Genomic DNA, 129666 nt, shown 5'->3' with positions numbered 1-129666 from the left:
TCTTGGGTCCATTCATACATGACAACATATAGAAAAAAAATTGAAACTACAGTAATTCAATTTTTATTTTTATTTTTTACTTCCTTGATACATGTATCATATGTACTTAGCGGCTGCGGCACCATTATTGCCTCGCAGTAGTGGATCTGCTGCCAGCTGGTTACCTGAGGCTGCTGCTGTGTGCACATTGACATCATGGCGTGAAAAAGAAAGTCACTTTCTCTCAATGAAAAACGTTGTCTCCTTGCAGCTTATGACAAGATGCCAAAAACGAGCCAATGAGATGCAGCAGCGAAACAACCAGCGTTTAAACAGCTGTACTGTATTTTGAAACAGTCAGTAAGATTCAGTAAATAGTGAAGCTGCCCGTTTCATTACTTTATATTCATGTAGTAAATATACAAATGTCAATTAGATGGTAATCTGCATGAGGAGTAAATAAAAAAAAAAAAAAAAATCATCATCCACTAATAGTGATCAGTTTGACCCGGACAGATGTGATCACTGTAAGCGGTTTCCATTGTATTATCATTTGTCTCTGGCCAGAGGATGTCAGAGGAACCCCTGCCCTCCTGCCTCACACATCCACGCCCCCCCCCCTCCCCCGTCAGCCCCTTGCTCACTTTTATAAAATAATGCAGAGGGTGGAGTTAGGCTCAGACCTGGGGGTGGAGTTACACTTTAAATACATTCCCAGAAGCTGAAGTGGATGGTTGAGATTCTGTTAAATTGCTGCTAAATCACAACCTTTTTAAAAACAGTCTTCGGTCAAAGCAATAAGCTGACAATTCCTCCAAGATGTTTCTGGAGGTTGTTGGATTGGCAGGTGGTTGATTTTGTGTAGTTTAACGTCTGACATAAACTTGTTGATAATGTTTTGAACAGATCTCCTTCAGCCTGCATGAATCCCCACATTACAGCAGGCTCCATAAATGTTGATCACCAGCTAACTGAACTGAAATCAGCAGAACAATCAACGAGATGTAACAGAATAAACATGTAAATATATTCAAGCAAAAAAAAAAAAAAAACACATTTAATACATCTGCCTACATTTGTAAATTACAGAGAAATAATTATTTGAATGAAAGATGTTAACGCAGGGTAAAGCTGAGTCAATCAATCAACTAATCTCATGCCACCAGCATTTTTTTACCGTTTTTGCGGCTCAAACCTTGGAAACCAAAATGCTGTCAGATTGTCACACACATCGTTCCCACCTGCACTGTAGCGACACACATTCCAAGTTCTACATCGTCTTTGTGCAAACATCATAAAAAAAATTATGTTATTTCTGTGTTCATATATTTCTTTTTTCAGCTTATTGGTGTTCATTTTGTGAATGTTTTCAGTAAAGTCCAACATTTCTTTGTGCATTCAAACCTCTACCTCTCTGCCCTCCTTCCCCCCCTTTCACTCTCTCACTCTTTTTTCCAACTTCCAAGAACACATTTTCGAGGTTATTACTGTTGGCTGAAGGTGTGTTTCGGTGCATGTTGCACTCCTTAACATTCAGATCATTTCATTCTTATTTGTTCAATCTGTAGGAGAAGGACAGCTGTGTCTGATTCTCCTAACGGGGAATGTACAATACAACTATGCCCTTGTCTCCTGTCATTTGTTAAAGAACAACTTTAGTAATAAAAGTTTCAATTAAAACATCACAATGTGTCCATTCTGAGTGTGTGTACGATGTTTTGTGTTCATGTGAGGGCTGTGTGTGTGTGTGTGTGTGTGTGTGTAGCATGCATAAATGTGCATATATAATGTGTGAGGGAGGGCACGTATGGAATCCACTGTTTGTTTTGAGCAGCTGTGTCACGACAGCAGCGCCTGTCAGTCACAACAGCGAGCAATCCGACGAGGAAAGACCATGCCGCGTTTTAGGAAAGAAAGGACTTGTCCAGGAGACGAGACAGATTATAAGTCTGTTCTTTTGGAAAATAGGTTCTGTACATCATTTATTTTGGCTGATAAATATTTCACAGTAAATCAGGAAGTGTTTTTCATGATCAGATAGGTTCTTGTGCTTGCATTTGCTGGTTAGAAGCAGGGGGAGGAGGAAATATCACACTATATCTGTCCTGGGACTCTCTCCAAGGTAAGTGCTCAGGATCTGTGTGTGAGTGTGTGTTTGTGTGTGTGTGAGAAAGTGTGTGTGTGCACACAATGGTGTTACAAATAAGACTTGGAAGCAGATGGGCATATTTGTACCTCCACTGTTAAACAGACAGGCTGCAGCACCCACAAACATGGTGGTTCAATGCAACAGAGGAAAGAGGGGAAACTGAGACTCTCAGCTGGGAACTTCTGGGCTGCAAGAAGACCAAAACCACACCGGGGCAGATCAGATCAGTCAGAACCTGAAACCTTTGGCACCGATCAGGGCAGAAAGCAGACCGGACAAGATCAGCCCTCTGAATATAACACAGTAAACAACTGCAGACGACAGAGAGGGGCAGAGTGTGAAAATTATCAGGAAAAAATCTTCCGAGACAAAGGAGACAAACAGTCATGCCAGGCTCAGGAGGAGTAGAGTGAGTGAAACAGCTGCATCTGTACAGTATGTGTGTGTGTGTGTGTGTTTGACAATTTTGTGTCAAGAAATTGTTAAAATTTTTAAAAAATGATCAAATGTTTTGTTACATTTAACTCATACTAATTGAACAGGTTAGGATATCTCCACATGTTTACAGACATGCTGTGATATAGTTGCTACGTGCAGATCCAGAGAGAGTCTAAATACAGCTCAGCGTCACATGAGGAAATTAGAGCTAGCAGTGCAGAGCCTGTGTGTGAGTGTGTCATAATGTGCCTCTTGTTTGGAAGCCCAAAGGGAGAAGATTTCTCAACTGCCATCCTAAAGCAGAAACACAGACCTAACAGACTCATTGTGGATGAAGCTCTCAATGAAGACAGCAGCATTGTCAGCCTATCACAGGTGTGTGTGTGTGTGTGTGTGTCAGGTGTGAATACGCCACAGTCCTTTATGTATTTGTTCTCAGACTCATGTTTCCCACCAGAACAAGACGGAGGAGCTGCAGCTCTTCCGGGGGGACACAGTGGTGTTGAGGGGGCGGAAGCGCCGCCAGACAGTGTGTATCGTCCTGACGGATGACACCTGTGGAGATGAACGGATCCGTATGAACCGCGTGACCCGCAACAACCTGCGTGTCCGGCTTGGTGATGTCATCAGGTAGATCTCACAAATGTGTCTTTGTGTAAAGGTTTACAAGTGAAGTTTGAGGATATCTTAAGAAATATCAGGAATAATCTATTGATGTTTTGTTTTTTTTACAGTATCCATGCCTGCCCTGATATCAAGTATGGAAAGAAGATCCATATCCTCCCTATAGATGACACCATTGAGGGCCTGACAGGGAACCTCTTTGAGGTTTTCCTCAAACCATACTTTCTGGAGGCATACCGCCCCGTACATAAAGGTACCACAACACCTCTGACACAGATCGTACCGCAGGAACACATTTGCGGTCAGCTTGTTTGTTATTTAACAGCATGTACCACTGAATCATATCATCACCATAACAGCACCCTAAACACATCGGGATGCTCCTGTGTATGTAAGTATAAGTATAGTATAAGTATCTGTATTGACAGGTGACATCTTCCTGGTGAGGGGGAGCATGCGGGCAGTGGAATTCAAGGTGGTGGAGACAGACCCCAGCCCTCACTGCATCGTTGCCCCCGACACTGTCATCTACTGTGAGGGAGAGCCAATCAAAAGAGAGGTCTGTGAGAGATTTATGAGCCTCTGGGTTGTGTGTATGCACATTCAGTGGCAACTTCTGAAAAACTTTTTTCAAACTGAGGTTTGAAAAATTGCTTCACCATCTACTACGATTTTTTTTCTCTCACCTTTTCCAGCTGTCTGTCACTCATTCCTTTCCAAAACACATTGTATTGTGGGACATTTGTGTACAAAATCTAGTTATTTCAGTATGGTATACTAACTCTTTGTCAAGTACTTTTCACATAGAACATTAGATTATAATATATAGTATTGAAATACACAGAATCAGCAATTGTGACACAGACTTGATGGCATCATGCAATTTATGCTGTTTTTTTTTTCAGCAGCACATTCATGCTGCAAACATCCTCATCCCATTGAGATTGAACTCAGTTGGGTTGAGATAGGGATTATGCAGGCCACTCGAGTAAATTAAAGTCATCAGGAACTGGGCCACTGAGTATGTACCATGTTCATGACTGAGAATTAACTCAACCAGATCTGACTGTTGCGTATTGCCCTGTGACAGGACGAGGAGGAGAGTCTTAATGACATCGGCTACGACGACATCGGAGGCTGTCGAAAGCAGCTCGCCCAGATTAAAGAGATGGTGGAGCTTCCTCTCAGACACCCCGGTCTTTTCAAGACTATAGGAGTGAAGGTGTCATACACGCAGACACACACAAACTGTGAACATATCCATCCACCAATCTGCATCCTTCCATCCTAACATTAAGACATTTCTCTTTTCGTGACTCAGTGTATTCATCCCTCCTCTCCCTCAGCCTCCCAGAGGTATCCTCCTGTATGGCCCTGCAGGTACAGGGAAGACCCTGGTTGCGCGGGCTGTAGCCAACGAAACCGGTGCCTTCTTCTTCCTCATCAATGGTGAGGCTTTCTTCTGCTCACACGGTGTCACAGTGAGACCACCATCAGCTGCTCATGCAAAGTGGAAAAGCTGACAAGAAAGTGTGACCAATAGATAGTTTTTTCTGCGTGAGAGAAAATGTGTTTAAAATGTGTTCTTTTGTGACAAGGTCCTGAGATCATGAGTAAGCTGGCGGGAGAGTCAGAGAGCAACCTGAGAAAGGCCTTTGAGGAAGCAGAGAAAAACGCTCCAGCCATCATCTTCATTGACGAGCTGGACGCCATCGCCCCCAAGAGAGAGAAGGTTAACAATATGAAAGTTAAAAAGTTTGTTTCTGCTGTCGTCACATCATAACATGGGACTGTGTGTGTGTGTGTTTGTATAGACGCATGGAGAAGTGGAGAGACGTATAGTGTCCCAGCTCCTGACCCTGATGGATGGCCTGAAGCAAAGAGCTCATGTGGTTGTCATGGCAGCAACAAACCGACCTAACAGTATTGACGCTGCACTGAGACGCTTTGGTTAGGACACACACATACACACACACACACACACACACACACACACATACATACATACATACAATGGCAAATCTGGTGATGTCTCTATCCAGGCAGGTTTGACCGTGAGATCGATATTGGAATCCCAGATTCGACTGGCAGACTGGAGATCCTGCAGATCCACACCAAAAACATGAAACTGGCTGACGACGTCGACTTGGAGAGGGTGAGAAAGTGTAGCAGCCCAGTCCAAACAAACATAAAAATGTACACGTTTAGCTTTTAGGGAAATTCCTTAAAACTGAAAGGATTAATTGATCGACAGACAGTCAATCTGCAGCTATTTTGAGAATTGACAAATTCAAAATTTTTCAAGCAAACCAGATACGACGTACTTCCAGCCGTGCATGTCTGATGATGTGCTTTCAGACCATTGGTTGGACAAAGAAGAAATTGAATAGACCAGGAAGTAATTTGCAGATGAATCGATGATTAAAATAGTTGTTCTGATCTTTTAAAGTTGCAACAATTATTATTGTTATTTTTTAAGAAGACATGCTAAACTTCCTTGTTTCCAGTTTCTTAAATGTGAATATTTTGTGGGTTTTTTTGTTCAATTCTCTATGATAATGAACTGAATATCTTTGGGTTGTGAACTGTTGGTCAGAACAAAACAAGACATTTTAAGTTGCATCTTGGACTTTGGGAAACAGTGACTGACATTTTTCACCATTTTCTGACATTTTATAGACCAAACAAGAAAATATATTGGCAAATTAATTGATAATGAAAATAATTCTTAGTCGCAGCCCTACAATCTTTTTATGCATGTGTGCCGCATAATAATTCAGTCTAATGTCACTGAGTCATCTAATATGTTCAATATATGTTTAACAGATCGCCACAGAGACCCACGGCCATGTGGGTGCTGACCTGGCTGCTCTGTGCTCAGAATCTGCTCTGCAAGCCATCCGCAAGAAGATGACCCTCATAGACCTGGAGGACGATACCATCGATGCTGACCTGCTCAACTCGCTGGCTGTCACCATGGACGACTTCCAGGTACACAAACACACACACACACACACATACAGACTGCAGCTTCTCCCAAATAGTCATTTGTAAGCACACAACTAAAAGCTTGACATGAATATTTCTTCTCTCTCAGTGGGCGCTGAGTCAGAGCAACCCGTCAGCTTTGAGAGAAACTGTTGCAGAGGTACCTCAGGTCAACTGGGAGGACATCGGAGGACTGGACGAGGTCAAGAGAGAACTGCAAGAACTGGTTCAGGTGGGAGAAACACGCACACCAGACACCGCACATATCTACAAACACAAGCCTCATCAACAATCCTTTCTTTCTCCTCTCAGTACCCCGTCGAGTATCCGGACAAGTTCCTGAAGTTTGGGATGACCCCATCTCGGGGAGTGTTGTTCTATGGTCCCCCAGGCTGTGGGAAAACCCTTCTGGCTAAGGCCATTGCCAACGAGTGCCAGGCGAACTTTGTCTCCATCAAAGGACCCGAGATGCTCACTATGTGGTTTGGAGAATCAGAGGCCAATGTCAGAGATGTCTTTGATAAGGTGGGAAGAAAAACATGAGTTTCTGCATACTTAACTGGGATTTGTAGTCTCTGTTCTAAGCAGATCAGATATATTCAGTCAAACCTGTGTTGACCTAATGACCTTTTCCCACTGCCAAGGCCAGGCAAGCAGCTCCCTGCATCTTGTTTTTCGACGAGTTGGACTCCATTGCCAAATCCAGAGGGGGCGGTGCTGGGGATGCAGGTGGTGCAGCCGACAGAGTCATCAACCAGATACTCACAGAGATGGACGGCATGTCCGACAAAAAGAATGTTTTCATCATTGGCGCCACAAACAGGTGCAGATGTGGGATTGATGATTTCTGAGTCATGTACTATGTGTCATGATTATAGCTTGACAAGTTGGCAAATTTTAAATTTATTTCTCATTCTTTTCATCCCACTTTCACACCAGACCAGACATCATAGATGCAGCCATCCTGCGGCCGGGCCGTTTAGATCAGCTCATTTACATCCCGCTCCCAGACAAACGCTCTCGGACCGCCATCCTACGCGCCAACCTCCGCAAGTCCCCTGTCGCACGTGTTAGTGATACACACACATACACAAAGACACATTTTCCTGTTAATCTCTCTTCTTCATTTACATATTTAAAAGTATGAACAGAAAATCATAAGTATTAATTTTGAAGAATGTTCTTAATTCAAATATTAAATTTATTGTTGAATTAATCTGCTAAAATAATTCTTACATTGTAGGTGATTGAACTACGTGTATTGTTAAAGTCATACTATGCAGGGTTTTCCTAAAAAACAATGTGCAGACTCATACAAGAGTAATCCCTCTCAATCATCATTTATGACCCACTAGAAGTGTGTGGCGGTGTATTTATCTTCAGCGACTCTGCCCTCTGCTTGTATTTTTGTTATTTTCTTATTATTTTGCATGTGGCACCTTCTCGCAGGGTTGTCATTTGTGCTTTAGAGCATAACTGCCATGTAACAATCAGAAAATAATGTTTTACTGATCTAATTCACGGCTTTATTCTTGCCAGCACTGATCCCTCTCTTCATTCATTCTCTAGCTTGCTCAACCGCTGCTCTCTCTCTCTTTCTCTCTCTCTCAGACACCAACCAACAAATCCTGCATAGTATGCCTTTAAACTCTGACAGTCATTTTTATGAGCTTCCTATATGTTTTGATAAAACCTTAGGCTGCAAACTGTCATAACTACATTCAGCAGATAAATGTAGTTGAGTAAAAACATGAAATCTCACTTTAAAAAGTGCCATTACCTTGAAACTGTAGAACGTGTGGTTATCAGGATAACTTAGGTTAGCTTCTCACTTCTGGTAGCACTATTTTTTTTAACTATGAACTCACACATACACAAAGAACATCACCAAATCATGTAAATCGAAGGATTCAATATTTTCACAACACCATTGTTTTTCCAGCTCTTTCTCTTTCCTTTCTCTCCTTCCCGTAGGATGTGGATCTTGAATACCTGTCTGGCATCACAGAGGGTTTCTCCGGAGCTGACCTGACAGAGATCTGCCAGCGGGCTTGTAAGCTGGCCATCCGTGAGGCCATCGAGGCCGAGATCAAGGCTGAGCGTCAGAGGCAGAGCAGACCAGGCATCCCCATGGTCAGACTTTCTGTTGCTGCACTGCATCCTTGATTATATATGACATACTGTAATATTTTAAAGAGGGGAAAGCACTCTCACACACACAGACACACACACTCCACACCTCAAAGCAGTACCAGGCTGTTTGTGCTCGGTACAGAATGAGAATGTGGAAGATAAAAAGTTCCCTAAAGGGCGGCTGTGTGTTCATGTAACTTTCAGCCTTTGGACTGGGATCACACACACATACATGTATACAGTGTACAATGCATATTGTTTCCACATGTGGTCATAATGTATTTTCATGGTCTGCAGGATGAGGACTTTGATCCAGTCCCAGAGATCAGGAAGGACCATTTTGAAGAGGCGATGCGATTTGCTCGGCGCTCTGTTAGTGACAATGACATCCGCAAATATGAGATGTTTGCTCAAACTCTGCAGCAGAGTCGAGGTTTCGGGAACTTCAGGTACACACACAGATACAAGTACAATACATACATACAAATGATTCACTACAGAAAACCTCGTCATGAGTTGTTTTGGTTTTTTTGCTATTAATTTGACCCTGTTTTTTCCTCCACTTAGGTTCCCCTCAGCTACTGGTTCCCAGTCTGGAGGTCAAGGGTCTGGCTCTGGGTCAGGGAGGCCAGGCCTGTTCAGAGAAGAAGGTGACGATGATCTTTATCAGTGACAGAAACATCATCGTATAACGGAACAGCTGCACAATATTTTCCTCTTCCACGACTGTGCTTTTGCTTCCTTGGAAGAATGGAAACAGGAGAATAATGGGAGTGGAAACGGGAAACAGAGGGACATGATCGTAAAAATAATTGTAAGGAATCTTTTTTAAAAGAAAAGAAGAAGATTTCAAACAAGAAATCAGATGAAAAATGTTGTTATATTATGTTATTATATAGAGTTTCATGGTAAAAACCAATAGACATGTTAGACATTTGCACTGAAATAAAAAATAAAAAGCACTGGGTTTGTACACACTGTATTCTGCCTGCACTTTGAAAACAATGTAAGTTGTGTGTCTGTGTGAGTTGAAAATGTAAGAAATAAATATATTTGTATGGCTTTATGATCAGTCTTCAGTCTTCTATCTTGGAATACTGAATATGTTGGTTTTTTCTTACATGTATCATTTAAGAATACAGTTTAGAGTATAATTAGTTTCAGTTCAGTAACTAAAAGGCTCAGTTCATACAAACTGTATAAAAAGGTATCTAATAATGCACATAGTCTCAGTTTTATTAGTCAAAGCTGTGAGGTACCAATACACCACAGTTAAAATTAAATGTAAATGGAACTTTCAGGCCCTCAAAGCATCAAAAAAGATTTTATTTGAGAATTTTAAAAGCATGCGTCTTTCCAGCAATGTCCATGGTTCTTTTGGTTATCTAACTGTGGACACTTTTTTAAATTCTTTTTTAACCTTAAATATGTGACACACAGTGAATCTGAGGTCTTCAGGGCCCCGGGGGGTCTGGAGCTCTTTACAACATTTATGAGATGTATGATGTGTAGTAATGTTGAATTATTTGGTACTATACAGCAGCAGCATTGTGTGTCTGAAGCAAAATTCCCTCTGGGACAATAAAGTCTTATCTTATCTTATATACAGTGTGGTTTGGGGCCACGGTGCAGTAGACCACTAACTCATGCCACACTAGAAAATAATGAATATTGAGCTGAACTGTAATGTTTGTGTCGTTTACACCATTAACCTTAATCCTGCCGACTGGGGTCCCTGCAGACCCCAGAGGTTTACTTTTTGCCATATCTCTTTTTTTGCCATATAACTTTATTCTATCATTCCAATTTTTCATGATTTTGTCAATCAATTTGTTCCTAATAACTTCATATCATTGTTTTCTGTTTGATTTAATTAGTGCTTTTTAAAAATACCAGCACCCAATTCTGCCTCTGCAGTTTTAATAGATGGAACTATTTATTGAGTTCATGTTTGCCATGGGTCCCAATTTAAAGTATCACACACTATGGTGGCTCTGTGGAAAGATTGTACTCGAGATAAAAAGTGCAGTTGGTATTAAAGAAAAGTATATATTTTCATCTTACACAATATGTAACTTTCCTTAAATAATAATAATCTGTTTTTTTCTGATGATATTAATCACATAACTACTAATGATTTGAGTAGAAATAAGTTAATATTTTGCTATGATGGTTGTTTCTCACAGTAGTTTATTCTTGGGAACCAGTCGGTAGTCCTTGTATGTTAAATATGTTGGTAAGATGAGGGTTAAATATATAACTGAATCAGTAATTTCGTCATTATATTGATAATGACATTTTTAAGTTGTCAGCGGAACCTTTGTTACTTGGCTACGGGGACGGTGTTTCTGATACACCGCTCGGCTGTTATTTCCCGGGGAGAGGCGGAAGTGGAGACAGCGGGCTTGTGGAGGTGACCGAATGGCAGATAGCTGAATAATTTTGGAAACACTAGCTTATAGCGGAGTTTAAAGCGAACAGAAAACATTATTATTGTTTAGCTAACAGTGCTTAAACCATGGGAGCTCACCTGGTCAGACGGTACGTCACCGAGACGGACACTGAGCCGGACCCGGCGAGGAAATACGAGTTCGACCCTCAGTTCGGCTTCCCAGAGAGAAAAGAAAGAGGTTAGTGTGTATGCTCACAAACTGCAGCATGCTGCAGACTGGAAGTAGTCAGCATGGTATAACATTAACCTTTAGCTGCATATGTTAACTAGAAGCTCCCATTTATTTCTACGAAGACTACAGATGTGCCGTAAAGCTGCGTTAACTGACGCTGAATGTCATCTGTGTTGTTACTAGGGCTGTAGTCTCCTGGTCGATTAGTTGGTCGATATGCTCTCGTCCGATCAAATTCTCAGTGGTCGAATAATCGCCGTGTTACTTCCATAAGGAGAAAAGTGCTACATCAATAGCTTTCCAGGATTAATCCATTTCCTGCGGCGGCAGGGACAGACTAACAAATTACCTGTGAAAACAGGGGTGTATTCAAAACACCTCCGTTGTTTCACAACTGTGAACTCGCTCAACCTGATGGAGACTGCTGGGTCAACCTGTACTCAACGTTTACTGAACGTTTACCTGAACGTTTAGTGAATCAGTGTTTCTCCTATGATTATAACAACGAGAACCCCCACCAGGCTTATATATATACATATATAAACAAACAAATGTATATATATTTTTGTTTGTTTTTAACCTTTATTTTACCAGGCAAGACATTAAGAACAGTTTATTTATAATGACGGCCTGGCAAGTGTCAGAAGACACGTGAAAGGGGGAAGGAGGGCAGGGGACAACAACAAAAAGAAGAGCAACTAATCAAACAGAAGTAAACAGTAAGTAAAGTAAAACATACACAAGTATTAACCAAATAGAAGCAAAACATTTACAAGTGTCGTTGAAAATATCCATAAGTAGGCCCTTAAAAGCAGAGACTGAGATAAACTTATCCAGTTTTAGTGATTTTGTAACAAGTTCCAGTCATTAGCGGCAGCAGACTGGAATGACAACAGGCCAAAGATGTGTTGGATTTAGAGGCATTTACTCGACGTAAGAGGAAGACCGTGTGTTGTTCTTGGACACAAATATTGGCTTCAATAAATGACTTAAATTGGGGGGTGAGTATCCAAGAAGAGTTTTATAAATAAGCGTAAACCAGTGTATTTCAGGATGAGTATGCAGAGAGGGCCATTTAACCAGAGATTACAGAAGACAGTGGTGTGTTTTAAATGGAGCGTTCAAAAAATATTTTTTTAATGCCAAAAATAAAGCCAAATATCCATTCATTCAGAAAACAATAGCATTTGGGAACCTCTGTGCAACGCTGTTCTGAAACATGAGTCAACCTCTGTGTCATTACCTGGGAAAAGTGAAGGGGGTTAGCTCCAAAGTTAGCAACCATGGGTTAGCCTAACCTGAAGACACTAAACAGAGAAATAGAGAACGGAGAAATATGTGGCTGCTGAGTTCACTCTGTCCCGTAACATCCAACAATCACTCCCCCGTGACTAATCGATTAGTTGAAGACTATGTATGATTTCAGTTGACCAAGATTTTCTTTGGTTTATTAGAGCCCTAGATGTTACTGAAAACTGAAAGAACTGAAAAGTCGGATTGGTGCATCCCTATTTCAGATGTTTTAATACAGAAAGTGTTTGAAACCCATGACCAAAGTAGTCATACTTCTTGTCATTGTGTTACTTATGAATGGAATTATAGTGGAAATAAATTATTCCCCTTTTTGCTGGGGACCCCTAGAACTCCTCCGAGGACCCCTGGGGGTTCCCGGACCCCACTTTGAGAACCACTGACGACATGTGTGACGTTAAGACAGTAACAGAAAACAAGTAGGCATCATAATAAAATGAAGATAACATAAAGGACATGACTTCACTTTCAATTTGTTGATACAGTTAACAGGACAAAGAGTAAAAATAAGAATAGTAAATAAATACATAAATATAACAGAAAAGTTAGGCAATAAAATTAGATTTCTAGAGTTCTTGGAGCACACTAACTGTATGTGCACATTTTTTATTGTTTATAAGTTGGATAGACTCAAAATATGTTGATACTGTAACCTCCTAAGTCAACAGATAAAGACAAAGACAAGATATTTATATATTTGACAAGTCACAAGCTAATCATTATATGTTTAATGTAAACTACTTTTTTAGCTGACATTCTCAATTATTTCAGAAGACATTTGAACCACCAGACACAGGAACAGTTTCTTCCCCCTCGCTGTCACACTTATGAACAGTTAACTCACTGTAGCACTGTGCAATAACCCTAAACACTATAATACCCTCTGCACCTACAAATTATATATATATTCATTTAGTTTAAATTACAAAATGTGCATTCCATTTCACTCATTACTGTATATTTAAACAGGATGTATATATATTGTACATAACTACCTTCTTCTAATTAAATCCATTTTTCACCATTTAATATTTATCTCAGCACTCTTCACTTCTTTGCACTATTTGTATCCCGTTTACAGCTAACAGAAATGGTTTCACCTGTATACATATTATCATTCCTTGTGTATTTTTTTCTGAAGATTGTTTTGTTGTTATTCTGTACATTGAGAGCCACTAAACCGGAGTCAGACTCCTTGTATGTGTAAACATAATCGGCCAATAAAGATGATTCTGATTCTGAAATCTAGATTTCAGTTTGAAATCAAATGTCAGCTGACTTGTTGTGTTGATTTTCACAACATTTGTAGCATATTTGACACACTAAACAAAACTCCTACGATATATTTGTTTAATAAATAACAAACGCTATATGTATATATGAAGTGTGTTGCTACCAAAGGTGCCTGGTTGGTCCTGATCATCATATTGAATCTGATGCCTTCAGGGCCTGTGGGGATCTGGAGCTCTTTATGTACAGTGTGATTTGGGGCCACATTGCAGTTGCCCACTAACTCACGCCTTGCTAGAAAATAGTGAATATTGAACTAAACTTATATTTAGCAGGTATTTTGGTAGTTTTTTAATGTATAGATACAGATTCATGCAAAGGTAAAATACACATAAAAACGTATGCAATGTTATTTCTTGTGATGTGATGTTTTATTGAGACAAATCCTGGAGCTGCACCAAACACAGAAGGGTCATTCTGTGTCAAATCAGACAAAGTTGTTGTAGCACCGTCTCAGATTTCAAACCTTGTCTGTATCATGAATGGGTCCCAAAACCAAGGCCTGTAAAATATTTCTGTTCAAATTTTTATAGCTTCAAAAACACCTTTTATGTGGGATGCCATGTTTGGGCATTAATATCTTGACAAGTATTGTTCCTAGCCTCACCAAACTTTGTAGGATGAAAGACAAACATGTGTTCTGTTTGCCAAAACCATTAAAAATACTGCATGCCATTTTATTTCTATAAGGCCCTAGATTTGGAAAAAAGTGCAAAATTCCTACATGAGAGTGATAGCGAAGGTATTATAAACCAACATTTTTGCACCAATATGATATCAATCATTATTTTTTCTGCAAATATAATCTTTTATTAATTTTGTGCCAATATTTGAGGTCTCTACCACTATTGGACATGAAGATATTATGAATAAAAGAAAGCGTGGTAGCATATTTTGGTCATTTTCATAGGACCAAAATGGTACGTGGAGTAGTCAGTAGGAACATATTTAGATGGAAATAGCTTGATGTGTGGTTATTAAGGTTACAAAGTGCCAGCGTCCTTCTGTTTTTCCTTCATACAAAAATAGATTTGAGAGATATTTTACTTTTAGCAGAAAAACATCCATTTTAGGATTGTTTTGCCTCAGTATCTCCATGATTATTGAATTCCTGTGCCATAGGAATAGTAAGAAATAAAGGATAAACATGTTTTCAGTATGTTCATTGGAATAAAGGGCATCTGCGATGGGAACTGTGTCTCCAGTAAGGTCCTGGATATTGAAAACAAGTGAAATATTTTGATAAAACCTCTGGTATAAGGAGGAATAAGTGGTATCCTAAATGACCCTTTCAGGCTCCAGTGGGAGTATCTCAATATGTTTCCACATAAAAGGCTGGATGTGTTTATGCATGTAAATTTACAGAGTGAACATTAGAAAGCTATAAGCTATGTCTGTTAGTAAAGAATATAGCTTGTTTAATGACCTGTAGTAAAATGAGCCTACAGAAACCACAACAGTATTTCTTTACTCCAATCAGTATCTCAGAGGCTGGGACACAGAAGTATAGATAGTAAAGGCAGACCCTGTTTATTCATTATGAATGGAGTTAAAACAAAACCTTTAACTATGTGTATTTATCTATGAAGGGAACATGGAAGAATATTGGCACTTTTTACACTAAATATACATACATTAAGCTATTTCGACATTTCCATGTTTCTACTTTCTACCCCACATACCATTTTGGTCCTATGAAAATGCTCAAATACTGGCACAAAATTAACAAAAGATTGTATTTGAAGAAAAAAAAAAGATTGATACCATATGGGTGCAAAAAATGGGTTTATAAATACCTTCAATGTGACTCTTGTTTAGGCATTTTGTAATCGATAGGTATGCAGTACAAACTTAATGGTTCAGTCATACTGAGAACATGTTTGTCTTCCATCCTACAAAGTTTGATGAGGCTATGAATAATACTTTTCAAGATAATAATTCCCAAACATGGCTTCCAAGATAAGATGTTTTTGGGAGTAAAAATTTAACAATATCAAGGGTCCAAGAAATATAAAAATGTTGGAACTGAACTAAAATATTTTACAAGCCTTAGTTTTTGGACCCAAACATTATAAAGACAAACGTTGAACACAATCTGAGATGGTGCTGCAACCAGTAAATGAAAATAAACCAGATTTAGACATATTATCTTAAGCATAAATAACCACAGTCATAAAGTCATTGTCAATGGACCCCACTTTAAAAATGTCACCTTGTCAAATTAATGAATGGTGCACTTTTAGCTTGATGCATGGAAGGGGCTTTGGGTTGGTTAGGAAACCCCATGTTTGTATAAAAGAGTTACAACATCGAGAATATTAAATGCTACGAAAACTATGTAGAGTCTATCCTGGACCGGACTTGTATAACACAGTTTCGACCACTCCTTGAAACTCTCTCAAGTATCATTTAACACCAAATCCAAGTCACAGTGTAGCCGCTGACTCATGTATATTATCAGAATATGTATTCACATCAGATCCTTGTACATTGAAAGATGACTGAACATGTTTTATCCCTTCGGCAGAGATGGTAGCCAGCCAGGACCAGATGAATTTGGCCCAGCTGCCTTTGGAGCAGAGGGACTACTGTGCTCATCACCTCCTGAAACTCATGAAGTGCAAGCGAGACAACTGGCCCAACTTCCTGGCCTGCAAGCATGAGAGACATGACTGGGACTACTGCGAGCACCAGGAGTAAGTGTGTTACAGTAGAGAAAGAGTTGAGACATGCGGAAGGTTGGGGGTTTTTTTATATAAGACTGACTTTTCTAGACGGTAAAACTTTCAGCAGACCCTTTTTAATGGGTTAACTATATGTAAGGCCATTTGTTATGTATAGAGAGAAAACTGAGGTTAATACAGTCAAAATGAAATCAAATGGACACAACAAAAGCCCAAGAAATCAGTCTACTTTAACTGGCTAGTATCTTCTAAGTAGTATGACTCAAGTACATGTTTTCAGGATTGTCTAAACTAAGAAATTTCCATTTTCTAAAATCAAAATCCACAATTAAATCCCACAAAAACTCAGAAATCTGGATATATTCTTCTCCTTGTTTGAATGCCTAGTCTGTAGCTGGGCTTTAAACATTGTACTATTTCTAAATGCAATAAAGAAAAATATTTTTTGAAGTCAGAGCATTCTTCAGTGTGAGTTAAACTTTTAACGGCACTTGTGAGTGAATTCAAGAACCTCAATTTCCCGTCCTTGTTAAAATGTGATATATATATACATCCAGCTTGTTAACTGTGTACTCCGTGTGTTTCTGTCTCCAGCTATGTGATGCGTATGAAGGAGTATGAGAGGGAGAGGAGGCTCCAGCTGAGGAAGAAGAGGATTGAGGCCCAGGCTGAAGCTGCATGAGCAGTACTGATTTCTTCTCTGTATATACCCGCTGCTGTTCACATTAAACAATCTTGTTTAAGCTCTACACACTCGGAGTCTTGATTAATGTCTAAACACCCCGTTCTTTTCTGGCAGCTGTTTTTTAATTTGATTTCTAGAGAGGAGTCCATGGTCCAGGGACAAAATGATTGGTCTTTGTCAGTCAGCACCACCATGTGGCCATTGGTGGAAAAACTCCTCAACTGTGAGACACTTGTACCCTTGTTCAGGACACTTCTGCCTAGTTAGACTACAACTAAAATAGATTACCCACCGTAATGAATATTTTCCCATATCTGTCTTTACCAATTATTACACACACACAATACTTGAGTCTGAATAAGTTATTCATATTTTGTTTTCAATCTACATTTTCCTGTATTCGGTTACCAAACTATTGCAGGTATGGCCTGTTTGACATAAACTGTCATATATCTTGAACACATTATGTCACTGCAGCCAAACTTAGATGTTAGATAATACATTTCAACCCTGACCGACTCTGCAAATTGACCATTTTGCCTGTTGATGACACTACATTAATATGTTAAATGTTACGTAACTCTGCGGTCCTGAGTTCTAACTTCCCTGAAAGAATTTAGCTATTATTCACAAATCATGGCTTGGACAAAAGCTTTGTCATTTAACTTAACACTTGGTTTTCCCATTACAGTATGTAGAATAAATATCACATGTTTACACACAGTAGATTAAAGTCATTAATGATACACCTGTAATACTGCACATGACTGAGCAAAGCAACATTTTGTTTACCTTTTTTTTAATAAATTACTTCATCAGACATCAACAAAATTAAATGCTGTCATGGTTTTAAATTTAGATTAATGGATATCAAAATGGAACAATTCAAGATTTGCTGTATATCACCAGATGCAGATTCAGCCCCAAAACAACAGTATCAGATGTCATGAGAGTGGTGGGACATCTCTCCGACTTACACTATTTATGTACAGTAAAGAACGCTCTGGAAGCTCAAATGCACACACATCAATTAACCAATCAGAAAGGGTTTGTTTGTGGGTAATAAAAAAACTTAGCAAGTGTAGTGTTTTACATTTTCACTCAACATGACAGGGATCAAGAACGGGAAGGGAAAGAAAATTTGGGCTGGGGGGTGGGGTTAGATTCTTTCAGTCGGTCTGGTAAGTGTGGATCCAGTGTAGATTTAGGAGGAAATTAAAAAAAGGAGGGCACCCTTTCACTTTTGGGGTGGAGAGTTGGAGCTGAATGGGTGAGGGAGTGACTATGTGGTCCTCTACAGGATGAAGGGCACGATGGGTGAGCGGAGAGGAGGGTAGTCGCGGAACTCCTTCAGGTAGCTGCGGTGCTTTCCCTTGGCCCACACGGTCATCTGGATGAACCCCACCAAGGTGAAGAAGGCCACCGGAAGACACTGAGTCATCAGAGTGAAGCCAAGCCAGGAGCCCAGCTGCAGGAGGAAGAGGAGGAGGAGGAGGGAGGGGTGTTACATACAGACTGACACCACCAGAGGGCAGGAGCTGCAGGTCTAACACTAACAAAACCTTCAGTGTTCTGTCAACCAAAGGGAAAAACAAATGGTGCAATATAAACTACGTGGTTTAAACCTCCAGCTGTGTAACTAATGTTAAGTACTCTCTTAAGCTTAGTTTGATAATTCATCACTCTGTGTTCCAGTAAGACTCTTCAGCTATCACATGCTAAATAAAGCATGTTACCTCATAGGTGTAGTTGGGGCAGGAGACCAGCAGGAAAATCCAGGTGAAGGGGTTCTTGGTTGGATAGGGAATCTTCCTGGTCTTGGAACCTGGATGAAGAGAGCAAAAGAAAGGAAAGAAAGAAAGAGAATGTCAAAGAAAGTTATCATTTTTAAAAAAATCTACCTACTCGTTCTTATGTTTACATTTTGGGTCTGTCGTCATAAGCAACCAGTTGACCACAAATATATTTCAATAAGAAGTGATTTACAGAACTGTTACCAAAACCTATTTTTTAATTTTATTTCCTCAATATTATTAGGAGCTGAAATACAGAAAATATAACTGTGGCCAAAACAAGGCTGCTATTAATGATTATTTTCATTATTGATTTCAAATAATTGATTGATTGATTGAAATATAAAATGTGAAAATCACAGTTTCCTAAAGCCCGGTATTACGAAAATGGTATACAAAATGGTATCAGATTTCTCTGTTTGTCCAACCAACACATCAAAATCGAAGGACATATCAAGGAAAATCTTTACAATTAGAAGATGGAACTAAGGAAATGTTTGGCTTTGTTGCTTGAAAAATGATCTACATAGTTGCCGATTATTTTTCCCGTTGATCCATTAATCGACTACTTGTTTCAGCTGTAGTTGTAACTATACAGTTGTGTGTTTGAGCGACAGATGTATAAGTGTGACTGGTGTGTGTACCTGGCGGACGGAGGTTCCTGAGAGCAATGTGGATGGAAAAGTTCCCGACCTGACAGAACTAAGAAAAAAAGAGCATATATCATTGATAAAAATGAAGTCAGGGCCTGTATCTAAATAAACTCATCTTAAAAAAATACAGTTGAAGTAAATGTCACCCTTGTTTATACTCATCAGTCAAATCAAATGATGCTTTATAAATTAAAGAACAAAGTGATGAATATTTACCAAGAAAATGATGAGGGCCAGTCTAATCTGTTGCTCCCCGTAGACTATAACAAAACACAATTAACGTAAGTACAGATGAAAAGGAGTTACAGTGACAAACAGGTTCGTGTAGGTGTATACTCACTGGGTGGTGTATACAGCGGGTGGTTGATGTAATAGGCCATCCATGCTGCAAAGCCCCAGTAGTAGGTACAGTTCTGAAACAGAGAATGTGATGGGAACGTTGTCATCGAGACTTCCTTGTGGTGGTAGATACACTTCCGTTAATTATTCAGCTTTTACTCCGTGTAACCCACATGACATCTTTGCAGATATTAATGTAAGGAAAGATGTGACGGTGTGTGAGTGGCAGAATGTATCTCACCTTAAAGATGTTGCGTAACGGCATGGTTCCATGAGAGAAGCGATGGACAAACAGCGTCTCCAGCAGCCTCTTCACGTAGTGAAAAGAGTGACACATACAGGCAAGACTGGAAAAAGCAGAGACACAATGTATAAAAAATAAGGCTGCTGGTACATGGCATCCTCTCAGTGAGAACAAATCATTCATTGACTGTTTTATCATGCTCTGTCTAGATAGGATTTTAAGGCTCATTTCCACATTGATATGAAAAAGCATGGTTTAAAGGAATTGTTTGGTATTTTGGGGATACTTATTGGCTTTCCTGCCTAGAGAAAGATGAGGGTCAGCTTAGCTTAGCATAACAGAGCATGACTAGCCGTTTCCAGAGGCAAACAGCTTCACCAGGCTCGGTCCAATATTAACAAAACTGCCTACCAGCACCTCTAAAGCTCTCTAATTACCACCTTATATATCTGTCTTTGTATCTCTGTCTCTCCTGGAGTCTTGTTGTCACTGTGAGGTTGACAAGCAACCAGCAAAGACTACAGGAAATCACTGTGCCTGGCCAAGAAACTGACCCACACATAACCCACCGTAACTGATTTTAAACTAATTAAACAAACAAGATACAACCTGTAAATTAGTGAGCTTGACACCTTTGCGCTAAGCTAAGCTAACCTGCTGCTGGCTGATGCTAAATATTTAAGGGACAGACATCAGATTGGTATTGATCTTCTCATCTGATTATCTGCAAGAAAGTTAATACGTGAAGGAAGTAAACTGTGCATTTCCCAAAATATTTGTGAAGGCCTGTGTTGGAGACACTCACTGTACGACCCAGTGTTTACTGGTAGTAAAGTCATATTTGGGTGCATAGATGAAGGGAACTCTGAAGTAGAACATCAGATAGATGACCAGAGGACCGGTATACTCGGTCAGGAAGACCTGAGGAAAAGACAGAAAGCAGGACAGCATGAGTCACAGCTGTTACACATTATCTAGTGCTAATGAAGTTTGTTATATTTTCTTCTCCCTCAGCCTGGAGACTCAGTTTAACTCAGATAAACAAACACTGAGCACATACTTGTATTCATTTTTAGCCTTTGTTGTTGTCATGCTGGTGATTTATTGACTTGCTGATGTCTTAGAAAGATAAATATCCACCTTCTGCTTCCCTTCCCTCCTATCTCAGTCACTTCGTGCCTCTCCTCCAATTCCCAGCGACTGTAACTTCAGCAAATTAACCTCAGAGTCAAGAGGAAAACTTCTGCCCCACACATACACACAGTCCTTTTTTACCCAGCGGGAAATCTCGATATAGCCCTGCTTGATCCCACTCGAGCTCTGATAAAATGTGGGCTTGTCAGGACTCTGGACTGGGTCTGACTGTCCCTGTGTTTGGACTGTACTCACTGTGACCCAGCTGATCTGAGCTCCCAGGTCTCTGAAGTAGAACGTTGCCGTGGTTCCCACAGGAAGATTCTGCAGAACATCCTCGTCCTTCAGAGACTTCCCCTCTGAAACACACACACACGTCAACTTAAAAACACACACTGAGATTTACATTAAATTATAGTTATCGATCATCACGTTCTTTAATTATACTGATTACCCATCACACTTTTGCTGACTTACTGGGGTCGAGGCGAATGGACTGTCTTGCTGGGTACCACTGAGGATCTGAAACAGTCATATAAATACTTAACAGACATCTTAAGATGGGACATAAAGTAAGTATTTCTATGTGCAGCTTGAAGATTTACTTGATCTTGAATCTGATTTATGAGGCTTTAGTCGCCTGCAGAGAGATGACACTCACGGGTCTTGTGGAACATAGACTTGATCTCCCCGATAGTGGCATTTGGCTCAACCTACAAATAACACCGCAATAAATAAGCAGAGGGACATGTACAGACATAAACACACAAAGGAACAGATAATAACCCTGTTTTCCATTCATGATGGTGATTAGTGATAAATTTAGCTCTGGCTGTGCTCACACACCCCATGGACGCGGGCTATTTAACAGCTGGTATTAGGGTTTTAAAGAGCCTAGACACACACACACACACGCATATAACCACAGCCAAAGTACACGACCTTGTGCCAGGCTGCCAGCAAATGGCCAAACTACCACAAATATCAACACAATGGCAACAACACAGAAACAAGAGGACACAAATGCAAATCTGCTAGCAGCTGTGTGAGGCTGAGCAACATGCTAACACCGGCATGACAACATGCTCACATTTGACAACGCTAACGTGCTGATGATGCAGGTGATGATGCTAACCATGTTCACCATCTTAGTTTAGTGTGTTAGCATGCTAACCCTTGCTAATTAGCACCGACCACAAAATACAGCTGAAGTTGATGTGAATATCCTTAATTCAGCAGGTATTGGGTCATAAATCAAAAGTATTGGACAAATTCAAATTTGTGACTTGATGACGGAGCGAGATGAAAAGTCAGGGATCATCAAAGTCTTTACATTCTGCAGGGGGACGTGAATGTCTAATTTTATGGCAATCCAATCACAGTAGTTGTTGAGATACTTCTGTCTGGACCAAAGCGGTGGAACCATCATGAAATCAAAGAATATGAAATATAAATTTCTCCCCTCTGATTTCTCAAAGGACACACAGGACCAGTGATTTACAGAGCAGATATATGTGCTGTAGCTTTAAAGTGTGGTGAAAACTGTAGCCTCAAGGGTTTTATGTTGACTGTCACATATTTTGTTTGGAATATTTTTGACCGTCTGACACTTATAATCTCTCCAATCAAAATGAGTCCAGAATTTAATTATTAGGTGTTTTTCTAAAAAAAAACTTTGAGGATCTTTGAGGATCCAGCTGAGACTTTAGTTCCTGTTACTCTGTGGCCCTGTTCACACCTGGCATTAACATGCATCTTGAGTGATCCGATCTAAGTACAGGTGTGAACACACCCGAGATGCGTTGAGGACGCTTTGAGATCTGATCACTCAGACCACATTTGGAGGTGGTCTGGGCCACATGTGGCCACATTCATTTAGCAGTGTGAATGTGAATGTGTCCTGGGCCACACTGAAGGACCACCTACTCAACTGATGTCCTCTATTTTTTTGACAGACTTGGCATGGGAAGGGCACTGCGGCCTCCGTCCAAAGCTGTGTTCCACTTGTTTGGTAACAGAATAAAGAAATGTATTATTTTGTTTTTCATGTGAATTAAAAAAAAATGAAATCCACTTCCCATGTTTTCCTGTTTTTCTCGTTCCCCTAACCTGTTATCCTTTCCTTATCTTAAAAATCAACAATCAGAATAGAAATTAAACCAAAACCAGAAAATCAATTGTTTTTCTCTTGTCTGTCTAAAAAATATTTCAGAAGCTAAAACGTTTAATTCTGTTTCCCCAGGATAGTTTCTTCTGTCCTGTCAAGTTGATACAGTTTTTAGTTTTGCTGCTTCACTGTATGAACCTGGACTGTGTGTGTGTGTGTGTGTGTGTGTGTGTGTGTGTGTGTGTGTGTGTGTGTGTGTTTAACAGCTGAGCTTTTGGATGTGTAGAAGAACACAGAACATTTCCACTTGTGATCTGATCACAACAGATGCATGTTAATGCCTGGTGTAAACAGAGTATAATTTACCTGGGTTGTCAAACCTTTCATCATGACCTTATGACTGACCTCACAAAGGGGAATTTTTATGTTTAAGCCAATTTACTATAAATGGTAGGTGTACACTTAATATTCCTGCTGCCCAGTGCTGCCAGTCTTTATGGTTTTTCTTTTAAAAATGATTTTAGTATTCTGCTGTTATACATATCATGTTTAGATTTACCTGTGAAGCACTTTTGACTTTTCCTGACCTGTTTCAAATGTTTAGATTTTAACTGCCTTTAACCAACTGTTTCTATTCATTTTAGTAGGTTATGAAAAGAAACTTAAGAGACCTGAAACGTGCTTGAGATGAATGAACATAATCTCTACCTCCATCCTTTGTGCATGATACATTTTCTACCTTATGCAAGTTTTAAGTCTCTGAAACTTCAAATTATAAAGTCCAAACGTGAAAATCATTTTATTCTTTAGCTGTACAGCAGGAGCGCAGTGACTGAGTTTAATACCAAGACCTAATCTATTAGTCTTTCCTTATATGAGCGTGAAAACACACAATCTGCATGACATCATTGTAACAGCTCAGACATCTGCAATAAAAAGTCTCTCAAGCCTCTGACATTTATGACCTCAGTGACAAGTTTCTCAAAGCATTTTAGTGTTGATCCTGTGTTTGCCTGCTGGCCTGGACAAGGAGAACTAAGATGTTTTTTTGTGAAATGTATACTTGTATAATGCAATCACAGTGTCCAAGCAAGGTTGTGACACGAGAGGAGACAAAAGCAGCAAAACTGAAAAAAATATATAAATACGTTTCTCTGTGGCTTTCTAGAGAAGCTCATGAATCTACATATAGGTGTGTGAGAGGCCAAACTACACCAAACAAAGTACAGACAGATAGAGAGCATAAATGTTTGCACCTTGTACTTCGTCGTTCCTCAGACATTAAATGATAAGTTACTTTTGAACCAGCGTATCATTACAAAGCAATTTGAGCATTGAGTTTGGCTGATAAAACAGAGTAGATGTGTCATCAGATGCTTAGTAACTGGCAGTCCTGTGTTAAACAACTTTATGGCCTTGTTCAGTATAAACAGTACAGTAATACTATAAATAATCTCAGCACTATGGTTAGAACAAAATGGCCAAAAGAGTTATTTTTCAGGGGATTTTAACGAAATGTAAATAAACTAGAGATAATTTCCTCAATTTCAATGCTTTCAGCATGAAATTAGAAATATGATTTATATTTTGTAATTGTTTTTCTATTGAACTCACCAAGTGACTTCCCTCACAGACTGTGTGACCCCGCTGTAGTAGCCTGCAGCTGTAATTGACTTAGCTTCTGTTCGTGTCGTCCTGAGGACCACGTGCCATTTTCAGCAGGATGACATCATTAAGAAACTACCTCTCTGTGACCCCTGTAGGCCCCCCCTTCTTTCTACAGGCTTCATTCAGTACTGCGATTATGAGTTTGTCCTATAAAACCTGACCCAGACATGATACGAAGACTTCAATTTTATTTCTAACTCTGTTAACCCACTTTAGGAAACCAGTCACCCCAAAGGGCCCTCTGTCCAGATCCAGATCTATATCAGTCATAACTGTGAAACTGCCTCTCCAAAAAGGTGTTAAGATTGTGGATGCCATCACCATGGAAACTCTGCTAATCCGACAACACGGTATAATCCAACAAGGATAGCACCTTACACTTGTCAGTCGTGAGGAGCAGCCTTTGATAAGCCGAGTCTGTCCTGGCTGACAGGGTAACACCACTGTAAACTTGGCTAATGCACCGCCACACACCAACAGGCCTCACACCAACGATATACTGAACCCTCCTAAAGCTACAGCACTGGCCTACAGGCCTAACAAATTAATGCTGTCTAACACAATAATAACAAAGTACAGGCCAAGTTATAATTACTGTAAATATACCTGATAAAACACGCTTAGACGTTCTATCAAAATAAATTTGACTGATGCCTTTTAGTCTGGACTTTAATCCACAAACCAGACTGTAGTGCAAAGATTGTTGTTCTGTGCAATCTGGCACAGTACTGCTGCCAGTGATGTTAAACGTCCTGCAAACCATCAAGAAAAGGTGTTGACATGAACTGCAGAGATGTCTGGTTTTGACTCTGCTACCACTGTGACGATCAGAGAACTAGATACCTCATTTAATTAAAAAAAAAAAACAATTACACACCAACACCTGTACATATTTGTACTTTGCTTCCTCTTACACCCATGATTACTGGATTTATAATTTTTTATTCAGCATCTTTTTACTCTGTGTGTTTTACTTGTACTATACGGTGTGATGAAAGAGCACAACTTTTGTTCATGTACGTTTTTAAAACCTTTCCCTGTGAATGAAAGTGCCCTGAGATCACTTCTCTTATGATTTGGTGCTATATAAATAAAATAAATTGAAATTGAAATTGTTGATTCGTTGTGCTGCTACAAGCGAGTCCAAAACAAATTCCTAATCCATCAAAACCAATAATGCCATCCAACAACAAATGTTCTAATTTAAACGGTTTTCAAATGTATAAACAAAGACATAAATTATATTCTGACATTCATGTATGTATGTTATTTAGTTCATAGACGGTATCATAAGATCGACAAAAAACATTAAATTCTTTAATCTCTTTGCCAGATTTCAAAAGTAGAGACCTTTTCAGAGTTTTAGGATTGTAACAATGTGGGATACACCTCGTTCAAACACCTGAGACAGAGCAGCTAGCGGGACTAGAGTGAAACAACTGCTGACGACCTGGAACATGAAGTGATGAACATTTCACACAGAGAGGTGAAGTGTCTGGACACATTTTATTTATTGTTAGGAGAAAAGTGCAACCCTATATGTACTACCTCCAGTTGTACAAATATTAGGCTTGCAGACATGAATATTATGAATATCATTACTGATATTATGAATTCTATAATATTATACAGGAATACATTGACACAGAATTCCCACAGGAGCCTCACAGGATGTGGACACTGCTTGTTAATGAATGCAGAGTCCATAGACTGCGGTGGTGGTTTATTATTGTAAAGTAAACTGTACCTCGTATCACATGTCCCATACGATAACTGGTGCCTCAAAATTGACTACAGACTTGAATGAGCAGCTCTCTGACACACTCCGAAAGCTAAACTAAACTATTAAAGCTTAACGGGGGTAGAATTTATTCCAGGGTTGTCACACTCGTTTGCGGTAGTTATTCATGACATTTTGTCGACCCCCTTCGTGTGCGTGTGCCAAAGACACGTACCATACCCAGGTAACTGAACCCAGCAGTGTTGTGTCTCATGTTGTGTCGATGGTCACACTCACAAAGCTGACTGACAGTAACGAATACAACTATAGCAGCTCCAATGTGTTCTAGAGACACACACACACTTTTTACAGTAATGTAGGACTGCCAAATCGCACGTCGCCTTTAATGAACGTACAGACACACTCTCACACGCTCAGACACAAGGCCAATCAAATGTGCACCTACAGTCATTAAGACACTCATGGCAGAGCTGGGGTTAGTGAGGTATAATTACACTTAAATAAATTGAGATGGAAACTATTTAAATACAAAAAGAAGAAAAAGAAGAAGTTCTCACCTTGTCCAGGAAGCAGAGCTTGTCCTTGGTCTTGGCATCCAGTATCTCCACCTCAAAAAAAACAACAGCCTTTTTAGGTTTTTTAGCAGGTTTGCGTTTAACCGGGGGTGGGACCAGCATAGGGGCAGCCGCCGCTGCCCCGTTGAGCGCCTTTTTACCGCTGGTGGCCTCTAATGCTAGGGCATCCATGTCCACAGTCCTCCTCCTGGACTCAGTTTATTCCCTTCTCCCCCTCACTCTTCCCCTCAGTTCTCTCGTCAATCTCCACCTCTTGACTTGTCTATCCCAGATCCTCGCCAAGCTGGAAAGGAGAGGAGAGGGGCAGCACTCAGCTGTGGAAATAAATCTGTCTCCCCCCCTGCTGCCCCTCCCTCTTTCTCCTCTCTGTCATTCTCTCACCCTCCCTCCCTCTTTGCCCTCTCTCATTCCTTCACTTCTGGCGCACTGCTTTATTTAACTGCCAGCCGACCCCCGGAGCGCAGACATATGCCACATGTGTGTGCACAGTTGCATACATAGGAATGCCCAGCGCTCCCCTGGCAGACTGTCCACAGTAGATCATCTGCATATACAGTAACTCATGATGGAAACTTCTAGAGCAGAGGCTTCATTTCAGAGCTGCTGTTTTGGTTTGGAAATATAACCCCTCCTTAAAAAAGGACACCTAATGACCCCTGACACCTCTCAACCTCTGGCTAAGTGGGAAGAAGGAGGAGAGGCATTATGACCAACAGCAGCCCCCCCCCCCCCCCCCCCCCTCATAGTTTGACCACCTCTCTTCCTCTCACCAGCTAAATATAAACATCTATTGCTAACTCTGCATAACCAGACCCCCCACCCATCTATGTCTACGTATGATGTCACAGGCTCACTATTGATTACGCTTTGCAGGACTGTCATTCGGTCCTCAATGACTTCTATCTACAGCTTCAGCTAGTCATCCATGTCCATACTACAGCGTGTTGTACCTTGAAACCAAGCTTGACTGCCAGATCGCTCAGTCACACGCAGAGGGAGTCGCCCTTTCCTGCCACCAAGGGGTGATAATACTCCAGACTCTCATGGCTTAGTTGGGGCATTCCCCTTGGTGAAGCCCACCACCCCCCCCCCCCCTCCCCTCCGCACCCTCCAATTCTCTAATGACCAACAGTTGGAGATACAGTTTCCATAATGAATGAAAGACATATAGTCACAAGTGGCAACATGTAGGTTTTACACCAGACATGTTTTCTTTCTATATTTATATAGACAGTTCTGTTATGTAAAAAAAAAAAAAACCCCACTTTAAATCAATTTCACCCAAACATCCTTATGTTGCCCCAAATTTGGATTTTTGTTTTTGGTATGCACACTTATCACAGCGTCACATGTAGAGAAGCAAGCATCATTACAAAAAAAAAAACCCTTAAAAAAGCAAAACAAAAAAATTTTAGTCCTAGAGGCCTAAACTTGCTAATCATTAGGTTTTTGTGGCCTGAGGCAAACACTCATGTATACTTAAAAAAGGCAAGACACATGATACTGCAGTCGAGACTTATGGGAATTAACCACATCTGAGTCTTCTCTGTGCCAGGCATACCCACTGCCACCACATCTCCCCCATCTCGTCTATATAAAGCCTCTGTCTGGCAGTGACAGTCTGTCCTGGTAATGCGCTCTGGGCTGAGGGTGAAGCAGAGAGAAATGAGCTTTAATTGCGACACTGACCGGTGAGTGGAAGCATAGTTTTGCTGGCTTTTCCTGTACTTTCTGTCCATGATGTCACAAGGTAAGAGACTACTTGTGAAATCTATCAAAGATTGCATGTTTAGACAGACAAACAGACAATCTGGGAATGTTTGCACTGCCAGACAGAGATCACTGAAGGTGATGCAGCTCTCTGGTGCTATCTGGTGTAAATATAATGAAACTATGATTAAACTGGTCTAATGACCCAAATGGCAAACAAATTAAGATCAATTTACATGTAAGATACTGGGAACAGTGTCCCTGGAAAGAAATTGAACAAATAATTTTTAGTTTGATACTGTATTGCTCTTCATTTAGCCCTAGCTTCATATCAAAGTGCAAGATGTAAACTTCACGTGTTCTTCAAATTTCACACTGATGTGAACATTTCTCATTGAAGGTTTGCACTAGTTAATGTGTTGATTATGTGTATCATTTTCTGAAATCAATTAGCATACCCAGTCTAACAATGCATATACAGTATATTGGCTAATTCAGTTTCAGTGACCACATGTGCAAAAACCTTTGCACTCACTAAAAGTTGCTTATTGGTGTTGCACCATATACTGTGACCTGTGATATTCTGTGACCTGATAAAAAGGTCACAAGCTGTATTTTTATTAACTGTGACTTCAGAGTATTTCATAACAATCACAGATTTTGATAGCTGTAATCAGAAAAGATAGTGTCTGTCTGATCTGTCGATCCACCTGTCAGTTTTTCTTCCATAATTGACCTTCACAGAATATGAGGAGTCACATATTTCAGTCAGTGCAGCGCTGCATCCACTAGTTACTACGTGGGCACTATCAGTGGCTTCATAATACTTCAAAAATGTGCAGGCTAGTGGTATTCAACTGCAGGCAAGGGCATGGCCAAGGGTGATCTAGCTCTAGAGGTCATAACTGAAGATAGCCATTAAAAGGTGAGTCAAGCAGATTGATCAGGGGTCGCCTATGATTGACATATTGACCTGTGCACACCGGTGCAAACACTGAAAGGTAAAGGACTCACACAGTTATGAAATAAAAACTTCTTCACTAAAAGAAAATGTATCAATCCATGTATTTTTCATGAACTCAGCTTTTATCATTCTACTTTTGTTCTTCCTCACCCAGGTTGTAAAACCCACACCTATCTACAGAGAGGAGGGGAGGTGGAGGTGCCACTGGTTGGGTCAGTTTCAGTCAAGCTGCTTCAAATCCTGTCTGATGGGTTTTGGTGCTCATGAAACTATTTCTTAACATGTAGAGGAGCTTTCAGTGCTTGTGGTTGTGCAATAGTACCACAGGAAACATTAATTAATTACATTAGTGATGTAAAAAGAGTAAAACAAGGCTTTCTGCACAGTCAAGACTGGCTGCCACAGTATTTTATTTCTGAGTAGTGACTGACTTTGAGATGTTTAAAACATAAATAAATAAATAAATCGCACCCAAGCCATGAGGTTTAATGAAACAGGGCTGAGATTGCGCGCTTGACTGTTCACCTGCATTGTGTTGTAATAACAAGATAAGAAGCGCCTGAGTCACTCCAGCCAGAGACGGCGCATTATCCTACACAGAAACGTACAGTTCATATCGAAAACTTCACAAATTCAAAACACACTTCCTCATACTGTGGGTGGAAGTTGACTTTCAAACACGATAATTGCCGATACAGCCGTTAATTTCCGTACATGAAAGGCCACAAAGCTTCGGTCATAGCAACCAGCCCATGACAGGCGGTGTTGCTGCAGCATGCTGTAGTCCCTGCTCATTTTTAAAACTCTATAGTTGACTGTTCTGGTGGCTTTCACACTAGAAGAATACACCGGAAAATTCCACATTGGTAAAATTAATAATATTTTGGCCCCATAAGGCGTCCCATTGATGGTTTAGAGTTTCACGGACACTACTTACCTCGTAGTGCTTCATCTTGGCAGTTTGCACCCCCTTCCTTAATATCCCAGATGAGCGACAGAGCAGCTACCAATCAGCGGACTAATATGCGATTGGGCGGCCACGACATCCGCCACACAGCCAATCAGAACCGCCGGCAGTCAGGCGAGTACGCCCACAGTATCAGCGACGTAGCCAATGAGATTTGAGCAAATTGAGAGGTCGCGGGTATGCCAACATAATTGGATTTATTCATAGTTAGGCTTTATTGCTCTTTGAATAGCAGCTCTGTCCGTTTCTGCACAACCTTACTTAGACAACAGACTCTGATGCTGTATAGAAAACGGTTTGTATGTCTGCTGGTGACTTTCCCCTTCTTAATTCCTTGGAAAGTCCATTATTTTTCCATTTTCTTTTTCTTTCTTCCTTTTTTGCAGTCTTTTGGCCTTAAATCTTGATGAATTTTATGGTACTACATTTTAAACTTTCCATTGTTTTTCACATTTGTGCTTTACGAAGTCATATCTTTAAATATTTGCTTTCTCTTGTTATGTTTTCCTTGTATATGAATAGTGCTGTATAAATTAAGTTAGCCTTTTCTTGTCTGTTATATTGTTATATCTTATTATCTCAAATTAAAGCCATTATTGATTCTACAGGAAGGTTGTTATGCTTTGTATCAGTTTGGCACAGTTACTCAATAATAATTCCTTCAACAGCAAAACAAGACAACCCGGAGTCATAATGAGCACAAATTAATGGAGACTATACATTTTAAGGGATAAACATTTTGGTACCTCCCAATTCAAATATACAGAACACTGATGTTTCATACCTACTGTACATATGCCTGGTATGTGGACCTTATTCAAAGGAGCCATTATTTTCAATCTTGATGTCCCAATAAACCTAAATACACAGACCTGCATAACCCTAATGATACAAAAGTGAGGGGCATAACTTGCAATTGTTTCCTCTTTAAAAGAATATCTGAGCTCCAGCTTTTTAGAAAATAATCCTCCTCTGATTTGGGTGGGTCTGTAGGACTGTTACCACCTGCAGTGATAGTAAAAATGTCCCATGCCGCTCCCTGAAAAACAAGTTTTGCTTCACTTGAGACAAGTATCAGACAAATGGCATAATCACTATTTTACAAGCTAATATCAACTTTGTACTCCAATTTACTCATTCATTTTAAAACACCTTAAAATCTTTAAAAACACCATGATTGAATGAAACAGAGGACAGCTGCAGTGAACTGAGGAGGATTCTTTTATTATAACAATGCTTAACAACGCTTGTCTGTGTGTAATACTTTTTGAGACAGTATATAATGCTACATCCAGTGGCTTGTCTAATCTATTTTCCGTGAATACATTTTCTGACATGCTTACCCAAAAGATCTGTGCACAGAGTGTATTTGGGCACTATTTCCACTGCAAACATAGTACTGCATGTCCCAACATATCTCTAGTTGACATTTGTTTGAAAGACAGATGACATGGATCCAGTACAGTGCAGCTTTCAAGTTTTACACATATATGTTTTCCTGTTGTTGTACTTTAAAACACAAGCAGCACCACAAATCAACAAATGAATCAAATAAAATGGGCATAATGACCGATGTGTAATTATTTTAGACATTTTCTGACAAACCATCTAACCTGACCATCTCCCCTAAAGACTTTGGAGCCATTTTGATGCAACTGAAAACACATTTGGATAAGCCAGACAGAAAAACTTTATTAAATGTACTTAAATGTACTTTTTATTGGTTTATTTTTAAGTGGTCTATGACAGGTGATTTTTTTGGAAATATTTGTTTTGGAGGGCCTTGCCCTCCTGAAGGTGAAGTTATGGATGTTATGCCGGACACCTCCCTGTTGTGCACCACACTAGCAGCCAGTATACGACGGTGATAGTCTGAAAGGACAGGTTCAGTCTTTCAAGTATGTCTTAAAACAACAGTCATGTTGCAAAATGAACACTGAAAAAGGTTTAACTTGCTGTGATCATTCATATTGACCATTAACAGATCCCTTTATAATGCACTTACAGTGTAAGTGATGGAGGCCAAAATCCTCAGGCCCTGTTTTGAGTAAAAATGTATTTAAAAGTTTATTTGAGGATAATATGAGGCTTCAGCTGTTTAGTTGAATGAAACCTTGCACAGTAACTGTCTTTTTAGTACAAAAAAAATCCCTCTTTGTCTCGACAAACAGTGTTTTCCTGTTCAGTTGAACAAAAAAACAAAAAGAGGGAATCTGGCACTAAATCGTTTTTAACTTTGAAAGATATTGACTTGATTGAACCAATTTTGATGAAAGAAGCCCCATGTTAGCTTCAAATAAACTTTTAAATATATTTTTGCACAGGAAGAGGACTGTACATTTAGTCTACAAAGTGAACTTTTCACAACAGTGAAAGCACATTATGGAGAGATCTCTTGATAGCCGTTATGAACAAGAGGAATGTGCAAGAAAAACATGTGTTCATGTTCATTTGGGAACCTTTCTATTGTTTTAGGACAGAATTGATAAATTGTGAACCTTTCCTTTAAATCTGGGCCACACCCAAGCATAACAAAAGTTCCTGCCAGCAGTTCTTCCACAGTTAAGCAGTCTTTTTTTCCCCAATTTTGCTCAACGCTTGCAGAAGTCTTTAAAGATTATTATTAATATTGTTTGTAGTGGTTAATTTGTTGTTTATGGTCTTATTGTGATTACTTGTGATCTGGTGTAATTGGATCTGCCATGCCCTAAAGTATAATCAGCAATAAAGTCAAACGTGTTGCATGATTTTGCCTATACCTACATGTTCTTGTTGTGGTGAAGGCGCATTATGACGGGATCTCTGAACCGTTTCCTACAGCCATACTGGGTTTTATGAGACTGATATGGTATGGTATGTTACTGGATAAGTCGCCTATATCTCTGACAGCACTTGAAGGCAGCATGCGGTGACGTCTCGCTGGGCGTGTGTTTGGCCAACTGTCACAGTTGAGATTGTTCGGGCTCGTTATGGAAAACTCTGGAAGTTTCCACGCCGCTTATAAAGAAACTATCTGGGGCGCAGGGGCCTGAGTCCAGACGAAGGACGGACCGAGGACGCGCTTCTGAAGTTCATTACCAGTCGTTTTAACTTTAACTGCAGCTGTGACTGTAACTAAACAGGCCGCTGGATGGTCAAGATGGGTAAAGACTACTACGACATTTTGGGAATTAAGAAAGGAGCATCAGAGGACGATATAAAAAAAGCTTATCGCAAGCAGGCTCTTCGCTTTCACCCCGACAAAAACAAGTCACCTGGAGCCGAGGAGAAATTCAAAGAAATCGCCGAAGCTTACGATGTTTTGAGCGACCCAAAGAAAAAAGACATATACGACCGTTTCGGAGAAGAAGGTAAGGTTTAACGTGACTGTAAATAATTAAACAACAGATAGATGAATTTGAAGCTGAAGCTAGAATAATAGGGGATACTTAAAACAGTGTTAATCTCTGGATGCCACTAAGAGGCTTGGGTTGAAGGTGACAGCATCAAACATGCAGGCAGGGGACCACATAGACGTTATCCTCCTCTGTTTATAATGGCGCTCCCGTCTGCTCTGCAATTTCTGAGCCAGGAAAGGAGAGGCTCTGCAATCATGTTTCTACAAGAATTCAGGAAAGGAGAGGTTCCCTATTCATGTCTTTACACGAACTCGTAGACAAGCTGAAACGGAGAAGGTCTAAACTTGAGTTTAACATGGAGAGCTCTGCTTGACTCCAGGAGGGGGCGGGGACTAACGTACAGCGTGTACTGGAATGTTATCTTTATTATTATCTGTTTGGTATCCATGGTAACTTAAATGCCTCATGAAATTAGCGTCTTTAGCTTCTGTACGGTGACGTATCTCCCAGTCAAACCATAGACTGTATAAAATAGAGTGAAACAGAATATTTGAGTGGTGTACAGTTATAAGAGGGATTTAAATCAAATCCTTCGCATCCGATTGGACCGCTGAAAATGGTCGGAGCTTAGAGTTTAGCGCAATACGGAGCTATAGAGGACTGTTGGCTCCAAAAACACTTAAACCTGTTGTTAGATCAGGAGGACGAAGGAGAGTTGAATGAATTAGACCTCAGTCACATTGCTTTGGAAGTGAAACAGTTTTTGCCCACTGATATCCAAATCATAGACTGTCTAAAAATATTGGACATAGCCACCGTCACCCATTTGTTTGTGGACACACGTTTTGAACATGGATGTATTATAATAGGTGGATACTGGACTGAAAATGGCGCGTTGTGCGACCCACTGAATATGTGCAGTAGTGTTTCCCCCGCTGGCCCCGCCCGCGAGTTCCCGCTCGGCCTATAGACTTTACATTGTGGTGACGTCACGGATTTTAAAATCGCTTTTCTCGGCTCGAGGAAAGTTTTATAAATCTAAAACCTCCATGGATCAAAACTTCATAATAGAAAGAGTCATAATTGACCTTGTTTGAAGTTCGAGGTGTCCTGTCATTAGTTTTACAGATGTCTCTTTTGCAATGGTGGTCTATGGGGAAAATGCTTTTTGGGCCGCAGGGGGATTTTTCGCTGCAATACCGCGAGTGGCCACTGGGAAAAATTGGCTGCAAGGCGATGGCGCCCTATCCAGCTCTTATTATACATCCATGGTTTTGAAGCCTCAAGTTTGGCATTTTGACCATCGCCAACTTGGATGTTTGGAGCCAGAAGTGATGAAGTGACCATATTTGGACGAGAGTGTTGCGCTGCCCCTAACGCTAACTGCAGGCTTGGCTAGCACAGTGCATTTATAGTCTATGGTTAACTGTGATGATGCTAATGATAATGCTAATTTTCGTTCACGAAAAACCGCTTAAACCATTAAAACAAAATGTACTTACTAGAGAAACTGAACAGCTGACTCCTTAGAGTCTTTTAGTACAACCAAATGCTGAACAAGAATTTTAAGGTGACCAAAATGTTGCAATTAACTTTCATGAACTGAAAACACACTGAAATAACTACAGCTATGGCTACACCTATGCTCTGTGATTCTGGGGTTACGCCATGTTTACATTACCTAACCAATGTTGCCATCATGGTAGCGACTTGTCAATCACAACATAGCCACTAAACAACATAGCCCTAAAGCATACCCTGCTTTATTGTCAAATTTAAATCAAATGGGACCTTAATTTTACAAAATGATCATCATGCTGTAATCAAGAAGACTTGAAACTAGAGATTGTGACCATAAACTCATTAGGAAAATGTTTACTGAGGTAATAAAAAAGTGAGAAGTTTCTCATAGACTTCCATATAATCTGACTTCTTTTTGGAGCCAGTTGATTCGCCCCCTGATGGCCATTAGAGAGAATGCAGGTTTAAGGAACTTGAGCATTGGCTTCACTTTTCAGACCCGAAAGTACGCGCTTGAGCCAAACACATTTGACTCTATTTATTTGGATGAACTTTTGTTAACACCCCTGAGTGCAGGATGAGTCATCAAATATTTGAAACCGTTTTACAGGAAATAAAAAGACATGCAGATTTTTTTTGACATATTTGGTATATAATGATAAATGAACTGTTAACATGGGGACACAGGATTAAAACTGGGAAAATGTATTTTTCATTTCATGGAACCATTAAGGTACTGGATGGGAAGTTGAAGACACGTAAGAGTATCAAGGGCATCCTGGAGTATGATATAGTTTTTAAAAAATGCATCCTAAATTACACTTGTGATCTCATGTTGTGGCTGGAGGGGAGTAGTCCGCCCAAACATGGCCCCAGGTGTTGCTCCTATGTAACAACAATATTCATTTACTTCATAAGTAAAACATTTGGAAATCTAAATTGATTGAAGAGTAAAGAGATAGCGTTAATGTGGAATATGGTCGACGTATCTGACCTGGCACTTTAAATTTCACAGAAAAAACCACTATAAACCTCAAATTGCAAAACTTTATGCCAATAACCAGAGTAACTGCTAATAACTAAGCTAGTTAAACTAAATGACCAAATAATGACAGTTAGCTTTGCATAATCAGATATTTCCCTCTCACTGTAAACTGCATGAATACTACTAAGTATTCTAAAACACATCTTTCTCCAGATATGCACATATAAATAAAACAAAGTCACACCTACATTCTCAAAGGATTGGCAGTTAAATTTATTTTATCTTTCTTTCTCAAACAGAGAATGGGTGTGGTTAATAGGCGGATGTCATCCATTATCATGGCAACCAGATTGCCATTCTAGTGCACTGGCGTTGTGTAGGAATGGTAGTGATATTATAGCCTAACCTGTCCACTTGCTACAGCATAAGCTAAAGACTTCTTTATTGATGGATCACCTATCCTAAGCAATAACTCCTTGCTTTATTTTATAGTAAACTTTCCTCCTCAGTGGCCGGCCCTGGTTCTGCAAGGGTACAAAAGTATGCATTGCACCCTCAGTTTAATATTTTGCACCCTCAGTTGAAATTTGAATAATAAATGCCAAGTGCAGCGTGATAGGTCTTAGGCGCAAGGACTATGTGGACGTCTCCATGCGCACTTGCTATTTTGGTTCACGTCTGTGCAGCAGCGCAATGTGTTAAAGGGCTGAGTGAAGGTGAATGTAGATCAGCGGGTGTGGTGATTATTAAATACTCTCTCAGCCAGTGACATCAGTGCTCTCATAGCTCTTAGACAGCTGTGCCAAATTAATCACAGTTAAATGTGATAACAACAGCTCAACAAACAAAAAGCTTTTCTTCAGAAAATGTCTGGACAGTTCAGAGCGGCACAACATGAACTCAAATCACCACAAATCTGCAGCCAAAGACAGATGGAGTATAACTTTCATCGGTTAGCCTAGTTACTATAATAAGTCAAGAAACTGATTTGGTGTTTCTGTTTATATGATTATATCGGGCTGACGCTATTTCAGCAATAATTAGGCTAAAATGTATCTCAAATCGTACATGGTCGCATAGTTAAGTAATTAATGTTATACAACAGCATTTGCACTGCAGTGTGTTTCAAGGATAAAACATGAGACGCTATTTTTGCTAAAAAGGAAGTTGGAAAAGAGGCTGTGCTGACGCCTGCTAACCTGACGTCTCCTTCATAAAAAAGCAGAATATTGAGTTATAACCAACCAGTCTGATGTGTGTAGAGGTGTGTGTGTGTGGCTATACTGTAGCAGCCTGGTGACATCAGGCGATTTTAATGAAGGTAAACACAGTAAATGTGCATAATGGCACTGTGCTCTGGCGCAGCACTGCTCAGAGGCTGCAGATTTATCAACAAATCAGTCCTGCTGCCTTCAGGGATTAATTTGGTGAACAGTGTAGATAATCAACATTGTCAGGAAATGATTCAAGTATGAAATATCTTAAAAATGCCAAAATACACTGGAGGGGGGCTTTAATGACGGATTTACAAACAGCTGGTACAAGCCAGTCCTGGTTCCATGTAGGTAGGCAGGCTGATAAGTGAGAGGCACCGCAAAAGTTGGTAGAATTTAGTAGGTTTGTGCCACATTTTTACTGGTGGTGTCTGTACACAGTGAAGTAGGAGGTTTCAGGGCCTTCATACCTTCAGAAAGAGTTGTTACAGTTCATGTTGCATCAAAAACAACTTCTACTGATTTAAAAGCCAGCAATGATAGATGGAAAGCAAACATCAAGCCTTAGTAGGCCTTTTCCAGGGAAGATGTTTTGACCTGTTATGGTCGGAAAAGTGCATGTGTAAATAATAAAATGAACGATGACATTTAGCTGCTTCAGTTTCACAGTCCTGATATAGTGTATCTCTGTCACACTGTCATTAAGTAATGGGACACTTGGACTGAAAAAAGACATTGTTTATACTATTTGTAATGCCTGTGCTTTCCCAACTATGACAAGTCAAAAGGTTTCATGGTTTCCTATCAATGTGTGTACATCCACGTGTTCTTTTTAGGGCAGCAATGAGTATGTTCGCATGCACTAAAATAAGTTAATAACTTACTAACTACTGATAATTCACAGTTTTCTGTCTGGTGTAATATGTATCACCCAATAGGGAGTAGCCTAGTTGTATAATGGGGAAAAACTAAGACTTAGTTGGTGTTTGTTTTTACTTTGATTATTTTACACAGAGCCCCTTACAGTAAGCAATATTTTTTTTCCCAGGATGGCGAAGTCTTGATGCACCCTATTCTGCCTGTGATTGGCTTACCATGATATTCTTGACAATCTCACTCCTCATGCCTAAATCTAACCAACCTTACTAACAAAGGTAATGAGTAATGGCCAGTCAGAGGCAGAGTATGGCGGGTCATTTCTTCGCCATCCTGGGAAAGAAAATTTGGCACACAGTAAACTCTGCTGCCTGTGTTGTTTGTTTTAACATGAACAATGTTATGCTGTTGCTCTTGGTTCTTGGCCACTCTTTTCTTCACTCCTTTACCTTGTCACACTTGTGCAGAACCAAAACACAAAATAAACCAGTTGAATTATAGCATTTGAGTGTGTATGATACTTTAAAGTCTGTATTTATAAAAACAGAACAAAAGTAAAAGGATGTTACCTTTTTAATAGCACCTGTTTTCTCCATTATGACCTTTACCTATCTTGACATGACAATAAAACAACACACCAAAGGCACGTACCACACAAAGATTTAGTCCGTTTTAGTGTTTAAATATATTAATTGATTGTCTCTTTCTTCCAGGTCTTAAAGGCGGAGGCCCCTCAGGTGGTGGTGGTGGTGGTGGTGGTGGTGGTCCTGAAACCTTCAGCTACACCTTCCAAGGTGACCCTCATGCCATCTTTTCAGAGTTCTTCGGTGGACGTAACCCTTTTGAACAGTTTTTTGGTGCACGCAATGGGGGCACAGACGAGGACATGGACACTGACGACCCTTTTGCCCGCTTTGGGATGGGTGGCGGTGGAATGGGCGGGTTCCCTCGCTCTTTCAGCTCTGGTATGGGAGGAATGGGCAGTCACAGTAGCGTTGTAAAGAAACATCAGGACCCGCCTATAGTTCACGACCTCCGGGTGAGCTTGGAGGAAGTGCTGTCGGGTTGCACAAAGAAAATGAAGATCTCTCGCAAAAGGCTGAATCCTGACAGGCGGACACTAAGAACAGAAGATAAAATCCTGGAGGTGCAGATAAAGAAGGGGTGGAAAGAAGGCACCAAAATCACATTTCCTAAAGAGGGAGACGAGACTCCCACAAACATTCCGGCTGATGTGGTATTTGTGCTGAAGGACAAGCCACATCCAGTGTTCAAACGTGAAGGCTCTGACATCGTTTACACAGCCAAGATATCACTCAGAGATGTAAGTTAAGATTACATGCTAAATATATACTCACCTGATATACTGAAATACACCTTTTTAAATATGCTAGAGTAGTAAATCAAAGGACTTGTGGCTGTTATTACTGGTAATCATGTATAGAATGAAGTTCCTGTTAGTGCCCGTTCATGATCTCGTTAACTCACTTTCATCTGCTTTTGTTATCTCTTCTGTCTCATCAGGCCTTGTGTGGCAGCGCAGTCAACACACCCACATTGGACGGCAGAAGTTTTACAGTGTCAACAACAGATATCGTGCAGCCGGGGATGAAGCGGCGCATTAGCGGTGAGGGACTGCCTTATCCCAAACGCCCAGATCGTCGCGGTGACCTAATAGTGGAGTATGCTGTCAGGTTCCCAGAAAGGCTCAATCAGAATGCCCGGGACACCATCGCTCAGGTCCTCCCACGGTCGTAAACAAGACAAACAGACCTCCAGGACTTATCACACTAAGCTGCCAACTATTGTTTTTATGTCTGTCATCACATGGACGTTCATGTGGAGTTTATAAATCACAGCAGACATAAAGGAGAGACACATTGGACAAAGTGTCCTTAATGTAAATACCACCTTGGCAAAATGCTTACAGTGAATGACTGCAGCATTTCGGAGGTTTCAATGTAAATATGACCATTATGGTTTGGTGTTCTGTTTACTTAATAAGATTATATTTTGATGAAAGTAAGTGTATTATACTATATACAATATATGTGCAATATTCTATGGGTAATAAAAGCTCTTTCTGAGGAAGAAGTTTCATGTCTTTGCTGTGTGAAATTGAAGATTTTCATTAAATTGAATGGGGTGCATACAAAGTGGGGGAGAAACCTACACTTCTAGGCTGTGCAGAAAGTTTTTTATATTTGTTTTAATGACTATCAACACAGCTCAAGCAGGGAGGAAAGAAAAAATGTTTGTTAGATGATGACAAAAGGCAGTGCTCATTGTTGGGCTGGATTTTTAGCCATTTTTATGGAAAAGACAATAAAGAAATGGAAATTGGTGCCGTAAACATTAGCCAGAGGGGCCTCAGTTCTTTAGTAACATTGTGTGTTTCCTGCAGCCAGTGCTGACAGCAGAGAGCCAGTGAGGCACTGAAAGCTGCATTTGTAGAATGACTTCTCTTTCCTGCAGAGGGGCTGATGGAAAGCCACTGGAAAGCAGATGGCTATAACTCATAATTTCCACAGTAGCTTCAAGGGGCTGCTGCAACATGATTTGACCTCAAATTCAAATGAGGGGCTTTACAAAGCGACCTTGTTTCAGCCTGGAAATAATACCTCTAGTGCAGTTAGAGGCACATAGTGTATGTTGGTTGGAATACAGTGAAGATACTTTGGACTGATAAGGATAAGCTTTGTCCTTCAAATGTGGCTTAAATAATCTTGACTTTGTTTATCATGGAGAAAGTAACACTGGTTAATTCAAAACTAAGGCTCTAAATAAAAAAGATCTCATTATTGATATTTAAGTTTCTAACTCAGACTGCTGAAGCAGCAGCTGAACTTAAAGATCCCCTCCAGACATGTTTTGAGATGTATATAAAATACTCTACTTTCAATCATAATTTGTGTCTGACATGGTTATTTTCATAAATTAAGTTCAATTATCTTGAGAAAATCCTTAAAATGTCATCTTCTCCCTCACTAAAAAATTCGGAATCCATAAATACGCAAATATTTTTAATAGAAGTTTAACAGCTAGACTCAAGATCAAGACCTCCTTCTCTGTTAAGTCCATCCTCAGTGTTTGTGCACTGGAGACTTCAAGTTTCCACATTGCACGTGTAAGTTGAATATTGGACCACGACTGGCTCCAAAATAGTTGTGATGTCACAAATCCTGCTTGTAGGTACACATCTTAAACTAAGATTTTCATTGAGCGCAGAGAAACTTTCAACTTTCAGCAGATGAATGTGAAAACGGCCTTCTAGTGTCAAACTCTGCACATACATCATTCTGCACAGTGAAGCTCAAACATCCAACTGAGGGAACAAGAAACAAAACACATTTTTTGGGGGGGGGACTATTAGAATGTATTTTTGCACAGAAAGTGCTTTGCAATTTCAAAAAAGACCATATTGGTATTTAAATAAATATTTACAACAGACACAAGAAAAAAATGTTTAAGAATAAGAACAAATCAGGAAATGGAAGCATCAACTAAATGCCTTTGAGAATAGGCAGGTTTTGTGATGAGATTTAAAACTAATCCCCAGAGGGGTTCCATAATCCAGGAGCCAGGACAGAAAAAGCTCAAATGGATTAACAAAGACTCTGGCTTGTGTCCCCTGTCTCTTACATTGGAGACACTTTAGGAAGGGATTAATAACTACGGCAACCAAAAACTGTTTCAATGTACATATGGGCATGTCAGAAATTTATTATATCACGATAAACCCCTTGAGATGTATCATCTCATTTTCAAGGGGGTCCCAAACAAACACTCACACAAAAACACACACACACTCACACAAAACAAATGGAAAACAGACACAATAATACATAACACAACAATGACAAAACAAAGAAACAACAACCAAACAAAAAGTAAATAACCGAAAAAAGAGAGTTACAACCTTAGACTAGACACAATAAAAAGAAAATGATCAATCTATAAATAAAGGAACAGTGATAGCATTGGTAAAAACAGGCAATTTGTTTTAAGATTAGAAAACAAAACATTTAAGGTAACTTATTCCAATCAGAAGGAGTTCGAAGCATAAAAGCTTTTTTTGTTGAGAGGATCTGATCAGAGCATCTTAGTGAATAATTTGACTTATAAAGAACAAAAGAAAAAATACAGACAGACAATAATGATAGTTAAAGTTGGTGCATTTAAAAATAAATTGGTACCAGCGAAATTGACATCTTATATCAAGAGGGAGCTGTCACGAACCGGGCCGCACGGTCATGACAAAGAAGGGAGATGCACACAACAAAGCCAATTAATGACCAATTTATTTAAAAAAAGAGAGTAACCTAAGAGAAAATAACCCAACCTAACAATGGCATGTCTAGTCACTGAGATCAGTAGTGTAGGTGAGTGCATGAGTGGAACAGTGTGTGAATGTAGTGTTGTATGGTGCAAAAAAAAAAGTCAAATATCAACCAAAAGGTGTCTCAGGGAGGAGAGCACACCAGCAACTGCACTACAAAGGGTTTTTGAAGAGGCACTGGCATCCAGAGCCCCAGGTGTTGCCAGCGTTCCTGATGATGCTGCCACACCCACCTCCAGTACCTGCAGAAGCCACAGGCAGACTGGGCAAAGAGGGTCGTAACTTAATATAAGTTGTGAAACACGTCTCTTTCTAACATTAAGTGCAAAACAATGTCTGGAACGATACAGAGCACCAAACACCAACACCAAATTTTACTTTTTTCATGGCATGATCAATGTGTGGTTTAAAGGTAAGTTCAGAGTCAATCCACACACCTAGACATTTAATTTTTTCTACTTTCTGAAGAGATCTACCATCATTACAAGTTATAACCAAAGAGTTGGATTTGGAGTTTAGGTTCTGTCTCACACCAAGAAGCACTGAATAGCGGTAATGTGTTAGCTAACAACCACGTTTGTAGAATAGTAAAATCAGATTGCAGGGCCTTTTGAATTTGTGATATAGAAGCTTTTGATGTTTATATAGTAGAATCATCTTCATACAGTTGTGCACAACCATCAGAAAAGAAGAGTGGGAGATCATTAATAAAAACAGAGAAAAGAAGTGGTCCTAAAGTAGAACCTTGAGGCACACCTCTCCGCTGAGTAAGCAAATCTGACTTATACCGTCTCAAAACAGCACATTGCTTTCTGTTGTGAAGATACAAATTAAACCCCAGCAATGCATATTGGGAAAGACCAATAGCATGAAGCTTGTCAAAAAGAAGATAGTGATCCACCTGATCAAAAGCTTTGGTGAGATCAATAAATATTACTTCTGTGACCATGATCAGATGCAGAGAAAACATTGTTAATGAATTTTAAGAGAACAGTAGTTGTGGAAAAGATCTGACAGATCTGAAACGAAATTGATATTGAGAAAGGATATTATTATCATTATTCTTATTATTCTTCTTCGTATTATTATTATTATTAAGGTACTGCGATAATTAAGGCGTAATACTTGCAGATATCCAAATAGGTGGTACTTCACATGTACATAGTGAAAGATTAAACAGATCAGCCAATAGATAGATGAGAATATGAGATACTAATTTAATGAATTTAGTTTCAATCCCATCAAGTCCGGGACCATTGCTTGCTTTCATATCACGAATGGCATTGCAGAAATCAGGAGTTATTGAATGAAAGAAAAAAGAACTTTGATAAGCTGAAATGAAATTAGAAGTCATGTGTATATTGTTAGGAATTAAATTATGACAGACAAAGGAACAATGCTGTAGGAATGTGCATGCAATAAGTGAGGGATCATTCAGTATTGTATCAGCAACTCTCAATTAACTAGCAGAACATTTATCTGATGTATGAAATATGTTTATCATTTTGCTCCAGAACTGTTTAGGATTTTTGGAATTATCACTCAGACATTTTTTATAGTAATTAGATTTAGCATTTCAGACTTGAGTCTGAATTGTCTGTACGTTTCCCAGTCAATATGTTTCCTTGTCTGATGAAATTTTGCCTATAACTAAAAAGGGATACGAGTTTTGAATTGATCCAGGATAAAAGTCTGCACTTAACTTTTGACAGTTTCCAGGGAGCATGTTTATCAACCACCTGAGTGAATTCAGCGTAAAAGTCCTAAGCGTTTTGAACATCAGCTATTAACTTGAGTCTTTCCCAATTAATGGCAATTAAGTCATGATTAAACATGGTCCATGTTTAATTTTAACCAATTTTGGAGGGGTTTTAGGAACTTTTATCTTCCACACACATTAAACTGCTGAACAGTCACTGAAGCAATCTGACAAAACACCAGCTTTAAAGATTCTATTTCACCCCCTCGCAGAGGCAACTGGGTAAATCCCTGAACCCTATGTCCCTCCGTGCCAGTATGGGACGCAGAACTTGCGTGGTTTGTCTTGGCTCGGGTGCAGCCAGAGCTGTGCAAACCAGCGCTGGAGATTTATCATGTGCAGCAGCCCCAGGCGTACCACCGGACGGGCTGCCGACATCATCCTGAGGAGTGACGTAACGCTTCTTTCTGGTACCTAGGCTGTGGACCTCACACATTGGGTCAGCTGTAATATCACCTCCACATGTTCCTCTGACAGTCGTGCCGTAATTGTGTGGGAATCCAATAGTAGCCCGAGGTAGAGCATCTGCTGGCTTGGCTGCAGGGAGCTTTTGTTGAGGCTGATAGTGAAGCACAACTGCGTGATGTCCTGAATGACCAGCGCTGTGTGGGCTTCCAATTCCTGCCTGGATGTGGCAAGAATCAGCCAGTCTATGTGGATGAGGATTCTTACACCTTTCTCCCTGAGCGCTGGCACCTCCACACATTTGGAAAACGTGTGAAAGGCCAGAGAATATCCAAACAGGAGGTGGCAGTATTGATAGCTCTGTCCTCCCATCGCAAAGTGCAGGTTCTTCCTGTGGCGGGGCAGGATGGGGATGTGGAAGTAAGCATTGGTCAGGTCTATGGACGTCATCCAGTCACCTGGCTGGAGGCGCTCCAGAAGCTGTCTGACCATCAGCATGCAAAAAGGCCAGTCAAGATGCACAAGTCCAATATAGGCGGCAGTAAGGGCTTGATCCCTCATTGAGCTGGTCATGGGGGAGGGGGGCAGGGAAAATTTCCTTTTAGGGCTAGGCAAGGGTCCCGCCTCTGGCTTAGGTCCACTGTGCACACTCAGAGAAGAAAAAACACTCACCTGCGGGGTGTTGTGTCTGGAAAACTGCTCCTCTGTTGTGGTGTTTTGGTCGCCATCTTTCTTTGATTTGAACTATGAAGTTTCTGCAAGAATACTTGGTCATTAATTGAATTCAGGATCAGATGAAAGTTTGTGTAGCTACTGAATCTAGTTGACAGACTTGAGCTTCTGGAGCGTTAAATCATCTTGTTGTATGTGAGTAATGACAAACTTGGTCAGCTAACTGAATGAGCCTAAACTGTTGCAGGCTTGTGTGTAAGGTCTATCTAGATATACTTTAAGCAAGCAATCCAGGTGTGTGTAATAAACAAAACAAACAACAACCACAACAAAAAAACACAATAACACAATAAAATCAAGTTAAATCAATTATGCTTGTACAAAGAACAGGGTCCAGGGCTCCACATTAGGCAATAACAACTTGGCTCATTACTGCAGTAATGAGGAACTTGATAGAAAATTGAATGATTTCCGCTGTGTTTCAGTCTTGCTTGTTTCAGTCTTGCTTGTGTAGTAGGCTGTAACACTGTTAAGGCCCGATGAGGTAAAACTAAGTCTGAAAACTAGCCTGTCTGGAAGAATATGTTTTCATGGTAACTTAGAAAAAACTTGAATCAACTGTATGAAACAAAGTTTTTGAAAATATTCCTGATTTACCCCCTGGCTGCCCACTGACACCCGTGACACAGTCAGCAGACTGCCGGAGTTTCATGCCCTCCAGCCTCATGTACTGTAGATGCACTGAGGCACACAGAGCCAGATGCAAGAGCCTGGATAATAAACATAAACACTCAAGAGTTTCTTCTGTATCGCAGTCATAAACTAGCTCTTCAGAGTGGAGTGAGAGAGTGAAGGGGGCTGGAGAACTACTGTATATTCTTTGTCTTAATAATGTAGCTAAATAGGCATGGTAAAACTGAATCATGCTCATTTACTAATCACACCAGTGGAAGACTGCTGCAAACATTTGCTGCACAATCGCATCTTTGTACCTTTTCTGGATATTAAAAGCACTCATGTTTTATGGCATTAAAGCAGATAATTTGAAGCTGACTGCTGCATTTTGTCTGGTACTGCTGGAACACATTTTTCTTTTAATTACTTTGTTTTTAACTCGGATAAAGGATGGCGATTCTTCATATTGTCATGTTTTGTTGCTTCTCAGGTGAGTTATGATGTCTTTGTAGTTTTATTTATAAAAATTACATTCTAAAATTCATATGTGAATGGGAAGAAATCTTCAACCTTACAATGGTATATGAGTTATTGCAAAAATGAATATTATTGTAAACTGCACTGATGATATTCAGCATGGTGTTTTCTCAGTAAGAGGTGAAAATTGGTGTCACTAATTCATTACAAAATATTTAAAGGTATAGTGGTCGCCTAATGCAATTCCTGAACCCTCTGATATAGTTTAGTCTTATGGAATCAAACTGCTATTTTTATGACTGCTTTATTGACAGAAAAACAACCAAAAAGCCCATTCTACTGAATTAAACAAGTAAGGCATTGTTATTTAAAATTGTATTGCCTCAAACTGCTTTTTTGTAATATAATATGGTAGCGATGGTGGCTTTTTTGCACCGTGTAATACACTTGATTGCACACAGAGTGACAAAAATATCAAAACAAGTGACGTACTGTCTGTATCTTTAATACTGTAACTCTGTCAAATAAAGGAAAAATGAAAAACAATATATATACATACACCATGAAACTATTTCAAAAACAAACAGGGGCATAATTATGGGAGTGATCAAATAAAGTTGAATGAACTGCTCATTGCACTTAAATCATATAGTATAAAACAAATTTTTTTAACCAAAAATGTCTGAATATGTAGAGAAAAAGGACAACACAGCTTCTGTGGTTGTGTAGAATTGATCAAATTAATTGAAGCTGACAGTGGAATGAATACTATAAAAGTTCAAGTTTTGCATGACGTTTTCTACTTTCTAAGTTCTAAGATCCAAACCAGAGTGTCATAAGGATGTTTTAATAATTAAAAAGAAATCACTGTCTGCATCACTTCTCAAACTGTACTATTGTGTTCATTTGATACACAGTTTATCCACATTTCAACATTTGATCTCAGTGTACATAATGATTGTAATCAAAAGTAACAGGGCCCTTTGTGTTATACTGCAGCTGTATGTGCAGAGGCTACACCAATGCTGGAAGTAAGTGGCCATGTTGGAGGAGAGGTCATTATCCACTGCTCTGGTAGCTGGTCCACAAACAACTGCACCAGCAACATGTACTTCTGTAAAGGAGTGTGCTCCAGAGAAAACATTCTCATTCAGACTGAGAGGAAGACATCTGCTGTCACTCAACGAGGGAGATACAGCATAGAGATCAGCAGAGGGGATGGAGTCTTCAACGTGACTATAAAGAGGCTGAAGAAGGCGGATGCAGGGGGATATCACTGTGGGGTGGAGGGAAACTTTAAAGCCTTGTACCAGAAGGTCAATCTCAAAGTCCTAGATGGTAAGTTTTTGGTTAGAATCCTTTTAGATTTGTTCATAAAATTTACCGCAAATATTAGGAAGTTTTGGATATTAATAAACAGTTCAGGATGGGTAATTTTGAATCAAACAAACCTAACAATGTCAACTGAATGTCATTAAAGCACCTTAACATCACAGCACTGACCCCACCAGTATTTTCGTGTAGCTGACAATGTGAGAATGTTTGTTTTGCTCAGAAACCCTGAATTATTATATGCACTGTACATCTTGTGATGCCTTCTCTTCTCCACTAAGGCACAATATCACATGAGCAAACACACACACACACACACACACACACACACACACACACACACACACACACACACACACACACACACACACGCTATTGCTCACCAGTCATCCCCCGTCCTGTTCTCTCAAAGCGTCTACTGTTCCTCCTGGATCTCCCTCCTCCACTACCACCCTGCAGACCGAGACAGAAACTCTGCCCCAAGGCAGCTTCCCATCCAGCGCTGAACCGTCACCAGCAGCAGCAGTAACGCTGTCTGCTACAGACGAGAAAACAAACCAGAAGACAAACCAGAAGGCAGCAAGGACCCTCACAGGTACTTGTTACAAGCATGCTATATTTTCCTATAGCTTGGTTTGGTTAGTGTACCAAAGGATAAAATCTTTTAAAACTCTTATCTTTCAATTTAAGGGCAGTACTCATGAAAAAGGCTCCACTTTATCAAATGATATCACTGGATTGCTTTCTTACCACATATTTAAATACATTTATTTGTTTATTCTTAATCTTTGCCACATTGATTGATCTAAAATCAATCCACGAAAATTTGCAAAAGGCCTAAAAGACATCTGATGTGTAATGGTGACAAAGATATCATTTTACTGACAGGTCGCTAACTATTATTAAGATTTGTCTGGTAGTTAGATGTGCATAATATATAGAATTAAAATTGATTAAAAGGAAATGTATTATTATTATTATACAATAACAATATGTGTTTACATAGAGCCTTTCTTTATAATACACGGTGCTATAGAAGTGAAAGCAATAACACTGAAAAACAGTAAGAAAAACACAATAAAAGCTCCAATAAAATCACACATAACTACATAAAACTAAAGCACATAAAAAGATCACCTAATAAAATATTTATTTAAAAAAAAATCAAAAGTAGGTTTTCAAAAGAGATTTGCTTTTGCTGACTATTTTGGCTGAGATTAGAATATAATGTATTGCAGTAATCCAGAGACAAAAATCAGGGGTTTAACTACTTTTGCTAGGTTAGCTTCAGAAAGGAATGATACTGCTCACCTGAGGAAAGGAGGATTTACAGTGGCTTTCGCTTGTCCACTTGAAATCAAGTCTGAGTTTAATAGCGCACTTAAATACTGAGCTGAGGACTTAACATAAGCTGATAGGCTTCCAAGTTTATCCTGGAGTAGTAGTTTGTCTTTGGAAGGAAAACCAAATAAAAAACCTCCATCGCGTACTGATTAAATCAAAATATCTGCTGTGAAAAGGGTCTATTACAACATATCATTATACAATAACTCCCAGAATGCAGATTACATGTTTCAGACTGAAATTAAATGTAAGAATGAGAAGCTCACTCATGTTACTGTCTTTTTTTTTCTAATTCTGACACAACAATTGAGCCTCAAGATGGATATGATTGTTTGCAGATACCACAGTGGTCATCATAGTTTCGGTGAGCCTGGCTCTGCTGGTTTGTGCAATTATCCCTCTTATATTCTATGGACACTGGCGCAGTAATGCGGGTGAGTTGACACACATGCATCCATACATGTGCACACACACTACTTTCACCCCACAATGTGAACACAGAGCAGGCTCATGTTTGCTTGCACTCAAACATTGAATGAATCTTGTTAATTGTTAGTTTCAGAAGGTCAGAATGGAAATGAAGCAGACAAGGGTGAAGTAAGTGTTATTATTAACCTATTTTCATTTTGATTAAGTACTCATCTCTAATGAGAGTTCACTGCTTGGATGAAAGTAGTCTTAATGATGATTCTGATTTATTCGCAGGGGGATTACTCTGAGGAAACTGCAGTGGTGAGGCTGCAGTCTTTAGAACCCGATGTTGACCCAGAGTCCAGTGCTCAGGATGCTTCCCAGTACGCTGCCATCTACCAGGCACTTGATCCCAAAACTCTGGACTGAGCAGGCTTTCTCTGCTGAGAGATCATCTCTGTCTTTTCTCTGTATTTGAAATCAAATAAAGGACACGTGTTTGAGTATATTTCTGTTTGAGTGCATGTTCTTCACATTTGATATGTGAGATGACAAATCTGATGTGTGATGCAGACAAGATGCTGAGACATCGGTAAAGAAAGGAAAAGGAAATCTGCTCCTGTAATGACATAACGATATGTTATGTGCACAGAAAATGTCCCATAAAAAACACTGCGTAGAGACCTGCAGAGACCTGCGTAGACCTGCAGAGGGTGCTATACACAGTTATAATTCAACATGTCCACTGTTGAGTCAGGCAACCATCTCTCAAAGCTCCATGACCAAAATGTCTTTCTCTTGTTGCAATGTCAATGCGGTCAACAGGATCTGAAGACAGAGTGACCTCTTCATATTGTTGTTTGCACACAAATGTACACACAGACACACACACTGTACATTTCACACACACACACACACACACACATACACACACACACACACACACACACACACACACACACACACACACACACACACACCAAACTAACACTAACTTCTTACACCAGAATACAGCACAATGTCGTACTGTACATGACATTGTTGCTGCGTGATTAAGATTATGATTTTTTTCGATGATCAATCAATCAATTTTATTTATATAGCACAGTCAAATGCAAGTACCACCAAATTACAAGTAAAATGCCAAAATTAGAATAAGAAAAAGATTTAATAAAACCTACTTTAAATTAAATTAATTTAATAAGACAACAATAAAAGATAACTAAATGGTAAAGAACAGTAAAAATAATACAAGAAAATACAAGCAATAAAAGATACAGGTCAAAATAAAATTATAAAATTATAAAACAATACATAATATAAATTGATGTCAATATAACAGTAAAATGTCTATAAAAACATAATAATAATATAATAAGTAAAACTATAAAATAATATCACATTACATAAAAGCCAGACTAAACAGATAGATTTAAGTTTACATTTAAAAATATGAATATTTTCAGCTCCTCTCAGATCCTCTGAAGGCTGTTTCAGTGGCTCGGAGCGTAACGGCTGAATGCAGCATCAACAAATGTTTTTGTTCTGCTTTGTGTAAAAGTTAAAAGAGAAGAACCAGAGGATCTGAGGGACTTTCCTGGTTCATATACCAAAGTATCTGAGAGGCAGTCTGATGCAAGACCATGTAATGCCTTATAAACTGATAAAATAATTTTAAAATCTATGTGAAAAACATGCAACCAATGCAAAGACTTTAAAACAGATGCCCTCCTTCTGGTGTTAGTCAGCAGTATTCTGGATTAATTGTAGCTGATTCATTGTAATGATAAGCTTCAGAAAGCTCATTTTGGGAAAGGAAGTGATTATAACAAGATTGGTTTTCATGTGATATTAATGTAATGAGTTTCATAAGCTCAGTGGCCACATTGTTAATCACACCTCTATTTTTGGGATGCTCAAGTTCCCTGAAGTGTTGATCTTGGTGCAAGTCTTACACCCACAACTCTGTAACTCAACCACAATGACTCACATCTGTACTGTTGCCTTCGTGAGCCTCCACGTCTGCCACTTGTGCTTTAAATGACAACGTAGACATTTTCTGCTGTTCACACGTATATATAGTGCAAGTTAAGAATAGATTAGATTCAACTTAACTGTCATTGAACAAGTACAAGTACATAAGAACAAGATGAGTTGGCATCTAACCAGAAATGCAAATTAGGCATTAAGTGGAGTATTATGGTGAAGGAGAAGTACGCATTGATTGACGTAGTAGTTGTAGGCCTGCACAATAATATATATATATATATATATATATATATATATATATGTGTGTGTGTGTGCAGGTTATGAAATAAACAGTGTTGAATGCTGGTGTATGAAATATATAAACAGGTTGTAAATGAACAGTGAGTGCTAATGCGTGGAATATAAGGCTCAAACTGTAAGTTATTGGCCACATAAATTTGAACCCACATTTAAAAACATTAATAACTTACTTTTAGATGTCCTATATCTAAATGTTGTGTTATCAAGACTTGTGAGTTTAAATCACTTAAAACTTTAAAAACATGTCAAACTGTTTGTAACAGCAACACTTCATGGTAAGGGAAACGAAAAAGCATGAATTCAATCATGACATTCATAATAATAAGTTAATGAATGCAACAACTAAGGTATTTTAATCATCATGATTTCTGAGTTTATTACGTTCACATCTTCATAGTTAAAGTCTGAGAGTCATGAGATACTGTTAATTCTTGTACATCCCTGATAATTCATGAGATATTACATGAATTTCTTTTTCATGCATGAATTCATGATAATTCAATCTAGAGTAGCTGCTGATAGAAACCTTTTCTGTGTTCTTTATGCCATTTAGTGCCTGTATTTGTGCACTTATTGAGCATTTACATTACATGTGTTAATACGTTTTAACACCTGCTTAAAACAGCCATGACAAAGCAACTACAACATTTCAGTATCAACGTGAACTGTATCAAGTTGTATCGACACACATCTAACTCTAATTGCTGACTGAAGTATCAGTAGTAATGGTGAAGACTGAGTGGTTGTAGTAGTAGTAGTAGTAATAATAATAATAATAAAGTGTATGTAGGTGAATTTAATTTCCTGCTTTACTTTTAAGTTACAATTACCTGTATTGCAAGATACACATAAGGATTTGTACAATGTGCAGGGATACTGAAACTGGGTGTAGGCGTGCATCAGGGACAGCGCCCCTCTCACTTCACCTTTGTCTCTTCTCTTGGCTTCATGGCTGCCTCCTACAGCCCCAGACTTCTGTTTGTGAACAGTCAAAACCACAGGAAGAACATAGATGGTTAGAGTGCTTATTGATATTCTCTTTCATTTGCAAGAGGCTGTGCAGTGGTAGAGGTGGTGATTCAATGTGCAGAGCCTGCAGAGACTATACTCAGAAGAAGAACTAACCACAAGGCTATCAGAATGAAGACCTTTTATGTCTTCTACTGTCTTCTATACGGTAAGTGTGCTTATAAACAGTTTCCATTCATTTATCTATACATTCAGTTAACTGAAAGATGCCTTAACTCATGTCATTTTGGCAGCTACATGGACAGAAGGGGCGGATATCCATGTGGAGGGATTCGAGTGGGGAGTGCTCTCTTTCCAGTGCTCGCACAACTTTGCATGGAAAAACAATAAGTACTTCTGCAAGGATCCATGCAAAACCAATGAGGACATACGGGTTACTGTAAAATCTGGTGGAAGAGCAGAGGCAGAAAGGATAAGATTGGTGGACTCGGGCAACGGAGTCTTCAACGTTACCTTCAATCCACTCCATCTGTCAGACGCGGGGAGATACTGGTGTGCAGTGGACAGGCCTGGTTTTGATACGTTCACTGCAGTATACCTTACTGTAAAAGAAGGTATGTGCATGATGTTATAGTTATTCTTATCTTGAATTGCCGTAGATTCATCCTTAAACTGATTGGTATTACATTGTGTTTGTGCATTCATGAATGCACATTCTCCATACAGCTGTTGCAAATGACACAACAACTGTCATACTTGACGTTTCCTCCACATGGACGTATCAGAATATTTCCAGCTCAACACCACTGATATCTCAAATGGACACCAGTACAAATGCTTCAATAGGTAGGAAGAAAAAGTCATAAAGTTTCACCTTTATGATAATAAATAATAGATGAGTAAACTTTTAATATTCTATCCCACCTTATAGCCTCAAACTTCACTGATGGAGGAAAAAACAGCATCAGCGCAAGTGAGTTGGTATAGTTGGTGCACAAATATCAGCTGGTGACGGATACTTATTGTGTTTTTTTTTAATTATTGAGCCATCTGTCCTTTTTTTTGGTCAGGCACTGTATTGTATGCTACTGCCGGGGCTGTTATCATGCTCACAGTCTTGGTGGTGGCAATGAGCTTCAGGAAATGCAGAAAAAAACAGAAACAGCAACAAGTTTGCTCCAACAGTACGGATCACGTCAGTAACAGAGAGGTATGGATCAATATAGAAACTGGATCGATATGTCAGCATGGCTCTTCAGAGCACAACAGTCTTCCTAGAGAAACATGACGACTGTGTTGACAGCGAATTAAATAAATCTGACGACGATCAAGTTTCTTTTCCTGGTTTCAGAGGTCATGTATGTGTGGAGAGGAGTTTCCCAAAAGTCAATCACACCACATTTGTTTGTATTTCGAACCTGTGGTGAGTTTGAATGAAGATGCCTTAAAACCTCAAGGAGTGTGTTGCATTAAAGGAATAGTTTGACATTTTGGGAAATACACTTATTCGCTTTCTTGACGAGCATTAGATGAGAAGACTGACACCACTCTTATATCTCTTTGTTAAATACGCAGCTGCAGCCAGGACATGGTTAGCTTAGCTTAGCATAAAACAAACAAAATGATTTTGTGCAGTTCAGTTTTGGGGAACACTATATGGGTCAATAATTTTCAAATGATTTCCAAGAAGCTTCCTGATAGAACTATGTATTTGGTACTAATTATAGGGAAATAGAGACTGTATTCAATTCGTGCCTTATGAAATTATTATGAAGGGATTGTGGACATATAAAACAAAGTGTTGCTCGTCTTTTCAATTTATATTTTCATTATTATTTTCTGATATTCCATTTTGCAGTGCATCATATTTACAGTGCAAATTTCACACTAGATCAGTAAACTTTATGTGGCATCTATAAGTTTCACTGAGTATACAGACACAATTCAAGTAAGCGTAGTAAAAAAGCAGAGCACACAAGAACCTGCTGATTACTTTTCTTCACTGTCCAACAGGCCGACTGTGAGCGTGGTGAGACTGGGGAGGAAGTCCGATCCATTAAAAATCTATCTGAGAAGAAACAGGATCCACCAACATCTGCATCCACAGCAGCCGATTGTAGCGTACCCTTTCATATCTATGAAAACGTCTGCTGTGACAAAGATACCGCCTATTCGAACTACTCAGCCAGAAACATCCAAGACAAGCATGACGCCAGCCCTAGGATCTACATCAAACCGTTGCCACCTATAATATCTCAAAGGCCCGGTGATGACTGTCTAAGAAAACACACAAATAAAGAGAGCTGTACCAGTAAAGTGTTGACTTGTCACTCGAGATCCTGCTGTGATTCGGCTGAATCAAGGCCCAGATCACTTTGGTTTGGTCTGGATTTATCAGGAACAATCTGAGTTACTCTCAAACTTGGTATGATGTTCATGGACGTGTTACCTCTTATACTCTCCAGATATATCTAAGTGACATTATCTGTCACTTTGAACTACATTTTTTCCCCTTTACACAGGCAGGCTGAGGGGTGTAGACAGATTCTATCTTTGTTTAGATTTTGTTTCTGTCCGCTTGCCAAAAGAGAGACAATTTTACTTTTAACTTTAAAAATGGCATCTTTCCTAGCTGTTGTTTTGCAGAATTATTTTCCTTTCTTTTGAATATTTTTGCTTTAGTGATGACAGTCCAAGCTCAGATATATGGTTGTATACAATAACAGCAATATAATACCACAGCTCTGATTAAAATGTACCTTTATGAAACTTAAAATGTTCAATTGTTTGCTGAAACGGCTATCGTTGATAGACGTGTTGATTTAAGACTTAAATAACTTCTTTTAAGACTTTTAAGTGCTGTAACATCACAGTGTTCTTGCAGTGGACTGCATTTTATGATAAGGTGTTTTTTGTAAAGCACTTTGAGCTGCAAAAACTCTGTTGATGGCATTTTTTTCTCTCTGTATGCGCAAAAAACAATGGTCTCTCTGCATTCTCAAAGAAATGTAATATTTTCAGTTTAAAAAGTGTGATTTCACTGCTATTGTACATTGTAATGTACATGTGTTCCTGTAATGTCTATCCTCTGTATGTGGCTCAGTGTGTGTGAGGTCCAGGTATTCCTCATGTTGTGGGGACGTAAATCTGTCTACACAGTCATGTGGTGGGGACTCTCTGGGATTATGTGGTCGTGGATGAATCAACGCAATGTCCTCCTCTGACAAAAGCAAGTGTGTGCGTGTTTGTAAATGACTGACTGGACCTGATTATGTCATGATGCATACACACACTCTATGTATTCAGTTAGTGAGACCATGGGGAGAGAGAGAGAGCTTTAACCATTTTTGGGCTGATGCGTCTGTGTGTAAGATTTGAAAAGATTTGACTTTGGCGACACTCAGTGGTCATTTCAAAAAACAAAACGTGGCAGACAGCAACGTACACTGACATGTCCCACCGAATGAGTGTTTCCTGCACATCACTGCAAAACTGTGAAATATACTGCACTGTGTGTACTATCACGCTGTTGTATAATTCAAAATAAGAAGATGTTTTAGGCCTAGTTGCTTGCATAATATATATCTAAAGACAGACTTACTGAATTTTAGAGTAATGAAATAATGGAGGAAAAATTGAAATTTGGGAATGCCGAAGAGGGAAAGGCTTCAGGAGTGCAATTTAGAATAGAGGGTCAAGTCTAGAGGTCAGTTACAATCCTGATTTAACTTTTGCTGAGCTCCATTTTTGACCTGAATGTTTGAATCTAAGACACAAGTTAGATCCTGATGTAGTATTGCCGCTTGTTGTTCTTACGCAGATCAGATATTAATAATGCATGTTAAGATACAGTTTTGATGAAGAATATTTTATAAATTGTTTATTCATAGTAAGTGTGAGCGTTTTTCTTTTTCTGTCCTTTTTTTTGGCTACTTGAAGGAAGTGAAACACACTGTAAACACAAATGAATCTGTAGTATAAAGTTGCTATGGTAAACAAATACAACTGCTTATTTACACATAAAGCAGACACAGAGAAATTTAAGTATTAATTTAGAGTTATGTTTCAGTCAATCTAATAAATTAATAAAAGACTCCAATATTCACTCTCCTTTATATATATCTTTATATATATATATCTGGCTCCTTAGCTGCTAAATGCTCCATTATGTTCACCAACTAACTGCTAATGTCTCCGTCTGCGGTTTAATCCTGCAGTTGGTTTATTAAAGAAAACTTAGACAGCTATAGCAATAAAAACAGCAGTATTGATTGGTGCAGATTTAATTGCTTTAATAAATCACTCATTGATGCTTGTAGATCAATAATAATAGCATTTGGGTTAGTACATCATGGAAAATCCCTGTGGCTGCTGTACCAGACAGCAAGTACTGATGTGAGGCACAAGTACAGTCGACCTATGTGATCACTAAGGTGGACTACACAGGAGGATGGGATTGTTTTAAAGGAGTCAGTTCAATTTGCACTATTTTCTTAACTAAAGAAAAAACAGTGATTTACTGATGTGCATGGTGTAAAAAAGAGTTTATAAAGACATAGATAGGTCACTTTTTGAGTAACACAAGCAGTGATTTCACTTTCATAGGTTGAGTGTTGTGTGTGGGCAGCGTCATTCATGAAAGAGGAAGAGGTTTAAACTCATCAGCCTGAAAGCACCTGATTGAACACACAGACACGATCTTCAGACCAGATTGCTGCCTCATTGTGTATCTAGGGGAGAATCTAAGAGTGTGGACTGAAGGAAAAGTTGGAGTGATGGGAGCGTCCTGGATCTCATGGAGAACAACTCTAACTGCCATCATTACCATACTACAAATCCCAGGTGGGCTGTGTGCTTTTGCTTTGAGTTAAACTGCTTATTGAAACTTATTGAACAATTTTGCAACTAATACAGTTTATTCTGACTGACAGCCCTGATCGGTGTCAAAACCTCAGCTGTCATCGGTTTGGAGGGTCAAAGATTTGACTTCAGATGTGAATATCCACACGACAAGCAGAATAATGCAAAGTATTTCTGGCATGTTGTTGACAACATACCCTCTGATGACCTGATATGGACCAACGAACACGACCAGTTGGTGAGGAAAGGACGTTTGTCTCTGTACGACAACACCACCGGAGCCTTCTTCATGGTCAGCGTGGATAAACTCGTCCCAGTGGATAGTGGGACGTACTGGTGTGGGGTGTCAGATCATATCACTGTCATACAGCTGAATGTTTCCCGAGGTACAGTATATCATGTTACAGTATCACAGGATCATAATATTAACAGTTATAAAATATGTGGCTTTCAGTAATGCATATTATATTCAAATGAATATCACAAAATCTGATATCTGGTTAATGATTACTTTCATAGGTCGCTTACAAGAGAAATACTATAGTTTCTCAGACTATTTGTGGTGCTAAATCAGGTAACAGGACCAATCAGAGTGCTCTGACAACTGGAAAATATCACATTTTGTCCTGATATGTCCACCTGGTGATTGTGATCTAAAAATGTCTCAAACAAACTCTGAATAAACTCATAAACTCAATAAATTCAATTCAATTGTATATATATACAACCGAGGTTATATCATGGGACTTTTTCTCATAGGGCAGGTCTACACTGTACTGTAAATGAGAACTAAGTAGAATTACTTTCACCACACATGTTCCTCTTCTGAACTTTCTTTTCTGTAAAAATGCTGCAGCAATTATACTATTAAACTAATTATTGTTTGGTTTCCTTCAACAACAGCAACCCCCCCAGAAAATCTCATACATTACAGTAAGATCTATGTAACTAGACAGTACATCAGGCTGCTCTGTGTGTATTTATTTGTGTTTACCTAAATACTTTGTGCTCTTGTCTTTTCCAGTAACTGTAACACCAATCTCACAAGAGAACATCAGAGTAGATAGTAAGTGACGTGTGTGTGATGTGTGAAATTGGTATGTTTGTGGAAAATGAGTGTACAGCCAAGTTAGCAGCTCTGTTGGGCTGTAATGAGACATTGACTGCAGTGTTTTGAACTAAACGATAACATGCTCACAATGACAGTGCTGACATGCTGATATTTAATGTTTATCATGTTCATTATCTTAGTTTACCATGTTAGCATGCTAACTTTTACTAATTGGCAATAAACACAACAGCTGAGGTGGATGGTAATGTCATGACTTTTGCTGATGTTTGGTCATAAACCCAAGTATTGGACAAAATTTTGACCTAAAAATAGTGCTATATGAAAAATGAAGGGATCACCAAACTTATTATGATTCATCACGAAGAGGACAGAAATGTCTATTCAAAATTTCATAGCAGTTTGTTCAGTAGTTGTTGAGACATTTCACTCAAAACCACAAATGTCAACCTCATGGTGGTGCCAGAGGAAAAGGCAGGGACCTCCATATCTTCCTCTGTGGACCAATAATGTTTTACAAAATTTTATTGCAAACCATTGAATGATTATTGAGATATTTCAGTCAATCAAACTGGTGGACTAACAAATTGACATCCCTTTAGCCTGGCTAAAGTTTGTATGTGTGTGAGTTAATCCTCAGCCGGCTGATCATCAGTTGTCGTTCTCTCCTGCAGAGCATAACCTGCCGCTGTTTCTGACTGCAGTGATGTGTGTGGCAGCGCTGCTGTTTGTGTGTCTCTTTACACTTTGTCTTCTGCTGGCTGTTAAACACCGGAGATCAGGCCCACACCAGAATAGAGAGGTTTGTTCAGAAACCTTTTTTTGTCTGATGGAAATAGCACATTGTCCAGTGAATCATTTTGCATAGAGAAAATAATATGATCTCTCATGTAAGTTCACCGTCATCAGGTTTCTGCTCATCCCACAGACATCATCTGACTACGAGGCAATGACACCTGATGTAAGAACTGAACTTGAACTTCGCTGCGGCTGTTCAGATCCAGACTGTGCTGATCTTTCAGCTTCATCACCGCCAAAACCTGACCTCTGCACCCACTTCACAACAAAGCAGCGGGAGTCTACTGTCTCTTTCGGCCTTGATGAATACGCAGATGTGGATGTGTCAGGTAACATCTGCCAGTACCAACAGCTGGATCTCAGCCGGTTAGAGGAACACGTCTATGACAGCCTTCATGGAAACAACGTCCCCAAAGATGGACCTCTGGCAGTCAAAGAGAAGATTAACTGTTGATATGACTGTTTCAGGATAATTCCAGGCTTATTATAACTTTTTAGTCATCATTTCATAATTTTAATGTTAACCTATATTTTTCAACTTGCCATGTTCCCAGATCTCACCAATTAACTTGGCGAATAAAGTCTTGAAATAAAGAGTGAGGGATGCCAATTCAAGATTTAATGACTCCGGATCTTTAATAAGTCAAGTAGTTATACTGTTATTTTTGCTGTTTTTTTCCTAGAGGAAAATGTATATATGTACTGTATATATGTATGTGTTTTCGATGGCACAAACAAAATAAAAAGACTCAAAAGAGAGATGCTACAGTCTGAGCAGGAATCTCTACTCAAGCCATCAGATTTAAGTCCACCAAGAAGACTGGATGATGTAACCACAATCTTACTCAGCTTTATTGTATATTTCATCAAAATAAACCAAGTGGTAATGTCTAAGGGTGTCCTCGCATTAATTATTTACCTGCCTGAGACCTCTTACACTTTCACTGTGAGACATGTGAGAGATAGTAGAGACTTTCTCATTGCTCTCACATGTTCTAAGTGGTTTTGGAGAGAGATGTAGACAGAGGAAACTGGCTAAACATAGGAAGTGTGACAACAAAGAGGAACCTCTGACAATGAGTTGACACTCATTTAGAGAGGATTACAAAGGTGTAAAAACTGGGTGTGAAAGAAAAGGCAAGTGACAAGTAAAGATGCACAAATCATAAGACCAGCATGGAGATCTGGCGGTGAGTAGGAGGTTGCACCCCATATTTAAGCAGACCTCCTGATGAGTGGCAGCTGTTCGCCCGACTTCTGCACACCTGTCTCCACTTCTGCAATTAGAACCCAGAGAGAGACACACACACACACTAGGAGGAGGCAGAAGTGGAGGGCATTGCCTCACAAGCGACTCGATCTCCCAGGTGATGGCGGCAATGACGCAGGTGGGTGGCAGGATGGGGTCTGGAGTGGGACTACTCTCCTCGATGGTGAACTGGCGTGACAGGACATCGGGATTGATGTTACAGGAGCCTGGACGATAAGTGAGGGAGAAGTTAAATCTGCCAAAAAAATAGAGCCCACCTTGCTTGACGTGCTTTTAGTCGCTTAGCTGACTGGATGTAGGAGAGGTTCTTATGGTCGGTCCAAATGACGAAGGGTTGGTTGGAACCCTCCGACAAATGATGCCACTCCTCCAAGGCCAGCTTAACTGCAAGAAGCTCCCTATTGCCGATGTCATAATCCCTCTCAGCAGGAGAGAGTCTACGAGAGAAAAAGGCACAGGGATGGAGTTTATTATCGGCAGAGGAACGTTGTGATAGGATAGCGCCCACCCCAGTGTCAAAGGCATCCACCTCTACCACGAACTGAAGGGCAGGGTCAGGTTGGACAAGGACTGGAGCGGAGAGGAAGCGGCGCTTGAGCTCCTTGAAGGCCGCTTCAGCCTCAGGCATCCACCGAAAGGGAGTGGAGATGGAGGTGAGAGCAGTGAGTGGGGCAGCGATGCTGCTATAATTCCGGATGAACCTCCGATAAAAATTAGCGAACCCCAGGAACTGTTGCAGTTGCTTGCGGTTGGTGGGTGCTGCCCACTCTGACACAGCGGAAACCTTGGCGGGGTCCATCTGCACCTCTCCTTGTGTGATCACGTAGCCTAGGAAAGACACTGTGGGGACATGGAACACACACTTCTCTGGTTTGACATAGAGTTTGTTTTCGAGTAAGCGTTGGAGTACCTGCCGTACATGATTCTCATGCTCCTCAGGGGACTGGGAGAAAATCAGGATGCCATCCAGATAGACGGAAAGGAAGCAGTTGATCATGTCTCGGAAGACATCATTAACTAGAGCCTGGAAGACAGCAGGAGCGTTAGTTAATCCAAATGGCATGACAAGGTACTCAAAGTGCCCCAAAGGTGTGTTGAAACCTGTCTTTCATTCGTCCCCCTCCCGGATACGGACAAGGTGGTAGGCGTTCCGCAGGTCCAGTTTGGAGAAGATGGTGGCTCCATGGAGGGGGGCAAAAGCAGAACTGATAAGAGGCAGAGGGTATTTGTTTTTTACAGTGATGTTGTTTAAGCCACGAAAATCAATGCATGTTCTCAGGGTCCCATCCTTCTTACCCACAAAAAAGAAACCAGCACCCACCGGAGAAGATGAAGGTTGAATTATACCTGCGGCCAGAGAGTCCCATATATACTTCTCCATCGCCTCCCGCTCTGGCCGGGAGAGGTTGTACAGCCGACAGCAGGGAAGAGGGGCCCCGGGCAGGAGGTCAATAGCACAGTCATATGGGAAGTGTGGTGGCAGGGACAAGGCAAGATGTTTACTGAAAACTGGGCCCAGATCATGATAAATCTTTGGAACAGTGGAAAGATCAGGAGGCTCTGGCAGGGGCAATGACTCCGTGATGGCAGGGGCTGAGGCAGAATGCAAGCAGTTAGAATGACAGAAAGTACTCCAAGAGGTGATCTTACCCGTGGTCCAGTCTATATGTGGGTTGTGGGTCAGTCAATGATGTGAAAACTGATGACCTCTTGATGGTTTCCAGACAACCGGAGGGTTACAGGGACTGTTTTGTGGTCTACCAGGGCCAATAGCTGACCATTAAGGGCTTTGGCCTCCAGAGCCGAATCGAGGGGCTCCATCTCGATCCCTAGTTGCATGGCCATGTTGCGGTCAATGAAACTCTCATCAGCTCCTGAATCAATGAGAGTGGGGAGATGTAATGACTGGATGCGCCAGCAGATGGTGGCGTTGAGTAGTGGCAGAGAGGGAGATGATCTGGCTGCTCGGCTCATCAGTATTTCTCCCAATACTGATGAGCCGACTCTTTTACTGGGCGCGTTGGACAGGTGGAGATGAAGTGACCAGCTTGGCCGCAATACAGGCAGGACTGGGAGTTAATACGGCGAGCCCTGTCCTCTGCACTCAACCGGGCACGGCCCAGCTGCATGGGCTCCGGCTCGGCACAGACCGTGACGTCACGGCCGGACTCAGGAAGACACAGAAGTGGACGCCGAGAAGCAACCGATGGGGGTGGGGAAGGATGTTGAGTACGGGTGGACTTCTCCCTGCGGCTCTCCCGAAGGCGGTTATCCACCCGGATGGCAAGGGCTATGAGCTGGTCAAGGTCGGGAGGGTCGTCATGGGAGGCTAACTCATCCTTCACGCTGTCATTGAGGGAATCCTGGAATACGCCCTGTAGTTCCTCGTCATTCCATCTGCTCTCCGCAGCAAGAGTCCGGAACTCGATGGCAAACTCGGCTACGCTGCGGGAGCCCTGGCGGAGGGAGAGGAGGCGCTTGGCTGCGTCTCCACTCCTGCAATTAGAACCCAGAGAGAGAGACACACACACACACACTAGGAGGAGGCAGAAGCCATTAGGTTTGGCAACCACTGTTTAAGTCTTAAAAATTTAAGTTGAGATGGAGCTTTGCAATATGACAATATATATTGTGTGACGATAGAAAAACATTTTCATTTCATATTATGCTCTATTGTTTATCGTTTTGCAAATTACACTCTTTAAGGTAACATTTTTTGTCATTCGGAGCATGTCCATTTTTTGCACGGATTACATTAATAAATTACTCTTCATGGCTTTTTATTTGCGAAACTGTTATTGCACTTAAAATAACAAAAAGTTTAGTTGTCATCAACTCTCCACCGCTGTCTGTCCTGCTGCGCTGCACATACAAACCCCGCCCGCACTGAGAAGAGAAGAGAAGAGAAGAGAAATGAAGAGAAGAGAAGAGAAGAGATGTCATTTATAGTCGCACTACTCTGCTCTCTATGGCTCACCACGGGTGGAGCTGAGCCCTCCGTGTGTGTGTGCTGCACACACAGGAGAGACACTGAACCAGGTGAAGTACTCGAGTTAACGACAACTACACTCGTTACATTACTGTAAGTGCAATAAAGGCTTTGGTCATATCTTCCAGCCCTAGTCTGAGTCTGAGAGTGCAATTAGTGAGGGTATAAATCAGATTAAGAGTTGACCTTTGTTGCTCTCTGTGTGTTTTGTGCAGGGTTATGGGACATGCCGACTGAGGCTATGACAGTTACTGGAGAGTTGGGGAAGGACATTGAAATCAAATGCTCTCACACCAATGCATTTTACAACGTCAAATATTTCTGCAATATTTCTGCTACAGCATGTAGTAATGAGGACGTCCTAATAAGCAGCAAAAACAAGGATTCAAACGGAAAATACAGGATTAGAGATGAGGGAAACACCTTCTACGTGACCATCTCTGGTCTGACAAAGGATGACTCAGGAGCTTATCGGTGTGGAATAGATAGAGTTGGTGTCAACCAGTGGCGGCTGGTGACTCAAAAAATTGGGGAGGACAGGAGGAAAACCAACATGGAATCTTACAACAAACCGCATCAAACTATATCATTGTCCCACCTGATAAAGTCCGAGGGGTGGGGGGCAATTTTATATGCCAATAAAACAATTTGCTTGAGTGGTGAAAAGGCTGCTTCTTTAAAGACATTTAGCATATACATAATGTCTCTAAACAAAGAAGAGCTCATTTTAGCCATGGAGTGGTTCAAATGTGTCATTTTAACAATAAAGTGAAATTCAAATGTATAGTATTGTTCTATTGTGACAACAAATTTATGTTCTCATCAAAAACAGACAACATATCACATGATTTACATGTGTTTCCTATGTATTTTCTTAGTATACAGAAATATATAAAGTAGTACAAAGCTTATAATGTGATACAGGTTCAGATCAGTGCTGAATATTAGAAAGATTGAACACTAAAAACATTCACAGATCTAAAAGTGTAGGTTCACATCAGAAAGTATTAATGCATGTATCAAATACATGACTTACACACTCTTATCTATATGCACCACCTACAAAATATAGCCTACAAAGCTGACATGTTAACACTAGGGGTGTTAACATGAACACAAAGCTCACGGTTTGGATCATATCATTTGAAATCATATGGATTTGAGTAACGGATCAGATCATTATTAGGATCAGCGAAAAAAAGGGAGGAGACAAATAAAACTTTGTTTTCCATTTATTCTGTAACACACTTACAGCCAGAAACAGCAAGGAACTTTTGCCCGTGGTCTTTAATGAAAACAACATTTAAGATGTCCATTGTTTAAATAAAATAAAATATATAAAATATTCAATGCTCAGTTATTGCAATGTGAGGCATGAAACCTTCCTCTTTTAAACAGTGAATGAAACAGCCTCTGTCCACATCATCAAAACTTGATGATAACAAACATTCACCGCTAACGTCAGTTAGCAGCTAGATAGCTAATAAGCTGCTCAGCTGCAGCACATTAAACAGCGGGTAAACATAACTCAAATGTCACATCGGACCCGTTAGATGCTGGTTTCATCGTTGCTCTTCAAAATCACTGTTAGCGACACGCTGTCTGTCCATGACTTGTACTTACAGCACTTTGTTTACTTTGTCTTAAATGAGACATTAAATTTTGCAATTAAACCACAGTTCATATGCCTGCCGAATCGTGGGGGGCGATCTGTACGGATCACGGATTAACGACGATCTCTTACACCACTAGTTAACACTTGTTATTCCAGTTATTTTAAGCTTATTACTCAATATAGCTTAAAAACAAACTAAAGAAACTGTCAGAAGCAAGCAGCCAGACCTCCTACACACTAATCATACAACATCAACAGGTGACTGAACAACCACTCAATTAAAAATGAATGAATGAGTGAGTCCAGACAGCTCACTGTGACTGAGACAAAGAGAGAGAAGCTGTATCTGACTCACGTTATCTGACGTCTTCTTCTTTCTTTCATGGAGATTAAGTATTCATGTCATAACGTTCATCTGTAGCTGTTGGTCATCTTGTTTGTTAGTTAACAGAACTTTGTGGCTGCTGGTTAACCAATCTGATATCATTAGCAACAATGACAAACAAGCTAACTCTCCTGGTTGTTTCTCCGGTTGCTTCTCTCTCCAGCCTCCCCGGCAGCGTCCTGCAGCTGCTGCACTGCACAGACCAGATAATTTCTTCCATTAGCTTAACAACAGTCCTTAACAGTCCTTCCATGGATGTATAAAGAGTCCTTCAGGCTGTTACAACAAGCCAGCTGTTACATTGGCAAATGCAAGGAGCTATCTACTGCTGCTACTCTGCCTTACAGTGGAGGGAATTGAAGATGAAATCTGAATGATTTTTCATCAGAGTCTCAGATCCAACCGGACAGTCTCTTCTACTCCACCGTCAGCTTCAACAAGGACACAGACTGCAGCACTGTCACACCTCACTCTGCAACAGTCACATACTCCACCATCAGACACCAATCAACAGTCTACTGCAATGTCTGAGCTCAGTGCTGATGGTCTTCAATGTTTGGCACAGTATCTTCCTCTCCTTTAACTTTCTGTGTTATGCTCAACACATAATCACTTACATTTATAAAGACAGTAAATTCACAGGTTGTTGTGAATTAGTTATTGTATTAATTATTAATTTATCATTTAACTTAATACGGGACAGATATTATGGAAAAGATACAGATGATGAATTTTCATCATGTCCAGTACGTAGATTTCACCCTAATAAAATAAGATTAAATTCAATGTACACATTTTCTTCTCAGTGTGTTGTTTTGTGTTTTCTGTGAGCATGTGGTTAACTATGGTGAAGTAGTGGGAGGACACTGAAAAAGCGATGTTCACACCTACCACAATACCCCTCAAACACACACACACACACACACACACACACACACACACACACACACACACATACACACACACACACACTCACTCACACACACACACACACACACACACACACACACACACACACATACACACACACATACACACACACACTCACTCACACACACACACACACACACACACACACACACACACTCACACACAAATGATCTTAAGAAAAAGTGATGTGAAGCAAAGGAAGAGACCAGTGGAAAGGCATCACACAGCTCTAACTGAACCTCCCACGCTTCATTATTATCCCCATGACTTCCTGGTTCACTGTGCAGTTTCAGTAACATTTCTTGAAAAGGACGAATGCCTTTCATTGGATTTCAAGCTAGTTAAGTGGACTGAGAGTTTGTGAAGTGCAGAGAAACTATTAGACGCTGATTAATATAAAAAAGTGGGAATTTAACTAAAGGTCATAATGAGGAAAATGCTTCTTCTCAGCATCTGGTTGCTCTCTGGTAAGTACCGAACTCAACACACATTCAAGCCTCTAAAATCATCTCTGTACAGTGTTGATATTCTTTGGTACACAGTTAAGAACATTTGCCTTTTTTTCGACACTTTAAATTAAATTTATTATTGAATGTAAGCTCCTTTGAAGACATCCTGTTAAAGGATGACGTTCTCTTTATAAAACAGCCAAAGCTAAAGCTCCCTGCACATTTGACATTTTTGATTACAAAAATACTAAAATCTGTTTATTTTTCTTTTGCAGTAACCAGATGCTATCACCACAAGATTCTGGTATATTCAGGCCAGGAGGGAGGACTGGTTCACATCGACTGCCCGTATGACTCAGGATATGAAACATATCCTAAATGTTTCCTTAAGGGCGTCTATGCTTTTAGGGAAACTCTCATTAAAACCACTGATAAAATGTGCAAACAGAAGACAGAAAAGAGGAAGTATGATCTCTGTGATGACACAGAGAAAAGAATCCTGCATGTGACCATCTATAACCTGGACCTGAAAGATACTGGGACCTATTGGTGTGAAATGGATGCATATATTTATGATCCAATAATAGAAATTGACCTCAAAGTCCACAAAGGTATGTTCAAATCAACTATTCTCTTTCTATCTTTCTATCTTTACTTTTTGCTGTATTCATTCTTCTTCCTTTCTCTGACAGCTAATGCACCTGTCAAACCTCAGCCGGTCCCCCTAAATCCTCCTATTCAGACTACAATGGAAGCCATCACCATGACTCAGCAACAATCAGCAAGAACAACAGGTTATATAAACTATTTATTCTACCAATTATGTTCAGGAACATATTTACTTATTAAACAGAGACACATTCATATATATCAAATACATCTCCATAATCACAGGCATTTATCTGGTGGATGTTTCTTCTTTTTCTCAGTGACAGTGGATGCCAGCGTGACAACAGTGGGGTTCACAACATCTGAAGATGTAAACACAGGTAACACATCACACACACAGCAGTTTATTCAGATCATGGGGAGCTTGGCACTTCAAAAAGAGGTGTAACAATTTTCTGTGAAAAAGTCTTGCTAATGAAGCCATCTGGTGTTCAGTCTTTATAATAGACAAAACAAGTTTTACATAGCAGCTTTCAAACACAGAGGCAGTAAAAATACTTTACATGAAGGCAGAAAAATGCATTGAAACAACATTTAAAAACATAACAAAAAGGAAAGTGAAATCAATTAAAGAAGAATAAAATAGAATAAACTAATATTAAAATATACACAAAAAATAATTTCAGTTGAGGGAATAAATAAAAGGCAGAAAAAACCAGGAGAGTTTTTCATTTAGATTCACAAGAGTCTAAAGTTTTGGTGTATTTCAAGTGGCTGTAATCAATATTTATATATCAACAACGGATCAGAATCTTGTATGTGAAAGTTGTCGCTTGTAACTTAATGACACAGAATCATCACTCGACTCTCTGTTCTGGATTAACATCTTTCAGCTCATCGTTTTTGTTTTATGGTCCACAACTTTACTGTTTTGGTTCACTCTCACCGCTCTCATTGTGTTATTTTTGAAAACAGCAGGTAGATGCTGAATGTTCTGCTGAACATACAGTACAGTACTGGAGCATTTAGCAGCTGAAGAGCCAGATCAGTTTGGTGTTGGTTGAAATGTCAATATTGTGTTTAGAGCTTATTTCCTCTGCCCCCCAACTGGCCAAAAATCAGTTAATGTAGGCTTTAAATCATCATTTGGTTCCATCTTTGTGCAGAGCCTAGATACACAGTCAGCTGTTTCCCTTTCAGGGGTTTTACAACAGGAAAATGAATGCTGAATTAGGATGTCATCTAGTTTGTCATTTAGATATTTAATACTTAATTTCAACACTTAATGTGTTGTACAAGTTTATATACTGTAGTATATATGGAGGCATAAAAGAGCAGACTTTTTTTACTTAGAAATAAACATTTCTGTCAAGTAAAGCTGAACAGCCTAGAGATATATGATTGTAAACTCCATTCTTATTTTTTACATTTTTTAATCTGTAGTATATCTTTGAGTATTAGATGTATTTAATGTGATATTTCCTTCTGTTAGCACCACCGGCAGGAAAGTGGCTGTACTTGGTTATGGCTGCTGCTGCTCTGCTGCTGGTTTTATATTTAGGACTGAGAAGCCACAGACGTGATACAGCGAGAGGTAAGTGATCTCAATTTAATATTTATGTCTCTGCAACATTATTATTTAGCCAGTGAGTCTCTGACTGCAAATCAGGGGAGTTGGAGTTAAATGATTCTGCTCAATCTTTCAGTGTGCATCATGTCATTAATTATGGTTCAGATTTGTGAGATCTAATGCTCATTGTGTATTAGTCCCAGTCACCACCGGTTCATCTGACACCATATACACAACAGTAACCTGTTACAGAAGACGAGATGCCCACGGATCGGTTGGTCAACCAGTCACAATCCAGACTCGGAGGACTAATCCAGTGTTCAGCAACTCAATTAGCTCCTCTCTGCAGGACAGTTTCTCTGCACCGATAATCAATCAGCACAAGAACATCTGCAGCTCATCCACTGACAGAGACCAACACACTAGTGAGGACGACTCCCAGCCCAGGAGACAGATAACATTAGATGCCTCTGTGCTAACCTCTGTGGTGTACACCATCATCAAACACCCAAAGAATTAGTCCCAGCTGGTGTTATTGTTGTTTTATACACTCATTTCTTAATATTTATTAGTTTGTCAGTCAGTTCATTCAGTGGTGTGTTTGATTTCATCATTTCCTGTATTATCTTATCACTGCACATTCGCTTGTTTTAAAGTGTGGAATTAAAAATCAGATGTAAATCCAAATTTTTCTACTGTATCTTTGCCACACTCTCTCTCCAATACGCTGAACAACCTTCAGCAAGCTTTACAGCCTGTTTAAAAAGTCTTACAACTGGTCTAATTAACGACTTATAATATCTTCAGTCATTTTTAGAGTGTCAAAACAAAATGTTGGGGCAGAATATAATGTAATTCAATAACATATCAGTGATGGAAAAATGGGCAACAATTTATTGTTTTATTAATTATCATTCACTGTTTTTAATGAAGCATTGTGCCACCATTAAAAGAAGCTGGTGATCTTTCTTCTTTATTTTTCTTATTGTCAACAAATCTCATGTGAGAGCCAAACCAACAATTAATTGATCTACTTACAAAGTGTGATATATTGTATTCCTCTGTATCATAGACCTCGATTATTGTCCAAAAACTATTAAAAACACATCAGTGAGTCACACCGAGTCACGGTCTAGTTTGTTTAGAAACGGCTCCAAAGACTAATAACAGCGATTAAGATTGTAACTCTCAGGAGAGAAGTTCCTTGTACGGCAGACGCACTACTCATGTGCAGGAACGTGGTTTTATTAGAGAGCTTTGCCAGCTTGTTGTGCCACAACCTGTTGACTTTATATCACATTGTCAGTTTCTCAAAAAACGTCAGTGCAGTGATGTGGCTCATTGATATGTTTTTAATAGTTTCTGGACAACAACAAAGATCTACGCCACAGAGGAATACGATATATCAGGTGTTTGGATACACACACACAGTACTTCTAAGTAGGATAAGTTCATTGTTGGTTCTTCACATGAGATTAGCTGACAAGAAGAAAAATATAGAAAATTCTCAACCTTATTCTTTCAGAATTCATTGTTTTTCTAAAGGTCAAAGTAAAAAAAAATGTAGTTTTCATTTTTCAGGGATTCAAAGTTTGTCAATGTGTTATCACTCTTCATACAGGAAAGTACCGAGACACAGTTTATGCAACACCATCCATTCCGCTACAAGATGCACACACAGACATCAACACTTCCTCTTCAACAGCCAATGAGGATCAAGAAACAGACGGCAGGACCAGCAGCATCTTCACTTCGTCAGCTGCTCAGCATCAAGATACCAGCAGAGATCACAAAGACAATATTTACTCCAACGTCTCAGTTTCATCAGAGTCTCAGATCCAACCGGACAGTCTCTTCTACTCCACCGTCAGCTTCAACAAGGACACAGACTGCAGCACTGTCACACCTCACTCTGCAACAGTCACATACTCCACCATCACACACCAATCAACAGTCTACTGCAATGTCTGAGCTCAGTGCTGATGGTCTTCAATGTTTGGCACAGTATCTTCCTCTCCTTTAACTTTCTGTGTTATGCTCAACACATAATCACTTGCATTTATAAAGACAGTAAATTCACAGGTTGTTGTGAATTAGTTATTGTATTAATTATTAATTATTAATTTATCATTTAAGTTAATACGGGACAGATATTATGGAAAAGATACAGATGATGAATTTTCATCATGTCCAGTACGTAGATTTCACCCTAATAAAATAAGATTAAATTCAATGTACACATTTTCTTCTCAGTGTATTGTTTTGTGTTTTCTGTGAGACTGAAGTGTGCATGTGGTTAACTATGGTGAAGAAGTGGCAAGACACTGAAAAAGCGATGTTCACACCTACCACAATACCCCTCAAACACACACACACACACACACACACACACACTCACACATAAATGATAAACTGAAAAAACGATGTAAAGAAAAGGCATCACACAGCTCTAACTGTACCTCCCACGCTTCATTATTATCCCCATGACTTCCTGGTTCACTGTGCAGTTTCAGTAACATTTCTTGAAAAGGACGAATGCCTTTCATTGGATTTCAAGCTAGTTAAGTGGACTGAGAGTTTGTGAAGTGCAGAGAAACTATTAGACGCTGATTAATATAAAAAAGTGGGAATTTAACTAAAGGTCATAATGAGGAAAATGCTTCTTCTCAGCATCTGGTTGCTCTCTGGTAAGTACCGAACTCAACACACATTCAAGCCTCTAAAATCATCCCTGTACAGTGTTGATATTCCTTGGTACACAGCTAAGAACATTTGCCTTTTTTTCGACACTTTAAATTAAATTTATTATTGAATGTCAACTCCTTTGAAGACATCCTGTTAAAGGATGACGTTCTCTTTATAAAACAGCCAAAGCTAAAGCTCCCTGCACATTTGACATTTTTGATTACAAAAATACTAAAATCTGTTTATTTTTCTTTTGAAGTAACCAGATGCTATCACCACAAGATTCTGGTATATTCAGGCAAGGAGGGAGGACTGGTTCACATCGAATGCCCGTATGACTCAGGATATGAAACTTATCCTAAATATTTCCTTAAGGGCTTCTATTCTCATAGGGAAACTGTCATTAAAACCACTGATAAAATGTGCAAACAGAGGACAGAAAACAGGAAGTATGATCTCTGTGATGACACAGAGAAAAGAATCCTGCATGTGACCATCTATAACCTGGACCTGACAGATACTGGGACCTATTGGTGTGAAATAGATGCATATATGTATGATCCAAAAATAAAAGTTGACCTCAAAGTCCACAAAGGTATGTTCAAATCAACTATTCTCTTTCTGTCTTTCTATCTTTATTTTTTGCTGTATTCATTCTTCTTCCTTTCTCTGACAGCTAATGCAACTGTCAAACCTCAGCCGGTCCCCCTAAATCCTCCTATTCAGACTACAGTGGAAGCCATCACCATGACTCAGCAACAATCAGCAAAAACAACAGGTTATATAAACTATTTATTCTACCCATTATGTTCAGGAACATATTTACTTATTAAACAGAGACACATTCATATATATCAAATACATCTCCATAAGCACAGGCATTTATCTGGTGGATGTTTCTTCTTTTTCTCAGTGACAGTGGATGCCAGCGTGACAACAGTGGGGTTCACAACATCTGAAGATGTAAACACAGGTAACACATCACACACACAGCAGTTTATTCAGATCATGGGGAGCTTGGCACTTCAAAAAGAGGTGTAACAATTTTCTTTGAAAAAGTCTTGCTAATGAGGCCATCTGGTGTTCAGTCTTTATAATAGACAAAACAAGTTTTACATAGCAGCTTTTAAACAATGCATTGAAACAACATTTAAAAACATAACAAAAAGGAAAGTGAAATTAATTAAAGAAGAATAAAATAGAATAAACTAATATTAAAATATACACAAAAAATAATAGACAAGATTTCAGTGCAGCTGAGGGAATAAATAAAAGGCAGAGAAAACCAGGAGAGTTTTTCATTTAGATTCACAAGAGTCTAAAGTTTTGGTGTATTTCAAGTGGCTGTAATCAATATTTATACATCAACAATGGATCAGAATCTTGTATGTGAAAGTTGTCGCTTGTAACTTAATGACACAGAATCATCACTCGACTCTCTGTTCTGGATTAACGTCTTTCAGCTCATCGTTTTTGTTTTATGGTCCACAACTTTACTGTTTTGGTTCACTCTCACCGATCTCATTACGTTATTTTTGAAAACAGCAGGTAGATGCTGAATGTTCTGCTGAACATACAGTACAGTACTGGAGCATTTAGCAGCTGAAGAGCCAGATACGTTTGGTGTTGGTTGAAATGTCAATACTGTGTTTAGAGCCTATTTCCTCTGCCCCCCAACTGGCCAAAAATCAGTTAATGTAGGCTTTAAATCATCATTTGGTTCCATCTTTGTGCAGAGCCTAGATACACAGTCAGCTGTTTCCCTTTCAGGGGTTTTACAACAGGAAAATGAATGCTGAATTAGGATGTCACCTAGTTTGTTATTTAGATATTTAATACTTAATTTCAATACTTAATGTGTTGTTCAAGTTTATATACTGTAGTATATATGGAGGCATAAAAGAGTAGACTTGGATTTTTTTTTTTACTTTGAAATAAACTGAACAGCCTAGAGATATATGATTGTAAACTCCATTCTTAATTTTTTAATTTTTTAATCTGTAGTATATCTTTGAGTATTAGATGTATTTAGTGTGATATTTCCTTCTGTTAGCACCACCGGCAGGAAAGTGGCTGTACTTGGTTATGGCTGCTGCTGCTCTGCTGCTGGTTTTATATTTAAGACTGAGAGGCCACAGACGTGATACAGCGAGAGGTAAGTGATCTCAATTTAATATTTATGTCTCTGTAACATTATTATTTAGCCAGTGAGTCTATGACTGCAAATCAGGGGAGTTGGAGTTAAATGATTCTGCTCAATCTTTCAGTTTGCATCATGTCATTAATTATGGTTCAGATTTGTGAGATCTAATGCTCATTGTGTATTAGTCCCAGTCACCACCGGTTCATCTGACATCATATACACAACAGTAACCAGTCGCAGAGGACGAGATGACAGAGACCAACACACCAGTGAGGACGACTCCCAGCCCAGGAGACAGATAACATTAGCTGCCTCTGTGCTAACCTCTGTGGTGTACACCATCATCAAACACCCAAAGAATTAGTCCCAGCTGGTGTTATTGTTGTTTTATACACTCATTTCTTAATATTTATTAGTTTGTCAGTCAGTTCATTCAGTGGTGTGTTTGATTTCATCATTTCCTGTATTATCTTATCACTGTACATTCGCTTGTTTTAAAGTGTGGAATTAAAAATCAGATGTAAATCCAAATTTTTCTACTGTATCTTTGCCACACTCTCTCTCCAATACGCTGAACAACCTTCAGCAAGCTTTACAGCCTGTTTAAAAAGTCTTACAACTGGTCTAATTAATGAGTCAGAAAGACACTGAAAAGGTGATGTGGCCCCCTCCCAAAAACACACACACACACACACGCATAAAGAAACTTAAAAAGTGATATGAAGCAAGGAAGGAAGAGGCTAGTGCACAAGCTTCACACTTACATCTATAATTCAACTTACCCTCGCTTCATGATTAAACCCACAACTTCCTGGTTCACTGTGCAGTTTCACTAACATATCTTGAAAAGGCTGAATGATTTTGAAGTGCAGTGAAACTAGTGGACACTAATTAAAATAAAAAGTGAGAATTTAACAAAAAGGAGGAAAATGATTCTTCTCAGCATCTGGCTGTTCTCTGGTAAGTACAGTGTACAGTGATATTCTTATTTATACAGGTGGGAATATTTGCTTTTTTCAAGCCACTTTACATTAAATCAATAATTGCATGTCAATCCCTTTGAAACAAAGCAAAACACATTCACTTTGATATTTTTGGCATAATTTTCTATTTCAAAAAAATACAGTTTCATGTCATGTATCTTCATGTATCCTCCTGTTTAAAGGGGATCTATTATGCTTCTAATTATTTGTCATATATATAATGTCACAATGTCAAATGTTCATGTTAAATATGGCCAAAGTTTCAAATAATGAGGTAAACATATGTAGATATAATCCCTGTGAGCAGAGGGCTCCGGCTTCAGTCAGCTCTGAACACTCGGTTTCCAACAGTTTTTTCTGCTTTCGAGACGAGCTGACATCAACTGGTGCCTGATTTCTTTATCTGCTCCAGGCACAGCTCGCACGGTGCAGGGAGATACTATGCAGTCGTTTGGTGACAGCTGAATAACATTTTAATAGCTATGTTACCTTTGTTATTTCCTGACAGCAGACGTTTTCCACATCAGTTGGCATTTTAGCGCCTTTCCCACACGTAACTTACACCATTATGTCACACAATAAGCAGGTAATGAGCGTAATATTGACCAAACAGAGACGTCTTGCTCTAATCTTTGTTTGCTGCTGCGGATGTTCATCCTAGAATAAAAATATAGAGCTGGAAATGAGCATAATAGGTCCCCTTTAAGGATGACATTTGACCATTACAAAATAATCTGCTGTGTTTATTTTTCTTTTGAAATAACCAGATACCACCACATCTCCTCCTCATATGACGAAGTATTTCCTTAAGGGCCTCTATGGTCAAAGGGAAATTGTCATTAAAACCACTGATAAAATGTGTAAACAGAGGACAGAAAAGAGGAAGTATGATCTCTGTGATGACACGGAGAAAAGAATCCTGCATGTGACCATCTATAACCTGGACCTGAGAGATACTGGGACCTATTGGTGTGAAATAGATGCATATGTGTATGTTCCAAAAATAGAAGTTCGCCTCAAAGTCCACAAAGGTATGTTCAAATCAACTATTCTCTTTCTATCTTTCTATCTTTACTTTTTGCTGTATTCATTCTTCTTCCTTTCTCTGACAGCTCCTGCACCTGTCAAACCTCAGCCGGTCCCCCTAAATCCTCCTATTCAGACTACAGTGGAAGCCATCACCATGACTCAGCAACAATCAGCAAGAACAACAGGTTATATAAACTATTTATTCTACCCATTATGTTCAGGAACATATTTACTTATTAAACAGAGACACATTCATATATATCAAATACATCTCCATAAGCACAGGCATTTATCTGGTGGATGTTTCTCCTTTTTCTCAGTGACAGTGGATGCCAGCATGACAACAGTGGGGTTCACAACATCTGAAGATGTAAACACAGGTAACACATCACACACAGCAGTTTATTCAGATCATGGGGAGCTTGGCACTTCAAAAAGAGGTGTAACAATTTTCTGTGAAAAAGTCTTGCTAATGAGGCCATTAGGTGTTCAGTCTTTATAATAGACAAAACAAGATTTACATAGCAGCTTTTAAACACAGAGGCAGTAAAAATACTTTACATGAAGGCAGAAAAATGCATTGAAACAACATTTAAAAACATAACAAAAAGGAAAGTGAAATCAATTAAAGAAGAATAAAATAGAATAAACTAATATTAAAATATACACAAAAAATAATTTCAGTTGAGGGAATAAATAAAAGGCAGAGAAAACCAGGGGAGTTTTTCATTTAGAGTCACAAGAGTCTAAAGTTTTGGTGTATTTCAAGTGGCTGTAATCAATATTTATGTATCAACAATGGATCAGAATCTTGTATGTGAAAGTTGTCGCTTGTAACTTAATGACACAGAATCATCACTCGACTCTCTGTTCTGGATTAACGTCTTTCAGCTCATCGTTTTTGTTTTATGGTCCACAACTTTACTGTTTTGGTTCACTCTCACCGATCTCATTGCGTTATTTTTGAAAACAGCAGGTAGATGCTGAATGTTCTGCTGAACATACAGTACAGTACTGGAGCATTTAGCAGCTGAAGAGCCAGATAAGTTTGGTGTTGGTTGAAATGTCAATATTGTATTATATACAATATATCTCCAATACGCTGAACAACCTTCAGCAAACTTTACAGCCTGTTTAAAAAGTCTTACAACTGGTCTAATTAATGACTTATAATATCTTCTGTCATTTTTTAGACTGTCAAAACAAAATGTTGGGACAGAATATAATGTAATTCAATAACAGATCAGTGATGGAAAAATGGGCAACAATTTATTGTTTTATTAATTATCATTCACTGTTTTTAATGTAGCATTGTGCCACCACTAAAGGAAGCTGGTGATCTTTCTTCTTTATTTTTCTTATTGTCAACAAATCTCATGTGAGAGCCAAACCAACAATTAATTGATCTACTTACAAAGTATGATATATTGTATTCCTCTGTATCATAGACCTCCAAAAACTATTAAAAACACATCAGTGAGTCACACCGAGTCACGGTCTAGTTTGTTTAGAAACGGCTCCAAAGACTAATAACAGCGATTAAGATTGTAACTCTCAGGAGAGAAGTTCCTTGTACGGCAGACACACTGCTCATGTGCAAGAACGTGGTTTTATTAGAGAGCTTTGCCAGCTTGTTGTGCCACAACCTGTTGACTTTATATCACATTGTCAGTTTCTCAAAAAACGTCAGTGCAGTGATGTGGCTCATTGACATGTTTTTAATAGTTTTTGGACAACAACAAAGATCTACGCCACACAGGAATACAATATATCAGGTTTTTGGATACACACACACAATACTTCTAAGCAGGATAAGTTCATTGTTGGTTCTTCACATGAGATTAGCTGACAAGAAGAAAAATATAGAAAATTCTCAACCTTATTCTTTCAGAATTCATTGTTTTTTTAAAGGTCAAAGTAAAAAAATTTAGTTTTCATTTTGCAGAGATTCAAAGTTTGTCAATGTGTTATCACTCTTCATACAGGAACGTACCAAGACACAGTTTATGCAACACCATCCATTCCGCTACAAGATGCACACACAGACATCAACACTTCCTCTTCAACAGCCAATGAGGATCAAGAAACAGACGGCAGGACCAGCAGCATCTTCACTTCGTCAGCTGCTCAGCATCAAGATACCAGCAGAGATCACAAAGACAATATTTACTCCAACGTCTCAGTTTCATCAGAGTCTCAGATCCAACCGGACAGTCTCTTCTACTCCACTGTCAGCTTCAACAAGGACACAGACTGCAGCACTGTCACACCTCACTCTGCAACAGTCACATACTCCACCATCAGACACCAATCAACAGTCTACTGCAATGTCTGAGCTCAGTGCCGATGGTCTTCAATGTTTGGCACAGTATCTTCCTCTCCTTTAACTTTCTGTGTTATGCTCAACACATAATCACTTACATTTATAAAGACAGTAAATTCACAGGTTGTTGTGAATTAGTTATTGTATTAATTATTAATTTATCATTTAACTTAATACGGGACAGATATTATGGAAAAGATACAGATGATGCATTTTCATCATGTCCAGTACGTAGATTTCACCCTAATAAAATAAGATTAAATTCAATGTACACATTTTCTTCTCAGTGTGTTGTTTTGTGTATTCTGTGAGACTGAAGTGTGCGTGTGGTTAACTATGGTGAAGAAGTGGAAAGACACTGAAAAAGCGATGTTCACACCTACCACAATACCCCTCACACACACACACACACACACACACACACACACACACACACACACTCACACACAAATGATAAACTGAAAAAAACGATGTGAAGCAAAGGAAGAGACCAGTGGAAAGGCCTCACACAGCTCTAACTGAACCTCCCACGCTTAATTATTATCCCCATGACTTCCTGGTTCACTGTGCAGTTTCAGTAACATTTCTTGAAAAGGACGAATGCCTTTCATTGGATTTCAAGCTAGTTAAGTGGACTGAGAGTTTGTGAAGTGCAGAGAAAGTATTAGACGCTGATTAATATAAAAAAGTGGGAATTTAACTAAAGGTCATAATGAGGAAAATGCTTCTTCTCAGCATCTGGTTGCTCTCTGGTAAGTGCCAAACTCAACACACATTCAAGCCTCTAAAATCATCTCTGTACAGTGTTGATATTCTTTGGTACACAGTTAAGAACATTTGCCTTTTTTTCGACACTTTAAATCAAATTTATTATTGAATGTCAACTCCTTTGAAGACATCCTGTTAAAGGATGACGTTCTCTTTAAAAACAGCCAAAGCTAAAGCTCCCTGCACATTTTAACATTTTTGATTACAAAAATACTAAAATCTGTTTATTTTTCTTTTGAAGTAACCAGATGCTATCACCACAAGGTTCTGGTATATTCAGGCCAGGAGGGAGGACCGGTTCACATCTACTGCCCGTATGACTCAGGATATGAAACATATCCTAAAAATTTCCTTAAGGGCCTCTATGGTCAAAGGGAAACTGTCATTAAAACCACTGATAAAATGTGCAAACAGAGGACAGAAAAGAGGAAGTATGATCTCTGTGATGACACGGAGAAAAGAATCCTGCATGTGACCATCTATAACCTGGACCTGAAAGATACTGGGACCTATTGGTGTGAAATAAATACAAATTCGTTTGATCCAAAAATAGAAGTTGACCTCAAAGTCCACAAAGGTATGTTCAAATCAACTATTCTCTTTCTATCTTTCTATCTTTACTTTTTGCTGTATTCATTCTTCTTCCTTTCTCTGACAGCTCCTGCACCTGTCAAACCTCAGCCGGTCCCCCTAAATCCTCCTATTCAGACTACAGTGGAAACCATCACCATGACTCAGCAACAATCAGCAAGAACAACAGGTTATATAAACTATTTATTCTACCCATTATGTTCAGGAACATATTTACTTATTAAACAGAGACACATTCATATATATCAAATACATCTCCATAAGCACAGGCATTTATCTGGTGGATGTTTCTTCTTTTTCTCAGTGACAGTGGATGCCAGCATGACAACAGTGGGGTTCACAACATCTGAAGATGTAAACACAGGTAACACATCACACACAGCACTTTATTCAGATCATGGGGAGCTTGGCACTTCAAAAAGAGGTGTAACAATTTTCTGTGAAAAAGTCTTGCTAATGAAGCCATCTGGTGTTCAGTCTTTATAATAGACAAAACAAGATTTACATAGCAGCTTTTAAACACAGAGGCAGTAAAAATACTTTACATGAAGGCAGAAAAATGCATTGAAACAACATTTAAAAACATAACAAAAAGGAAAGTGAAATCAATTAAAGAAGAATAAAATAGAATAAACTAATATTAAAATATACACAAAAAATAATTTCAGCTGAGGGAATAAATAAAAGGGAGAGAAAACCAGGAGAGTTTTTCATTTAGATTCACAAGAGTCTAAAGTTTTGGTGTATTTCAAGTGGCTGTAATCAATATTTATATATCAACAATGGATCAGAATCTTGTATGTGAAAGTTGTCGCTTGTAACTTAATGACACAGAATCATCACTCGACTCTCTGTTCTGGATTAACGTCTTTCAGCTCATCGTTTTTGTTTTATGGTCCACAACTTTACTGTTTTGGTTCACTCTCACCGATCTCATTGCGTTATTTTTGAAAACAGCAGGTAGATGCTGAATGTTCTGCTGAACATACAGTACAGTACTGGAGCATTTAGCAGCTGAAGAGCCAGATAAGTTTGGTGTTGGTTGAAATGTCAATATTGTGTTTAGAGCCTATTTCCTCTGCCCCCCAACTGGCCAAAAATCAGTTAATGTAGGCTTTAAATCATCATTTGGTTCCATCTTTGTGCAGAGCCTAGATACACAGTCAGCTGTTTCCCTTTCAGGGGTTTTGCAACAGGAAAATGAATGCTGAATTAGGATGTCACCTAGTTTGTTATTTAGATATTTAATACTTAATTTCAATACTTAATGTGTTGTACAAGTTTATATACTGTAGTATATATGGAGGCATAAAAGAGCAGACTTTTTTACTTTGAAATAAACATTTCTGTCAAGTAAAACTGAACAGCCTAGAGATATATGATTGTAAACTCCATTCTTAATTTTTACATTTTTTAATCTGTAGTATATCTTTGGGTATTAAATGTATTTAATGTGATATTTCCTTCTGTTAGCACCACTGGCAGGAAAGTGGCTGTACTTGGTTATAGCTGCTGCTGCTCTGCTGCTGGTTCTGCTGCTGGTTTTATATTTAAGACTGAGAGGCCACAGACGTGATACAGCGAGAGGTAAGTGATCTCAATTTAATATTTATGTCTCTGCAACATTATTATTTATCCAGTGAGTCTCTGACTGCAAATCAGGGGAGTTGGAGTTAAATGATTCTGCTCAATCTCTCAGTTTGCATCATGTCATTAATTATGGTTCAGATTTGTGAGATCTAATGCTCATTGTGTATTAGTCCCAGTCACCACCGGTTCATCTGACACCATATACACAACAGTAACCAGTTACAGAGGACGAGATGCCCACGGATCGGTTGGTCAACCAGTCACAATCCAGACTCAGAGGACTAATCCAGTGTTCAGCAACTCAATTAGCTCCTCTCTGCAGGACAGTTTCTCTGCGCCGATAATCAATCAGCACAAGAACATCTGCAGCTCATCCACTGACAGAGACCAAAACACCAGTGAGGACGACTCCCAGCCCAGGAGACAGATAACATTAGATGCCTCTGTGCTAACCTCTGTGGTGTACACCATCATCAAACACTCAAAGAATTAGTCCCAGCTGGTGTTATTGTTGTTTTATACACTCATTTCTTAATATTTATTAGTTTGTCAGTCAGTTCATTCAGTGGTGTGTTTGATTTCATCATTTCCTGTTTTATCTTATCACTGTACATTCACTTGTTTTAAAGTATGGAATTAAAAATCAGATGTAAATCCAAATTTTTCTACTGTATCTTTGCCACACTCTCTCTCCAATACGCTGAACAACCTTCAGCAAGCTTTACAGCCTGTTTAAAAAGTCTTACAACTGGTCTAATTAATGAGTCAGAAAGACTCATTTTTTAGAGTGTCAAAACAAAATGTTGGAGCAGAATATGATGCAATTCAATAACATATCAGTGATGGAAAAATGGGCAACAATTTATTGTTTGATTAATTATCATTCACTGTTTTTAATGAAGCATTGTGCCACCATTAAAGGAAGCTGGTGATCTTTCTTCTTTATTTTTCTTATTGTCAACAAATCTCATGTGAGAGCCAAACCAACAATTAATTGATCTACTTACAAAGTATGATATATTGTATTCCTCTGTATCATAGACCTCGATTATTGTCCAAAAACTATTAAAAACACATCAGTGAGTCACACCGAGTCACGGTCTAGTTTGTTTAGAAACGGCTCCAAAGACTAATAACAGCGATTAAGATTGTAACTCTCAGGAGAGAAGTTCCTTGTACGGCAGACACTCTGCTCATGTGCAAGAACGTGGTTTTATTAGAGAGCTTTGCCAGCTTGTTGTGCCACAACCTGTTGACTTTATATCACATTGTCAGTTTCTCAAAAAATGTCAGTGCAGTGATGTGGCTCATTGACATGTTTTTAATAGTTTTTGGACAACAACAAAGATCTACGCCACAGAGGAATACGATATATCAAGTGTTTAGATACACACACACAATACTTCTAAGTAGGATAAGTTCATTGTTGGTTCTTCACATGAGATTAGCTGAAAATAAGAAAAATATAGAAAATTCTCAACCTTGTTCTTTCAGAATTCATTGTTTTTCTAAAGGTCAAAGTAAAAAAATGTAGTTTTCATTTTGCAGGGATACAAAGTTTGTCAATGTGTTATCACTCTTCATACAGGAAAGTACCAAGACACAGTTTATGCAACACCATCCATTCCGCTACAAGATGCACACACAGACATCAACACTTCCTCTTCAACAGCCAATGAGGATCAAGAAACAGACGGCAGGACCAGCAGCATCTTCACTTCGTCAGCTGCTCAGCATCAAGATACCAGCAGAGATCACAAAGACAATATTTACTCCAACGTCTCAGTTTCATCAGAGTCTCAGATCCAACCGGACAGTCTCTTCTACTCCACCGTCAGCTTCAACAAGGACACAGACTGCAGCACTGTCACACCTCACTCTGCAACAGTCACATACTCCACCATCAGACACCAATCAACAGTCTACTGCAATGTCTGAGCTCAGTGCTGATGGTCTTCAGTGTTTGGCACAGTATCTTCCTCTCCTTTAACTTTCTGTGTTATGCTCAACACATAATCACTTACATTTATAAAGACAGTAAATTCACAGGTTGTTGTGAATTAGTTATTGTATTAATTATGAATTTATCATTTAACTTAATACGGGACAGATATTATGGAAGAGATACAGATGATGCATTTTCATCATGTCCAGTACCTAGATTTCACCCTAATAAAATAAGATTAAATTCAATGTACACATTTTCTTCTCAGTGTATTGTTTTGTGTTTTCTGTGCGACTGAAGTGTGCGTGTGGTTAACTATGGTGAAGAAGTGGAAAGACACTGAAAAAGCGATGTTCACACCTACCACAATACCCCTCACACACACACACACACACACACACACACACACACACACACACACACACACACACACTCACACACACACACACACACACACACACAAATGATAAACTGAAAAAGTGATGTGAAGCAAAGGAAGAGGCCAGTGGAAAGGCATCACACAGCTCTAACTGAACCTCCCACGCTTCATTATTATCCCCATGACTTCCTGGTTCACTGTGCAGTTTCAGTAACATTTCTTGAAAAGGACGAATGCCTTTCATTGGATTTCAAGCTAGTTAAGTGGACTGACAGTTTGTGAAGTGCAGAGAAACTATTAGACGCTGATTAATATAAAAAAGTGGGAATTTAACTAAAGGTCATAATGAGGAAAATGCTTCTTCTCAGCATCTGGTTGCTCTCTGGTAAGTGCCGAACTCAACACACATTCAAGCCTCTAAAATCATCTCTGTACAGTGTTGATATTCTTTGGTACACAGCTAAGAACATTTGCCTTTTTTTCGACACTTTAAATCAAATTTATTATTGAATGTCAACTCCTTTGAAGACATCCTGTTAAAGGATGACGTTCTCTTTATAAAACAGCCAAAGCTAAAGCTCCCTGCACATTTGACATTTTTGATTACAAAAATACTAAAATCTGTTTATTTTTCTTTTGAAGTAACCAGATGCTATCACCAGAAGGTTCTGGTATATTCAGGCCAGGAGGGAGGACTGGTTCACATCTACTGCCCGTATGACTCAGGATATGAAACTTATCCTAAATATTTCCTTAAGGGCGACTATGCTAAAAGGGAAACTGTCATTAAAACCACTGATAAAATGTGCAAACAGACGACAGAAAAGAGGAAGTATGATCTCTGTGATGACACGGAGAAAAGAATCCTGCATGTGACCATCTATAACCTGGACCTGAGAGATAATGGGACCTATTGGTGTGAAATAGATGCATATATGTATGATCCAAAAATAGAAGTTCACCTCAAAGTCCACAAAGGTATGTTCAAATCAACTATTCTCTTTTTATCTTTCTATCTTTACTTTTTGCTGTATTCATTCTTCTTCCTTTCTCTGACAGCTCCTGCACCTGTCAAACCTCAGCCGGTCCCCCTAAATCCTCCTATTCAGACTACAGTGGAAGCCATCACCATGACTCAGCAACAATCAGCAAGAACAACAGGTTATATAAATTATTTATTCTACCCATTATGTTCAGGAACATATTTACTTATTAAACAGAGACATATTCATATATATCAAATACATCTCCATAAGCACAGGCATTTATCTGGTGGATGTTTCTTCTTTTTCTCAGTGACAGTGGGTGCCAGCGTGACAACAGTAGGGTTCACAACATCTGAAGATGTACACACAGGTAACACATCACACACAGCAGTTTATTCAGATCATGGGGAGCTTGGCACTTCAAAAAGAGGTGTAACAATTTTCTGTGAAAAAGTCTTGCTAATGAAGCCATCTGGTGTTCATTCTTTATAATAGACAAAACAAGTTTTACATAGCAGCTTTTAAACACAGAGGCAGTAAAAATACTTTACATGAAGGCAGAAAAATGCATTGAAACAACATTTAAAAACATAACAAAAAGGAAAGTGAAATCAATTAAAGCAGAATAAAATAGAATAAACTAATATTAAAATATACACAAAAAATAATAGACAAGATTTCAGTGCAGTTGAGGGAATAAATAAAAGGCAGAGAAAACCAGGAGAGTTTTTCATTTAGATTCACAAGAGTCTAAAGTTTTGGTGTATTTCAAGTGGCTGTAATCAATATTTATATATCAACAATGGATCAGAATCTTGTATGTGAAAGTTGTCGCTTGTAACTTAATGACACAGAATCATCACTCGACTCTCTGTTCTGGATTAACCTCTTTCAGCTCATCGTTTTTGTTTTATGGTCCACAACTTTACTGTTTTGGTTCACTCTCACCGATCTCATTGCGTTATTTTTGAAAACAGCAGGTAGATGCTGAATGTTCTGCTGAACATACAGTACAGTACTGGAGCATTTAGCAGCTGAGGAGCCAGATACGTTTGGTGTTGGTTGAAATGTCAATATTGTGTTTAGAGCCTATTTCCTCTGCCCCCCAACTGGCCAAAAATCAGTTAATGTAGGCTTTAAATCATCATTTGGTTCCATCTTTGTGCAGAGCCTAGATACACAGTCAGCTGTTTCCCTTTCAGGGGTTTTACAACAGGAAAATGAATGCTGAATTAGTCACGTAGTCTGTTATTTAGATATTTAATACTTAATTTCAATAATTAATGTGTTGTACAAGTTTATATACTGTAGTATATATGAAGGCATAAAAGAGCAGACTTGGATTTTTTTTTTTTACTTTGAAATAAACATTTCTGTCAAGTAAAACTGAACAGCCTAGAGCTATATGATTGTAAACTCCATTCTTAATTTTTACATTTTTTAATCTGTAGTATATCTTTGAGTATTAGATGTATTTAATGTGATATTTCCTTCTGTTAGCACCACTGGCAGGAAAGTGGCTGTACTTGGTTATGGCTGCTGCTGCTCTGCTGCTGGTTCTGCTGCTGGTTTTATATTTAAGACTGAGAAGCCACAGACGTGATACAGCGAGAGGTAAGTGATCTCAATTTAATATTTATGTCTCTGCAACATTATTATTTATCCAGTGAGTCTCTGACTGCAAATCAGGGGAGTTGGAGTTAAATGATTCTGCTCAATCTTTCAGTTTGCATCATGTCATTAATTATGGTTCAGATTTGTGAGATCTAATGCTCATTGTGTATTAGTCCCAGTCACCACCGGTTCATCTGACATCATATACGCAACAGTAACCAGTCGCAGAGGACGAGATGCCCACGGATCAGTTGGTCAACCACTCACATCCCAGACTCAGAGGACTAATCCAGTGTTCAGCAACTCAATTAGCTCCTCTCTGCAGGACAGTTTCTCTGCGCCGATAATCAATCAGCACAAGAACATCTGCAGCTCATCCACTGACAGAGACCAACACACCAGTGAGGATGACTCCCAGCCCAGGAGACAGTTAACATTAGATGCTGGAACCTCTGTGGTGTACGCCACCATCAAACACCCAAAGAATTAGTCCCAGCTGGTGTTATTGTTGTTTTATACACTCATTTCTTAATATTTATTAGTTTGACAGTCAGTTCATTCAGTGGTGTGTTTGATTTCATCATTTCCTGTATTATCTTATCACTGTACATTCGCTTGTTTTAAAGTGTGGAATTAAAAATCAGATGTAAATCCAAATTTTTCTACTGTATCTTTGCCACACTCTCTCTCCAATACGCTGAACAACCTTCATCAAGCTTTACAGCCTGTTTAAAAAGTCTTACAACTGGTCTAATTAATGAGTCAGAAAGACACTGAAAAGGTGATGCGGCCCCCTCCCAAATACACACACACACACACACACATAAAGAAACTTAAAAAGTGATATGAAGCAAAGGAAGAGGCTAGTGCACAAGCTTCACACTTACAGCTATAACTGAACTTACCCTCGCTTCATGATTAAACCCACAACTTCCTGGTTCACTGTGCAGTTTCACTAACATATCTTGAAAAGGATGCATGATTTTGAAGTGCAGAGAAACTAGTAGACACTCATTAAAATAAAAAGTGGGAATTTAACAAAAAGGAGGAAAATGATTCTTCTCAGCATCTGGCTGTTCTCTGGTAAGTACAGTGTACAGTGATATTCTTATTTATACAGGTGGGAATATTTGCTTTTTTCAAGCCACTTTACATTAAATCAATAACTGCATATCAATCCCTTTGAAACAAAGCAAAACACATTCACTTTGATATTTTTGGCATAATTTTCTATTTCAAAAAAATACAGTTTCATGTCATGTATCTTCATGTATCCTCCTGTTTAAAGGGGATCTATTATGCTTCTAATTATTTGTCATATATATAATGTCACAATGTCAAATGTTCATGTTTAATATGGCCAAAGTTTCAAATAATGAGGTAAACATATATAGATATAATCCCTGTGAGCGGAGGGCTCCGGCTTCAGACAGCTCTGAACACTCGGTTTCCAACAGTTTTTTCTGCTTTCGAGACGAGCTGACATCAACTGGTGACTGATTTCTTTATCTGCTCCAGGCACAGCTCGCACGGTGCAGGGAGATACTATGCAGTCTTTTGGTGACAGCTGAATAACATTTTAATAGCTATGTTACCTTTGTTATTTCCTGACAGCAGATGTTTTCCACATCAGTCGGCATTTTAGCGCCTTTCCCACACGTAACTTACACCATTATGTCACACAATAAGCAGGTAATGAGCGTAATATTTACCAAACAGAGACGTCTTGCTCTAATCTTTGTTTGCTGCTGCGGATGTTCATGCTGCCCACTTGGATTTGGGCTCAAACATGTAGGATGGATTTGCGAAGTTGATATTTGGAGTAAAGAAGTGAAATCCTGCTATTATAGTTTGTTTACGTAGCTTCCGGAGATGGTGGAAGTCGGCCGTGACACAGCTTCCAGAAGCTAACCAATCAGAACAGAGTGGGCTCATCAGGAGGGGGGCCTTAAAGAGACAACAGCTAAAGCAGCCTGTGTCAGAAAGAGGCTGGACTGAGGAGCTGCATAAAGAGCCAGTGTAACATAAATAAGGTTTTTTTTAAAACTGTGAATCATACAAAGCTACTCTAATGAAGTCCTAGAATAAAAATATTGAGCTGGAAATGAGCATAATAGGTCCCCTTTAAGGATGACATTTGACCATTACAAAATAATCTGCTGTGTTTATTTTTCTTTTGAAATAACCAGATACCACCACATCTCCTCTTCATATGACTAAATACTTCTGTAAGGGCATCTATGCTGGAGGGGAAATTCTCATTAAAACCACTGATAAAATGTGCAAACAGAGGACACAAAAGAGGAAGTATGATCTCTGTGATGACACAGAGAAAAAGAATCCTGCATGTGACCATGTATAACCTGGACCTGAGAGATACTAGGACCTGGGAACCACAGGTTATTTAAGTTGTATGTAAATCCATTATGTTCAGGAACACATTTACTTACTGCAGTTAACAGAGACACATTCACATATGTATACCAAATACCTCTCCATAAGCATTAACCGTGTGACTGTGTCTTCTTTTTCTCAGTGACAGTGAATGCCAGCTGAACAGCAGTGTGGTTTGGAAGGTGCTTTTTATTGGGGAACATCCAAGTCTAAATCTACTTTTAAAAGGAAAAAACAGATAATTTTGTGTGAAAAAAAAGTCTTGCTAATGAAGCCATCTAGTGGTCAGTCTTTATAACATGCAAGGCAAGTTTATTTATACAGCACCTTTTAAACATGTTTTACATAAAGGCAAACAAATGCAATAAAACTACATTTAGAAACATATGACGAGGAGGATGGAAATTTTCTGTTTTGGTTCACTCTCACCGCTCTCATAATGTTGTTTTTGACCGCAGCAGGCAGATGTTTCCAGTGAAAAGCTCTAAAAAAAGTAAATGGTGAACATGATGGAGCATTTAGCAGCTGAAGAGCCAGATTGATATGTAAATGATGTGTTCACTCTATTCTGCACACTATCTATGTGCAGCTTCATGCCTGGTTGCACGGTCAGCTGTAATTCCTCTTTCAGGGGTTTTACAAAGAGTAAATGAATGCTGTGGGTTTCATTAGGCTGTCACTTTGTTTGTTATTTTAGTTAATTTAATGCTTTTATTAATAATGTAAGTATGTTGTACAAGGTTATATACTGTACCATATACAGATACAATATGTACTGAATTGAAGTATGAAATAGCAGTCATAATAAATGAATAGAAACATTTCAATAAACATTTCTGTCAAGTAAAACTAAACATGAAAAGAGATTTATGACTGTCCAGACTTTTGACTGGTATTGTATATACATATGTAGATATGTATATACATATACTTCACCTATATAACATATACATATGTGTATATCTATAGCTACATCTACCAGAACCATTACTTCTGCACATATTTTGCACAGCTTTTCTAATTTTATAACCTACAAGTCATGTCATGTAACTTAAGTATTGTAATGTGTATAATGTTTATAATGTGTGTTGAGTGAATTTATTTCCATTTATTTTTTATTTTGTTGTGTTTATTACTCATAGTTCTTATCTGTTCTTATCTTGTTTCCTGCACTGCTGTAATATGCAAATTTTCCCTCTGGGAATCAATAACATAATATCAATATCATAACATTATTATTGAAACTCATATCCTCACAGTACTTTTTGCCTGTCCACTGCAGTGCATGTTTTGACTAAAAGATTATAAAACTTTTGCTGTTTTATAGTTTTTATTTTAGCCACTATGACTACAAGTAACAGTTACAGGATAATGGTAAATGATAAAATGTTGTGTAAGAGAAACACAAGTAGAGTCAAACTGGCTCAGTAATGTCAGTTACAAGTTTGCTAACATTAGCCATCATAAGCTACTAGTCATACCAGACGAGGCACCTCAAATGTTGTACACATAGTTGTAAATGGCCTATATAACCGCATATAATATATACTCAGGAAGTGAAAAAATAAGGAATTTAATTAGCTTGATATCTTCTAATATTATAATTTATTTTAAAAACCACACGTTTCCTGATTTAATTGACTGTACTAACGTTATAAACTGTTTGATTAATGTTGCCATAATTTTATGTCTGTTTAATTTAGTAAGATAATGTTATAACCACAACAAGTCACCTGGTGATTTTATGTAAAAAGTTGACATTTAAACCTATAACTTATTGGCAAGTTATAGACCCTACTTAATCAAAATTTAAAATATTTTAATTAGTTGAGATCACTAAATAGTTGATGTCATTACAATAGATTGGGCCTGAAGGGGGAACAACATATTAATATCTCATCATAGCATTAATAGATGGTATTATAATGATTTTGATTGTGATTGAAAGATAAGAGGGATATTGTTGACGTTGTTTGGTTGTACATCCAAACCACCCAGGTGAATAATTACTCATTAATGATGAGTCAACACTCATCATCTATCTCTCCATCTCTCTTTCTCTTCTGTCTTTCTCTCTGATTCACTCTCTCGCTTTTGGCATAAAAAGATTCACATCCTCGTTCTAAAATACCATGCAAATTTTTCAAGCTATGTGCTAGAAAGGAGAAGTTGACAGAAAGAGAGAAAGAGGATGTGGCAGAAGGAATAAAATAGGATGATCAGAGTAGAGTATGTGCCACAACAACGAAAAAATTGAGTTTATAATTTGATAAAGTAGAATTTAAACTATAGTACACTGGAAAAAGCAGGATTGAGACAATGAGAATATCTCTAAAAGTCACCATCTGCTTCATGACAGGTAATATTATCTGACAATTCATGAAAGTGTTATTCTTTGATGAGACTGAAACCTGTTTTTTGTGTTATGATGAAATAATTTTTTCTTCTTGTGTTTTTTAATTTTTCTTATTTTTATGACAGCCATTGTGAGTTTATTGTCTGTGTCAGGAAACAAAGAAGGACTGGCCAGAATTAACTGTAAGTACAATGAAGATGGAAAGCAGCATGTAAAATACTTTTCCACACGCTAGTTTGTTGGATGTAAAAATGAAATAATGCCAAGAAAATCATAAACAAATTCAATGAACTAGTGAATTCAAGTAACTGTACTTTACAGTTTTGAGGTACTTGAACTTGACTTAAGTATTTCTATTTTCTGCTACTTCATATTTCTACAATTCACTACAACTCAGAGGAAAATGTACTTTTTTACTCTACTACATGTAGTTACTCTGTGGTCAATGATTTTTTGTAGAAAACCTTTTGTAGAAAACTTGTGATCAGCATTGTACTAGTACATATATACTGTAAAGTAGTTACAATTAATCACAACAAAGTACAACAGCAACACACCATTTACTGTATCAATGCCTGTTAATACATCATTAATATAGTCCAACAAATGGACATGTAACTATATAAGCAGCCTTCACATGGAGCCAAATGAGTACTGATACTATCTCTGTACTTTTACTTCAGTAAGACTTTGAATGCAGGACTTCTGCTTTTACTTAACGTCTCCCTCCACTCAGAAATGTTGCTTATAATAACTGTACTTCACTTGGATGTTTGAGCTTCACTGTGCAAAAACAAACGAATAAATAAAACATCTCAGACACAAATTAAGAGCGAACAAAAACATTAAAATGGCAGCTGGACAGCTAAACAATGATATGAAACTTGCTATAAAGTGCTGTAAAGCTGAAGGAGCTGCAGATTTGGGTGATAATTATTTATAGGTTCATCACTACAAGCGACACCTCTGACATTATGCATTGTAAATTGATACATACAAAAATATTGATTACAGCTGCTTTAAGTAAACAATGACAGACAGATTATTTGTGTATTATAGTCCAATGAACATCTCCTTCACGGTAACAATCAGAAAACTGACTGATGATGTTGAGAAAATTAAATACTATTGTAATGTGGACAGGTTTGAGTTGGAATTGAACCTTCAGGAATTTATATTTTTTGTCAATTTTTGTTGCCTTCAGTGAAAAAGTCAGCCTTCAGTTTCATGCTCAGTCATGTTTCCACTCTCTGGCAGGTGACAACACGCCTGTGAACCAGACGGCACACGTGGGAGGATCTGTTACCATCAACTGTAACTATTCAAGAGCTGAAGAAAGCAACGTCCGCTATCTCTGCAGAGAAGATGAAAAGCTCAATTGCAGAAATATGATAGAAACGCACAGTTCAAATTACACAAAGCGAGGAAGGTTTTCTCTGACAGACAACAAACAGCAAAGAGTCTACACTGTGACAATTTCCGGACTGACAAAGGCCGACGCAGGAAGATACAAGTGTGCTATGGAAAACAGTTCTTTCATTACATGTTCAACTGAGGTCCACCTGCATATTTTAAGTGAGTATTGATCTGCTTTTAATCACCTTGTTTCAAAACTACATGAAATACAAGTCTACAGAGACACTTTAGTGAAGCAAAGTGGCAGCATTGATCTTGAGTTATTTTTTTCAGACTGGGATGATGTTAAATCGGAGGAAATATCTGGTGGTACAGGAGACACTATCCAAATTCAGTGCTACTATCCTATCAGCCATGAGATCAAAGAGAAATCCCTATGCAAGGGGAAGGATCCTTCCAACTGTGAGGAGCTAATACATACAACAGAACAGGACAGAGATACCACTAAAGGCAGGTTCATTATGAAAGATAACAGAAGAGTGAAGTACTACTATGTGTACATCAAAAATCTGAGCATAAACGACTCTGGAACATACTGGAGCTCCTTTGATAGAACATGTTGGTATGCTGGATACTGCAAATTCCACCTTTCTGTAGGTGAGTACACTATTATAAACTGTAAGACGAGTATAGCTTATTCACTCTGTTCATATGCAACAAATGCTGTACGATTATATGATCAAAAGAAGTCTGTGCTGCTGTTGATGAACAGATGTTAACTCTGCAGGTTAACCCAGTCATAATACTGGTCCAACCCAGTATTATGACTGGAATCGGAAAAGACACCAGAACTATTTCATGGGACTGTTTTTTTACTCAAGGGCTGCACTGAAGTACAGATTAAGAATTAACATAGAAAATATATGATCCGTTTTTTTTTTTTTTTTTTTTAAATTTACACTATTTTGGTTATACTGTAGATCAAAATACCCAATAGAGTAATTACAATTTTGACCAGCTTCAATATTAAATGCAGAACCTTTGTTCGTATTTTTATATTTCTGTATTGCTACTTACACTTAAGTAAATGATCTGAACACTTCTTCCACCACTGACTATTTCTGAGTGAAAATGACAAGTGAAAGACCTAAAATGACAGTGATGGAATACAGAACCTCAAGTAATATCTGTGTGTATGTTTTGCATGCAGTAAATTCACTTATGCATTCCTCAAGTTTAGTCACAGCTCTATGCTTTTGCCTTTTTTTTTTTTTTTAAAACCCTTGTGCAGTTGAAAAAGGCACCAAGACAAAAGAATCAGACCCTCAAGCTCCGCAGGGAACAACAGCATCAGTGCTGACAGATAAGTCATCTACATCTTCGCAACCAGAGACGGGTGACAGCTGTTGTTCATACTTCCCTAAAATATACACTTGTACTGCACAGTCACACTGATCCTGATGCTCTCTTCTTACTGTATATGCAAATCCAGAGGATAATGAAACAGCACGTTTTCTTAAACAGTTTCTACTGATGTCTCTTGGTTGCAGGTATGATGGTCGGTGTGGTGGTGAGTCTGACATTGTTGGTGATAGCTGTGGTTGTACTTATACTGTGCAGACACAAACTCCCCAGCACACAAGGTGAGGCGTGGAAATTTGTCAAAAACGCTAGCATGAAAATGCAAAACCCCATTCACACACACACACACACACACACATATATACATAGGTAGTTTTAAAAACATTCTTCTTCTCTGGACTTCTCTCTTGGCTTTCAAAAAGATGGTTGGAAGTTTTTTTATGGGTAACTTCTGAAATTTAGGAGTCATGCTAAGATCTTTTCTTATAGACCAGATGATTTATAATGTTGAATGATTGAATTAAGGAGGAAAACATTTGTCGAAATTGAAATGAAAAGCTTGACTTGCACATCGCATGATTTTGACTGTGAGCTATATGCAGATAGACAGAAATATCTTGTTGTTTCCATCTATTTAAATGTTCTTCTTATTAATGTGTATTAAGTGTGTTGCACTGCAGGAGGATCATCAGAGCAGAGGACTAACACTGGAAACAACACAGAGGTGTGCATGTGTTTCTGTGCTTGTGAGTTTGCATATGTATACAACAGATGCATCTATCACACCGCTCCCCTTCTCCTCTGCAGGGAAATCATGGAGACTATGAGGAGATAGAGGAAAACTTAGGAAATACATTGCCGTCCATTTATGTCAACATCAACCCTCCTGCAGACCACCTGCACTACGCCAACGTCTATTTCCAGAAAGACTCTGTCAGTGTCTTGACAGACAGAAACACACTTCCTGACACAAATAAAAATGTCTCGTCTTGTGACTACTCTTCTATCAGTCCGACCCAGGGCACCACCCGTCCTCCAGCTGCAGGGCAAACTGTCTATTCTACTGTAAATCTTGAGGGTAATATGCCCTGAAGGATTTTCTCTTTTCTCCCATATTGTCCATAAACCCAGAATATATGGAGTGTTTATCTGCTTTCAGTTCAAGTTATTTGGTAACGCTTTTGAGTGATGGACCCTATGTTAGGTGTGTGTGTTTCTGGCATAGTTTGACTTCGTTTGCAGTACATCAGTTTATCAGTAGTATAGTTAGCATTTAGTGTGGCTAATAATACAGCATGTAAATGTGAATAATAATGTACATGTGCTCTGAATGTGATGAATAAAATATTATTTGAGAATCCTGATGTCCCTGGTTTGGGTCAATCATTCATCATTCTCTTCTTTACTTCCATAGTAATCATGCAGACATGATACGTTCCTAGTAAAAACTCTGTATGATGCACCTGATATGTCACAAAAATAATAACGACTATGAGGAAGGAAGTAATTGGTTGCATTTTGGTTGCAGCTGACTCAGAGTTGTCAGAATGATTCAATAAATTCATCGTTATGTAGATTTGCAGATAAAAAAGACTTATTATTAGACATTGGGTCATTAACAGCAGGTTCTTTAATGACACATACTCATATATTATGTAATACTTGATTCATAGATATTCAGAAAACACTTGTTTATAATTAGTTCATTAGAAATAGTTCCTGATTTATTCATTGGTAACTACTCACAATTGTAAAGCACGACTGACTACTGGCTATCGATTTAAATGTTTTGAATATTACAACATAAAGGAAGGTTAAATCCAACTAAAAGGTGGTGAAACATGCAGGCACAAATGTTATATTGAGTAAGTCTGCAAATAAATCAGCAGAATGCATAAGAATACACTGACAAACACCCAAACGCAATTTTTCATTGTATTCAGTTGCAAAACTATTTCTTGTGGTTGCTGCTGTCACCACCTCCAGTTCATAACACGTTTTTATTGAGGCAAGTGAGTTATAAATAGCCTGTATGGAGGTTCTTCAGTGTTTGATACAGTATCCAGTTTTAAGATACAATACCATGTCTTCTTTACTTTGTTTTGCTCTGCAGCGCTCCCTTGTGGCTGAACTACTGATCAGCCAGTGATTGGCTCCTTTCTGCCTCATGAGTACAGTAAGATCGGTAACCGTTTTGAGAGTAATTTTCCATTCGGGTCATTTTTCTAAAAAAAGAGAGAGAGAAAGTTTAAACTAGTTGACTGATTGAGATCAAGAAATCCTGCTGCTCACACTGTACACTAGTGCTCACACTAGCACAGCATCACTGACTGCACAGAGCAAAAATGCTGAGAAGAAGAATCAACATTATTTTACAGCATAAGTAAACTTACATTTTACAATGTATATTAAGGCAGCAGTTGAAAAAGAAAAAAAGTATTTGAACATAAAATATTTTGAGAAAAAACCCCCCAAAAGACTCATTTGTGGGAATAAATACTGCATTATACACTTGTTATGTTTGCTCTATAATAACTAGTTACTTACTGATTCACTTTAGTGAATAATATTTGTTAAAGAGCCCCTCCAGACATGTTTTAAGATGTATAAGAATACCCTGCTTGGAATAATAATTTGTGTCTGACATGTTGTTTTTCCACAAAAAAAAAGTTCAGTAATCTAAATAAGATAATAAGTTCAATTATCTTGTTTTCTTATCTTGAAATCCTCAAAATGACATCTCCTCCTTCTCCCTTATTGAAAAATCCAGAATCTATGAATATGTAAATAACTTTCATTTCAAAAGTTTAACTGCTGGACACAAGATGTCTCCTTAATGTTTGTGCACTGGAGGCTTTAAGTTTCCACATCCTCATTAATCTGCATCGTCAGATTAATGTGACAAATAAGACTTTATATAGTCTATGGACAGCACTAACTCAATTATAAGATGTTGTGGAAAACAAATATGCTGTAAATTCTCAAATAAAAGTTAACCAGTAAACATGACGGAAGAAAACAAACAGCAACAGCAATTATCAAAGCAAACAGGTCTGAAAGCGTTGAATATTGTTACTAAATTATGATAAAATACACTCATAAAAAATAAAAATAAACGCCACTTTCAAATAATCTTCTCCAAATAAAAAGAGGTCAAATTTGAACTTTTTTGAATTTATTGTAACAGTTATTAATTATTTCTTCTAGCAGGCTTAAACCAGGTAGATTTAAATGTTTTGTCGTTCATCATATGACAAAATGCAAGTCCATAAATTATGATATTGTAAAAATGATGACATGTACGTGTAAACTGACAGACGTCCCAGCGGACCAATGACAGAGGATGGTGACGCTGGAGGCGGAGCTTCCATCTCCGGCGGAGGCTGTCTGTCGCCTGACCGGATGATGACAGAAGTTTTCTGTCTAATGTGGCTACTTTAGTCAAGCAATCAGTCAGTTATTAATGTCGTCTGTGTTCTGACCGCAGCCGGGACTCTCGACTCTTTACTGCTTTGTTTTTAATGAAATAAACTCGTGACAGACTGCACTGCCATCTGGGAACTTTTGCTTTTCTGGAAGAGCGACCCTTTGGCTCTTGTTTAACCGGGAGGGGAGCAGGATAGAGCCGGTGGGCTAACCGAAGTGCCGCAATGGGAAACCGGGGGATGGAAGATCTCATTCCCCTCATCAACAAGCTCCAGGACGCCTTCAGCTCCATCGGACAGAGCTGCAACTTGGACCTGCCGCAGATAGCGGTCGTCGGCGGCCAGAGCGCAGGGAAGAGCTCCGTGTTGGAGAATTTCGTCGGGAGGTTGTACCGTTTATATGAAGTCTTGGATTAATCTGACACTGTGAATGTGGATTTTAACTTTAGGTTGTAACTGTTCTTTCAGTACAAATTGAGCGGAGCCTTTGCGTAAAAGTCGCCAACTAAGCACTTGGTTACGCGCTCTAGTGTCGGTGCCTCCCAGTTCATAACGTTTTTCCAGCGGATTCTTTCCATTTTGGAGCTGAGCTATTCACGAGCAATAATTGCGCATTTTACGCAAGCAAACAGCTGTTGGTTTAGAGACAAAAAAAACTGGGGAGGAATTTGGTTTAAAAGGTAATTAAAAGTGACTTTAGTCTTGAGATCGATATCCTAAATCTATACAGCTAAAAAAAAGAAGTTTCCTGACAGAAATATTAAGACTGCTCTGTCATCTCATTGCTACATATGAGGCCCATCTGTCAAACATTTACAAAGGCTGTTCCTCGAGACTGCTTTCTTAAGGTTGTAAATACATCTATATAGGTTTCACATTACACAGGTCAGGTCAATGTTTTACCGTTTAAGGTGAGGTGTAAAAATGTTGTTGGCAGGTTTGATGAGGTTGTTATCTAATAAATGAATTATTAGGGAGATAAACAGAGAGTACAGCTGAGAGGGGCAGGAGTCTCTCAGCACGCCAGCACTGCTTCATTTCCTTGTGGGGCAGATGAATGAGTTCGAAGGAATCCGAATGAGCAGATGATGCCAAATACCAGCAAACCAACAGTTACATTAATGCGTCATGTTACAATCAGTCCACTCAGTTTGTAACCATTTGCGAAAGAATCACTTTGGCTGTTTGTTTTGCAGGCAAAGAGTCAAATAGTAACACACGCCCTTAGTAGAATCACTTCAGGAGGAAAGGGAAGGGGGAGAAGATGGTCGTGTTGCTGCAGAAGTAATCTCTTGAAGATAACTGTGGCAGCTTTATGTGTTTATCTCTCAGTGAAGGTGCCAGAAACTGGAACACTTGACTCTCCTACATTTCAGAATGATTTCATTTGTTGTCCAAGAGATAGGGAATGTTGATTAGGCAGCCACGTCTCCTTTTTTTCCTGTTGCCTTTTGTCTCCGAGTCCCGAGCAGCGGCTGGGGGAGACAGTAGGGGCATTGATGTGTTTGTGCAGGGGTCATCAGTGATGTCACCAGCTGCGCTGTCATGTGTATATGACACACTGGGTACCAGATACCCACCATGGGCACTTAGCTGTTTTCGTGTTTGTTAATTAGCCTTCTATTGATGCTGCTGGCATGCAGAGGTGTACTACTAGTGTGTGAGATCAGTTTGTTTATTCATTTTTATTTAGTTGGAGTGGATTTCAGTCTGTCAGGGCTTATTCTCAGTATTAATTCATCTATTTCTGTACTGTGAAGGGTCCATATAAAGGATCACAAGAACAAAATGTTGAGAATAAGGCTGCAACTAACTATTATTTTCATTATTGACTACTCTGTTGTTTTTTTTTTAAATGTATCAATTAATCATTTAGTCTTATGAATGCCCATCACAGGTTTTGAGAGCCTAAGATGACGTCTTCAGATTGTTTCGTCTGACCAAATATCCAAAACGAAAAAATACTCAGAAAAGCTGCAAATCCTCACATTTACAAAACTGTGACTACAGAAAAAATTGTCGATGTTGGTTGATTTTAAATGACTAAAACAATTAAATGATAATTAAAATTATTGTTGATTCATTTTCTGTTTGACTTATTGGCTTATTGTTTCAGCTGTAGTTGAAAATCGCTGGTTTGGACTAAAAAATGTAAAAAACAGAACAACAAAAAAAACAAAAACGAGAAGAACCCTCTGCAAGTTAACAGAGAAAAAAACAGCAGCTCAAAACCCAACGTTGCTCAAAGTACAACCATGATAAGGAAGCAAACCCTCACATTTTAGCAAACGTTTGTGATTTTTACTGAATAAATTTCGAAAAGATTTTCTGTCAACTAATTATAAAGAATCAAATCGTTTCAGCAATTGTCATTGTACTCATGTTGCACTTTCACAAGAAACAGGAAGAGATGAGGAAATAGGATGGGAATAATTGTTGTGTAACTTCCTGAATGCTCTGTCAGCAGAGGATAACACAGGCACAGCGGTGTGTGTTTGAATATGTGTTTAGATGAGTATGTCTTAGTACATTTGTATGTCACACTAAAACTGAAACTCAGCGTTTGCCGCTGACCTGGCAAACACATAGACAGACAGAAAGACAGACAGACAGACACATATTCTCGTGGCCTGGAGAGATGTGTCGTCAGTGACCTGGAAATGATTACAATTCTATTGAACAGGAGTTTCCATCCTGATGAACGTGTATGTAACAAGGAGAGGAAACAGAGAGACATGTTTTCGTTCTCGTTGCAGTATTTATAACGAACATCCCTGTAAGTCAATCTCTGCCTCGCATAAATAATGCAGTCACTCAGACAGAGGCCTGCATACGTTAATAAAGAAGAGACTGGGGATCAATTTTACAGCTGGAATTCTTATTTTGGTCTAATATATTGACACCATTTGAATTAATTTGTCTTTAACATTTGATTTAGAATATTGTTGTGTTGTTGTGTCTGTATCCATGTCCATATCAGTTGCATGTATAAAACTTAATCTCTTTCTCTCCCTCAGGGACTTTCTGCCCAGAGGATCTGGCATCGTCACCCGTCGTCCTCTCATCCTGCAGCTGGTCAACAGTAATGCAGGCAAGTTGTACAGTGTATGCATGCATACGGACACATCTATGAACACATGCACTGCTGTAAACACACGCTAAAACACTAAGCATGCTTTCTCAGAAATATACTAGAAAATTCATAGCCTTTTACATGTTTTATTCCCTCAAAGTTCCTTCTCTATCCCTCGTTTCGTCATCTTCTTCATTCTGTCCCCTCCATCATCGTATCGGTCTCTATATTTATCAATTCGTCACCCTCTCTTTTGTCTAAAACTCTCATTTTCTCCATGTAGAGTATGCAGAGTTCCTGCACTGTAAGGGGCGCAAGTTTGTGGACTTTGATGAGGTTCGTCTGGAGATTGAAGCAGAGACCGACCGGCTCACTGGATCCAACAAGGGCATCTCCCCCATCCCCATCAACCTCCGTGTCTACTCCCCTAATGGTAACACACACGCATACTGTACACACACACACATTCACAAGGGTTTTTAACCTCTGTCTGACTGATTTCCTTCCTTCCTCCTCCCCCATCAACGTCTCACAGTGCTGAACCTGACCCTGATCGACTTACCGGGGATGACCAAAGTGGCCGTGGGAGACCAGCCTGTGGACATCGAGCACCAGATCAGAGACATGCTGCTGCAGTTCATCACCAAAGAGAGCTGTCTGATCCTGGCTGTCACCCCGGCCAACACTGATCTGGCCAACTCCGACGCCCTCAAGATTGCGAAGGAGGTGGACCCTCAGGGTAAAGGAAGCTTTTGTTGTGTTACTTTGTGTTTTAGGAAGGCATGTGTTTGTTTGATATGATCATATTAATCTGTATGTCCTTTGTATGTTACCTTCTTTTTTGATATTTCCCGAAATATAACCATTTTGCGCTCTAATTTAATACAGATGTAATTACTTTTGCGGTGTCTTGCAGCCATTAGCACTCTTCTTCTTTCTATTAATCTTTGCCTCAGTGCAGCTGCCAGCTCGTCACAATAATTAACAGTTACACTATTAAAAGACTTCCTGGCAGCTAGATGTATTAAATAAGATTACTGGAGATACACTGTAATTACATTTAATTATCTCTGCCTTTGGACATCTTTCATTTAATCCAGAGGATGTTATTAATCATTTCAAGTTGAGCCTGTGACTGTACAGTAGGTTCATGGAAAATGACGACATTAGAGTAAAGCAGTTTTACAACATTATCATGTTATATTTTTTATTTTTCTCTATTTAACAGTACATTTTGCTTACTATCTTATTTTTTACTTTATTGCTGGCATATAAATGCTCTCTTTTGTCATGCCAGTGGCAGTTGGTCAGTCCACCACTTTGGTCCAGGCTGAAATATCTCAACAACTGAGGAAATTACAGAGCAGATATTCATGTTCCCCTCATGCTAAATTACTTTTCATCTAGCGCCATAGCTCAAAATTTTAATTGGTCCACTAGATTTATGACCAAATACTTGCAAAACCAATGACATTCCCTCACATAGCTTCGAGCATGGCTGTAGACTCTTAGTCTATATCTTTTAAGCAATGTGTGCTGTACTGACGAAACTACAAATAGACTAGTAAAACACTGTTCCATTGAGTGATTAGATTTAATTGCCTACATGATGTAGAAGATCCGTGTAAATCCTAAAAAAAACCCTGTTGCATGTATGAATAAATATAAGAACATCTTAACAATTACACCTTTGTTCTTTTAGGTCTCCGGACAATTGGTGTGATTACCAAGCTGGACCTGATGGATGAAGGGACGGATGCACGAGACATCCTGGAAAACAAACTGCTGCCTCTCCGCAGGGGTGAGACCACACACACACACACACACACACACACTCAAACGCACACACACATGCACACGCACATACACATATTGTTTTATGGGGTAGAAAGTAATTGGACAAGTTAACACTTAGGTGATGCTTTACTTTTTGTCTTCATTCTTGTCTTCAGCAAGTGAAACAAATGGAATTGGATTTGGGTCAGAGATCAAGAACATTCGTCTATTTGGCCATAAAAAACTTCTTGGGTGTGTTGTCTGTATTTTCTTTAGGTTACATCGGGGTGGTAAACCGCAGTCAAAAGGACATCGATGGGAAGAAAGACATTCGAGCTGCTTTGGCTGCTGAGAGGAAGTTCTTCCTGTCCCATCCTGCATACAGACACATTGCAGAACGCATGGGCACGCCACACCTGCAGAAGACGCTCAATCAGGTCAGACACACACATCTGATCATACACACAGACATACAACAGAATAATTAACATGCATCATGTTAAGTTTACAACAATCACAAGGACATACAGTGAACTTTTTTTAAGTTTTAAGCTTAATTTTTTCATTCACATTCAAGGCTGGAAATATTCTCTTAGGAAAGTTTTGCAGTTATTGCCTCACAATGCTGTCTTATGAACTTAATTTCATAAATTCATTTTAATTGTCTGTGTGCTTGTTTTATATAAATGTCCATTATTGAACTGCTTCTCCTTCATCACATTGAGAATAATCTTTATACCAAGAGCAAACACATGTGGAAAGAATAAAATCACAGACTTCCTCAGCATTAAAATTCTTTACTATTAATAATAAGAAGAGGTAGGGTGACTTATTATATAACTTAGGGTAAAATATGTATTTTTTCGCTTCTTTCCAGCAACTTACCAACCACATCCGCGACACCTTGCCAGGGTTACGCAGTAAGCTGCAAAGCCAGCTGCTATCACTGGAAAAGGAGGTGGAGGAGTACAAGAACTTCCGCCCTGACGACCCCACACGTAAAACCAAGGCCTTGCTTCAGTCAGTACACACACACACACACACAGATGCAGAAACACCTAAACATATTAATTCAAGAAGTTAAGACATTCTCTTGTACAACACACAATGTGCAGGATGGTGCAGCAGTTTGGCGTGGACTTTGAGAAGTGCATCGAGGGGTCTGGGGATCAGGTGGACACCTCCAACTTGTCTGGTGGAGCGAAGATCAACCGTATCTTTCATGAGCGCTTCCCCTTCGAGCTGGTGAAGGTGACGAGTGTTATCATGTCTATTTTTGTTAAGACATTAAGATTGATATTAGCTGATTGTTTCTTCTCCTGGGATCCATTAGAACAGTCCACATGATGATGAATGTTAGGTGTTGGGGTTGGGACAAAAAGTGAATATTTGAATTAAGTGATACAAAAGGTATATTATAGTAAAATGAGAAACAGGACTTTTCCATCATCAAAGAAGGTAATGGCAACTACTGTTCACTGTGAAGTGAATATTTCTTATAATCCTGATAATACTAGAGGTTTTTTGAAACAACATTTTCCTTCTCGTTCATCTCTGATGCATTTATAGATTTCATAAATTACATTTAAAGCATTTTCAGGTCTATATTTATATTCTGGGTCTCTACTGGAATATCTCTGCATGATTTACAGTTCAAAAACTCCTTATTTATCTTATACTGGCCCTTTATGCAGCCCCTCAAGTCAGCCTCTGTCTGAAACAGGCCGTTTTAGCTCCTGCGTCTTTAAGGGCCGCCTTCTGATGAGCCCAGTCTGTTCTGATTGGTTAGCTGCTGGAAGCTGTGTCTCGGCAGACTTCAGGCAGCTCGGGAAGCTACGTAGACAAACAGTCGTAGTTGGATTTCACTTCCTTTTCTCCTTCTTTACTTGAAATGGAAACTTTTGAAATATATCCACACATTTTTGAGCCTGAACCCAATTAAGAGTATGAGAGTGGACAACGTCAACAAGGCACAGAGCAGATGGCCGTTAGCATGCGCACATTCTGATGTCATCACAAGGAGGAAGTAGAGGTGACATTGCAAACGAAGCGTTCAGCAAAGCATTTTGACTTGCAAGGAGCATTTTTATACAAGTTTACTTCAAGTTTTGGACCTTTGACCAGGTTTAATATAGACATCTGACATCATCAACAGTATAAAAATAACAAAATCATTTTTTGAAGATATTTGATAACTGCTTTATTGGCGACCGCGATGTTCACAATGAACTCCATGTACAATAACAATTACATCCCTTCCTGTACCTTCACAGTTTAAGTTCCCCCTTCCTCCCACTACATGATAACATGTATACTTTCGCACAGGCCAAATGGATGTATTGCAACCAGTCAAAAACATTAGTACCTGTAACTCAACAAACTCTCTTACAAAGAAAAATTTCCAAGGTATTCTCAGTATTCAGCTAGAGCCTTGTGACCTCCAACATAAGTCATAAAATGTGACTCAAAGAGAGACTTTGTTCTTGATCAAGTTTCCATTGTCCTTTATTATGTGCATTAAGTAACTGGAGAGCTGAAGCCCCCTTTTTGGTAAGGCAGTCCGCAAGTTGTTCTTTTGTGTTGTATCAAAGGACTCGCTCAACCTTTTGGGTTTTGATAAGTGCTTTAGTGCTACTTATTTCCAGATGTCTTTTCTCAGTGACTGATTTTGTGGACTTCAGTGTATCAACCAGCAAATGATTGTGTGTGACACAGGTTACTGGTGTAGCATGTTCACTATCACCAGTAGTCAGTTCAGAGAAGAATGTAGCCAGAAAGATAACATTATCAGTCCCATCCGACATTGCCAATATTTCACCTGCAAGTATGCTACGGACAATCCTCTTGGCTCTCTTTGACTTCCAAGAAAGTCAAAGAGAGCCATTTTCCCCAGTTAGAACAATAAGGTGTCCTCCTTGAGTGCCTCTGCCAGAAAGATTTCCAAATGTGGCATCACTGAACACATCTCATCTTCAAAGCACTGTCTCTGCCCAAGTATTGGAAGTCCTTCTTGGACTTAAGTTTACACACTACTCTGTTTGCTTCATAAATAGTCTGCACAATTGCATTTTTCATGCCTGACGCCAAGTTGTTGGCATCAAACATTACATCTGGCCGGTCCTTTCTTGCAACCCAGATAATTTGGCCCATCTTGGACCTGAGTTGATCCTTTTCCTCCTCACAGAGAGATTAGTCCTGCTCCACAGTTCGTGAAGGATCTGTATGTATGGGCTGCATATGCTGAATGTAGTTTTCCTGGTGTGTTTGCAATTTTCCGTCAACAGTCACAAAGTCTATTCCCACACAACAGAAGTTTTCATGTTCCTCTCGTCCAACTTGGAATGTAGATCTGAGCTGAGGAATTACTATTGTGAAGAAACTTTGTGTGCCCCCCCCCTATGAAGTCATCCACATGCCAGGCAAGAACCTTAGTTAGAGCACAGTTCTGATCTAGCCAACAGAAAACAGCTGGATCAACTTAAGACATTTTTCCTTCTGGTGTCAGCAGTATTTTCTTTACTCTATTGTACCAGTACAGGGAAGCATCTGCCAGACCGTACACACACTATTTGATCTTTCTTAATGTCCATTCACTCTCAGCTTCTTGTCCCATAATAGTTTCATTCCCTGTAGAAATGCAGATTTTATGTCCATAGAATGAAGTGTCCACTGTCTTTGACAAATCACTGCCACAAGTAGCTGACTCTGTAGCACATGTGGGTGAGTCCTTTTGCAGCTCTGACACTTCTAACTCCTCAAAACCTCTAGCCACAAGCTGTGCTTTTGGTACTGGTCCAATGAGTGTCTCTCTTTGAGGGCGCATACCCATCTGGTAGAAATGCCCTTCTGTCCCTCATCCCTAATTTCATATTTGGACACATTGTTATTACTCCAGCTCTTTATCTCCTCATGTTTTGCTAAGTCTAATGATACATCTCAAAGCAGAGACGCATTTGGCCACCCATTCACTTTTTGTCATGCCCTCTAAAACTGAGGGTTTATCAGTTAGCACAGAGGGCAGGTTGGGATTCTGTCCAAAAACCAACTGATGAGAACTGTAGCCATGAACATTTTGCTTGGTGTTCTTTGCCTTAAGAGCCCAGTCCATTCAGTCACAACAATTACCTGTCTTCACTCTCATTATGATCTCAGTGTGTGATCCAAGTGTTCGGTTGTGTCGCTCCAGAAGTCTATTGCTCCATGGCCGTTGGCAGTTGTCTTTATTTTTATGTTGAAGTTTTCTGCCATATCTCTCACCTCATCATTGTTAAACTCCTTCATTGTCACCAAATGGTTTCTGAGGTGGATGCACACTTATCCAGCCATGGAGAAAGTGTTTCACAATCTCAGAAGATTTCTTTGTGGCCAGAATGCTGCCTGCAATAAACCGTGTGAACTTGTCAATAATGGGGAGATACCACACACCCTATTCAAGTTCATGCAGATCTACAGCCACAGTCTCATTATACTGAGACTCCAGTGGTAGGCCAACAGCAGGCTTTGGTGAAGTTTTTCTGTATCTTTGACATATTTCACATTAACTCACAATTTTCTGCGGGATGGTGTTACATTCTGTATTTTTATTGCCTGAACTCTTTAGAAGCCTCTCTAGCCTGTCAGCAGAAGCATGACCAAATTGTTTATGAAGCTTCAATAAGATTTTTTGTTTTGTTGCTGAGCTCATTTTTTTCTGAGATTGTCAGTATTTCATCCTCACATTGGCTTTCTTCATGCTCATTCTTTTTTCCTTTTGGAGTGCCATCTTCTGCAGTTGCCAAGATCTGGTCATCCCATTGAATGTTCTTCTTTTTGTTGTCAATAATGTTCACACAGTTATGACTAGAGCTGGTAAAGTCAGGTTTTACAGGTTTGTTGAACATCACCACCCTGTCATTTTCCATATCCAGTACTTTCCCTGCTCTTTTCACAGAGGCTTTGCTCAAAAGCAGTGGAATGTTAGCTGGGCATACATCAGTTTCAATATGACACTTAGTTTCTCCATTTCTTGCAGGAATTTTCAACTTTGTAGTGGAATAGACCACTTTTTCATCTCCATACCAAAAGGATCTACAACTGAGTGTTTCTGTTTTTCTGAAGTCATTCAACTTGTTCTGGCTTAGTCCAGTGATGTAGCTATCTAGTCATTCCTGTCCACACACAGTCCATGTGCATGCGGTATCGATAATTGCTGAACCAAAACACACTGTCTTAAAGAGTTCTGCTTCAGTGGGTGACTTTTTTGTCTACAGAGTGACGTTGCTCTACCTCATCTGTGTTACTATCTTCAGTCAGCTTGACTTGCTCACCTTTGTGTGGACAAACCTCGGCCCAGTGAAATGTGGATTGTCAAACAGCACACTTTGATCTGCAACCATACCTGTCCAGTGGGGTTTTTGTCAGGCAGTGGTGTCTTCTGTTGATTGAGGCCATGACTTGCCCCTCTGTCGCCCCTGCTCCGTTATATACAGTAGGTAGTTTCTTGGTTGATTCCCATCTTGGAAGCAGACTCTTTTCCTCCAAATAACCCCTTCAATGCTGACTTCATTGATGTAAAAGTCAGATCTGTACATGCTGTGATAGTTACCTGTCAATCTTTTTTGCCCCAGAATGCAGTATCCAGTAGTTTGAAAGCTAACACTGCACTGGGAAGATCTGTCTTGTACTTGTGCATCTGAGAGTACCGTGGTTCAAAAGTGATTATATAGTCCGCCATGGATACACTACAGTCTCTCACAATCTGGTCTTGAATGAAGCTTGAATAGGCTTCATAGGCTTGGTCTTTTTCTTCCTTGAGAAACAAATAGTCAAGTTTGAAAGTGTTCGTACCAGTCTCTTTATTCAAATCATCTGCCGGTATTTCTGTTTCTCTTGCTCTTCCCAACAGCATCAAAACCATAGCAAGGGCTTGCTTGATTGTCTCAAGTTCTGTAACTCGGGTCCAAATTACGACTTCATTTTTCCAACTTTCGCATGGCTTCCCTTCATCAAGGCATGGTGGGACTCTGTAGTTGCTAACCATCCTCTGCTACCAATGTTACTCGACAGGAAAACAACCTTGAAGTTATCAATAACTACTTCATTGGCAACCGCCATGTTCACAACAAACTCCATAGGTGCTTTTCATTAGGCTCATTTATGCTTCCTTGCATCCCCTCTCCTCCTGTGACCCAGAAATCATTGCCCCTCTGCCAGCAAGGATCTTCCAATCCATTAAATGCACCTGGAGGAGACAAGGAGAGAGGAGGCTCCTGGAGGGGCTTAGAGCGAGGAACCACAGGCGTATCCTATGCGGAAATTTTTTAAGGGACAGCAACACCCCTTTGGTCGAATGTTTGATTGGTCAGCTGATCTGACAGTCAGTAAACAGTCGGGCTGTTGATGTAATACAGCAGATCAAACTACCTGTGGAACAGGAATGAAAGCACCAACAGCAACTTTTCACATTTATTTGTAAAATAAAAATTTGTGACTCATGAATCAATCAATCACAGAAAACACTCTTGTAACTTAATTATTTTCTTCATAAGCCAAAGGCTTCTTTTCTTCTTTTCCGCTTCAAGTATGTCTCACAGCTGCGTGTCTCCTATAAAATCATCCTTAGCCTGAAAAGGATGTCAGACTTTCACAAACTAAATAAGCAATATTTTATTTAAATATATTCTGCAGACTACAGCTGTTTTTATTGCTCCTTTACGTCGATTGTGTTCTTTCAGTAATTAACAGGTTTAAATTGTCTATTTGTGTCTTATTCTTTGACAGCCAGATGCTGCTATAGATCTATAATCAAATAATAAAACATTGGAGCCGTTATCAGGTGTTTTCCTTCCAGCTATCACTATGTAGAAATTATTAAGTCGAGTGTTAATTAACTGTACATGAATTTTAAGTTTAAACTTTAGAGTTTAAATGACTACTTAATAATTTCTACATATTTATAGCTGACTTCTACATATTTGTCAGTTGAGAACATGTGCATCATGAGTAGTTGTTGTCTCCTCAAAATGACGCTGGAATGACCGAGGACGTCCTGTTGGATGAATTAAATTTCTCCGTCCGAGGAAGAAACATGAGTGAGGGAAGCGAGGAGACACGTTAGCTTAATGAAAAGCACCCATGTGAGCAACAATTACATCCCTTCCTGTACCTTCGCAATAAAAACTCCCACTTCCTCCCATTACATGATAACATGTAAACTATCACACAGGCCGTTAACTTTTTTTTTTCTAAGGGTAAACAAGCGGCTAAAGCTGTCATAATTAAGTAGATAATAATGAGGGAATGGTATTTACTGATGTAACGATCTTTATCAATACTGATGTCTTCATGTGTTTCCTAAGCTTTCATAAATCCAATACTAGGAAATGTCACAGACTTTTCCTCATGTCTGCCTTCATGTATTACTGAGTCAGTATAATTAGAAGTAGCATTCATGCATGGCATATTTCAGCTTTTCTTGTACTGTGTCTTAGATGGAGTTTGATGAGAAGGAGCTGAGGAAAGAGATCAGTTACGCCATCAAGAACATCCACGGAGTCAGGCAAGTTGAGACAGCCTGTAAACACATCATACATATACTGTAGCTCTCATTTGTCTTCATGTTTGCTTGCCTGTCTGTCAGCTGTTTGTTTGTGTCCATTCATAAAGACCCACAGCGTCTGTCCTGTTTTTCATATCTCCGTTAAACGTGCTGGCTCCTCTGTCTGGTATTTTGCTGTCTGTGTTTTCTTTTATCTGTGGCCAGTGTTTATGTAGTCTCCCCAGCTGCTTGTCGGCCATATGGCTGTCTTCCACTCCACTTCTTCCAGTTTTAATTTCCACTACTCCTCATTTGGTCTTCCCTCAGTGTCTTACTGCTCATGTCTTCCCTGTACTGTGTGCCTGTCTCACACTCCTTCCCGTGTGTCTATCTACCCCCCCCCCCCCTGCTCCGTGTCTCCATGTCTGTCTTGTCTGTGTGTCTTCAGGACAGGCCTGTTCACCCCAGACCTGGCGTTTGAGGCCATAGTGAAAAAGCAGATCATTAAGCTGAAAGAGCCCTGTCTGAAATGCATCGACCTGGTCATCCAGGAGCTCATCAACACAGTCAGACAGTGCACCAATAAGGTATCACTGCATGGTCCCCTGCCTGGCTGCCACAACCATACATACACACCACAGAGATTGGCCAACTTTAGCGCCCCCTGGAGCCATTTTGGTACCAACCAGTGTTTATAAAGCAGCCGATATAGTTTAGTTTATCGCTATGTGCTTTTGAGCATCATTTTGGCATCGTGGATTGAAACATAAAGTGGATGAATTCATTTGAAGGGTTTTATCTCTACAGTCTCGCTTTAAAGTTCACTTGCATGACTATCAGTGGATATATCTGAATATCCTGGCTGTACTGCAGTGCACTGAAGTGGTGTCTCTGAGAGGCTGTGTGGTCAGAAACAGACGGGCTGTTACATGTTCCTGTGCAGGTTCATTATAAAACAAGCTGCAGGCTTGGTTTTAAGCTACAGCTTAAAACGTGTGTGCTGGCTATCAATATAGACCAGTGGTGGAAAGTAAATAAGTGTGTTTACTCAAAGACAACAATGAGATACTGTTCACTTCTACTCCACTACATTTCAGTTTTTTTTCTTGCTAAAGAAGAAGATTAATCCTGTTAAGCCAACTGTTTTGGCTTGTCACCCTTAACAGAAAAAACCATCTGGTCACATTTCAGATGTCTATGAGCTGTAAACAATTCTACCAAAGAGCGATTTCCCCTCAGATGGTTTCATTTTATTAAATGTTTGAGAACCCAGAGAAGTCAAACTCTTCGATATTTCATAGAAACAGCAAAGATTAGAGAAAAGTCCTATAAATGAATACACATTTGTTTAACAGAACTTTGTTTTCATTCTTGCCTACCCCATTGATCATCTCAGGACCCCTCAAATTTATTGAGGGGTCCTGAGATGAGGGGTCCTGAGGTTCTACTACATTAAAACTGGCTTCACCTCGACCAGCTGCAGCAGTATTAACCATCTAATAATGTAATACATTCTAATACTTCTGTACCTATACAGACGTAGGATTGGAGTATTTATCACATTGTTGTTTTGGCACTTGAGTGAAGGATCTCAGTACTTCTTCCACCACTGACACATATAAGAAGCGAAAGCTCTCTGCAAAAGTTGCTTCAGGTGATTTTTGTTTGTTTGTTTCTCAGGAAACACTTTTGGAGAACCTGCAGCTTGTTTTTGTTCTGAACATGAAGTAGAACTAACTAAATGCCTGTTTTCTTTCTTTGTCATATTCCTCAATCTTCATCTTTTTTCTCCTTCTTGAAACTGTTTTTTTTTCTCTCATTCTTCCAAACTCTTCCATCCAACTTCGGCTTTCATTTTTCTACCACCGTCCACTTTTTTCCTCACTGTGGCCCTCGCTACATCGCCTCCTCCTTCACCTGACATTACACCTCTGACTCCCATACTGCCTCACCACAGGACAGGCCTGTTCACCCCAGACATGGCGTTTGAGGCTATAGTGAAAAAGCAGATCATTAAGCTGAAAGACCCCTGTCTGAAATGCGTTGACCTCGTCGTCACCGAGCTTGTCACCCTGATCAGGAAGTGCACTGAAAAGGTAAACAGGAAAGACAGATTGAAAAAGTGATGAATGCAGACAGATGAGAAGAGAGTGAAGGGAAGAAAATCAAATGCAAGTAAAGAAAAAAAAAGTGATATGAGGCAATCAGAGGAAGTAAGAGAGACATATGAGATAAATTAACTAACTTGTCACTGTCTAGTTGTTAATCATTACTCCTCACCGCTGCTTGAAGGCTTCTATCAGCACCCGTCCCACCCACCTCCCCCTATGATTCCCGCTGTAATGACAAATCCAAGAGCCCCATTCTGATCCCGGACCCCTACCAACCCACTGACCCCATCAGCAATCAGATCAGTGATTTAACAACCCCCTCACACTCCCCCACTTATAAAATCAGATCCCTATTCTCACACTAAGAAACTTGGCTGCACAAAAATGGCACAACCGTGGCTGTTTGTCACCCTGTCCTGTCAAGGGAGATTTTGATGTATTTGTCCTGTAATATGCCATTTTCTGCACCTTTGACACCCATAATACCCCACAACACCTCACCAGACCTTTCCCTAGCCTTCATCTCTTTCTGGACGTCTTTTTTTCCCTCCCTAATTACTCCCTGATTTGTTGAGACTCGCCATCAGCTTGAGATCAAATTATGCCAATGCTGATTTTCTATTCGCTTTTTTCTTACAAGCGAGCTGAAAAAGACAAATTATTATCGCAACATCTTTGTTTGACAAGAAATCTCAAGCTGGTAGGGAGCTCGTTAATGCATGCCTCCTCGATCTTAATCTCTGACATGTCTTGCCTCATTTATACTGTATATTTGTTGTCGGTAATTGGGCGTAGTTGTGTTTACAGTGTTATATAAACCTGCATAGGTGTGTATTCTGTCATCACAGTGCCTGCAGCAGTGTATGTGTTTTCTGTGTGTGTGTGTGTGTGTCAACAGTTGGGATCGTACCCTCGACTGAGAGAAGAGACAGAGAGAATCGTCACCACCTATGTCAGAGAGAGAGACAGCAAGACCAAAGACCAGGTGTGTGTGTGTGTGTGTGTGTGTGTGTGTGTGTGTGTGTGTGTGTGTGTGTGTGAGGCAGTGAGAGAGAGATGCCGTCTACTGTACCTGTAAGTTTCACCTCTTTGTGTACAAAACATGTGTCATGTTTTACCCGTCAGGTGCTGCTGTTGATTGACATTGAGCTCTCCTACATCAACACTAACCATGAGGACTTCATTGGATTTGCCAAGTAAGACGTTACTTCAGATATTGATTAATAAGGTTCATCAAGCAGAGATGGAGGTGTGTCTTACTCTAAGTCAGTGCATAGAGTGAAACACAAAGAGAAACTGCAACAAGACAGTGTTGTATCATTAAAGAGGCCTTCAGGCTAGCCAGAAGTGATTAAACCCCTATGATGTCATCAGTGATGTACCCATATGCTCTAGGTAAGGCTGGCAAATTCTCAAAAAGGTATTGTATCCTTTTCTAAGACTATATGTAATCTTTTCAAGAGGAATACAGCTGTTCATTTGTAGTGGGAAGGTAACTCCTGTGATTTTGGTCAAGGTGTCACAGAGGTAGCACCAAAAGGTCCTGACCTTTGTACAAAGCCATGCACAGTGCAGGAAGGAGTTGACCTCTATACCACATCTGAAACACATTTCTGACAATTCAGGTTTTTATTTATGGAGTTTGTGTGGGGTGAGGCACAGGTGATGGAGGAAATTATAGTGCACCAGTCTGTACCGGGCATTAATGGTAGCTGACAAACTGCTTTGACGTAAATCTGACCAGAGGTGTGCAGGTCTGATTCCCGTCTTGGTCTAGATTTGTGTAAACCTGGCTTTGGGCCATTCAGCAGGAAGGAGTATATCTTTATAAATAAATGTGTATACATTTCCCTCGTGAAGCAGTTTCTCACCCTGGTTGGTTCTAAGAAAATGTCTCAACTGAAAATAAGAAGTTCTTGCTGGACAAATCATATTTCCTCTTCAATTGTTCAAAGAACATGAGAAGTCCTTTTTCTCAGCAATCCTTCAAATGCTGGATCCCTTTATGATGCCAAGTCTCCAGAATCTTTGTTATTTAGAATCATTGGTATGAGTTCATTTTGTCTCAGGGGTGTTCTTGATGACAGTCCCATTTTCAGTCCAAGGCTTCCATGAGTCTCACACCATATTTTAATCAAATGCTTTAAAATAAGATTGTCTGTCCTGTTGGATATAATTCTGGAGTTCCATTTATAAATAAAATCACTGACTACCTTCTGTCAGGGGATGCAATACAATTTGTATCCAGGAGGGGGCACCATCACCCTCAAAAAAACGATGAAATAAATCACATTTGAGCTGCCAAGTAATACTTTTTAAAACTGGGTAATTGAAGGCCCCCTAATCTATAATCCCATGTTAATTTCTCCATAGATACCCTTTTTTAGGTTTTAAAAAATGTTTCTAGGAAGTGGAATGGGAAAGGATTTGAGAGATAGAGATATTGTAACCTCAGTATTATATTCATTTTGATACAGTTAACTCAAGTTAACTCCAATTAGAATAATGAGCAAATTAATCCACCTACGTAGATCATTTTCAGTTCTACTGAGCAATGGGAGGTAATTAAGTTTGTACAAATTATTAAGATAACTACAGTTATTCCAAGATATTTTATACCTTTTGGAAACCACTTAAATAGGCTTGTTTGCTGATACTCAGTGTAATCAAAACTCGTTAGTGGAATAATTTCACTTTTTTCCCAGTTCACCTTATATCCTGAAATAACATCATAAGCATTTAATAGAATCTGTAATTTGTTTAGGGAGTTATCAGGGACTGTGGTACCAAATTACATCATCTGCCAGGAGATTAGTTTTATGATTTGTCTGATCTACTTTGAAACCCTTTATATCAAGATCCTGTCTGGATTTTAAGACTAATACTGGAGTTTTAAAAAAATTACTTCCTAAAATCCAACATCATTTTTCACCTTTTCATCTTATGTGACAATAAACTGAATGTCTTTGGGTTTTGGACTGTTGAAGTACAATTTTCCTACAAATGATTAATTAAGAAGATAATAAGCAGAATAATCAATAACATAAATGCTGTATATCGATAATATGTGGTTTTGTTAGACTATCCCTTCATCCTTGGATCAGATTAAAGGTGTATTTCCCTACTTTTGAGTGGACGCCTACACTGGATTACATTTATCCTGCTATATGCTCCAATGTGAACAATCTGAACGTTGCTTACATGCCATAAGGAGTCGTTCGGGTTTAAAAGTTAAGGGTCTGTTTGTTTTTTATATGCACTATATGTTCTATCTGCGTTCATGTTTTGTGACTGTCTCTCCTGCAGTGCCCAGCAAAGGACGGCAGCTAACGCTACCAAGAAGAGAGTCATGCCTAATCAGGTAAATCACCTCTTCAGACATACACACGGAGTCCTCGCACCACTGTATCATCATAGCAGCTGCTTTCTCCTGCTGTTTTTTTTTTCATTTCTTTGTCTTTCTGTCGTTGTCTCAGCCCGTCTCTCCTGTCATTGTTGCCCTTTGTTGCTTCACATTTACATACTCTTGTCTGTGCCTTTTTGTCTTTTCTCTTTATTTCCCTTTTCTCTGTCTCCTGTACTGTTCCTCCTTTTCATGGCACAGGGAGAGATTCTTGTAAGTACCCTACCCCCTGCACCTCCACTTGTCACTTCCTCTTTGGGTGGGTGGGGGAGTCAACGGTCATTATGGCCATTCTGAGAAACCTTGTTTCGTGCTTGTCGACAATGAAGAGGGAAGTGAAAGTTACACTCATGGATGCATTATGAGAACTGGATATCATGCTCAAAAAAGTAGTCACTCCTTTACTGGTAACTAGTGTGTCATTCCCAGTCTCACGGACTTTAAACTGGGATGATGTCTCACCCAAAAATAGCTTTTCGGGGCTTTGAGAAAGTACAAACAACTTTGTCTACAGTTTTACGGACATAATACAGTTATGCTCATAAGTGTACATACCCTGGCTTCCACTTTTTGGACAATATGATGATGCAGAAAACCTTTGGGGGATTATTTGGGGATAGTGGTCAGGTGAAGCCATTTATTTTCACATAATTGTGTGTGCCCTTTTTAAATCATAATAATAACTGAAATCACCCAAATGGCTCTGATGAAAAGTTTACATACCCTTGAATGTTTGACCTGATAATATACACACAAGGTGACACACACAGGTTTAACTGGCTATGAAGGGTAAGTTCCCACACCTGTGACTTGTTTGATTGTAATTATTGTCTGTGTATAAATAGTCAATGAGTTTCTCGGCTCTTGAGAGACCCCTGCGCATTTCATCCAGGGCTGCTCTGACTTTACTGGACAATGAGTCATGAGGAAAGCAAAAGAACTGTCAAGAACCTGCAAGAAAAGGTAGTTCAGAAGTGTTCAAGCTCTGATAAAGAAGTGGAAAATTAAGGGGTTCTGTTGATATCAAGCCACGGTCACGTAGACCAACAAAGATTTCAGCCAGAACTGCCTGGAAAATTGTTGGGGTTGCAAAGAAAAACCGCACGCAACTTCGGCTGAAACACAGACTCCTCTGCAAAAACTTGGTGTGGCTGTTTCAAGTTGGACAATAAGGAGGCTGCACGGTTGAGTTATTGTGCCAATGCCACAAAACGGCCTGCTTACAATATGCCAAACAGCACCTAGACAAACCTCAAAACTTCTGGAACAAAGTCATTTGGAAGTGATGAGACCACAATTGAACTTTTAAACACTATAAACACATCTCACAAATTCTGCCAGAGTATGTAAACTTATGAGCACAACTGTATTTTCATAGTTACACCACCCAGATGAGAGTATTGCATTTGTCTGCTCATTATCCCTGTGTGTGTCTGTTCCCTCTGTCTTCTTGTCCGTCAGTCTGGCGCAGAGAGGGATGCAAAGCAGGTGACTTTTCATTGAAACCTGTCATTTTTTGTTTTTTTAGTCTCTGCGTTTGTGGTGTTTTTTCAGTAGGCATTTGATCTTTTTTTATGAAGAACACAGTTAAACTTGCATGGCTGTTGTGGGTTTTTTTTTATGTAAATAGTTTGGGATTTCATCGGTTTTTAATGTTACTCCACATCACCCCTCTGGTGAGGTGTGTATTTCAGTCAACTGTTGTCGTGTGCAGGTGATCCGCAGAGGCTGGCTCACTATCAACATCAGTATCATGAAGGGAGGATCAAAGGACTACTGGTTTGTCCTGACTGCTGAGTCTCTTTCCTGGTACAAAGATGAAGAGGTAAGGCTGCTAACAGGAAAAACAGTGGTCCTAAATTATATATTTAGTCTCTTTTTATCTTTGGGATGGGAACAGAGTGTGCTTTTTTTTTAAAAAGCCTCCAGCCTATTATGGTCATACTTTGGGACATTTAGATCTTTCTTGTTGTACCTTCACAGAAAACTTTTAATGCTTTTATAAATATTATTCACTGAGTGTTTGTCTGCGTGTTTGCGTGTGTGATTTATCAGGAAAAAGAGAAGAAGTACATGCTGCCTCTTGACAACCTGAAGCTGAGAGATGTGGAGAAGGGCTTCATGTCCAGCAAACACGTCTTTGCCATCTTCAACACTGAACAGAGGTGCATATACCGGGAACATCTGAAACTGTGATTCGTACTGTATGTTCATCCGTTCCAATCTTTAGTTAATGGTTGCTTGTGTGTCTGTTATATACAGGAACGTGTATAAAGACCTGCGTCAGATCGAGCTGGCGTGTGACACTCAGGAGGATGTCGACAGCTGGAAGGCCTCATTCCTCAGAGCTGGTGTTTACCCAGAGAAAGACCAGGTTTTTATATTTCAAATAGTTCATTCACTAATTATATTTACAAAGGATTCCAGCATTATGTTTTTTTTACTTTAAATTTAAATGTTTTCATTGCATGTTTGTACAGCATAAATGCTCTTTTTCAGCAACTGTCTACTTCATACACACATATACACACATATATACACACATATACACACATATACACACATATATGCACATATATACACATAGACACAAGTTGCACAGTACAAACAAAGTCATATTTTTCAGTCACTGAACTGCCAAACTGAGCAGTTTAGGTGACCACTGCTGATTTAATTACCTGCTCCACTGGCCCAAGAATCAAACTGGAGATCTAGCCTCGAGGCCACTGCTGTTTACCTTCCATGCCAAATTTAATTCATTTTCAAAACACATATATTTTTTTTTTACATCCAAGCTGCAATGTAACACTGGTGTTTATAAATGTATTCACTTTGCAGAGCATTTAAAAAAAAAAAAATCTGTTTTGGTGGTCAAAAATACTGTTGTAACTGTGGATGGGAAGCTAAAACTGAAAAAACAAAACAAAAACAGATGTGCTTTTAAATGTATTTACATCAGTGTGGATGTGAACTTAAAGCCAACTTAACTTAAGGGTTCACATACACAAGAATAATTACATCTTCTTCTCCGACTGTCTGTCTCTATCCTGGTCTCCAGCCTGAGAATGAAGATGCGATGAATCCTAGCGACACCGTGTCCATGGACCCTCAGCTGGAGCGGCAGGTGGAGACCATCCGCAACCTTGTGGACTCCTACATCGGCATCGTCAACAAGTCTATCAGAGACCTCATGCCCAAGACCATCATGCACCTCATGATCAACAGTGTACGTTTCCCGCTTTAACACTAGTCATCATCAGCCAGTATTTTTATATTAACAATGGGTCAGATGTAACAATAATAACAATAATAAAAAAATTTGTATAGCACCTTTCATACAAAATGCAGCTCACAGTGCTTCACATTAAAAAGATAAAAAACAAAAGAGAGACATTAAGAACATTAAACAGGAATACGTGCGTAGAATAAAAGGAGGCAAACAAGAAAAACGAAAAACAGCACATTGTCGTAAAAGACATAATAAAAATGGAATAAAATGTCTTAAAAATGGTTGGAAATGGTGCAAAAGAAATGGTGCAAAAATGGTGCTATAGAAAGGCTAGCTTAAAATAGATATGTTTTTAAGTGTCATTTAAAGCTTTCAACTGAGCCTGCCTCTCTAATGTCTTTAGGTAAGCTGTTAATAATAATAATAATAATAATAATAATGATTCCCATTATTTGGGAGCATAATTGAAGAAAGCTGCATCTCCAGTTTTCTTTTGGGTTGGCTTATGGGTATCTAGCAAGCCTGCAGTAGAAGATCTAAGGGCTCATGAAGGAACATAAAGCGACAGGGAGTCTGTGATGTAGTTTGGTCCTGATCCATTGAGGACTTTATAAACAAGTAAGAGGACTTAAAAATCAATTCTGGAAGACACAGGGAGCCACTGTAATCCAGCCACTACTGGACTCTTTTTTTTTTTTTTTTTTTTTTTTTTTTTTTTTTGTTAACAATCGAGCCGCAGACTTCTGAATCAGCTATAATCTTTCAATGGACTTTGAAGGAAGAGCTGTAAAAAGTGCATTGTAGTAGTCCAACCTAGCATGAATTGGTTTTTCAGCATCTTGCTGAGTTAGGAATGGTTGAACCTTGGCAAGGCAACCTTGAGATGAAAGAATGCTGTTTTAGTCACTTTGTTTATATGGGACTTAAAGCTCAATTCAGCGTCTAAAATGACTCCTATGTTTGTTACCTCTGGTTTGATCAAGGGCGTCAGGTTGCCAAGTCTTTTAAAGAGCTTGTTACTTTTTCATTTGGGGCCAATTAATAAGATTTCTGTCTTCTCCTCATTTAATTTGAGAAAGTTATTACTCATTCATGTATTGATTGCGGACATAAAGGCAGTCAGGGAGTTTAAAGCTTGGTTCAACGGATAATTGCGTATAATTGTGGAAGCTAACATCATGTTCTTTAATGACATCACTTAGCGGAAGCATATGTATTGAGAATAGCAAAGGCCCGAGGCAGCTCCTTTGCGCAACACCAGAAGTTATTTCATATTTCTCTGACACATCTTCTCCAAGACTAAAGAAAATTTCCCCCCTATTATGCATGTCTGGAAGCAGTCTGAGAGGCCAACCCAGCTCTCGAAGCGATTTGTGAGGATTTTCATGGTCAATAGTATCGAATGCTGCACTTAAATCAAGAAGAACCAGAGCAGAACTTTATTAGCATCAGTGCTAAGTCTCAGATCACTAATTATATTAGTGAGAGAAGTTTCTGTGCTGTGATTAGCTCTGAAACCAGATTGAATTTTCTCTAGGAGATTGTTTGTTTGTTTGTTTAGAAAGTTGTTTATTTGGTTGAAGAACAACTTTTTCAAGTATCTTGCTTAGTAATGGTCTGTAATTGCTTAGAACTCCACAATCTAAGTGAGGTGTATAATGTAAGAAGTGATGAGTGTTTTCAACAGACTTTATAGTTCTGCTCAGCTTTACGAAGCGCTTTAGCACCTTTTAGCTCACTGATTTGTTTTTACAGCCAGAAATTTTACAGACAAAATAATCATCTAGTTGGTGAACATAGTGGAGCATTTAGCCACTAAAGAGCCAGATATTTCTAACAGGAGTTGGCAGAGAACCAAAAGGAGAGTTGATACTGTGTTTACATTGGTCAAGTGGACAGAAACACAACTCCAAATGAATGCTAATGTTGCTCTGTGTTTGCTGGATGTGTAAATAGTCAACTGTCTGCTAACACATTCGATATATCAACTTTATTATGTGTGTCAATGTCGTGTTTATTATTGCAAGTTTAAGTGTTCTCAAGTCTAGAAAAGAATGGAAATTTTATTTAATAATTTCTATTAAAGTATGGGGATCCCATGACAAAGTATGGAAAATATTTTGGTTTGTAGTTCCAAGACAAATGCGGAAGTGTAGTCCTGTCATAAAGTTATGATCTGATAAAAGTTGAGACTTTTTAAATTAAGAAAATTATGGATTCCTTTTAAGTGTTTAAAAATATTAAATATTTAATGTTAATTTGAATAATTGAGGGTGGATACATCTGCTGTGTAGCAAAACTCTATCATCCTGACTGTATTAAACGCCTTTCCTTTCCTTTCTCCTCTCCCACATCCAGGCGAAGGACTTCATCCACTCTGAGCTGCTGGCCTACCTGTACTCAGCCGGGGACCAGGGCAGCCTGATGGAGGAGTCTGCTGAGCAGGCCCAGAGGAGAGATGAGATGCTGAGGATGTACCACGCTCTCAAAGAGGCCCTGGTCATCATCGGAGACATCAGCACCACCACTGTTTCTACCCCAGTGCCTCCACCAGTAGACGACACCTGGATGGCCAAGGACTCAGGGTAACAGACATGAAAAAAAAAACGAAACAGTCGAGTACTTATTAGACCCCAGATATTAACATTGATGATTTTAAGAAGGAGGTATAGGTTGATCTATAGGAAATCTAACTCCATGACTGTCCCTCTGTCTCAGTGTTGCCCCAGCGTCCCGCCCCACCTCAGCAACAGCACCCCCTCCCAGCCGACCCCCAGCGGTGAGGGGCCCCACCCCGGGTCCCCCGCCCCCTCTCAACCCCTCACCGGCGTTCGGAGCACCACCCGTGCCTTCTCGCCCCGGCCCTCCACAGGGCCAAACGGCTTATGCAGGCGATCCCAACTCTGTGCCTCTTGTCCCTTCCAGGCCGGCGCGCGTCCCTCCTGCGCTGCCGCCGGGCATCCCCAGGTAAAATCGTACAGACACACACACACACACACACACACACACACACATACACACAGTTGTTTTCTCTCAGGCCTTTTTGTGTTTTTGGTGGAAAGTTGGTGGGAAAGTGAGAAGTTACTGGTGGAGGATTTTATATTCTTGCTTTGTGGTGGTTTGGGAATCATGGTGCATGACTATCTGATGATATTTTGCTTTGCATGTTTCTTCTCTCCCCTCCCTCCCTACCTTCCTCCCCCTCCCTCTCCCCCAAATACCTCTTCTCTCTTCCTGCAGCAGAAGACCCCCGGCTGCTCCCAACCGATCCGCTGTCATGCGTCCTTCAGAGCCCTCCCTGCTTGACTAGAAACAGACACATTTCTTTTTTGTTTACACTTTTATATTTCTCATTACATGTTTTTCATGTAAACCCCTATAACTACAAACTATCCTCCTGTGTTTGATTATCTTATGCTGTTTCAGTCTGTGCATTTCAGAAGCATTATGTATGTAATTTTGACTGTATGCGTAGGAAGCCTTTTTAACCAAGTACATGATGAGATTTTCTGCGTTCAGTATTATGAAAAGGGACCAATCTGATGATTTTATGGACTTAAAGGTTCTGAACCATCAAGTCATCTTGAATTCTTCTTACATTATTTCATTTGAAATGAAACATGTCTTAAAACAGTGTATGATTCATAACTTTTTTTTTTTTTACAATGGTAAGAAAACACTTTTAGAAGTCATTTTTTTTGTGAGTTGTATACTTGCTAATGTTCTTTCAGTAACCTTACACACTAAGCACCTCAATAAGGAAGCAGCACTTTTTGATAAAAATCATTTTCTCTTCATCGTTGGTAGATCTTCAAAGATGGCAAGTCAGCCCTCTTATTAAAATTAGACTGACCAGTGGAATTTGTATGCTTCAACATTCTGGCTAATTACTTTTGTGACCAGTTTTTCTCAAGTATAGTATAGTTAGATTTTAGTGTTTCTTTTATCTGGACCAATTAGAGATATGAGACAGAGGAGAAAGAAGGTGATGAGGAAAGCACTGCAGCTGTAAGTGTGTGCAGTGTCTTCTGGTGTCTTACTGATAATTAATTATATAATAGTTGAGGTAAGAGTGACCTCTGACAGTAACCTCCCACAACAACGCACAAAATTGTATCCAAGTGCCTTGAACGAAAGTTACTCAGTAATTCTTTCATAAATCATCACCTTAAAAAGCCATAATGAAAAAAGGATCATGTATGGAAAAGAGTCTTTCAGAAGTGATGGACTGAATAAACGAATAGAAAAATAAGGTGTGGTGGCTGGTGCTTGTTCTTGTTCTTTGCTTCATCTTTCTTAAATTCTCATGCACAAGCATTTCTTTGGTTCTTTTCTTTTTTTTTAAAACCTCATCTCTTGTCGCATCTGTTATGCAATCCAGTTTCCATGCACAGACAGTAAACATACAGATGCTGCCTGTCACTCTTTCATACCATCAGTGAACACATCAGTGAATGTGACACAACAGAGTTCAGGGTTCTGACCGTTTGATTTGCATGATGGTCAAATGGAAACGGCAGCGCAGAACAGAAATATTTCACTTTTCTGGGTGCAGCCCGGCTATGATGGAGCTGTGAGTTACCGTGGTAACCACAGTTGCCAGTGGCAACACGCAGTAAAGATAGTGTTACACATTACTTTTGGACTGTTCACAGAGTTGAGCAGAAGTGAATAAAGGTATGCAATCCCACTCTGTGTGTATTACTTGTGCACTTAAATTCAGAAACTGACTGAAAATCTTACGGTCTTCTTTTCATGGTCTTTTTCACACAGGCGACCTCCACATGTTCCTGCTCGTCCCAACCACTGGTGAAGGAAACTCAGATGTTTCCCACTCTGACCTGGACTGTAGCTACACAGTCTGCTGAGGTGTACCGAACACTCTGTTGTCTAGAGCCACTGAAATAGTGTAATAATGCATTATTTTTCTTAGACATTTAAGAAAGTGAAAAAGTAGGACATATGTGTGACAAAGGTTGCAGCTGGACAGTCTCAGTCCACAACATAATTATATTTCTACAAATAAATGTAATAAGAAAAATAGCCTCCGTACATAAAGGTATGTTATTAAGCTTACACAGTATCTCCAGTATTTAGTATGTACTATAGACCAATGATTATCTGCTATTCTTTTTGCCTATAAATACTGCTCAGTCCGATTTCATGGATCCTGACTTGAATAGAGCATGGACGAGTCATCTCTTAAATCGCTGCGTACTGTGTAGTGCGCACAGCATGAACTGTTTGCACATTAACGTAAACTGTAAATAAAACTCTTGAGCTCCTCTCAACCACTTCTATCACTTCTCACTGCATCGTAAGCAAAAATGCCTCAATGTAGCCACTAATGTAAGATTATTAATATTTCAACAATGTGATACATGACACAGCATCAAGTGTGGTTAACTTGTGCTTATTCTTTAAGCATCTGATATATATTTATATTATGTGCTATTTGTCCTTCATACTAACTTCAACTTGATGTCTGCTTTTACTAGTTTCTTGTATAAGGTCAGCCATTAGGGGGAGCCACATCAGCAGAAATAAACTGTGTCCGTGTGTGATTCTCAGTCTTGCATGCTTCCTGATAAGCAGGGCTACGCAACAAAAAAATATTTAAATGTGCGAAAACGACTAAATTATCAAAACAAAAACACAATGCAATCATTTTTCTGGCTAATTAAAGATGAAAGTGCAAAGTAGAAAGCTGCATTTGAGAAATTCTGTGGTAGACTTTTGATTTATTGTATCAGTGAGTAACTTAATATTTTGATTTTCCCAGAGTAAATCGTGCATGTTTCTCATAGAAGTGATCACAGATAACACATTTCAAACAATTACTCATTTGTATGCCCTACTTGTCATAGTGTTTATTAATTCAATTATTCACTCACATCCATTTACTGTGTAAAAAACCCATTTATTAGGACCAGTGACTCATCGATGAAAATCAAAATGTCACATAAACATGTCAGATAAAAAAAAAAAAAAGAAGCAAATTTGATCAATAAGAAGAATCACACATCTCATTATCTGTATATTCACACTGAGTTATCTTGATTCATATTTGAACTGACACACACACGACGTGCTACATATTTGTCTGTAAGAGTACTGACACATGTACGATATTGGCATACATACCAGAAATCACCTCTCTTTTCTTCCCCTACATTCTTATGTCAACACATCAGCATGGAAACTGTACTGGCACGTGTAAAGAAATCAGTAACACATTGAAAAAAAAAAAAAAAAAAAAAAGCTAGCCATCAACACGGATGTAATTAATGAAACATTTGGACAATGGCAGGATGTTACACTGTCAGGAAGATTATTAACGCCGAGAACACTATTGCACATTCTTATCACCTGTAAACTGGCAGACGTCGGAGCTCTGTGGGTAATTTTGGAGTTATGTCATATAGCTGAACTTTTATCTTTAGGGAAGATAATCTCACCTTTAGCAGAAAATTCCCAAAACCTCTGAGCAGTTTCAGAAACATATAACAGCAGTTATATATACATATATAAAACAAATACTGTTCCGTTTATGTAGACAGTGCCTTTTAAACTGTATTTCCTCATTGGTTTGTGGTAAGATTTGACATTAAAGGCACTAAATAACAGCTAATGACCAACTTCCTCAATCTCTTCCTTATCTGGTTACCCTTTATGAAGAGATGATATTGCTCACAAACAAGATTTTAAAAGTAAAAAAAAAAAAGATGTTGCATCCTGATGTAAACCAAATGAAATATAATGAAGAACAATATGAATGGGTAACCAGTTGAACAGTTTGTGTTGGAGAGGGATTTCCTTCCCAGTCTGTCATGTATCAGCAAAACGATCCGTCTATGTGCAGACTCTTCGCTTATCATCAAACAGTTTGCGGACAGTGTAGACCTGTGAGTGAAGGGATTAGACAGAGATAACATGTTGTTGGATTCTGTGACTCAAACTTTATGACAAAATGTAATATGAAGTTAATCCTCTGTCCTTCTTGAGCTTGTAAAATGCGATTATCTCAAACTAGATAGCACATTAATTACTGTGGTGTGTCGGTGCTCTGTTTACCTGGGTGAGGGCCACGCACAGCATCACCAGAACACTGGCGCAGGACCAGAACGAGACCTTCCAAAGGTTGTCCTCCAAAAGGTTTCGGTCCCGTGCCTCGAAGGCCCGCAACACCGTCTGCATCTGCCGGCTGCGCTCCAAGCGTCTGTGCAGAGACTCCATGGACTCCTGAGGGTATTAAGAGCAAAGTTTTAAAGATTTGTAAAGAGTGAAGTGGGACGAAGAGACAAAAGGGGCAAGATGATCAAGTATGTTTTCTGAATTAGTCCCAAATTGACATTTAGCTTTAAAAGTACCTAGAACTTTTGACAGAGTATACCTAACACGTATTCTCGGTTCTTTTTTTTTTTTTTCTGTTTCAGACTTTGTGTTTGATGTCAGCTGGCAGACCATAATATGGTGTCATTCAACCATCACTGTGGTTTGGTTTTTGCTAGTCTGACTCACAGAGTAGACAACACTTCCAGCTAGTGTTAGTAGTAGGAGTCTTCTGATTAAAGGATATAGCTGACATTATTTTATAATTTCCATATTGTCAGCAAATCTTGGGAAAAGACCAAAAGCAACAGCGCATTAGTCTCACTTTCAGGACCCACTTCCCCACCTTGTCAGGGGCACTCAGCCTTAAGCTCAACTTGTTCCTAATGAAAACAAAAGTAAAATGGGTCAGCGATATATAGTTTCATATTTAAAAAAAAAAAAAGGTTAAATAATTTCATGTAGCTGAGCATTGTAGTTTTTAGCTGTGGATTATTACACTCCAGTGAGTATTTATAGCAGCAGGGCAGTGTATGTGTGTTGTTTATGATGAAGAATGTCACAGCGTGTGGCTCATTGCTGTGTCTTTTATAGGTGTTGGAGATCGACAGGAGTCTACGGCGAAGAGGGATAAGTTACTTCAGGCTTTAGATACAGACAATACTTGTTGATGGGATCATTTCATTGTTGGTTTTGGTCTTTTGATGGGATTTGTTTTCAATAAGTAAAATATAGAATGTTGTCAAATGTAAGATTTTCTCAAATGTGACTCTAATATGACATCAAGTGGAATAATACATTCCCTTTTATGTATTCATTTAATGTTAGTAGAAGCTGCATCTCACCCGGATGTCTTCCAGCTTGTACTCCAGCAAACTCCCATCAGGCTCCTCTAAACCTGCCCACTCTTCATCTCCCCCCACATCTCCCCCTTGACCCTCAATGATGATCTCAAAGAACACCATCTTTTCCGAGAAGCGACTGAAGCTGTTGTCAAAGCAGATCTGATAGTCTCCCTCCTCTGTAGGCTCCACCCTGGAACAACAGGAGATGAAGCCAAAAGATAAATACACAGTTGGGTGAGTAATATGAGATAGGATCAAGGATTCAGGTCGCTATGAGGTAGCGCTTACACATGTACTCCGTCAGAGCGTCGAGACTCACTGATGAGGTGGATGTTCCCCGGAGAGATGATGGTGAAGTCTACATCCATGCCAGCACCTGCTATAACCTGAACGTACACGCACAGATACACACGCTGAGCGACAGGCTTGCAAATGTAAACATTTCCTTTCTCTCTTTTGTTTTTGACAATTTGGCTTTATCAGATAGCAACAGTGGGGATACAGACAGGAAATATGGGTTGACAGAGACATGTGGGGGGGGTTCCCCAACAGGTCACACTGCAGTTTAATGGTCTTAACCACTCGGCCACCGGAACGCCCCTAACCAAACATTTTCAAGTGAGATTATGTGTGCGTGGCAAGAGAGAGCACATTGTCGTCTCTTAGATTGAACCTCTCCCACTAAACAAACACACAGCTGACTAGAAGAACTGTTAAAGAGCTGTTCTTGTGTAAATAAGTGACATTTATGATGACTGGAGAAGAGCTGTTTAAGTCACTTTTAAAGACAAAAATGCCACAAATTTGCTGGTTCTAGTGTCTCTAAGGTGAATATTTGCTTGGTCTCTTAGTCCTCTGTTATAGTAATTTGAATTTCTTTGGGTTTTGGAGTAGTATTTGGACTAGCTATTTGAAAATGTCACCTTGGCCTCAGGCAGCATCAACAGATAATTTTTTGATGCTGCCTGAGGCCAAAGTGACTTTTTCAACAAATACAGACCCAAATAATTCTACTGCCAGTAGAAATGGTTCATGTGTGTCTGAGCAGGACACAGTACACAGTAAAAATGCAGAATGCAGGTTTTTATTCATGTGTAGGTGTTTGTTAAACAGGTAACAGGCTGCAGAAAACACTGCTGCTCTGGCAGTAATAACTTAACACAAACTCCATCAAAAGTCTCTACAGCTGTTAAAGCCCAAAAACAGCTGATCCAGATGTGGTCAGCTGTGGTCAGCTGTCGCCGTCATCAGAGGTGGACGTCACAAGTACTCGTTTCCTCTCTCATTGCATGGTTTCCTTACAACTTTCCAAGGAGCAAAGACAATAAGCAAGCGAGGGAAACGTGGATGCAACTAAGAGACTTACGATGTACCCAATATGTGGTGCATTTTCTCATTTCCCGGGTTGTATTTTCTTATCATTGATCTTTCTAAGTGAAACCCTCCTGCACATCTCTTGCGGGAAGCACTATAATTGCAGTCATACACAAAAGGTGCAACCTAAACAAAGTGTTAGTTGACGCTATGGAAATTTTCACTTTTTCAGTTTGTGGACGTGAGCTACTTCAATGCGTAGTTAATAAAGTAGATTGTTGTCTCAGTGCGTCAGGTTAACTCTTACCAGATGAAGTTAATGGAGCAAGATGAGCTGTTATTTTCTTTCAGCCGCAGCTTATCTTGACATGTAAGTTATGCAAATGCATAACCAGCATGTCGGTTAGCACCAGAAATAACGGGTGGAAACAGTTAGCTACCACTAACCAGCAATCCATCCTGTACCGCTGATTTAACACATAACATGTGACTGTGAAGACACTAGGTGGTTATGTCTGCTGGACCGCACACACAGTTACCTGATATTCGACCTCCATCGTACCATTCTTTGCTGTTGTCTGAAAGAAGCACTCGGATCTTCCGGCTTGCAACAGAAACGTAAACTCGCTGTCTTGGCTCTGCCCGAAACAGCGCACAGAGCCTAAACACCACCCGAACACTACTGCAAGGACGAGCAGCCGTCCTCTGCACCCGTCTTTCCTCCGGAAAACGTCCATGGTGTAAATATTTCCTAAAACAGGGCTATCTAAGTTCAGCCATCTCCCTCGCATCCCTTCTTCCGCAGCAGAACTTTGCGATGTTGTGATTGGCTGCAGGCCCGCAATACGAGGTGACGAATTGGACCAATCAGAGGAGGAAGAGTAGCCCTCCTCCTCCAATCACTGCAGAGCTGAATGCTTTACACAGAAGCCACCATCATACACTAGACTTCTGTTTAACCCACTGTGGTCTCCTGGGAGAAAGTTAATTAGTCTGAGGTATGGAGTCCCTGCAATGACAAATACACTCACCATATGAGTCAAAAGTAAAAATGACTACATACGTGAAAATAATACTGTAATGTTTTTGACACAGTGCCGTTTAAGGGTCAATAATATACTGTCTAACTCAACATGTTGGTAATTTTTTAACCTGATTTGGGACCATAGCCAGAATTTTTTAAAAATT

The 129666-nt window shown here is 39.3% G+C and overlaps 12 protein-coding genes across 28 annotated transcripts; 10 read left to right on the top strand and 2 right to left on the bottom strand.

Annotated features, from left to right (window-relative positions):
* Positions 1-1852: 1852 nt before the first annotated feature.
* zgc:136908 (Transitional endoplasmic reticulum ATPase) lies at positions 1853-9377 on the top strand. Its single transcript, XM_044346014.1, has 19 exons — positions 1853-2101; positions 2231-2537; positions 2830-2941; positions 3024-3196; positions 3301-3443; positions 3619-3749; positions 4281-4412; positions 4537-4639; positions 4789-4922; positions 5005-5140; positions 5233-5345; positions 6017-6181; positions 6288-6410; positions 6491-6703; positions 6823-7001; positions 7118-7247; positions 8153-8311; positions 8609-8760; positions 8879-9377. The coding sequence occupies exons 2-19, from the start codon at positions 2515-2517 to the stop codon at positions 8982-8984; spliced, it is 2427 nt and encodes an 808-aa protein (XP_044201949.1). The 5' UTR covers positions 1853-2101; positions 2231-2514; the 3' UTR covers positions 8985-9377.
* Positions 9378-10642: 1265 nt separating this feature from the next.
* ndufb7 (NADH:ubiquinone oxidoreductase subunit B7) lies at positions 10643-16969 on the top strand. Its single transcript, XM_044346029.1, has 3 exons — positions 10643-10941; positions 16064-16232; positions 16815-16969. Exons 1-3 carry the CDS (start codon positions 10830-10832, stop codon positions 16900-16902), a joined length of 369 nt encoding a protein of 122 aa, XP_044201964.1. The 5' UTR covers positions 10643-10829; the 3' UTR covers positions 16903-16969.
* A 718-nt stretch (positions 16970-17687) lies between these two features.
* Positions 17688-30847, bottom strand: tecrb (trans-2,3-enoyl-CoA reductase b). Of its 5 annotated transcripts, XM_044346020.1 has the most exons (12): positions 30771-30847; positions 27142-27192; positions 21730-21781; positions 21546-21590; positions 21324-21427; positions 20740-20855; positions 19932-20037; positions 19692-19764; positions 19568-19611; positions 19343-19400; positions 18642-18730; positions 17688-18373 (listed from the first exon to the last, which is right to left on the bottom strand). In XM_044346020.1, the coding sequence occupies exons 1-12, from the start codon at positions 30783-30785 to the stop codon at positions 18200-18202; spliced, it is 927 nt and encodes a 308-aa protein (XP_044201955.1). In that variant the 5' UTR covers positions 30786-30847; the 3' UTR covers positions 17688-18199. The 5 variants fall into 5 exon arrangements, with proteins under 5 accessions (XP_044201955.1, XP_044201954.1, XP_044201957.1 ...); XM_044346019.1 differs by lacking the exon at positions 30771-30847 and having other exon boundaries at positions 27142-27442; XM_044346022.1 differs by lacking the exons at positions 27142-27192; positions 30771-30847 and adding an exon at positions 24790-24811.
* Positions 30848-33765: 2918 nt separating this feature from the next.
* On the top strand, positions 33766-40828 carry dnajb1b (DnaJ heat shock protein family (Hsp40) member B1b). Its single transcript, XM_044346016.1, has 3 exons — positions 33766-34150; positions 39448-40058; positions 40259-40828. The coding sequence occupies exons 1-3, from the start codon at positions 33931-33933 to the stop codon at positions 40490-40492; spliced, it is 1065 nt and encodes a 354-aa protein (XP_044201951.1). The 5' UTR covers positions 33766-33930; the 3' UTR covers positions 40493-40828.
* A 6838-nt stretch (positions 40829-47666) lies between these two features.
* LOC122978932 lies at positions 47667-50656 on the top strand. Its single transcript, XM_044346026.1, has 5 exons — positions 47667-48399; positions 48806-48988; positions 50076-50171; positions 50294-50334; positions 50443-50656. Exons 1-5 carry the CDS (start codon positions 48084-48086, stop codon positions 50575-50577), a joined length of 771 nt encoding a protein of 256 aa, XP_044201961.1. The 5' UTR covers positions 47667-48083; the 3' UTR covers positions 50578-50656.
* A 7079-nt stretch (positions 50657-57735) lies between these two features.
* LOC122978934 (CMRF35-like molecule 5) lies at positions 57736-60351 on the top strand. 2 transcript variants are annotated; one of them, XR_006402774.1, is made up of 3 exons: positions 57736-58248; positions 58338-60137; positions 60264-60351. XR_006402774.1 is itself a non-coding variant. In XM_044346028.1 (3 exons), exons 1-3 carry the CDS (start codon positions 58182-58184, stop codon positions 59338-59340), a joined length of 432 nt encoding a protein of 143 aa, XP_044201963.1. In that variant the 5' UTR covers positions 58173-58181. The 2 variants fall into 2 exon arrangements, 1 of the variants encoding a protein (XP_044201963.1); XM_044346028.1 differs by lacking the exon at positions 60264-60351 and having other exon boundaries at positions 58173-58248; positions 58338-58652; positions 59291-59340.
* Positions 60352-67586: 7235 nt separating this feature from the next.
* On the top strand, positions 67587-79125 carry LOC122979594 (CMRF35-like molecule 9). Its single transcript, XM_044347164.1, has 5 exons — positions 67587-67789; positions 68047-68382; positions 76874-76975; positions 77111-77170; positions 78776-79125. The coding sequence occupies exons 1-5, from the start codon at positions 67750-67752 to the stop codon at positions 79123-79125; spliced, it is 888 nt and encodes a 295-aa protein (XP_044203099.1). The 5' UTR covers positions 67587-67749.
* On the top strand, positions 72390-75344 carry LOC122978864 (CMRF35-like molecule 5). Its single transcript, XM_044345905.1, has 6 exons — positions 72390-72637; positions 72895-73230; positions 73312-73413; positions 73549-73608; positions 74689-74790; positions 74964-75344. The coding sequence occupies exons 1-6, from the start codon at positions 72598-72600 to the stop codon at positions 75140-75142; spliced, it is 819 nt and encodes a 272-aa protein (XP_044201840.1). The 5' UTR covers positions 72390-72597; the 3' UTR covers positions 75143-75344.
* Positions 79126-80100: 975 nt separating the features above from the next.
* On the top strand, positions 80101-87633 carry LOC122978875 (CMRF35-like molecule 3). 2 transcript variants are annotated; one of them, XM_044345925.1, is made up of 6 exons: positions 84678-84771; positions 85029-85364; positions 85446-85547; positions 85683-85742; positions 86873-86986; positions 87160-87628. In XM_044345925.1, exons 1-6 carry the CDS (start codon positions 84732-84734, stop codon positions 87474-87476), a joined length of 969 nt encoding a protein of 322 aa, XP_044201860.1. In that variant the 5' UTR covers positions 84678-84731; the 3' UTR covers positions 87477-87628. The 2 variants fall into 2 exon arrangements, with proteins under 2 accessions (XP_044201861.1, XP_044201860.1); XM_044345926.1 differs by lacking the exons at positions 84678-84771; positions 85029-85364; positions 85446-85547; positions 85683-85742; positions 86873-86986 and adding exons at positions 80101-80458; positions 80540-80641; positions 80777-80836; positions 81946-82059 and having other exon boundaries at positions 87160-87633.
* A 3952-nt stretch (positions 87634-91585) lies between these two features.
* Positions 91586-95818, top strand: LOC122978738 (polymeric immunoglobulin receptor-like). 2 transcript variants are annotated; one of them, XM_044345697.1, is made up of 8 exons: positions 91586-91739; positions 91862-91918; positions 92994-93311; positions 93426-93749; positions 94384-94488; positions 94643-94735; positions 95135-95178; positions 95262-95818. In XM_044345697.1, the coding sequence occupies exons 1-8, from the start codon at positions 91700-91702 to the stop codon at positions 95544-95546; spliced, it is 1266 nt and encodes a 421-aa protein (XP_044201632.1). In that variant the 5' UTR covers positions 91586-91699; the 3' UTR covers positions 95547-95818. The 2 variants fall into 2 exon arrangements, with proteins under 2 accessions (XP_044201632.1, XP_044201631.1); XM_044345696.1 differs by having other exon boundaries at positions 95120-95178.
* A 2015-nt stretch (positions 95819-97833) lies between these two features.
* LOC122978923 (dynamin-2-like) lies at positions 97834-123239 on the top strand. 10 transcript variants are annotated; one of them, XM_044346003.1, is made up of 21 exons: positions 97834-98265; positions 100897-100970; positions 101236-101385; positions 101488-101691; positions 102655-102753; positions 103005-103165; positions 103606-103748; positions 103844-103979; positions 110198-110265; positions 112202-112340; positions 113254-113340; positions 113481-113551; positions 115662-115716; positions 117220-117246; positions 117473-117583; positions 117814-117923; positions 118021-118132; positions 118817-118984; positions 121346-121572; positions 121706-121954; positions 122228-123239. In XM_044346003.1, exons 1-21 carry the CDS (start codon positions 98105-98107, stop codon positions 122295-122297), a joined length of 2622 nt encoding a protein of 873 aa, XP_044201938.1. In that variant the 5' UTR covers positions 97834-98104; the 3' UTR covers positions 122298-123239. The 10 variants fall into 10 exon arrangements, with proteins under 10 accessions (XP_044201938.1, XP_044201945.1, XP_044201941.1 ...); XM_044346010.1 differs by lacking the exon at positions 117220-117246 and adding an exon at positions 115960-115971 and having other exon boundaries at positions 122231-123239; XM_044346006.1 differs by lacking the exon at positions 117220-117246 and adding an exon at positions 115960-115971.
* Positions 123240-124830: 1591 nt separating this feature from the next.
* Positions 124831-129316, bottom strand: tmed1b (transmembrane p24 trafficking protein 1b). Its single transcript, XM_044346773.1, has 5 exons — positions 129018-129316; positions 127453-127550; positions 127165-127354; positions 126062-126229; positions 124831-125890 (listed from the first exon to the last, which is right to left on the bottom strand). The coding sequence occupies exons 1-5, from the start codon at positions 129267-129269 to the stop codon at positions 125840-125842; spliced, it is 759 nt and encodes a 252-aa protein (XP_044202708.1). The 5' UTR covers positions 129270-129316; the 3' UTR covers positions 124831-125839.
* Positions 129317-129666: the final 350 nt, after the last annotated feature.

The sequence above is a fragment of the Thunnus albacares genome, chromosome 3 (genome assembly GCF_914725855.1).
Source record: "Thunnus albacares chromosome 3, fThuAlb1.1, whole genome shotgun sequence".
Classification (NCBI taxonomy): Eukaryota; Metazoa; Chordata; class Actinopteri; order Scombriformes; family Scombridae; genus Thunnus; species Thunnus albacares.
This window is presented reverse-complemented; position numbering and strand designations above follow the sequence as displayed.

What these genes read in the sequence shown, in the direction of transcription:
- LOC122978738 (XM_044345696.1), top strand. Translation starts at nt 91,700, where the DNA reads ATGAGAATATCTCTAAAAGTCACCATCTGCTTCATGACAG. An exon ending in GGTCCACCTGCATATTTTAA is followed by an intron (nt 93,312 to 93,425) that starts GTGAGTATTGAT and finishes TATTTTTTTCAG; the next exon opens with ACTGGGATGATGTTAAATCG. An exon ending in ATCTTCGCAACCAGAGACGG is followed by an intron (nt 94,489 to 94,642) that starts GTGACAGCTGTT and finishes TCTTGGTTGCAG; the next exon opens with GTATGATGGTCGGTGTGGTG.
- zgc:136908 (XM_044346014.1), top strand. Translation starts at nt 2,515, where the DNA reads ATGCCAGGCTCAGGAGGAGTAGA. An exon ending in GCAAGTCCCCTGTCGCACGT is followed by an intron (nt 7,248 to 8,152) that starts GTTAGTGATACA and finishes TCCTTCCCGTAG; the next exon opens with GATGTGGATCTTGAATACCT. An exon ending in CGAGGTTTCGGGAACTTCAG is followed by an intron (nt 8,761 to 8,878) that starts GTACACACACAG and finishes TCCTCCACTTAG; the next exon opens with GTTCCCCTCAGCTACTGGTT.
- LOC122978875 (XM_044345925.1), top strand. Translation starts at nt 84,732, where the DNA reads ATGAGGAAAATGCTTCTTCTCAGCATCTGGTTGCTCTCTG. An exon ending in CAGCATCTGGTTGCTCTCTG is followed by an intron (nt 84,772 to 85,028) that starts GTAAGTGCCGAA and finishes TTTCTTTTGAAG; the next exon opens with TAACCAGATGCTATCACCAG. An exon ending in CAGACGTGATACAGCGAGAG is followed by an intron (nt 86,987 to 87,159) that starts GTAAGTGATCTC and finishes ATTGTGTATTAG; the next exon opens with TCCCAGTCACCACCGGTTCA.
- ndufb7 (XM_044346029.1), top strand. Translation starts at nt 10,830, where the DNA reads ATGGGAGCTCACCTGGTCAGACGGTACGTCACCGAGACGGACACTGAG. An exon ending in CCCAGAGAGAAAAGAAAGAG is followed by an intron (nt 10,942 to 16,063) that starts GTTAGTGTGTAT and finishes TCCCTTCGGCAG; the next exon opens with AGATGGTAGCCAGCCAGGAC. An exon ending in GACTACTGCGAGCACCAGGA is followed by an intron (nt 16,233 to 16,814) that starts GTAAGTGTGTTA and finishes TTCTGTCTCCAG; the next exon opens with CTATGTGATGCGTATGAAGG.
- dnajb1b (XM_044346016.1), top strand. Translation starts at nt 33,931, where the DNA reads ATGGTCAAGATGGGTAAAGACTACTACGACATTTTGGGAATTAAGAAA. An exon ending in CGACCGTTTCGGAGAAGAAG is followed by an intron (nt 34,151 to 39,447) that starts GTAAGGTTTAAC and finishes TCTTTCTTCCAG; the next exon opens with GTCTTAAAGGCGGAGGCCCC. An exon ending in CCAAGATATCACTCAGAGAT is followed by an intron (nt 40,059 to 40,258) that starts GTAAGTTAAGAT and finishes CTGTCTCATCAG; the next exon opens with GCCTTGTGTGGCAGCGCAGT.
- LOC122979594 (XM_044347164.1), top strand. Translation starts at nt 67,750, where the DNA reads ATGAGGAAAATGCTTCTTCTCAGCATCTGGTTGCTCTCTG. An exon ending in CAGCATCTGGTTGCTCTCTG is followed by an intron (nt 67,790 to 68,046) that starts GTAAGTACCGAA and finishes TTTCTTTTGCAG; the next exon opens with TAACCAGATGCTATCACCAC. An exon ending in ACAATCAGCAAGAACAACAG is followed by an intron (nt 76,976 to 77,110) that starts GTTATATAAACT and finishes CCTTTTTCTCAG; the next exon opens with TGACAGTGGATGCCAGCATG.
- tmed1b (XM_044346773.1), bottom strand. Translation starts at nt 129,269, where the DNA reads ATGCGAGGGAGATGGCTGAACTTAGATAGCCCTGTTTTAGGAAATATT. An exon ending in CGATGGAGGTCGAATATCAG is followed by an intron (nt 127,551 to 129,017) that starts GTAACTGTGTGT and finishes GTGTACGTTCAG; the next exon opens with GTTATAGCAGGTGCTGGCAT. An exon ending in TGTGCGTGGCCCTCACCCAG is followed by an intron (nt 125,891 to 126,061) that starts GTAAACAGAGCA and finishes CTTCACTCACAG; the next exon opens with GTCTACACTGTCCGCAAACT.
- LOC122978864 (XM_044345905.1), top strand. Translation starts at nt 72,598, where the DNA reads ATGAGGAAAATGCTTCTTCTCAGCATCTGGTTGCTCTCTG. An exon ending in ACAATCAGCAAAAACAACAG is followed by an intron (nt 73,414 to 73,548) that starts GTTATATAAACT and finishes TCTTTTTCTCAG; the next exon opens with TGACAGTGGATGCCAGCGTG. An exon ending in ATCTGAAGATGTAAACACAG is followed by an intron (nt 73,609 to 74,688) that starts GTAACACATCAC and finishes TCCTTCTGTTAG; the next exon opens with CACCACCGGCAGGAAAGTGG.
- LOC122978932 (XM_044346026.1), top strand. Translation starts at nt 48,084, where the DNA reads ATGCTGGAAGTAAGTGGCCATGTTGGAGGAGAGGTCATTATCCACTGC. An exon ending in ACACTGGCGCAGTAATGCGG is followed by an intron (nt 50,172 to 50,293) that starts GTGAGTTGACAC and finishes GTTAATTGTTAG; the next exon opens with TTTCAGAAGGTCAGAATGGA. An exon ending in ATGAAGCAGACAAGGGTGAA is followed by an intron (nt 50,335 to 50,442) that starts GTAAGTGTTATT and finishes ATTTATTCGCAG; the next exon opens with GGGGATTACTCTGAGGAAAC.
- LOC122978923 (XM_044346003.1), top strand. Translation starts at nt 98,105, where the DNA reads ATGGGAAACCGGGGGATGGAAGATCTCATTCCCCTCATCAACAAGCTC. An exon ending in TCCCCTTCGAGCTGGTGAAG is followed by an intron (nt 103,980 to 110,197) that starts GTGACGAGTGTT and finishes ACTGTGTCTTAG; the next exon opens with ATGGAGTTTGATGAGAAGGA. An exon ending in AAGAACATCCACGGAGTCAG is followed by an intron (nt 110,266 to 112,201) that starts GCAAGTTGAGAC and finishes GCCTCACCACAG; the next exon opens with GACAGGCCTGTTCACCCCAG.
- tecrb (XM_044346019.1), bottom strand. Translation starts at nt 27,330, where the DNA reads ATGGATGCCCTAGCATTAGAGGCCACCAGCGGTAAAAAGGCGCTCAAC. An exon ending in GTCCATTCGCCTCGACCCCA is followed by an intron (nt 21,428 to 21,545) that starts GTAAGTCAGCAA and finishes TGTGTGTTTCAG; the next exon opens with AGGGGAAGTCTCTGAAGGAC. An exon ending in CTCAGATCAGCTGGGTCACA is followed by an intron (nt 20,856 to 21,323) that starts GTGAGTACAGTC and finishes TCTTTTCCTCAG; the next exon opens with GTCTTCCTGACCGAGTATAC.
- LOC122978934 (XM_044346028.1), top strand. Translation starts at nt 58,182, where the DNA reads ATGGGAGCGTCCTGGATCTCATGGAGAACAACTCTAACTGCCATCATT. An exon ending in TACCATACTACAAATCCCAG is followed by an intron (nt 58,249 to 58,337) that starts GTGGGCTGTGTG and finishes TCTGACTGACAG; the next exon opens with CCCTGATCGGTGTCAAAACC. An exon ending in ACAGCTGAATGTTTCCCGAG is followed by an intron (nt 58,653 to 59,290) that starts GTACAGTATATC and finishes TGTCTTTTCCAG; the next exon opens with TAACTGTAACACCAATCTCA.